Source organism: Acomys russatus, chromosome 11 (genome assembly GCF_903995435.1).
Source record: "Acomys russatus chromosome 11, mAcoRus1.1, whole genome shotgun sequence".
Lineage (NCBI taxonomy): Eukaryota > Metazoa > Chordata > Mammalia > Rodentia > Muridae > Acomys > Acomys russatus.
Window position 1 is genome coordinate 3,962,435 of NC_067147.1, and position 144,179 is coordinate 4,106,613.

Consider the following 144,179-nt stretch of genomic DNA (forward strand, 5'->3'; position numbering starts at 1 on the left):
TATGTGTAAAAAAAAATGCAACTGGACCCATATTTGTCACCTTGCACTAAACTTAAATCCAAGTGGATCAAAGACCTCAACATAAAACCAGAGACACTAAGTCACATAGAAGAAAAAGTGGGGAAGAGCCTGGAACACATTGGCACAGGAGACAACTTCCTGAACAGTACACCAACAGCCCAGGCCTTAATGTCAACAATTAATAAATGGGACCTCATGAGGCTGAGAAGTGTCTGTAAGGCAGGAGACACTGTCAAGAGAACAAAGCGACAGCCTACAGACTGGGAAAAGATCTTCACCAACCCTACATCTGACAAATGTCTAATATCCAAAATATATAAAGAACTCAAGAAGCTAAACACCACCAAACCAAATAACCCAGTTGAGAAATGGGGCTCAGAACTAAACAGAGAATTCTCAACAGAGGAATATCAAATGGCTGAGAAACACTTAAAGAAATGCTCAACCTCCTTAGTCATCAGGGAAATGCAAATCAAAACAGCTCTGAGATTCCATCTTACACCCATCAGAATGGCTAAGATCAAAAATTCAAGTGACACCACATGCTGGCGAGGATGTGGAGAGAGAGAAACACTCCTTCATTGCTGGTGGGAATGCAAACTAGTACAGCCACTTTGGAAATCTATCTGGTGCTATCTCAGAAAACTGGGAATAGGGCTTCCTCAAGACCCAGCTATTCCACTCCTTGGAATATACCCAGAAGATGCTCCAGCATACAACAAGAAAATTTGCTCAACCATGTAGCAGCCTTATTCATAATAAGCAGAACATGGAAACAGCCTAAGTGTCCATCAGTAGAAGAATGGATAATGAAACTGTGGTACATTTACACTATGGAATACTACTCAGCTATTAAAAACAAGGAATTCCCGAAATTTGTGGACAAATGGATTGAACTAGAAATGATCATAATGAGTGAGTTAACCCACAAGCAGAAAGAGTCAAATTTATATACTCACTTATATCTGCATACTAGCCCAAGGGGCATGTCCCATGAAAGTCTTCACTAACCAGGAAACTGGGACAGAGGGGAGGACATCCTATTGGGACTCTAGATGAGAGAAGCATGGGAGAATGGCAAAGTTGAAGGATCCAGAGGATCCTAGAAACCTACAAGAAGAACATTATGATAGGCAGATTTGGGCTCAGGGGTCCCGCTCAAACTATGGCACCAGCCAAGGACAATACAGGTGGTAAACTTCAAACCCCTACCCAGATTTAGCCAATGGACAAGACATTCTCCACAGTTGTGTGGAGAGTGGGGTCTGACTTTCACACGTACTCTGGTGCCTCATATTTGACCAAGTCCCATGAATGGGGAGGCCTGGTGGCACTCAGAGGAAGGATAGCAGGTTACCAAGAAGAGACTTGATACCCTATGAGCATATAAAGGGGGAGGAAGTCCCCCTCAGTCACAGTCATAGGGGAGGGGAAAATGGGAGGGAGGGAGGAATGGGAGGATACAAGGGAGGGGATAACCATTGAGATGTAATATGAATAAATTAATAAAATTAAAAAAAAAAAAGAATTGCCATAGCCACTGCTAATGGCTTTTCTCTCTCAGCATTTGTTGTCATGGGTGAGGGAAGAGAGCTTGTGCATGGCAGACAAGGACTGAATCTTCTCATTCCGAACAATAACACCATCTCACTTCTCTATGCCTATAATGTGCCCCCGAACCAATGACCTCTGACAACACCTTCTCCAAAGGTTACAGTTAAAACGCTTCAGTAGGGCCTACAAGACATCTTATCATGCTGAGATGGCTAAGGAGAACACACTGCTCACTGCGGCACTGCGCAGGCTTTAAGTATTGTTAAAGAGCCATGGAAATCTGTTACAAATAACCATTGGTGTTAATGCTGGATTCTTGGAGAGCTCGTTGTAAACTCGGTAAGCACTCCTGATGACTCTCCTGTGGATGAGTGAAGACGCACAGGAGAAGACAGCATGACTACCTAATTTGCAACAGCTAATCTTGCTGCTCTGGCTGCCATCAGGAGATGGACTGTCAGTCCCCCAGCCAGCCTGGGACAACACTGGCCATTCTGAACTCGCCATTGACACTAAGGAAACTCCTTGAGAGCTCCCCTGAGTGTCTGGCTCCTGAAGATGTAGCCTCAGCCTGGCAGTTTCAAATAATTTGTAGCAGATTTATTGCTTTTTTGGGCCTCAGTGAACTCCAAAGCATGCTGCATCCAGAGAGAGAGTGTGTAGTGGGTGGAAACATGTTTTTGGTTTGATCCCAAGAATGGGATATGAAACAGACTTGTGTGAGGGTGTGAGGTGTTTTTTTGTTTGTTTGTTTTGTTTTGTTTTTTCTGAAAACAGACTTGTGAAAGAACAGGTGATCTTTGTCCACTGGAAGAGGAACCAGCTCCTGCGGGGCATGGTCGTTGCCAGCTGATAAACACCCTAGTACAGACTCTGAGAGGATATTTGCCGGTTTTTTGTTTCTTTGTTTGGTCTTGGCTGTTCATCACTCCACTTCAAGACACTCCTAGAGAGAACTGTTCCAGAGAAGGCTTCAAGGCTCAGAGCTCCAGCTGCTGCTCTGGGTTCCAGCGGCTGTGGTTGCCGTCACCTTCGCTGAATTGCTGGTTTACTTTTAACTTGTCTATTAGAATCCTGCCGACTACCTCAGTGGAATCACTCCAAGGAACTGCGTATAAAAAAGTCTCTCTCTTCTATTCCTGTTAACCTCTTTTCTCTCCTATCTAAGGTAGGTGGGTTGGAGGGGGGTGCAAGCATTAAAGAACCTCAAATAAAGTAGGTTTGGAAAAGTTCAAAGCCTACAAGGGAGCACATGTCCTGGTGGCCTAGCATGTGGATTGGATGGCAGGTATGCAAGCGGTCCCATGTCTGTAGAATCCTTCATGAGCATGTGCTGTGCTGTGATTGATGCAAACATCCTCTTCCAGCTGTCTAAGCATGTTCAGACTCATGTGGTAAGTTGGCTGGGACACCCTCCCGCCTCACTAGCTCAATTCTGTCTCTCTGAAAGTGGCACACAGCAGGTGGATGCCTGACAGGAGCAGAGTTCCAAGCTAGAGACAGGCAAAGCTACAGAAGCGGAGAAGTGCCTGGCTGGCTAGCTGCTGAACAGGAGGAGAGACGTTACAATTCCTGTAATTCTCTTCTTGCCTAAAAGAAGAGCGTGCTAATGCATACACACACACACACACACACACACACACACACACACACACACACACCTTAATTCTGTTTAAAAACCAAGTATTCTTACACTGTAAGTTCAAGACAACATCCAGGGAAAGAGGAAGGATGACAGGAGAAGAATGGATCAACGCTGAGGTTGATGAAGGACAGACCTGGGTGGAGAGGCAAAGAAGATGAAGTGAAGGCCTTGGTGTCTGCAGAGTTCAGGAAAGCTCTCAGGCTTTCAAGGTCAAAAAGGGTGTCAGACACCTAGGCCCGGAAGCTGCAACCCTGGCTGCTGCCAAGGCCTGACTTCCTCAGTCTTCACGAGAGCTGTCGTGCTGGCAAAAGAAAAGCATAGATACTTGATACCTTCACAAGAAAAACAAATGGCAGGTGCTGCTCCTGCCTGCTTGTGCCACTGTGCTGTCAACCATGCAGGGCCGTAAAGCAGCCAAAGGACAGCGCTTGACACAACTTTTTCTTCAGTCTTCCCTCCCCGTGGACTCAGGCACTGGTTTAGAAGGTCAACTTGAGAGCAGACGTGTTTCCTCTGCTTTGGAATCTGGAGAAGGGCACAAGACTGGGTTTATTTGTTAATTGCTTTATTATGAAGAATTTGCAGATTAAACAAACCTCCCAGCTACAGGGCTATGAGGCCTACTCACACAAGCACTTGCCCACACCCAAAGTCTGCCCATCTCTATGACTTCCTCTGTACAGGTAGAACAGCCAGTCTAGAGCTGTGGGCTTCCCCGTGGATTTTACACCTTCCTACTAATTGTGTTTTTATGCACTTTGCCAGCACAGAAAATTAAACACCATGACACAGTTAAACTAGACTAACAATTAGCTTTATATTCTGTTTCATGGGTCCTGTGCTGCATTCACTTCTTCCTCATACTTGATATTTACCTGTGGCTCCTTATTATATATTAAGCTATAACTGCATGTATTTTTGCTTATCTATGTGTCTATATAATAATATATACCTGTGTATATTAAAAGCTTGGATCTGTATATGAAGGAGAATCTAGTTTCTTTCTTTCTTTCTTTCTTTCTTTCTTTCTTTCTTTCTTTCTTTCTTTCTGAGATTGGGTGGCCTTGCCTAATATTTCACATTTACGTCCATCCATTTTTCTGAAAATTTTGTGACTCCCTTTTTCTTTACAGCTGAATAGAATTTCTTTTTTTTTTTTTTTTTTTTTTTTTTTTTTTTTTTAAAGTATGAAGCACATTTGTATTGTTCATCCTTCTCTGGATGGACAACTAGGTTGATTCCATTTCCTTGCTAGAGTGAGTAGAGCAGCAATAAACACCGGGGTGCAAATATCTCTTCAGAAAGGTGTGAAGTTCTCGGGACCAATGCCCAGGAATGAAATAGCAGGGGCATATGACAGTTATGTTTCCTGCGTTTTAGGAACCTCAGTGCTGATTTCCTTAATGGCTGTGTTAAGGTGCGCTTCCACTGGTGGGGAACTAGCTTCCTCTTGGCATTCTTTCCAACATCTGTTGTCAGATTTGCTCAGGACAGCCATTCTGATCGAGCTGAGAGCCTGCATCTCAGAGTGGTTTTAAGTTGCTTTTTCCTAATGACTAAGGATGTTGAAGACTTTTAAAAAAATATTTATTGTCCATTGTGTTTCCTTCTTTGAAGTCTGCCTACTAAATTATTCAAATTTCAAACTGGCAATTTTGTTTCCCTGGTGTTTAGCTTTTGCAGTTCATTTTAGAGTCTGGATATTAGTCTGTAAATCTAATTGCCAGGGAACACAGGACTTGAGAAGCAATGAAGGAGAATGGAGAACTATTTAACAATTAAATATGTCCAAGAGAGATTGACCCAGTTTACCTCAAGGTAAACAGGGTGCTGTGTGTGACTCAGGCTAAGTAGGACAAGATGGCTCAGGAGGACAAAAAAAGATTAGGAGCCAGACGGAAATAAGCAGAGGTGGAGTCCCTCACTGGAAACAGGCAACGCCTGTCATCAGAGAGATCCTAGGAGTCGGTCTCAAGACCTGCTAATTGCCCCAAGAAAGCCAACAGCCCCAAGACTCTCCCTAGACCAGAAGGCAAACCCTAAACGACACGGCATTCCCTTCTAGGTAAAAGGCCCTTTAAAAGGTTGAGTAAACAAGGCTCCCAACCGGAGTCAGCAGGATCCCACCAGCCCACAGCCTAGGGATGCAGGCCTGACTGGTCTAACAGCTCCTGCTGGGAAAGGCAGTGGCAGTGTTTCACCTTCAGGCTTAAGACGAATGAACATACAGGAATTAGACTGTCGAACTACCAAGGCTTCCTAGGCAGACTCCTGAGCAGGCTGAGTTAAGAGCAGTGTGCCTTTCTTTGAAATACTGGTGCTCCTTTGAAAACAGTGTCACCCATTTCTTACAATGTTTTCCTTCTCCAAATCTTACCTGGGCACATGCTCACACATGCAAACACCCCCCACCCCCCACTCCCACAGAACAGCATTAAATCTGTTTATAAAATAAATATCACTACACCCCAAAATTCCCCCTCCCCTGTCTCAGCTTGCGTGCTGTTTCTTGCCTGTGATTTCCTCCTCTGTGCATTCTTGTTTCCTTTCCACACCTTATTTTAGTGGATGGGAAAGCTCTCTCCAGCGTACCATTCACTAGCTGCTAAAATTAAGAAGGTATATTTGGAGACTCTATCCCATGTACCCAATGCAGGTGCTCCATGTGTGACCTTGACACACATGAAGTCTCCCCACGGAGAGCAGAGCTGGGATTCAGAGCAGCCAGGTGCTCGGCTCTCACTCAGAACTACGGCTGCTCCTGACGCCTTAAGCAGCCTCAACTCTGATAGGGAAAGAATTCCAGAGACTCTGGTTCCAAATCAAGAAGGGACACCATTTGATAGAGACTCACCAACGGGTAGTGTCGGGCATAACACATCACTAAATGGAGCATTATTTGGCCAAAGAACAAAAGCACTCCACAACATTGGCTTCTTTTGGTGAGAAGCTTAGGGAAGGTATGTTTTCTAGACACCAGACTGCAAGCTTTTGTGTTCCTACATTTTAACTTTTTGTTGAGTGGTTTACCCAGTGATGCCAAGAACACCCTGAACACAGAAGTCAAGCTTTAGGACAACCATTGTAGGCTCATTTGTTCGAGAGATAACACACCAACATTTTCATGCAACATGAAGGGTAAAAGGAGTCAATAAAAACAATAAGATAACAGGATCAGAACATAAGATTTACATTTGTTTATTATCAATTTAGTGCTATGTTGGGGATCAAGCCCAGGGCCTCACACATGCTAGGCAACTGGTCTACCACTGAGCACCAGCACAGCCCGAAGGAACAGATGGGCCTAAGGAAGGGAAGTCAGGACTGACAGAGTTTCCTGTTTGACCATCAGATCTTGTCTTTGTTAGAGTTATTATAGTTGTGATAAACGCCACAACCAAAGCCATAGAGGGGTGCTGCTTACAGGCTCGCCCCCCATGGCTTGCTCGGCCTGCTTCCTTATATAACCCAGGACCACCAACCCAGGGGTTAGCACCACCCACTATGGGCTGAGCCTCCCCCATCAATGACCCTTTCTGTTAGGCCTTGGAACATGTATAAGCTGAAGAAAGGACAGGCGGAGGAACAGATTATCAATGATGTCCAAAGGAGGGTTCAAGGATTTATTAAAAATACAAATCTGGTCTATTAATCTGTAACAAATACATAAACATTGTGGTCTGTGATATATAATGTTTGGCATCTGTTGAAAATTATAAAATCAAGTTCTTTAATTAAAAAAACACCCTTCATTATTGACCAGTATAAATAAAAATTATTTTTTAAAAAAGTCATTGAAATGGCTCAATAGCTTGCCTATCTTTATAAGTAAAATTCAAAAGGCAGGAGAGAGAAAAATATAAATTCTGCTAAACCAGTTTTAAACACTGGTAATTAAAACATCGTTGCATGTGCAAACTTGTGCAACACTTGGCTGGCCATCAGAAAGCACAGTGAAATCTGAGTAATGGGGAAAGCATGAAAGAAAGCCACAGGAAGTTCCCGCTGCCCATGTGTGACACTCCGTTCTCTTTAACCTCCCCTGGGAACCAGGGATGGCACAGCTTTCTCACTCAGGGTCTTTTTTGGCACAGGCTAACCCCATGACTCTGCTCCCTTCTCAGTTCTTGGTGACACACTATTTACTTGTGGTTCTCTGCTCTCTCCTTTCAATTTCAGCCAAGTTTCCCATTAACTCTACCTCACACATGATATATATGCATGCCAATACAGTTTTTGAATGGCCGACCAAAAAAACTATCATCAAAATTGAGCTTTTAAAGCATCATGAGTCAAGATATGACCTCACTCCATCCGCTGCCATCTGGAACAGCCTTTCACTCTCTCCAGACCAGCAACCCAGGGATCTGTCAGGTCAGATCCAGGAGAAAAGATGTCAAAAGCAGAGAGTCAAAATCTTAAATTGTGTGGTTGTGTCTACCCCTATGTAGGTGAGATGATATCTTTTAAGTATTTGTGCTCAGCCATAGCAGAAGTCCAAAGTCTGAGAGACAGGAGGGTATGCACAGTCTCACAAGCCCTAATACTGGACTTCTTCTTGGCGTATGAATTTGGCTTGCAATCTTCCAGAACTGTTGGGATGGTCCCAAAAACAGTCCCCGAGTTAAAAACAAACAAACCAAAATCTTTTGTACCATGAAAACCAGTTTGCTTTCATTTTTAGTTGGAGAAGAAATGTTGACCTATAGGGAATCAGTATTGGAAAATAAAAACATCAGGCTGAAAATTCTAAAGGTATCTTTATAGATCCCAATGCTGAAAAGGTCTGTTTGTTCCTTCTGAAAAGACATTCTTGGACTCTATTGCTTTCTAAAGAGCACTCATGTCTTCCCCAACAAGGACTCAGGTAAGAGTGATGGGACAATGATGGACATGAAGTCGGGAAGTCAGCCCGTGGTGACAGAAGCCAGAAAAGCTCAAGGCTTGGCTCCGGTAGAGTTCAAAGAGTAATTTCATTAAATAGATCAGTGTCTCTCTATATATATAAAAGTAGGGTAATTGCAAATTTTAAGGATAATTATTCAAGAACACCTTAAAATAAAGGTCTTGGCAAATCTGTATCACGTGTTCTCATTGCAGAAAGCTGAGAAAGGACAGAGACACACCCAGCATCTCTCCCTCAGAGAGGATCAATCCCTGTGAGCAAAGGAACCACATGCCATAGTGGCCACCAGCAGGCGCAGGCATGGAATGACAGGAGAGCTGGCCAAGTCAGGAAAGATTAGGCCCTTGGGATCTCAGCATTGAAATAAGTTTTAGAACATTAGCAAACTCCTTGTCAGGTGGAGAAAATACAAGAGTGGAGTCTAGTCACAGGTCACAGGAGGCACAGTGAAGACGGAGGTGCAAAGGTCCCAGAGGCCACTCTGCAGTCACACAGCAGGGCGGTGGAGAGAGGACTGCAGCAGAGGACAAGACGAGGAGGCACACCTTGCAGACTTCGATTTCTGCACAGGAAGAGCTGCATAGTGCTGCAGCCCCGGGTGTGGGAGGGGTGGGCTTAGAGCGGAGTCTCATGCAGGAAGGTGAATCCTCAGGCTCTGCCTGTGCCAGACAGGGTGGAGGGAGGAAGCATTGCAGAGCTGCATTTCCAGAGAAGCAAGGAGCCCGGAGAGGCGCCCAAGAGGGAAGATGGAGCAACAACAGTGATGGGGTGGAAGCTCCTATAGAGAAAACTTGTGAGTGGTTTCCTTCTACAGGTAATTTACAATCCACTCTCTTCTACAGAAAGCTAAGGTGGCTGCAGTGAAGGGGACCCCAGAGAATCCTTCTTCGTGGCAGTGACAGTTTTCAAGGTCTATAAAATAAAATAGAGTCTTTGGGAACTAAGTTTGGTGGCCGAGGTATCTGGAAAATGCGAGGAAGTTACGCCTTCCCTTGCAGGGTGTCAGTAAGCCTCACCTGCCTTGAGGCTTAGGGGAGCCAAAGACCCCCAAAGTGTCCTCAGACAACCACACTCTTGCTGGAAGACTGCACAGGACTTAATTCAACCACCCACAAATGCAGTCATTTCATGAACTTTGTTCCCCCAGATCACTGCTTTAACCTTTATTCCAGCATCCTGATCAGCATCCCTGAGCAGCCATGGCCCCAGGGCTCCCCAAGCCCTCTGCTCTGAACGGTCCTGGCCCACAATTGTCATCAAGTCCTGTTATTCCAGGTGACCTGGGGATAAGGTACTACACTTGTGTATTTGATGACTGTGCACACTACTGGGAGTCACAGCCCAGCTGCAGAATCATATGACAGGAGACATCCCCAAATTCTAGGTCCACTCCACTAGCCAAGAGGCAAGTGAGTCTCTGCCTGAAGTCTCTCCTTGGTGTTCAGCACAGGATCCAGGGTTAGTAGGTGGTGTGTAGACAGCAGTGGTCGCTGTTGGGCTGGCATGTGGTATCTTAAGTTTTTCCAGAACCTAGTCTTTGCAGACTGTGGTTTCTCCTTGAAGTCTCCTGACCAGCAAATGGCTCCATGTTTCTGCTTAATGAATTGAATCGATTCTGGCATTTTCTCATAGTCTTGGATTTTCTCCAACTCAAGCAGGACAACTTTAATTCCTTCCCGGATGAGAGCACTATATATCGCTATCTGTTCTTCGGATGACTGACCCGACCAGCTGAAGCTTCCCATGTCTCTCGCTAAGATGATGATCAGCCTCCTGCTTTTCCTTAAACTTTCATTGGTAACATCAATGGCATCTGCAAGACACAGAGGCGCACAGTTCAGTCAGTCAAGCCGCCATCTACATGCCCTTTCCTTAGCTCAACACACACAAAGTTCTCGTGACCTCCTCTGCACCTCCGGTTGCTTTTCCCTTGTCTTACTTGGTATTCAGATACATTTATATTTCACAGACCAGCTCAGAAACTGGTCCATGAAAGATGAACTTTGCTCTTGGAACTCAGAAAACCCTCAGTCAAAAAATTTTAAAACCTCTTGTTAAAGAAAGCCTATAAAATGCCTGGTTTATCAAGACTTTTGCAGTGTGATTATTATATCTAATTAGTCATTACATTTTCCAAAAGAATAAAAATCAATCAAACATTTACCCAACAGACTAAGAGAAAACTAATGTTATACCCCATTGAAGAAATTCCTCAAAGTTGTCAAATATGTACAATGTTGCCAACCTTCTAGAATCCAGACTCAGCAACAAACTCCACAAGAGCATTCACATACCTTCCCCAGCATAGTCGTCCCTGCCACAAATGAACAGCTTGTATCCAAACTGTCCCTCCAAGACCTCGGGCAATAGTTTAAACACAAAAGTATCCAAGTCTGAGGAGGACCCAACTCCAAAGGTCTTGGGATAGAGAATATATGCATCATAGGTCTTTCCATCTGAGGCTTAAGGAGAGATGAAAAGCATTTAGAATCATGACGGGAAACAAGAGGTTTGAGAAAGTCAACACCACAAACATTCGTTTCAGCTTGGCACAACTGCCTGATTGAAAGTGCAATACCGAAAGTCTAATGCCACTTTTAATTCAACATGGTAGAAATTTATAGATTTTTGTCTCCATACTCCTTATCATTTTAAAGAACAATATGTTCTCATGCATTTTATGTGTGCACTTAATTTTTTCTCCTATATTTAAATAGTGTCCAAATTACTTTTCATTGTCACCTTGACACGGCTAGGCATTTGAGAAGGTTCAGCCTTGGCTGAGAAAGTTCCCACTAGACTAGCTGTAGGGCATTTTCTTGGTTGAGGATTCGTGTGGGAGAGCCAAGGCCAGTGTGGGCAGAGCCATCCCTAGGCAGGTGGTCCTGAACAGCATAAGAGAACACGCTGAGCAAACCACGGGGAGCAAGCCAGTAAGCAGCACCCCTCCATGGTCTCTGCTTAAGCTCCTGCCTCCAGGTTCCTGCCTTAATTTTCCCAGAGATGGACTACAAGCTATAAGGTAAAATACACCCTTTCCTCACCAAGCTGTTTTTAGTCGTGGGTTTTACCCACAGTAACAGAAACTCTAACTAAGACACATAGTCACAAAGCTTGTAATCCTATTGTAACATTGAGTATTAACAAAACCCATACTCTCATTCTTTTGAATGTATAAAATATAATCTAAATAAGAGAATTTTATAAACACTCCCATTAACTTTTAAAACATATGAACAATCTTTTTCTATTTCAGAAATATATTTTATTCATTCCTTATGAGTTTCATCCACATGTGTTTAGATCATATCAAACTCTCCCTGATCCTTTCTAGTCCTCCCAGACCCCTCCTCTGGGCACCTCCCCCTCTTAACTCCCACCCTTCACTTACACCCCTCAGAGGCCAGTCAGCACTCTTTGAACTCTATACATGGGCACAGAGCCATCTTCTAGAGCATAGGCAGCCTCCCAGAGGCAGAACACCAAACAAAGCTGACTGTTCACTCGCAGCAGCCAGCAGCCACAGCCACAAATCTCTCCTCAGCTAGATGGATGCACGGGTCACCCTGAGCTCCTCATGCTCCATGCTGGGATCCTAACTGGCTGGATCTTGTACAGGCAGCCCTAGCTTCTGTTCCAACATTAGCAACTTGCAAACTGTTCCTATTTCTCCCTGAACTTGTACATTGGACTTTACCTATAGAAAACTGTTTGCTACATTTGCACCTTTTTTTTTTTTTTTTTTTTTTTTACTTTTCTGCAAGAAAAAAAAAAAAGCATGTTGAGATTTTTTTTTTTAATGTCACTATCTGTTTTCATTAATATACATTTGTTTGGAGTTGATCTGGTGCTATGTATTTAATGCTAATTACTGCCCCCCAATATCTGATTACACCCCAGCTGAGCACATTCTCACATATACCAAGTGATGCCATGCAACTTTGCTCCCCAGTTATCCCTGATTGGCTAATAAAGTTGCTGACAGCCTAAGCTGGGCAGAAGAGAGGTGGGCAGAGCTCAGGTTCCTGGGTTTGGGGTCACAGAAGAACCAGGAGAAGGAGAGAGGAAGGAGAAAGAAAATAGTAGGTCACTTGGGTTAACGTAAGTTGGAGCACTTGGCCAAGAGCAGCCTGCTCTGAGGACTGCCCTGATGGAGCAGAAGCAGCCAAGTGGAACGTGTGCATGTGTTTACAGGGATTTTGGATGGGAAACAAACAAGATAGCTTAGGGGATTGAGATCTACCCAGGCCTAGTGTTTTGATGCTTATTGTAAATCTAGCAGGTGTCTATGTCTTTTATTTATGAAATAGCATGGTGAAGAATAAATGCTAGCTGACAGGTGATTCAGTTAGCCTGCCTCAGGGTCCTAGCAATTGCTTACATCATCCCCTGCCACTGCCAGGCATGCCAGATGTATGCAGGATATAAGAACCACCCGCCACCCCCAGCAGCCACCCCCCCCCCCCCCGTTCCTATTCTTTCTCTCCCTCTTTGCCCCTCCCTCCCTCTCCCCTCCCCCTCTGTTCTCACTGTTTCTCTCTCCCCTTCTGCCATCTCTCTCTCTCTCTCTCTCTCTCTCTCTCTCTCTCTCTCTCTCTCTCTCTCTCTCTCCCTCCCTCCCTCCCTCCCCCTCTGCCCTTTCCGCCTCCTCTGTCCCTCCCCCCCTGCCCCCATGGCTTACTCACGGTCTCTACTCCTGGCTTCTCCAGGCCCTCCTCCCCCTTCCCACAATGAACTTCCTCATCCTAGCTCTGTTGAATGGAATAACTCCACAGCAGCGCACATCTGGGCACGGTACTCCCCCCCCCCACACACACACACTGCCACATCATCATTATAAATCCTAACAATAACTGTCGCTATAACAATTTCCTGCATTTAATTAATATGTACAAAAGAATTAAATCATTTTACATACATTAACTCTAAAAAATTATATATTTCATTGTGACATTTTCATATGTGTATAAAATACCCAGATCACACGTTACTCTTTCTTTTTTCTCTTCCCCCACAATACCTTTTTAAATGCTCATGTCTTACACATTTTCTATTTACTGTGCTTAACTACAAAATTGCCCTCACATAGCATTTAATGCCACTCTACGTACATATTCAATACAACCCAACCATTATCACCTTTTCCTTACTCTAGTCTCTAAATATCTCAAGCCTACCCTCTACTTATTGTTTCTCCTGTATTAGTTTGATATGATGCTGTGATATTAAAAAGAAGAGGGTGTGGAACTCTCTTTCAGTTGAATTACCACTATGGTGGTAATTGAGAAATGAGTGGCATTAACACTTATCAGTTAGGAAACTAAACAGGAACAAACGTTTTTCTTGTGTAAGCCAATATCATCATTACACGTCTTCAGTAAAAGTGCTGTGAATCATCTCTACGCAGGGAAAACACTCGGGTAATATAAAATTATACCTTTTGGGGGGCGAAAATCAGGGCAAGAATCCCTGTACCAAAGCACAATGTCAACCTTGAAGATGTTATAGATGAAAGTACAGCACACAACTGTAGCTGTTAAGATGACAAAGGTCCCAATGAGGTAACTCTTGAAATCAGGGACTACAACAAACGAGAGGAGAAAACTGTTAGAACCAAAAGGACTGAAAACTCTGGCACAGCACCTTGATTGTGCTCACCGCAAGCACAGTGCATTAGGAGCTACTTTGCTCCCGGATCCATGTCTGTTTCTTCATTGTCATCGGTATCAATGGCCACTGAGAGCTGGCCTAACGAAGCCTAATCTTGTGGAATACGACGGTGAATTCTTCTCAGTTCTCACCTAAAGCATGACGCATGGTAAGAGAAAACCCACCAGGGACCAGAGAGACAGTGATCGTTACAGCACAACTGAAGTCAAAGGCCTCCCGATTTCCTGAAGGAGGAGAGTGTCTTAGGAAGAAACAAGAGATGGAGGAAAGAAAGGAGGAAACATGTCAGAATCTCTTTTTTTTTGTTGTTGTTGTTTATCCTTATAATCACCTGAAGAAGAGAACTGTGGAAGAGAGAGATGGGGGAGGCTAGAGAAAAATCTAGAGAGGAATAGCAAAGAAAATGCCTTTTGCTGTCATGACTTGGGTAGTAGCATCCAGGAACAATCTAAATACTAAATGACTTTACTTTTCTGGGGTTTTTTTGTTGTTGTTGTTGTTGTTGTTTTTGGTTTTTTTTTTTTGTTTTTTTTTTTTTTGCATTTATACGCATGCTCTGATTTTTTAAGTCAACTATTTAAACAATTTTCACAGTGCCTTTTAGGTTTTTTTTTTTTTTTTTTTACTATACCAATTCTTGACAACCAGTGGTTTCAGACAATGGTTTCAGACATCTTTATTATAAGCAGGATATTTAGGCTTTCTCTATATAACCATCTTCTTTACTGATATGCTTAAAAATATTCATGGCGTACTTGCAATGAAGCAAATATAGCTAACTACTGGCCCAGGGAAAAGAATGGTTTGTAAGAGAAATGATTGGCATCATGATAGAAGTTTTAGTCAAAGAAACTAAGAAGAGTTCCTGTGCCTGGGACACAAAATGCCTCCAAAGCTGCCCCCAGCCAGAGGCAGGGGGTGGGAGCAGGGGGGAGGAGGTGTAGACCAGGCAACAGGGTGGCAAAGTTCCCTAAAAGAGCAGAGAACTCAGGCCAACAAGCCGAATGGATGGGAAGTCTCAGCTGAAGAAGGAGTGAGGAACATTCCAGGCGTAGGGAGGCACACTGCAACCCACTAGCCTAGGCCAACTTTTAAATTTAGCAAACGTTCGTGACGTACCTGGGTATATTAGTTGGACGTACGCGGACTCTAACACATTTGTGTTCCTGACAAAACAGATGAACGGATACTGATAAAACTGGCTTTTGACCTCCGAAATATTAAGTATTGTGGTGAGCATAAACTTTGTTTTGAGTGAAGGATGTTCCTCACTGTTCAAAATAGAGAGGAGGCGAGTAAATAAATAGGATAGGGAAGATGCATCAACAAGAATTAAGACCCAGGCCCAGTTAATCGCTTTATTTGTAACATAAATTACAGCTCAAATAATCCCCTTCACTGGTCATCTGCATAAAACAGATTATTGGCAAGACGAATCTGAAATTGTATAACCTCAAGGTCAGGAGCACTCAGTAGCAAAGAAATCAACATAATTATCAGCTTACAAGGGAAATAAGCAGTACACACACACACACACACACACACACACACACACACACACACAGCACGTGCACACACACACAGCCTCAAGCATTCTGGTCTCCATGAGGTATGTGACTGAGGCAGATGGCAAAACATGTCGCATATGAAGGGACAGGAAGGAGGGGTTAACAGACACCCAAGGGGTTCTTAGCCAGCCCATGGAGACTGAGGCAGAGCAACTGCTTCCTGATTCCCCCATGTGTCTTTCCAGACTACTCAACACACATGACAAGCACCCCACTGCAGTGCGGTAAGCCACACAAAATGAAGTGAGAGAAGGAGGGGCTTTCAGCTGCGGTGGACTTGTACAGTTACACGTGTTCTTAACAACAACAACAACAAAAACAGAACTTCTCACAAATGCTGGCTACCACTTAGCAAAGTGGACAGCAAAGGACTAGAACAGCCAACCGTCAGCCCCCTCCGCATTAGAATCAAAACTGGAGCAAGGGTAGCACAGAATTCAATGTCAAAACTGACAATGTCAAACTCACAATTGCTGGTCTTCAACCAGGAGTCGATTGTCCATGTCAATTTCAGATCCATTCCACTTCCAGTAGACAATGTCTGAGATCCTCCCCGTGACATTGCAGATCAGTTGGGTCATGGACCCTGAAAAGCAATGTGTTCTTACTTCAAAGACTAATTGGTATGTATTACAATCTATTTGTACTTACAATGGCTATTGAATAAAAAATTTAAAGTATAGAAAAGCAAAATGAAAGAGGAAATTAAATTTTCCCTAATTCTCACCACCCAGAGAACACCACTGTTTGTTTCTTTGTATCTCAGTCTTGGCCTTTCCGCTTTACACAGCAACAATGAGACGGGGATCTCAGTGTCTGTTACTTAGTAGTTATTGTGGCTGGCCGACTTCAGCCTCAATTACTAGCCCTCAAAAATACCCTGTGGGACTATTTAGCATTTCAATGATACAATATTATATTATATATAGTTATATTAATAACTGTACACTAATAATATTGTTACTATTAAACCAAATTTCTAAAATTTCATTATTATGATTAATATTTTAAGGAACATCCTGCTTATATCAGTGTTCTCACAAATCTGCAAGTATTACACAGAATAAAAACCTGGAAGCAGAATGTCCTCAGAGTGGTGGGACTCGAACCCACGCCCTGCTGCATCTCCAGTCCTTACAAGAAGATATAGTTTCAAACACCAATCAAGTAGGCTCTGCCAGTCCACTCACCCTGTGGCAGTATACGTAGCCATCATTTCACACGAAACTCCAGAAAACAAGGCATAGTCACTAAGCATTGTCCACTGAGAGAAGAAAAATCAAGCTCAATTTTCACTTAATTTTTTTTCTTCCATGAGTGGCTCTGGAGCAGGAACTGGGGGCCTAGAGTACACTAGATATGGTCTTTATCATAGCCCAGCTGACATGCATTTTTTTCTTTAGCTTTATTTCTTTTACTTGCATGGGTGTTTTACTGCATACATGTGCCACATGTGTGCCTAGTGCTCACAGAGGCCGTAAGAGGGTGTTGGAGTCCCTGGACCTGGTAAGTGTTGTGAGCCGCCATGCAGATGCTAGGAACTGAACTTGGTTCCCCTGCAAGAGCAGCCAGTACTTTTAGCCACCGAGCATCTCTCCAGCTCTCTCACCGACACTTCTTGAACACAAGTGTAGCGCTCTCTCTCTCTCTCTCTCTCTCTCTCTCTCTCTCTCTCTCTCTCTCTCTCTCTCTCTCTCTCTCTCTGTGTGTGTGTGTGTCTGTGTGTCTGTGTGTCTGTGTGTGTGTGTCTGTGTGTGTGTATACATGTGTGTGGAGGCTGGACAACAATCTCAGACATCCTCAGGAATGCTACCCACATCCTTGAGATGTGTTTCTCACCGTCATAGTCAAGTTCACCTATTATTGCAGCCTGGCTGACCATCTAGCCACAGGTCTGTGCCTGTCTCTGCCTCCCCAGCACTGGGATGCTGCACATCTAGCTCAGTCCCCACAAGCACTTTGCTGACTCAGTCACCCCCAGCCTGTTTTACGGTTTGACTTCCTAAGTTACAGAGCACACCAGCACACCCAGCCTAACACAACTCACTCCCCAGGAGGAGTCAAAGACCATTTCCTATGTGACGGGAAGGGAGAAATATTCATGACTGTGGTGACCAAGATGGATCTTATTCTTGATATTTTTAAATAATGGAAAAGCATTTTTTAAGAACAACTATCATCATTTTGAAATACATTGCCTTACTCTTCCGCCTAAAGATTAGCTCTAACTATAAAAATTTCTGTGCCAATTAGATAAATTACGTGTCATATTCTTAGATGCCTTTACCTTAGCATATGGCTATTGTTTGCACAGAAAGTAAAACTCCATTGGAAAATCAGGGCGGGAGAATCAGATATAGCTAGATTTTTGCCATAAGAGACAAAAACTTAAAAAAAAATTTTAAGAAATAAACCCAACCACTTAAAATCATTTACATACATAGCTGACAGTGGGCAATGTGCCACTACGCCACTGTGGTTTGTGCTGTGTGTGTTGTGAGGGCACACGCTATCTTCCTCCTGATTTCAGAATATTGACTTCACCACACCCTGCCTGGAGCCTGCTTACCTGGGTCGGCTTCCATCGTCTCATTCCGTGGGCTCACAATCACAGGTTTGTCAATCTTGATTTCCTCTGAAAGAAGTCAAGCCACAGAGCTCCTTAGCCTTTTGCCAGACAGGTCCCAAGTGCTGCCAGCACTCAGGCAACACTGAATTGGATCTGGCCATCAGTCCCTCAAGTGCAGTGAGAGATAAGAGGTGTGAGAAGAAGAAGAGAGTCACCAGAAACCAGAAAACTGAACACCTGAAGCATCGCTGGACCATATACAGATACACCAACACTCTTACATATGTGTGCTCATGTACACACACACACACACACACACACACACACACACACACACACACACACACACACACACACACCTGCACCTGCTTTATAGCAAGGCCTGCTTTGCATCAGGCACATGAGTTGAACATACCTCCTCTCTAATCTTCTCAAAGCCTTAAAGGCCACACCATCTTCTTATAGAAGAGGGAACACAGGTAAAGATTAAGTGATTGAGCAAACTAAACAGTGTGTTCTGGATATGTAACATCTCCCAACTTATGAGAATCCAATAGATGTGTGTGTGTGTGTGTGTGTGTGTGTGTGTGTGTGACTGCTCTGTTGTACTTGTGGTGTTGCCTGTTACAAAACCAGGAGTTGAATCCAAAGCTCCACAAGTGTTAGGCAAATGCTCCACCCCTGAGCTACATCCCCAAGGCCAGTGACTCCCCCAGGACAGGCTCTCAAATGGTCACACACACCCACTAAAGGGACTCCTAGTGATCTTTGGGATAACTACCTTCTGTGATAGCTAAGAATTTTACAAGACCCATTGGGAAGCATAACTCATAATGTGTTGGTCTAATTAGCGCTGCATCTGAAGCAGGAATGAAAAGCATCCATACACTATTTACTAAAAAAAAAAAAAAAAAAAAAAAAAAAAAGAAGAAGAATTTAAAACCATAGGACTTGGCATTGTGGTTTGAAGTGGAAATGTCCCCTACAGTCTCATGACTTTGAGCACTTGATCCCCAGATGGTACCAGGGTTTGCTTCAGGAGGTGAAGCAAAGCTGGAGAAAAGATGAGACTCGAGGGGGTGGGTTTTAAGGCCTTATAGCCTGGCCTCACTTCTGGTTCTCTGTGTCTGTCTCTCTGTCTGAGTCTGTCTGTGTCTGTCTGTCTCTGTCTCTGTCTCTGTCTCTGTCTCTGTCTCTGTCTCTGTCTCTGTGTCTCTGTGTCTCTGTGTCTCTGTGTCTCTGTCTCTCCCCCTCCCCCACTAACTCTTTCCACGCCCATGAAATTTTATCATTCTGCTTCCTGAATGCTGGGCCAGCCTCACGCCCCAGCTGCCATGCCTTCTTCACTATGACCGACTATATAACAAACCCTTTCTTCCCTCTTTTGGTTTTTGTGACTAATAGACCTTGTGAGTCATTGGCCAATAATTCCTAGATTTAGTTCCTTTGTGGACAATGAAGTAATATCAGATTGGCAAGTCTCTAGGCTGTTCCACACGCAAACTCCTGGGGGTGGAGCCACAACTTACCTATCGTGATAAATTGTATTGCTCGGGTGACTGGATACTGTTTCCCCAGGTGTGTGTAGGACAAACGGCAGGTATAGTTCCCTCTGTGCTCTTCAGCCACATCCGCCACCACCAGTTTATTTTTGACTCTGAAGAAATGTGGGTTGTCAAGAGCCAGGGCTTCACAGTTCTAGACAGAAGCATTGGGAAAGCCAGTCACTCCCCTATGAAACCAGAACAGGAATGCCAGTTCATCGCCCCTGAAAACTCATAGTTGAAAAAGTGACTGAAAGTGCAGCTGATATACAGTACGCTTTTATTATCATATTTTTGGGGGGTTGGGGGAGGGGTGAGAACAGATAATTACAGTTTAAAATCTCCATGCTAGAGGCTTATGCCGCAAAGACAAGTAGAGACACATTTGTTTCCACAGAAGGCGTGCCTGAAGCAGTAATGTTGACATCTGTCAAGACCATGGTCCCTTCCAGCACTGTTACTATTTATTTTGTATTCTTTCATCTCTAAAAGATAATTGTCCTATATAAGGCCACCAGACTAGGTAAATTAAAGGTAATAAAATATGCTGTGTCCCACCCTAATACTTAAGAGGCTACAGACACTACCATGTTTTGTGTGAAGCATTTAGCTTTTAATCAGTCTCGTAGGGTTTATTTTTACTTTATCTTTAATTGTGTGGGCGCGCGTGTGTGCGTGCGTGTGTGTGCGCACACATATGAGAGATGATGGGTTTCTGCACATGAGTGCAGTACTCATGGAGGCTAGATGAGGGTGTCAGCTCACCCTGGAGCTGTGATTACAGGCAGCTGTGAGCCACCTTCTGTGCATGCTGGGGAAACAAACTCCAGTCCTGTGCAAGAGCTGTGTGCACTCTTAATCACGGAGCCATCCCCGCAGCCCCAGGACATATGCTTCTAATAAATGCCTGTTATAAAAAGGTATCTCTTAAGTGGCTTAACTGTCTAATCTCAAACATGTTTGTTTTCCATTACTTTTTTTTGGAAACTATATCTTCTGAAGGTCGCTAGAAACAACAGTTTTAAGATTTCAGATAAGTTGTAGGAATCAATGAACACAGTCCCATATTTTGTGGATACATTTTACTATTCACAACCCAAAACTGTGTAAAAAGTAAAATATCATACTTAAAACAAAATTACCTTATACCACTGAACTTCGGGTAACTCGTTATTTTCATCTTTAAAACGATGCAAATTAGGGCACACAAGCGCTCCATTCCCAGCGATGTGCAGTCGCTGTGGGAAGGTGGCCTCTCTGTTGTAACACAAGCCAGGGTCATTCTCCAAAACTTTCACGGTTCTTTTAAGTTTGAGGCAGTGAGCTGAGTTTCTAAAACAAAGTAAGATATGGAAATTAATCATTTTTAATTTTATAAAGATTGGGGGCATACATCTGTAAGGTATGGACTCCTTTCTTACCTTACTACACAATAGTAATCTCCTGAGTCCTCTGCCTTGGCAGGAACAAACCAAAGCCATTCACTGTGCTGATGTACTCTGGAGTCCCGCTCCTCTGATATGGGCGTCTTGGTGTCATTTTTATACCAAGTTACGGTGCCGTGCTCATCATTCAGGGTGACAGGACAATCGAAGATATCAATTTCGTTTACAGACAAAAGTAAAACTATCTTGTCTGTTAACTCCTTACAGTCATCTTTAAAAGAAAGAAAGGGGAGGCGATTCCCATGAGAAACACTTCCAGTGTTTCCTAACGTAATGTCGACATCTGGACTCGTTCGTTCGTATGCATGCTAGTTCCTGCCTTACATGCAGTTTAGTGGTGTCTAAGTGCGTAGTCTTCAGAATTTGCACCACTTACATTCAATTCCAGCTCTATCCCACGTTCCCTGCGGCCTGGACCGTGGGCAACTTACTTATCCCCACTTCCTTTTCTACTTATTCACCTAAAGGTGGGAATAATGGAGGAGAAACATCCACTTCTGGAAGTGGAAAACAGTGAGGCATGAATGTACCCGCCCCCACGAACAGCTAACCTGAGGCATAGGAAACAACGCTGCTCAAGGCATGACATAACACTGTCTTCCGCTTGCTCAGAAGAGGCACAAGATACAGTGAACAGAGACAAAGAACACTTTTTAAAAAGACCTCTGGTAATTAAAAAAAATTCATTGTCCGGTTGAAAATATACTGAGAAGAAAAATTAAGAAAACCGGGGGACGCCACATCAGAAAATATCCACGATTAAGTGAGCAGAGGGGACATCAGACAGCGTAGGGCAACTGGGCTAGGTCTGTATGAAGAGCTGCAGGAGGTGGGGAACGGAAAGCGTATTTGAAGTACGTGCTGGAAATTTTCAGGATATGATCAAATAAGCCTGAGCCCCAAAGACACGTGACCACCAAAAATTTTTAAATTAATAAGATGAGAAAAATCTCTCCAACTGCCTAAAATGGGATTGCTAACACCAGGGACGAAAACAAAACCTTAGGTAGCCACACCTACTTTCTGTTTTTATTTACTTAAGAAATAGCTGTTACACACAGAAACAAAAGGATTATGACCTTCCTTTTAGGGAAGAAAAGTATTGCCCGCATGCAGTTCCAATGAAAATCCCTTTCAAAATTACAGATGTTTAAATCTCTAAGAATCCATTCTCAGAAGCCTATACTTTCAAGAAATAGTCAACAATACTTCAGAAGAAGAAAATTATGTCGTATAAAATGCTACGATAAATATTTTATTTATCTATAAAAATCCACAAGGTCTTTAGAGCTCTGACAGAGCTCAGAACTCTAAGCCTGTGTCTCTGCTGAGACCCAATACCATCTCTTACTATGGGGACCTGTACGATCCCAAAGAAAGTTACACCACTCACAACAGGCTGGCCCCTCACACATCAGAGAGAATTAGGAAAATGCACCACAGACCAAAGCTCCCCATGCTCCCTCTCAGGGCTGCCTACAGGACTTCGAAACTTGTTAAGGTGCCTGGACTCTCAAACATCCTTTGAAATCTTACATTTTTATGTCATAAAAGGTAGGACTCTGTGGCTGACATGAAGGTCTGCTGCTGGCTTCAATATTCTCCTGTGTGGCCTCTGAGTGCCTGAGGGACCCAAGTAATGGAAATTGTCTCTTTTCCTTAGGCAGCTTTATATGATGGGATGGGGGCCCCCGCCCCCATGCGCTCTGTCCTCCCTGGAAGGCTGTTTAAGTGAGTTTGTGCTTTCTAGACCCTTGCTACTAGGTAAAACACTTAAAAGGCACCAATATCACACATGTCATTCTGGTTACAAACTTCCAGAGCTTTCTAACCAACACCTCTATATTCCCCCCAATTCCTCTCCCCAAAAGCCCCACTTCTAAAGTCAGTCACATTTTGTCACAGCAACAGTGTCATTTCTCTGGTACTTATTTTTTTTTTTTTTTTCAGCAGTCTTTTTTACTCATTGTTGTGATTGGATGAATTAGCAAACAATTTAAACAAGTGAAACACTTGTCATAGCTTATGGTTTGAGATCCACTGTGGCCTGCTCAGCTGTCTCAGGAGGACCCAGGTGGGCCAGGTGGCCCAGGTGGCCCAGGTGGCTGGTTAGAGCGTGTGCATAGCCCATCGCCACCTGGCTGTGCATTACCTCATAGCAGGAATGAAGCTGGCTTTGTATGTGAAAGGTTGGTAACAAGGGGCATGCAAGCATTGCTCTGGATCAGTCAGGTGAACAGCGTGCTCTGGGAGGTAAATTGTCCACAGCCCCTGGAAATTACTAGGCCTTGCAGGCACAGCCTTCCCAGATATGACCAGCCCCTCACAATGGCAAGCTACCATACTGTTTAGGAAATAGCCAACTTGATTGATCCAGCAGCAGAGTAAGCAGATAGCAAATAATATCTGGGAAGAAAGTAATGAAATAAAAGGAGGATAGAAAAAATTAAAGAAAAAAAATTAAAGATACCTGAAGCAACATCTTTCATCAAATCAATAAAATTAATGAAGCTCTAGTCAGCGTTTTTAAAAATCCCTAATTCGGAGGTGGAAAAGATCTCATTAAGGTGATCGTACAAGGACAAGAAGAGTACTACGAAAAGTGTTGGGATAATAAATTCAGCATCATAAATAAAATGGCTAAGACCCTTGAAAGACACAGCCTATCAAAACTACCTCGACAGGAAGCAGATGCTAGCCTACACTGCCCTGTGCCTTCTAAGGGGGCTGAGCTTTCAGTTAAAGCATCCCAGCAGAAGACATTCAAGTCTGACAGCTTCACCTTCAGGTCCTTCCAGGTATAAAGACAGGATGTCAGTTTTAAACAAATCCTCTCAAATATTAAAGAGACAGCAAAGCCTCCAAACTGATCTGTTATCCAAACCAATCACAGTATAGTGAAACCACAAGGCAAACTCTTTTATAAGTACAGATGTGTATCTTTTAAATAGTTTACCTAACAGAATCCCACAGAATATATATTAGAAAGATAATATATTATAAAATGATACTCCAGAAACATAGTCATGTTCATACTTAAAAAATCAAATATCTCCATATGCTAAGAGAGTTGTTTAAATCATACAAAAATCTTAACAGACTTGGAAAAACTATTTTACTACAGCTCAGTACCCACTCTTGTTTTACTCTTTATAAAAACTCTCAGTGAACCCGGAGAAACAGCGGAACAGCCTGCATGTGAGTCGGGTGGCTTTGGAAATCCTGTAGCTACGGTGTGCCTACGATGAAAAGCCTCCGACCTAACTGCTACTATTCACACTGTGTTCATGGCCCCAGTAAGGGCATGGAGGTAAGGAAAACCAGTAGCATTCAAATTTAAAAAGAAAGTAAAAATGCTTTTATTTGCAGGCAACATAACCATTAATGATAAAATAGGTACGAAATACAGAAAAGACATGAGAGCACTATCAGGGATGTGCAAAATTAAGGATGTTTAATTTTCACATATTGACAAAAATATTTCAAAACTGAACTTTTAAAAACCACATTCCAGTAGAGCCAAAAAGGCATTAAAAGCTAAAGATATAAAATAAAATTATAGAGTGAAAATTACAAATTTTTACTTGAGTAAATTAGTCTACAAACAAGTAGGTAGGCGCTGTGTTCACAGAACTAGAGAGCTGCTCTTGCTATGTTGCTCCTTTTAGAAACATATTTATATTCAATTAATCTCAATAAAAATAGGAGCAGAATATTTTACACAAATTGACAGACCAATTTTAAAATTCATAGAAGTAGTCAAACCAATTTGACTTTAAAAAGAAAAAAAAAAAACCAGTTACATAGCTCAAGTTAAAGACTTAGAGGAGAGATTGAACTAGAAATGATCATAATGAGTGAGTTCACCCAGAAGCAGAAAGAGTCAAATGGTATAAACTCACTTATATCTAGACACTAGCCCAAGGGGCATGTCCCATGAAAGTCTTCACTTACCAGGAAAGTGGGTCAGAGGAGAGGACATCTTATTGGGACTTTAGGTAAGAGAAGCATGGGAGGATGGGGAAATAGAAGGATCCAGAGGGTCCTAGAAACCTGCAAGAAGAACATTATGACAGGCAAATCTGGGCCCAGGGGTCCTGCTCAAACTATGGTACCAACCAAGGACAATACGGGCAGTAAACTTCAAACCCCTACCCACACCTAGCCGATGGACAGGACATTCTCCACCATTGAGTGGAGAGTGGGGACTGACTTTCTTTTTTTTATTGAAAAATGAAATCATTCATATTACATCTCATTTGCTATCCCATCCCATGCATCCTCCCATTCCTCCCTCCCTCCTGCTTTCACCCCATTCCCCTTCCCTATGACTGTGACTGAGGGGGACCTCCTCCCCCGAAATATGATGCTAGGGTATCAAGTCTCTTCTTGGTAGTCTGCTATCATTCCTCTGAGTGCCATCAGGCCTCCCCATCAAAGGGACATGGCCAAATATGGGGCACCAGAGTTCGTGTGAAAGCCAGTCCTGAGTCTCCACTTAACTGTGGAGAATGTTCTGTCCCTTGGCTAGATCTGGGTAAGGGTTTGATGATGACTGCACATATTGTCCTTGGTCGGTGCCGTAGATCGAGCAGAACCCCTGGGCCCAGATCCACACATCATAGTGTTCTTCTGTAGGTTTCTAGGACCCTCTGGATCCATCTATTTCCCCATCTCCTATATTTCTCTCACCTCGAGTCCCAATAGGATGTCCTCACCTCTATCCCACTTTCTTGGTAAGTGAAGACTTTCATGAGACATACCCCTTGGGCTAGTGTCCAGTTATAAGTGAGTATATACCATTTGAGTCTCTCTACTTCTGCATTAACTCACTCATTACGATCATTTCTAGTTCAATCCATTTGTCCACAAATTTAGGAAATTCCTTGTTTTTAATAGCTGAGTAGTATTCCATACTGTAAATGTACCACAGTTTCTTTATCCATTCTTCTACTGAGGGACACCAACAGCCCAGGCCTTAAGGTCAACAATTAATAAATGGGACCTCATGAGGCTGAGAAGCGTCTGTAAGACAGGAGACACTGTCAAAAGAACAAAGCAACAGCCTACAGACTGGGAAAAGATCTTCACCAACCCTACAGCTGACAAAGGTCTAATATTCAAAATATATAAATAACTCAAGAAATTAAACACCACCAAACCAAATAACCCAATTGAGAAATGGGGCTCAGAACTAAACAGAGAATTCTCAACAGAGGAATATCAAATGCCTGAGAAACACTTAAATAAATCCTTAGTCATCAGAGAAATGCAAATCAAAACAACCCATCAGAATGGCTAAGATCAAAAACTCAAGTGACACCACATGCTGGTAAGGATGTGGAGAAAGAGGAACACTCCTTCATTGCTGGTGGGAATGCAGACTAGCGCAGCCACTTTGGAAATCTGTCTGGCGCTATCTCAGAAAACTGGGAATAGGGCTTCCTCAAGACCCAGCTATTCCACTGCTTGGAATATACCCAGAAGATGCTCCTGCATACAACAGGAACATATGCTCAACCATGTTCATAGCGACCTTATTCATAATAGCCAGGACATGAAAATAGCCTAAGTGTCCCTCAGTAGAAGAATGGATAAAGAAACTGGGGACTGACTTTCACATGAACTCCAGTGCCCCATATTTGACCATGTCCCCTGGATGGGGAGGCCTGGTGGCACTCAGAGGAAGGATAGCAGACTACCAGGGAGAGACTTTACACCCTATGACCATATACAGGGGGAGGAGGGCCCCCTCAGTCAGAGACATAGGGGAGGGTTGTAGGGGGAAAGCAGGAGGGAGGGAGGAATGAGAGGATACAAGGGATAGGCTAGCAATTGAGATGCAATATGAATAAATTAATTTTAAAAAAATTTTTAAAAAGACTTAGAAGAGAGGCTGGGGTGCTGCTCGGTAGCCAGAGTGCTCCTCAGGGGTCGGGGTGCTGCTCCGGGGGTGGGGATGCTATTGGGGGACCAGAGTGCTGCTTGGGGGCTGGTATGCTAGCCAAGGTGTTGCTCAGAGGGCTGGGGTGCTCCTTGGGGGTTGAGGTACTGCCCAGAGGTAGTGGTTGGCCAACAAGCTCAGGCCACTTGGCTCCGTATCTCTGAGCGCTGCAGAGCAGGTTTTAGCAAAATTTTATAAACCTATGAAGCTTTATAACGTCGCCACAACGGAGCATGGGTAGCATCAGGATAAAGATAAATTTGTGATCGAAACAGCACAGAGTCTCGAACATAACACACACAAATATATCTAAGTGGCTTTTGGCAGAATATAAAGTAAATGAGAAGAAACTATCTCATCAAATTGCACATTCTAAAGGAAGGGGAAAAAAACCTTCAGGAGAGTTTCCAAAATATCAGCCTGACAGTCTCTGTAAATCAGTCACCCATAAAATCAGGAAGGGGACTGGAGAGTTTTCAATGTTCTTATTTTGTTTTTTCCAAATCAAAGGTTGCCGACACGCAGAGGAGCACTGATTAGAAGGCAGAGGAGGAAGACAAGGAGAAAGAAGAGGAGGAGGAGCAATCAGAAAGTTGCTGATAAAAGTGGAACAGCATGCTTCATTGCTTTGTGAACTAGCTATCACCCGCTCTCCACAGAACTCTGACATTATGAAAACTTGGACCTATGCATACACCGTAGCACTGAAAACTAGCAGCCTTGCGAGAGCAGAGCAGTCAGGAGTTTCTCAAATGTCCCGGGTTATGGACCTGCCCTACAGATGCCCAGGAAGAGCCCTGTCCCCAGGGTGTTTGGTGAACAAACTCAGTGTCAACTATTTAATAAGGCAGCAAGTATTCAATAAAGCTACAACTCAAGAGCCATTGCCTAGAGGAAGAGCTAAACACTCTGGAATATTCCTGGGGGAAGGAGAAACATACACACACATGCATCGCTGTCCAACGGGGTCCAGAAAAGGTTTCAGACTTACAACTGAATAACTCCAAGGTCATATATGGGCAGGGAGTCGGGGTGGGGATGCGATAAGGCAGAGCTGTAAACAGCCAGCATGTTGCCCCTCAGCAAAGGGTAGAGAAGATATGGGCCAGATCACCCAATCATTCACTGGCCATTAAATTGACCAATGACTTCAGGAAACACACACTACAGACTTTACAAGGCTGGGTCAGAAAATCCATCAGACAAATAAACAAAAACAGCAACAGTAACTATTTTTAAAAATATAAAAATCATCTAACAATGGGCTGGAAAGACATCTCAGTAGTGAAGGGTGCTTCCTGCCGTATCAAAGGACCAGAGTTCAGATCCCAGCACCAACATCACACCAACATCCCAGACACCTGTAGCTCCAGCTCCAAGGGATTCAATATCTCCTCTGGATTCCATGGGACTCTGCACAGACACACGCACATGCACACGTGCGCACACACACACAGATACACAGACAGACAGACAGACAGACAGACGGACAGACAGACAGATAGACAGACACAGTAGACAGAAACAGAGAGAGATGGAGAGAGAATGTTGTAAAAACACATTTACTAATAACAGTACACTATGGGTACATATAAGGAGGGTATCTGATTTCCAGGTTATAAATTATGCCCCCAAAATGCCCAATTTTTCAGAAACAGAATTGGAAAGCAGGGTCTATATACAGAGTAAACAAAGCTGCCAATGGAAATTGTTTCAGGGAAGAGGCGGTGTTACATTTGCTCTATAAGGACTCTATGGTGTCTTTTAACAACTGACAAACTAGTTCTAAAATATAAAAGAACTATATGACAACAGCGTCTCATCAAGGAGTATATCAACGGAGGAGGAGAAGAGAGCATTGAAAAAGAACTAACAAATTCTGGGGTGGAAAAATCTCATAACTAAGATGGTGTTTCACTAAAAGGAACTGAACAACATACACACATTGACAGGAAAAGGAACTTGTAAACGACAGTAAATCAACTGAGTGTCTTTGGTGCCTCTGAGAGCAAGCTGACGTGTGCATCATGGGACTCTCAAGAGGAAAAGAAGGGCCATTAAAAATCCCAAAGAAATAATGTTCCTAGTCCCCCAAACACGTTAATCTACACATCTAAGGAGTTTTAAAACTCCAAGAAAAAACTAGAAGACACATCCACCTAGTACTGCAGAGTCCAGTCGTAAAAAGAAAAGGAACCTTGAATGCAGTGAGCAACAAATATCTTGCTGGTCGCGAGAGCTCCACATTAAGATTCCTTAGACTCCGCTAGGCCAGAAGGAAGTGAGGTGACATTTCAAAATAAAGTAGAAATGAAGATATTGGCAGATAATCCAAGGCTAGGACCAACCATTCATCAAAAATGTGACTCTGCTATTTAAAAAAATAAAATTTTAGAGGGAGTCAGTCAGGCTGAGATAGTACAACCCACATCTACATGGAGAAACGAGGAATGGCAGCAAAGTAAGCAAATCAGAAAGCATAACACTATGATTTCATAACTGTGCAATTAAGTGATTTCAAACAGATTATTTTTTTTAGAATCATATAAGTAGTTTTTGACTTGTAACTTCTCTCTCCTTTCATCATTTTCATAAATTTGTATAAAATAATGAATAGCAAGCCACTTTGCTAGAGAACCATATTTAACATCATTACAATGTATACACTGACACTAACTGGTAAGTGTAATGACCCTCCCTCTTTACAGCAGATGGAGGCCTTCACAGGAAACCACAACTGGACACAATGCAGAGATCAGTGGACGGTGGCGAGGAGCACAGCTCCCAAGGATGCATCGACATCACAGCTCCTACCTCTGTGGCTCAGGGAACATCAAGGAAGAGGGGGCAGAAAGACTGCAAGAGCAGGACACCAGAGAGTATGCTGCGAAACAGCCTCTCCCAGAAGGCGCCGCATAGCAGGGCTAGAACAATGGCAATACCAATGAGCATTTACCTTGGAAGGGGAAAGTTTCATGGGGTCCCTAGACAAAGAACTGCAGGCAACCAATGACTGCTGGGAGCTGAGAGCGTACTGACATGTTCCTGTTACATATATCCTCTCACCCTGAGACACTTTCTCCACTTGACTCCCCAGAATTTCAGGTCAGACTTTCACTAGCTCTCTGACCAGTGAACACTTGACCATAATCACCTTAGAGGAAGCGATCACTCAGTTCTTGATACTATCTTTCCTTACCACAATCAGTGACCTCATTCAGTCTCTCAGCTCTCGTACCAGATGCTTGCTGGCCTCTTTAATTTTGTATTTCCATCCTAGACCTGTCTCTACACTGCCTTATCACCGTCACCATTTAGACACCCAAGGATACCCATCAGCGTGTACACAGAAAACATCTGAACTTTCCATATTGCACCAGTGGCAATTCTACTTTGTATTTACATAACCAAAGTCTCGATCTCACCCCAACACCTCACACAGGCACCATCTGTGAATCCTGCTACCTCAAAATATGTCTAAGCCTTGGCTGACTGCCTCCTCTTTCTCTCTCATCAAGTCAACATCCCTCCCTGTCCAGGACACATTGCTATCATGACTTAGCCTAGATTATCACAATGACCTCTGAACTTCCTCCTGAGACTCTACTCTCAAAATAGAAAACAAAGCATGTTAGATCATCTCTCCGGGATTTTTGCTGTTTTTGTAGTTGTGAAGGTGGTGGTGTTGGTGGAAGTGGTGATGGTAGAGGTGGTTGTGGTGGTGGAAAAGATAGTGGTGGAGGTTATAGAGGTGGAGGTGGAAGAGGTAGAGCTGGTTAAAGTGGTGGTGGTGGTGATGGTGGAGCTGATGAAGGTGTTGGGTGGGGGTGGGGGTAGAAGAAGAGGTGGTGGAGATGGTGATGGTGGAGGTAGAAGAAGTGAAGGTGGTGGTGGAGATGGTGATGGTAGAGCCGATGATGGCGGCTGTAGATATCATGTTTAGCAATCCTCCCATCTCTGACCCCCACAGCACTAGAGTTATAGGCTCGTGCATGATGATGCATGACTTTTCCATGGTGCGAAAAATTTGAATTCATATTCTCACACTTCACAGGATGCATGAAGTTGCCTACATAGCCTCCTTCCTTCGATCTCTCTTGTTTTTAACAAACAATTCAGGCCATCTCAGGTCAAGATTTCAAAAAGCCTTCTGGGTTTTCCTCAATCCCTCTATCATCTTTCCATTAATCAAACAGCGTTGTGTCTTCTGGCCCTTCCCATCCCTCCGTATATACTAAGTATTTATGTCGTAGAATATGCCTGACACTTTTAACCTCTGGGCACATGCTGCCAAGGTCATTTTCTTCCCCTAGCTTGGAATCCACGTGGCTTATTTTTATCCCCTCCTTCAGGTTCTACTCAAAATCAACCTTTCAGTGACATATTTTTATGGAAAACTGACCCTTCTGTCTATTCCCATCCCCCAAATATTACTTGTTTTCCTGGAGTTTCTGCCTACTTCATCTATACTTCTACATGACTTATGTAGTGTATCTTGTCTCTCCTATTAGGAATGTACCCTGCCAGCAGCTGCCTCCATAAGGATTATTCACTGGATAGTTTCATTTTCTATCAGCTGACACACTGTAAAGGCTCGATAAATTCATGGCAAGAAATGAAGAAAAGAAAGAGAAAATGAAGGAACTGGAAAGAGAATACAAATAGTAGGCTGTGGGTCCATGGAAGGGGCTTGATACCTATTCTAGGACAAGCAGGTGTCACCCTGTCCCATCAGCAGTGAGATGGCAGGAGGCCTGGACTAGACCCAGAGGTCTAGAAGGGAGTTCTCAGTCCAAATCTAGAGACATGATGCTGAGCTCTTAATGTCACTGGCCTCAATTTCCCAAAATACCAAGCATAGGAGAAAAGATGGAGATGCGGAAAAAGACCTTCAGATGGATAGTTCTGGGGCCAGGGACTCCATGTCCCAGGTGTAACTGAAAATGGGGAAAAAAATGACTCTGATAGAGGAACATTGCCATGTGTTCTCCATCACCTCTGCCTATAGATGACTTGACTGTAGAAAATATCTGACTTACCAGTCTCCAGTGACAACAGAGGGGCGATGAAATAAATAAGCCCAAGTAGCACTTTCATATTCTCCTGCAAAAATAGAAGGGAAGAACAGCAGAGTGTTATTTACCCAGCAAATATCTCAGTGCCCTGAGCCCTATCTAGCCTCACCCCTACCCCTGGGTCACGTTGAAGAGCCCTTCTCACCATTCCAAGTTATTTTGGGCTTCTGGTTAGAAAGTTGGGGTGTAACTGGGCACAGTGGCACACACCTATAATCCTAGCACTCGGGAGGCAGAAATAGGCAGATCTCTGAGTTCAAGAAAGCCTAGTCTACAAAAGGAGTCCAGGACAGCCAGGGCTAAACCTGGTCTACAAAGAACAACCAAGGCTACACAGAGAAACCCTGTCTCACACACACACACACACACACACACACACACACACACACACACACACACACACACACATAAACAAAAAGAAAAAAAGTTGGAGTGTATGTGTGTGTGTGTGTGGCAAAGGACACACTTGACCACTTGAGATTTAAAGCATTTTTAGCATCTTCCCCCAAACACATTTCTAGACTTATATTCCACTTGAATCCCCTAAGAATACATTTACAACCAAACCAGATGACAGTCAACTCTCCACACCCATGGGAGCTACATCTACAGATCCTACCAACTGCCATGCTAAGGACTTGGGGAAAAAATGTGCTTCCGTGTTTAAGGTGCATGGGCTTTTAGGATGTTATCAGTGTCTAGGACACAGAAGAGCAACGTCGACCCAACACTCACATTTCATTAGAAGCTGCAACTAACCAGAGATGATAAAACTGCATGGGTGGGTGAGGAAGGCTTTGAGCATCTATGTATTTCAATGGCTGTGTCAGTCCCTGTGGGGAAATGAGACACATGGACTCAGTAAGCCTTTACACATGTGTTTCCACCTGGGAGACATTTCCCACACTCAAGTCATGCATCCATTTTAGACCCAATGTTCAATTGCATGTACAACCTAATATGTACATGAAGTCGTGTCCCCAAAAATGACTAAAAGAAATCATGTTAAAGCTGTGCTTCTTCTTGTGGTTTCAGTGGATTTCCCCTTCGCCGGAGACTTTCATACTTTCCAGAAGGTTTCTGAAGAGCATGCATGAATACAAAGGGAAAAGCACCGCCGCTCTGTGGGCGCCTCCCTTGGCCTCACCAGCATGACCTCAGACAGGGCTCATCATCTGGGCTCCAAACTGTAGTCCTGATGGATGACCCTCCTTTTAAAATTCTTATTGCTCTGGATTCCCTTTACAGAGTGTTGCCTTTCATGACGTCATCAAGTCTGTAATTTATATTGACCCTATTTAGGCTTCATTACCTTCACCTGTCCCTCCTCCCCCTGCTCTGTCTTACCCCCCACCCCAGCCCCACACACAAAACTCCCTTCTCCTGTCATTTCATATATGGGTTTTTCTCTAGGTTCTACACATGTGCCTCTCTTTCTGATACTATGATCTTCTCCTGTTTCATCCATTTTTCTGCAAATGGTATCACTTTATTCCTTCTCATGACTGACTAATGTTCCATGGTGTATACATACCACACGCGTGTTGCCCATGTTGATGGACACCTAGGCTCTTTTAATGACATGGGCCGTGGTGTATCAATACGGCAGGGGGTGTGGCCACATGAAGTTCCCCCACCCCACCCCCCCAACTTTCTTCAGGGCATGCCCATCACTTCATCTACAAAACAAAGCCCCTAAAATATGGCCAATTTAAGACAAAGAACACAATGCTCTCAATTTTGCCTACCTACTCTCAAGTCCCAAATGAGGCAAATTTGCATTATAGAATCCTTTCTCTATAGATTCATAAATCATTCTCCTTAACAGGTCACCATGGTGATGCTCAGTAAGCTCCTTCTTCTTACCTCTACTGAGCGCTTATACAAATCCACTCAGGGGGGCCCTGAGAACCCCAATCCCGATAACAAAGCCAGCATTCTTGTCCCACCAATTTGCCCTCCCCTGGAAACCCCCACCTGGCTGACAACCACAAGGGACTCCAGACCTACTAAGATGCTCTCAAAAGAGACCTGAGCTCTGTGGTCCTGAGGCTGCTACCCCAGAAACACTCTCCCTAGCCCCTAACAGTGGGTATCCTTCACCACCAAGGCCCCCAGTTTACTTGTGACCCCTGTTGTGCTGTTCTCTCCAGCCCCCATCAGATTTATTACAACATAAGGCCCTTTATTTGTCTCTCTGAAGGTGGATGTATATCTCCTAATAAAGCCAACTGCTCAACAATCTGCCTAGGCTCCCAGCGCATGTAGATGAGGTCAGCTCCCTTGGCAAGCACAGAGGTTCTCTGTTCCTGGTTCTCTCTGCTTTCCTGAATGCCCCTTACCCTCAGCTCACTCCACATCAGTCTTCATTACGTCCTCAGCTGCTCTAACTCTTGTACTCAGCTGCTTCCTCTGCCCTTTAGCCTACTCTCAACTATTCCATCAGACCTCAGCACCCTAGGGCTAAAGGCCCCACAGAGCTCTTTGCCTTCTGTGCCTCAAGCATAATCTTCCACTTAACCTGAGCTGGGAAAACTCCTGCAGTCAGGAACACGGCCTGCTCAATCTTCCCCCCTCCCCCAAGCATCAAGCCTGTGCTTGACACCCAAAGGTCCTTAGTAAAGCCTCCAGGATGAATGAAAAAAGAGTGAGCAAGCTTAACAGCTGCATCTTCAACTCCACATTGGGCCATGTCCAGAGCAGACAGGAAACTCTTTAGTTTTATGAGACACTAAGTGTGCCTATATTTTTACCTGTAGCTGTAAGTCTGAAACACAGTCCTTTAACTGAGATGACATTCCAGGAGACTAAATATGGAAGGATTTGAAGATTCGCTGGAAAGTTTCTCCTTGAGGAATTGCATTAGAAGGTATACAAATGTTACGACAGGCTTTTTAAATGAGATAGCAGGGGACAGGTTTTATCTGAACCTACAGGACACACCCATTCAGTTCTTATGCCTGTGACCTCGGCGGCATCAGGATGTTGACTCTTAAGCCTGGCTGAAGCCTTGAAACTTACTCTAGAGTAGTAAGGCGACATTCTTTACATATCCTGTGGCTCTGATGCTTTACAATGAAAATCGGTCATGGGCCACAAAGTAGGTTAATGGCACTGTTGCTGTATTTACTCTAAACTAGATTCAGAGCGTGCAATAAACTAGGAGGCTTTGAAGCTTGTGGCCTGGCTTCTGTGAGCATTTGGAAGTGTGTGTCAGTCTTCGTGATAAAAAGGAGGAAAAGAAGAAGGGTTGGCATGCGCCGTTCACTCAGTCATCTTAGTATCAACAAAGGTGCTTATAAATAAGTCACATGGACCCCGCTGGCTGACAGTTCACTCCGGTACAAGATTGGGCTTGTTTGGTTAGTAGGCAGAAAAATATGCCAGGCTGCCTTTTACAGTGCATGCCTCTCAAGTTGGAATTCTAGGTTAATTGTGGACGAACCGTCCTTAACTATTTGAAGTCCATGGCCAATGGCCTAAGACCATTTCTTCTCTAGTGTTTCACCACGTGGTGGAGGGACAGGGGGACAAGTTTTCCATCTACCCTTACCCTGCTCTGGGGAAAATTAAAAACCGAAGCGGGATGTGGGAAAATCCTTTGTCCTCAGCAGCAGCTTTTCTGAGTCTGTCACCAAGGACCTGGGGGTTGAGATTCCATACCAAGCTGGCCTGGGTATTAAAGGAGTGAGGAGATTAGAAATGGGTCAGGGGAGGGGGTGGGGGTGGTTAAAACAAGCACTTGAGATGATACCAACTGTGCTCCCAAGAAAAACCAACAAATGCTGGGTGTGTCAGCACACCTGTAATCCCACCGCCTGGAAGCAGGCAGGAGGGTCACAAGTTTGAGATTAACCTAGATGACACAGAACAGCCATTCCTCTAAAACAAACAAGCAAAACAAAAACAACAAACAAGCAAACAGACACCCCCAAGTCAACCCTGACCTATGTCCACAAACAACAACCTAAGCCCCAAGGCAGTAATGACACAGACTAGACATTTCAGGGCTAGCAGTCAAGACTGTCTAAGTCAAGTCTCCCCACGGAGGTGGCACATTGGAGAGGTTCAGCCATGACTGCCTCAGTTCCCCCATTTGACAAACAGAGCTGATAATGGTATCTGTCACTGAGTGTTGAGAGGACAGTAAAATGAGTTGTCACATGGGAACCACACCCAGCAAAAGTCCCCGTCTGCTGTAATCACTAACACCGACACTAAGATGACTAGTTGTAATAGATTTTTGGTTTCCATTCACTTCTTTTTCTACCCACTGCCCTTCTGAACAATTATATTGAAGCTCATGTCTACACTTACCCCTGGGCAGAGAAACAGGAGCCTGGCTCACGGAGCTCGGTGGCTACAGGGGAAGTGAGTGTATCACACCAGGTCATGTGTGAGCAGGACGAGATGACAACACACACACATACACACACACACGCATACACACACGCATGCAACACGCATGCATGCACATGCACGCACATGCACGCATAAAGGAAGAGGCGGCCCTAACTTGCCTGTGAGAGGAAAGGGGGTTATTAAGCAATATCTTCATTCTAGAACATTGGCCAAGACAGGTGTCAAGAAGTGCATCTGGAAAGGCAGGGCTGGCCGTGGCTACAGCGGTGGGGCGCTCACTGAAGACTTTAATTTTCTGATGATAGCAGTTACTTAAAGATTTTGCACAGTGGAGTGGGGTACAGCTAGATTTTCAACTTCTGTAGAGATTTTAGACACTGTGAGGAAAATAAGCTGGAGACAGGAGGAAAGGTGGCGAGAACAGACTTCTTGGGAGGCTCAGATGAGTAGCGGGGGGGATGGGCAGGGAAGAGGAACTGAGGGGCAGCTGATGGGGCCAATGGCCAGATTCCCTCAGGTGAGGCCAGTTAGGAGGGCTGGGTCGATGCAGATCGCTCTGACGTAATCGGAGTGTGCTTCCTGCAGCAAAACCAGCCCTGGGCCACTCTCCTTCCCTTCCCAGCCTCTAGCGTCCACTTCTCTGCTATCAGCCATTTGAACTTACCCCCACTTACCTGTGAGATCACGTGGTACCTGTCCTATTCTATGGGCCCTGAGCCTGTTGGGAGGAGGTGCTTTTCCCCACAGAAACTAGGCATCTGAGGGTGCAGTGAAAGAGAGGAGACCCAGGGTGTTCTGAGAGGCTCTGACCGCCACACTGGAAACTCACTTCAATCAGATGGCCTAGGAAAGAGGGTCAGCAATGACCTGCCACCAGGCCACAGATTCCTTCAAACATGGGACAGCACTTCCCTCTAGCCCCTCTCCTCCCCTTCCCAGTCTCTAGCATCCACTGCCCTGTTGTTTTCTTCTCCTCCTCCACCGTCAGCTGTTTGAACTTACTCACAGGTACCTGTGAGATCACATGGTACTTGTCCTATTCTACCAAACACTGTGCCTTCCGGTCTCGTCCATGTTCCCTTCACTGCTTCCGAATTCTGTGCATCCATTAAAAGCAAAAAGAAAAATTAATCTGATAAAAACCACAACTATCACCCAGGGAAAAAAATGTACCAGCAAACGTCTTTGTATACTGGCGGCGCTACCCCAAGACTACCTGCAGCTGAGGGTAGAAGGCTTCCATTACTTTTGGGGAGAGACTAAGGAACTTCAGTAGCCCAGCCTGTTACCTTGAAGGTCCCATAAGGTCCTGCTTCCCCGCGGGGGGTTGGGGGTGGGGTGGGGAAGTGAGCATTTTAAGGGGCGAGTCTACGTGAGGAAAAAGAGCATAGGCGTGCTGAACGGACAAGTGGGAAAGGCCCCAGAGCCACCAGCACCCAAAGACAAGGCTAAATACATTATATACTCATGAAAAAGCCAAAAGGAGGCCTATGTTCCATGGTCCTTTGGGACAGAACACTTTTAGTCACTTTTAGTCAAAGAAGTCAGGAAGGTGGAATTTGACACTCAAAGGGTTAAATGCATGCACCATGCATTCTGTCAGGCAAAGGGAATCAGAAATCAGTAAAAATATCTCTGGGGATGACTGTCTCAGTACAGATGAAAACAAGGCTAAGGCTTGGAATGGTCTCTTTAAGAGCAGGCACATTAGCTTTTTAGAAAAAAAAAAAAATATTTTTCCTTAAACCAAGCACATCCATATGCCTGCTTCCCATGTTACAGAATTTAAAATAATTTCCAAAAAACTTTGTGATTGCCTTGCTGGCGTGTGCTGTAGGTATTGCACCACTCATTGTTTATTTTTGCAGTTTCCTCTAGTGTTTTGGAGTCTATTTTTTTCATGTCTGAGTCATTTCCTTATGCCTATTAAAAGCTAGTGAGACCTTTTAATGTCCACCACTAAAACAGACTGACCAAATCAATGCGGAGCAATTGCATAGACTAAATACACCAAATCCCAAACTATTAGTCACGCAGGGCTTGGGAGACAGAGGAGAGCATTGCACTGGGCTGTCAGAGGCACAGCAGCTCCTCAGCACCGGTCATATTACAGCATAAAATCAAAGAGAGTGTATGCTCCCCAACCCCCGGGAGCCTCAAAAAATAGCCATGACTGACTAGAACCACAGGGAAACTATTACAGGGAGCAGAAGAGTCTAGAAACCTTCTACAAAGAAACCTGCCCATTCTCACCTTCCTTTTCACACCTGAGACTCCCTTTAAGTAAGGGCCTTCACACTCACTCTTCCCACTTCTCACCCACGAGCAAGCAAAACACTAGCACATCAATTAAGGCATCACTATTGCTGGGAGATACTGTCCAAGCCAGGACAGGCCCTCCCCTGCTATCCCAGCGAGCAGGCAGGCCCCAGCCTCCACAGGTTACAAATGCCAGATCGTGATAAGTACTAGCGGAAGAGAGGTGGGAGGAAGGGAAAGAATCCTCCGCCCACCATCCTTCAAGTCCTCCTGAGCAGGCTGTTGCCAAGCCGGGCCACCTCTTACTCAGCCCGTTCCACAGGCACCCACTCATCTTTCCCTGTGTCTGCTGTTAGGAGGCAGATGCATCCAGCTGTTCTTGGCCTTCTGACCTAAATACACTATTGTTTACAGATTATCTAGGCTCCCATGTTCTGTTACAGCAGCAGATGCAGCCCCAGATGCTTAAATGTAAATTATGAAAGACAGAAAATAAGCACACGAATCCATCTTACCCTTACTGACGGCATCAAAAGCCCCTTCTTGGGAAGGGCAGCCAGGAAAAGAGGCCTGAAGAATGGTCCAGGCAGCAGCAAGTGGGAATGCACTGGTCCTCATCCCTGGGTCAGGAGGGAAAGGGCGGTGCCTTTCTCTCATTCCGCAAGATCTACCTTGTCTAACACAGGCGCAAGAACAGTGACAACTGACAACCCGTGGGTCCCAGCATTTCCCTCAAGGCAAGTACAGGCTTGAGAGAGTAATTTTCTTGTATGTGGCCACACTGAATCTCTTAGTTTCTTATGAATGAGAAATTTCCCACCAACTTGAAGCATTCTTTTCCTCTTCCTGAGGAATTCCCCCACACTGTGAATCCTGCGTTCCAGAACAGAAGCTGTCAGATGTACTGAGGACAAGCATTGTGTGGCTCCACAGAGGAAACTGCTAAGTGCTGCTTGCAGGGAGCTTGTCTGGGACTAGGTACTCAGTGTGCAAAGACAGACTGTGCTGGCCCTGGAGCAGGATCTGCCCAGAGTAGGTCCAAACCGTCCTTCCCCGTCCCCCTCCCCTTTCTACCCCTCTCCCTCCCCTCCCTCCCCCTCCCCATCCCTCTCCCTTCCCCTCCCCTCCCCTGCTCTCCCTCCTCCTCCCTTCTACTACTTCTCACTCCCCCCTCCCCTGCTCTCCCTCCTCCTCCTTCCCCTCCCTCTCCCTTCCCCTCCCTCTCCCTTACCCCCCTCTTCCCTTCCCTCCCTCTCCCCTCCGCTCTGTCTCTTGCTGTGACAAGGTGCCTGACCCCAAGCAACTTAGAAGGAACAGTAACTTATTCAGCTCATAGTTCCGGACCCTGTGATCACCATCCCAGCATTTGTGCTGTGTCATCCACGGTGAGATGCAGAAAGCAGAGCGTGGAAGGGCCAGAGTGAGCAAGCAAGGGGAGGCTGAGCTCACTTTTATCACAGCCCCACTCCTGCACTGATGGACTCACTCCCCCAGGACCCAGGAGTGACACTAATCCATTCATAAGAATAGGGCCTCCAAGACCTAACTGTCCCCGCTAAGGCTGAAGCTTGCCTAGCACTGCTGCGCTGCTGGTCACCTTTCCAGCTGTGGCCTTTTCTGACCACACTCAGACCACAGCACACACCTCCACAGTTCTGGCCTCATTCCTATGTGCCTATAAAGCAATGCCTCACAGAGCCACAGCATTTGTAACACATTTGCAACCTCTCACGCCACAAACATGTATAAGGGTGTAGATTTAATGTGTGGAGAAATATTTAGAAAATTCAGCTCCCACTAATTTGGTCATAATTGAGAAAAGCCAAGAGTTTAACCATGTTCCCAGATTATGGAGTGCCACGGCCCACGTGTCCACTAAAAATCAGCAGAAACGTCAAGAGTGGGATTTTGTATTAAACTAAATATACAATGATGATGTTCCCTGATGCCCCTTGTTGTAAGCTGTCAACCAGCTACCCAGTAGTTGCCGACCTTAAAACCAAAAAGGTCAGTATGACAGAGAAGGCTAAAAAGAAGGCACAAAGCTGCAAAACCACCCAACTATAGAAACTGCTTTACAATTCTGTACTTACAGTAGCCCTTGCTTCTGAATCCAGGATAGGCACATTTTCAAGGAAATCTACAGACATGCAAGGGACCTGAACCTAGCCCATGAGAGCATCAGTTTTACCCAAAGAGATGTAAGAAGAGAGTTGTTATTTGTATATTGAACCGAAGGTGAGTGTGTTGCTGAACGGAAAGGAAGGAAACCTCCAAGATCTCTTCAAGGCAAAATCAAGAGGCATAAGAGAAACATACCACAAGGTAAGCCACCTTGTAGTGCCAGGGTGGGCATGCACTTCTGGCTTCTCATATCAGTCTTTTGGGTTGAAAGTCATAAGTGGTGCTATCTACCCAAGTGCCCTCTATCTTCTTGTGATTCCAGTCATGAGAAATGGAAACATCAAGGCCTGCAAACTCAAACCTTTGGGACAAGACTGGGCACTCAACCCTAACTTCTAGAGAGTCCATCTACCTAGGAGTTACCAGACTTAGGCTGAGAAAGAAGAGAGTGGGGATGATCACAGAGACTCCCGGGGACCTCCATGGCATGCTCTAAATGGTCTCCAGGCTACAGGGATTAGTCACTCACAGTGTCACATACAGACATCCTACTCGAGGAAATCACTGCAGAAATGGCTTCACAGAGCTGCAGCCAAGCAAAGCCTCATACACTAGAAGAGACCAAAGCAACTCACTTCTACTGTTACAAGAGATTACAATCAGGACCAGGCCAGTGGGGTGGGGGCAGCCCTGACTCTTAGCTGAGGATGCACAGACGGCAAAGGATGCCGCACCCTCCCTTAGAATGTCCACTGCTTTCTCCTACATACTGTTTTACACATAAGGTAACATATATAGAGTGGAACACAGAAGCCTCTGGTGCTCAGTTCCACAAGGGAGACAACTGTAGGTACCAGAAATGCATCCTGTGTTTTCCATTCCATCAACCCCAAAGTCCTTTGTGCTTCTCACTTGTCACCCCCTGTACGTGATGCTCATCATTGTAACTCTACTGCCACCTCTACGTGTGACCCTTACAGTTTATGCTAAAGGCACCCTAGGTGGCTAGCTTCTATACTTTCTACCCTTACAGTTTATCTACTAGTACACGGGCTATGTCCGGCTCCACACCCACACACATGCTTTAATCACTACTACCTAGTCATGCAGAGAAGGCAGTGGTTCACAACATAGTTGGCAGGGCCCCTGGAGAGCATTCTAGAAACTATGCAGAAGGAAAACATTGGTAAGTCCTGAGTGGATGTATATGGCTGACACTGGCACAGCTGTGTCAAGAATCCCAAGGAATTAGAAGCAAGGCCTTCCCCAAGCTAGACTCCAGAAAACAGCAAACCCTGCCCTCCTGGGTCCAAGTGTGGGTGTTGACAGTGTGTGCAGAAAACTTCCATCAGAGCTTTCTCCCCTTCAGAGACGGCTCCTACCAAGATAAGTGGAACCTGCTTCGTGCCTCAGCCACACATAATAACTCTTCCTCCTTGTTATCTGTAGACAAGAAACTCTGCATCTCTTGTACAGTTGTGTACAATAAACCCTGCCTCCCTGTACAGTTGTGTACAGTAACCTCATCTCTCTATTTGGCTATATGTATAATAAACACGCTGAGCTTCCAAGGCGATGAGGCTTCCCCGTCATCGGAAAGCCTGGTCCACCCAATACCAGCTTTTCTATATGTGTGTATATGTATCTGTTATTTCTCCGTTGCTTCTCTCAGGCAGGTCAAGTCCCTGGAGACATGTGGGATGTGGCAGGGGACACTTTGGGTGATCCATCAAATTCTAGAATCTGGAACAATGCAAGGCCGTCCTGTTCATAAGGAGTTGATCCCTGTCCTTCTGTGTCTCCCCCAGACATAGCAACAGAAAAGGTATTTGCTGTTTTGAGCTTAATCCCTGGCTCCATTTCACACTTACAGAAAATGCAGAGTTGGCGCAATTTCCATACATACTGAAATGCTTAGAGATGTTTGTAATAAGGCTGATTATGTGTGTGTACATGTATACATATATGTAAGTATATGTGCCTGTATATATATACATATACATGCTGTGACAACTGAGGAGATTCACCTCTGACTACATTGAGACCTTGACTAAGAGTCAAGAATACATTAAAAAGTATTCAATGTGGCCACCAGTTCATGTGTTCCCCCGAAGACTTGTGTTTGCCCACTTGCTATTCTGTGATCAACTTACATAAAATTCGGTATAGCCTTATCCCAAGCATTGACGTGTTGAACTGTGTAAGTTTAATAAAACTGCCTTTATTTATTCTTTACATTTACACAGTATAATGATGTTTTAAAGATTATAACACCACTAAATTTTATTATATCATTTGGAGTTGCAAACAGGTTTTTTAAAAATATTTACACAGAAGTATTGGGTAATTGGCCCCTGGCAACACCTCAGAGGTAAAAGGCCCTGACTGAAAGTGACAGTACCACTTTTCATATTGCTCCTGCTGGGAGTCATTGCTGTACTTTCAGGCCATCTGAGTTCTAAGGTTGAGGTGGCCAGACATGCAGAGCCAGGCTCTCTAGACCCCTTCTGTCAGCAGAAAGCTGTGCTGCAATTAGCAACCTGCACTTGTGGAATAGGTAACTTCAAGAGGCCTAAGCCTTGCTCTTCCTACCCCTTTAATAAAAACCAGGTGAAAGTTTCAACCTGACTTTTTACACCAAGAATTCTATTTCCCCAAGTATTTCACATTTATCTTGAAGATAGCAACAGCTTGGGCCTTCTGGGTCATTTTAAACATTTCTAGTCATGTGGGCTCCGTTTTTGTTGTTGTTGTTGTTTTTCTTTCATTCTATTTTAGTTTATGACATCTTATAAATCCTTTCCAAAGCAGGTGAGATAGAAAAAATGTCTCAATTATTCTGTCACATGCGTGCCAATGGACACCCAGGAGGAGGAGACAGCACAGGATCCAAAGAGACCTGAGCCTTGGAAAATCTTGAGTAACTTTCAACTCTTGATGACAGCTCTTTGGCACAGCCCCTCTGCCCACTCTCCTGTACTAGGTGTGGCTAGTAATCCGGCACTTCCGGAGGCGGCCACAGCAGGCAAGCAGAGGGGAGTGAAGTTGCCATCACTGCAGTCTCTCTCCTGTGTCACTAACCGCTTCACAGCCACAGAGCGAGGAAGATGCAAACCGAGTGCCAGCTTTTAATAGCATATGGGGCAGGTCACGGTCAATGAGTCAGGGCCCCTGACAACGTCTCCTCTTTGAAGTGGCAAGTTCATAATAAATCCATCACTCAGAGTAAGACTCTTGAGGGTCTGTGCCCCTCCCCAAATCCTATGCCATGGCTGCCCCACTGCAGTGGCCCAGCTTTGCCCTGCTCATTAACAAGTTGCTCCCTGTGTAGCATCTCTGCAGGTGAACAGACACTCTCCTGTGGTCCCCTCCCATCTGCAGGTTTTCAATCTACCCTGGTCCTCTTGCACAGCTGCCCCATGAGCATATCTCGGTTAACCTTAGAGAGACACCGAGCTGCGTATTTGAGCGCACTGTTTTCACACCCTCTCTACTGGAGATGCTTACTGAGTCCTACAGGCCACCCCAGGTTCTTTGCAGAGAGGCCCATTTCAAAGTACTGTCTTGCAGGGAAGAAAGAGCCTTCTGGTATTTTATAACTCGCCAAGAGGACCTATGTATGCGAAAAGATAGATTTTCATTTATTTTCTTTTTCCTTCACTTTCCCTAGTACTCCCCCAGTGCCTAGCACATAGCAGCAGTCAGTGGATATTTGTTTGGTAAGTGAGCAAAGGCAATGTTCAGCGGTGTCTGCGAGGATGAAGGATCTGCCAGATGCTACGTGTCTTGGGAGCATAAAGAGTAATGTGATCATGCCACATTACAACACGGGCCTTCAGCAGAGCCAAGGTTGTGCGAGAAGTCAGAGCAAATGTCCTTCATTGGCCTACCCACTGGCCACCCAAGTACGGGCAAGTACTTACTGTGTACAGCATGGCAGCCAGTCCAGACTGAGAGTGAGTGAGATTCCAGGCACCTCCCCCATCAGATCCCACCTCAAGGGACACCGTGTTTCTGCTCAGGAGTTAGTTTAGGATGTGGATGTAAGTAAAATAACGTGCAGGCAAATGAGAGATTAGAAGGGATCGAAGACGAAAAGGATGCCAGGAGCTAGTTAGGAAGTCAAGTGAGGGAAGAGGTGGCCCTTGTCCCCAGCACCAAGCTGGCTCCCGTGGCTAGCAGCCATGGGGCTCCATGTGGTGTCTCCACCTCCCAGGAGACTGGCATTGAACCAGGGTGACCCAAGCACAGTCCCAGGGACAGATGGACTTCAGAACTTCTTCGTCATGGCTTCAGTCGCCCAGCTGATTAGATTCTGTTGTCTCGGTTCCTAGGGTGTTCCTCGGGGCCAAAATGATGGGATGTGCCTATCTGGTGAACATCCCAAACAATCCAGACAGCTAGCCCTGGTAGAAAAGCGAGTCTACTTGCCATTCTGGCAGCCTCTCTCACCTGCCCTTCCCCCACCCTTAGACTTTAGATACAAGGATTCAGAGCTCAGAGGGTGCCAATCCTCAACAAGGCAGCCTCCATCTCAGCTTCTGATATAAAACAAGGTGATCCCGGCTTCTCAGCCACAGGACTGCTGGGAAGAGAAAAGGCAGTCAGAATAAGGGGGCCCTATAAACAGTCACGAATTGAGTGTGTTTGTAAACACGCCTCCACAGTATCAACACTATCAGGAGAGGGGAGACAAGCCATCAGGTGAATTAAGGAATTTGCCTCTTGCCTCCTTAAGACCTCTCTTCTGAGCCAAATCTCTAAGAGGAACACTCCTGAACAAGTTAGATACACTTGGCCAGAACACACACACACACACACACACACACACACACACACACACACACACACACACACACACACACAGGAAAGAGGAAAGAGAGGGATCTGAACTGTCATCACCTTTATCCTTCATCCAGAGAACCCTGACACACGCTGGCCACTGAGAGTAACTTAAGAAGGACGTTTGCCAGGGTCAAGGCCTCTGTAAGGCCTGGCCACCCATTCCAGGAACACCCCAGAGTTTTCCTACCTGGGCGCGTCTGGGTGCCTCAGTGGGGGATGCACAGAGACCCAGCAGCTCCTAGCTAAACCCGGCCAGGCCAGGAGCAACCAGAGCCCTGGGAGCCGAGCTAGGGGCGCTCGGAGGGTCACATTCCTGCCGCTCACAGGGCAGGGGGCACCGTCTGGGCTCCCGCCCCTCTCGGTGAGAGCCGCGAGCTCCCAGGCGGCTCCGGGCGCGGCGCGGCGCCGACAGGAGCGGCTTCAGCCTTGAGCTGCACGCTGCTCCAACTCCAAGCCTGGCCGCGGGGGCGTGCAGCAGGCGGAGACTGTGGCCGACCATTCCGGGCTCGAGTGAGCTGGCCTGGTGCCCATTCCCCGCCCTGGAAGCCAGAGCTACAGGGCAGTTCTGTCTCTGCAGGGCACCATAGAGTTTCTACCCATCCCCTCCCCCGCGGGGCTTTGGGGGGGTCTCTGCGTCGCCGCGGGGTATCCCAGAGTCTCTACATGCCCGCGGGGGCATTCCAGGGTCTGTATTCCGGCCAGGTGTCCTCAGAGTCCAGGGAAGAATAGCTAGAATTCCCGAGGAAGGGCCTCCGCTCCCCAGAGCGCCTTTGGTGCTCCCACCAAAACCAAAAAAGTTCGGACAACTCACCTGGACATCGCAATCAGACTAGGCCCCCTAAATAAGATCTGAGCTGGTGACCCACGTCAGGGCATCAGAACAGAGGCAAACACAGTTTCTGCACCCTCCCTGTACAACTTCTGGGTGCCCCCAACTGGGTTTGAGAGCTTAGCCAGGCCACTATGTTTGCGGTACCTTAATTTCCTCTTTTGTTATAGAGGCTCGCGGCAGCATCTTGGGGAGGGGTAGGAAGAAGAGTAAATGAGTGCTGGCTGGCGTGGAGTTGATAATGCACGGGCTTTATACTTTGTTTCATTACTCCAGGCCGAAAAACACATTCCCTTTTCTTATTATAACCCAATTAATTGTAGGACTTACTATGCAAAGGAAAATATGTGCCCAGTAAATAAATAAATAAACAAACAAATTAATAAATAAGAAGAATAGCCAAGGTTATAAGACTGGGTACAATGAGAGCACTGCGGCCCCAGAAACAGCGCCACCCATGCCATGCCCTCTGCACCCTTCTTTTCAACTCATAACGGGCCACCCGGCAATGCAACTACGAATAAGCAATCAACGCTTGTTCCGTCTAGAGCACACGGCTATTTCCTGAATGTCTTCCGGGTCGGACAGGCCCAGGGTTCCCAACGCTTGTTCCGTCTACAGCACACGGCTATTTCCTGAATGTCTTCCGGGTCGGACAGGCCCTGGCTTCCCTACCATATGCACCCCAGAAACTCAAGGTTGAAGTAATCCGGGGACAACTCCGAAATGGAAGAAAACATAAAGGAACGTGTGTCAACAGCATGTCACACAGGTGCTGCCTGTGGCCTAGCCAGGCAGAAGTTACTCACTCGTGTTTCCAGAGGCTTAGACTGCTCCTTTTCCTCAGAGAGGCAAGCTTAAGTCTGGCAAGGATATGGCTCTACGCGAATTCACGAACTGCCCCATGGGTCAGTATTCCAGTGCGGTTCTCACAGCCTGAGTGCAACGCACAGCCCATCTCCCTTCATGGCCATAAATGTCATGTGGCAATTCCTGAGGACTACCTGGTGTCCGCATTTTTTAAAGCCTCCAGGTGACTCACAGACCAAGTCTTCTACCTCAAGGCTGTTTCCACAGCTGTATGCTGTGGTGCTCCTCATCCCGTTTCTGTTCTTGCTACATATTAACCACGCACAGTAATTATAGGTTAAATAAAACAGTTCGTCCGTACATAACATCCTGATCATCTGCACCCCACTAGCCCCCTTGTCTTCATCTCTCATGTGTAGCCTCCCTTCCATGCCACGTTCCTTAGTTCTCTTTAACATCTCACTTATGAGGGGAGGCATATTTGTCTTTAGTCTGTTTTAAACTGCTTAGCACGAATATTAACAATTCCATGCATTTTCCCAAAAAGGTATGGTTTCATCCTGGCTGTTTTTAATTCCTTGTCGCTCAAAAATACTCAATTTTATGTATGCCCTGCACTTTCCTTATCTGTTTATCTATTGAAAGGCTCCCAGGATGGTTCATTATTCGATCGTGGCATCCAAGATGAGTATGCTGGTGTCTGCGTGCTCACTTAGACACTTATGGAATCGGTGTAGGAGCTTGACCGGAATCATGTGGTACTCCTCTTACCAGCAGCAGCTTAATGAATGCTTAAAACGGGTCGCTCTAACCTGAAATTGTAGCCTGGCTATATCACTTGGTGGTGGAACAGTCACTCGGCATGTACCAGGCCCTGAGTTTTATCCTGACTGTCACCAACAATATATATATATATATATATATATATATAATACTTTATTAGCACTTGAGACACAGTCTCATTATGTTGCCTAGGGTGGCCTTGAAGTCTTGGGTTCCACCTACCTCAACCTCCCAAGAAGCAAGATGTAGACCACAGGGCTTTCTTCTTTTTAAATAGTGACCCGCCCCCTACTTGCACCCATCACATCCTGGAGACACAGGCCTCTACACACAGGCAGAGCTCTCAGAGGCACATCCAACTGATACAATTTCCATATCTCCCCTCCCCACCTTCTGGTCTCAGAGGTTTTACCCAGGACCTTGGTGCTGCCCTCTCCCTCCTTCCCTCAGACATGTTGGGTGTTTCCCCTCTGTACCCCTTTCCTTCAGCTCCCTTTCTTTGGCTAACCTATGTGTGGCTGCTTTACTCAGCTCCCCACCTGAGATCTGTGTAAGCTACAGAAGGCCAAAGTCATGCTGCCCTACTCAGTTCCCAGGGCCACACAAATGTTCCGAGCGTGCGCACATGTCTCAGCTGCTGCACGCTGTGGACCGCCTGCATTCTACCAGTGTCATAACGAAGTCCGGTGCTCAACATGGCCTGAGCCGGAGAGCATCCTATTACACCCAGTGCTCAGCCAAGCCTCCAGGAGTCTCCGGATTTTCCTAAGGAGTCAGGAACTGATTCGGCGGCTCGGGGACAGTCTGTGGAGCCACAGGATGGCCTGTGGATCAGAAACCCTCCCTGGAGAGCTGGCAACCCATAATCTTCACCTTCGCCTTCACCAACCCCCAGAGACTTCCAGTTAGAACAAGATGGGGGAAAAATTACGAAGAATGTGTTGTTACTGGCAAAGATCCTGGGTCTTGAATCAGTAAACGCGAAACAGCTCTGAATCAGTCTTTTTTTTTTTTTTTTTTTTTTTTTTTTCTGTCACCAGAAAGAAAGAATTCATAAGAAACATGTAGATGCATACATAGTTACAAACAACTATGCTTTTACAGGCAGGCCCTCTGTGACTCTTAACTTGCTACACGTATTTTTTGCTATTTGTGGAACTTCCAGTAACCTGTCACAGAACCACAACACAGACTTGAAACCGCTGTCCCAGATGGACTTCCTTGTACAGCCCAGGGCTTAGGCTCAGGTCACACATTTTCCATCTACAGGCGCTTTTGAACCCATGTCTCGTCACTGTGACATCTCAGTTTTAATCGGCTCAACATTCCCTTTTCCTCTAAGCAGTGCTTTTTATGGGCTTCTGAGATTGTCTTCCTAGTCAATGTACTGTGATTTTTTTTCCCCAGCCCTTTACCAAGCAGAAAGCCACACAAGTGAGCCGGAGCTGAAAGCTGATGCTAATGAAGACGACATCAGGGCAATGAGCCATTTCATTTTAATTTCCCTCATAAGTAGAGGAAAAAGCATGGATGTGACAGGCTAATTATTTGCTTCATTGCCGTCTGATCTTGCACAACGAAGGCAAATAGCTGGAAGAGGTGTTGTGCCTGGCTTGTGTCGCAGGTCGCAGATTAACGGAGAAGCTCAACACGTACTGATGAGCTGAGCAGAACCAGATTGGTGGAGGGCTTGCTTTTCTCTCTCTCTCTCTCTCTCTCTCTCTCTCTCTCTCTCTCTCTCTCTCTCTCTCTCTCTCTCTCTCTCTCTCTCTCTCTCTCTGTCTCCTCTCTCCTCTCTCTCCCTTCCCCTCCCTCTCCCCACCTCCCTCAATATTTTTCTGTTTCATAATTGCTCAAACATGACAAAGTCACAGTGCCAGTAACTGAACTTTTGTGGCTCAGTAAGCAATTTTCCCAGGACTCTCCCTGGTGCCCAAGAAACACCTATTGAAATTGTTGGGTCCAACCAGTCATATGCCAGACAACAAGAAATAGCCCTCCTTAAATCCCCCTTTATTTACTTTTCATGTTTTAATGTTGTATGTGTGTATATGTTTGTGTGTATATGCGGGGGGCTTATTTCTGCACACGTACGTGCACACATGTCAAGGTCAGAGGATAACCTCAAGTGTGATTTCTCAGGCTCTTCCTACCTGCCTCTGCCTCTGCCTCCCCAGCATAGAGATTTCAAGTGTGCCCACGATGCCTGGCATTTCTCAAGTGAGTTATGGAGACTGAATTCACTCCATGTGCTTGCAAGACCACCACTGTATCCCCAGCCCCTAAACTGAGATTCTAAATGGCCACATCTCTGTTTCTCTATAAGTTTCTATAAACAGTCTCTGTTGTCTATTTTCCCTTTCCCTGAAGCATCTTCCAGACCCATACTTCCTTGTTGGAGTCTTTCAATCTGTTAGTCTCTTCTGAGTACAGGTGACACTGTAATTTCTGTGAGTGGTTTTCCTTTAATGTGATCACTGTAGTCAATTAAATACAATAGTCTTTAACCTTGAGAAGCCATATTGAATTACTCCCCACTGAATATGTGCAAGATGTCTATTTCTTCCCTTGAGTCTGGGTTGGCTTTACCAATTTACTCAGCCAATAGAAGGGAGAAGGGGAAATGACTTCTGCAGCCAATAAAACAAACTTCTCATGCTCTTTCTGGGACCTTTGAATACTCACCCTTCAGGACATGAGCTGCCAGGTAAGAAGTATTGCTAGCCTCAGAGCATTGTGGCACTGGGAAGGACCAGCCACATGGAGGTCATGTGCAGGTGTTCTGGTCCTCACCTGTCAGTCCAAATCAGCTTCAGCCATGAGAACCTAGTGTCTTTGATGACAAGTCAATCAACTCTAGTCTGATGCTGTCCATAATGGGCCCAAAAAAGTACCACTGAGCTGGGACCCGGAAGCCTACAGGCTACAGTGTTGTCGTGGGGCACAGTTTCAGGGATTAATACACAACAATGGGCAAGGAAAGCAATGCTCATACTCAGGAGTGTGAATTAAACCTGGCATGCCAGATCTTCCAGAACCAAAACAACACTGTGCTCTCTTCTCTAGCATCTGTGAATGCTACATATGATAAAGGACTTCCTCAAGATCATCACCAGGACAATCTTAGTAGCAAACTAAAAGAGGAGCTATTAGATGGGCAGATGGAATTAATTTTGAACAGGTATTATTTTGAAGAAAGGAAACAGCCCTGACTCCATACCATTAGATAAATGTTAACTGTTTGAATGATTCAGCATTATTCAGCGGTTTTCTCAGCAAATTGCAGCCCATCAGAACTAAATCTCTACCATGCATTAAGAACTTGAACTTGGTTGGGTGAAGGGTAGGCTACCATTTCTACCAGCAGCAGAAGAAAGCTCTGGGCAGACTATGCTACGCCATGTCTGTTTGATCATTTCATACACGCTTAAATATGTTAACACCCAACTATGTCTATCACCCAATAGCATAAAACTACTATCCAAGAATAATTGCCATTACCTATGGCTGCCTTGAGGCAGGAGGGGAGCTAGGAGTGTCTTCTGTGTCTAAAAGTACTACAGTTGCAATGCCATAGAACCCTTCCCTGGCTCTTACAGTCCTAAATCACCAGTCTCAAGAGGCAGTGTGGTGCTGAGCTGATCTTTCTCTGGGGTAGACTTGCTGATGAACTCCAAGGCTTCTGTTATCCTTGGAGGATGCTGACATCACTGGATTTTGAGATCCCTTCAAAAATCACAGCACTGCTGGTCTTTAATGTCAGCTCCTTAGTAATGACATCAAGTAAGTCATGGTCCAGAATCATTCTCTCACTCACCTGGACCTGTGCTTGCCAATGCCTGTGGTCTCTAGATGCCCACAGCTTTCTACATTATTTAAAACTAAATGAAATTCAATGCAGTCTCTCGGGTGTATTAAAAATATTTCAAGAGCTCCACAGTTATATGTTGCTAGTGACTACCATACCAAATAGGGCAGATGAAGGCTACCATTGTTGCAAATGTCCTGTCAGATATTGATGCTTCAATTTAGACAGTTTGGGATTCTGAAACAAAAATCCATCTCTGAAAAAAAAAAAATGATCTCTCTTAAAAACAGACAATCTGTTTATTTTCGATCTATAACCAAGCTAGAAGCATCTTCACAATGTCTGTTTCTTCCCTCAGCCATGCCATGGCCAGTTTGCCGTTCGTTGTTCTGCTGATCCTACTTTTCACACGTTTCCTCCGCACTACATACCCTTAGTTTGTACGTCATTGCAGTTACGTTACATTCCCCTGCAATGATTTCCTGTAGGGTCAACACCATGGCTGTCTTTGTAACACCAGCAATAGAATACCTGCAATCTTTTATTACACTGAAAATACAAAAATTGAAATACTTTTACCAGCAAATAAAGTGGGGAAATGTTACTTTTCACACTGACCATCTTCACCAATTCCTCTGTTTATGGAATGCGCTTTGCCTTTTGGCGTATGAACTTGCCAAGTGATGAAAGCAATGACTCAAAGAAACAGTCTCTAAAGACGATGGTGCCCACAAGGAAGTGCTGTCCGTGTGCTTTCCCAGGGCCATGGCAAAACGTTCCTGTGGGGGAAAAGCTCAACTGCAGAAGGGGAAGCTACGTGTTTTCTAGGATGGTGTACTTCTCCTATGCTGCCTTGAGCACAGGAGAAACGTGGGCTGGGCAAGTCCTCTGCCTTTTGTCTAAGAGTGGAGAGAGGAGGCTAAGGTGCCAGTGAATCCATTGCTCCCTGCACACTCACTCCTTAGTCAGTTAGCCCTGAGATGGGGGCGGGGCTTGGGGAGAGAATGGTAATCAAGAAGATTTGGCAGTGACAAGGCAGTAGCTACCATGGGATTGCCCACTCAACACAGGCATACACACACACACACACACACACACACACACACACACACACACACGCACACACATGTACATACCCAAGCACACACACATGCACACACATGCACATGCATGCACTCAATCACACACACATACACACACAAAGAAGGGAGATAAGTTGAAAAGAAGGATGGTAGGAAAATGATAGATACATTATTGAACTTGTAAGTAAGAAACCATCAAAAAATTAAAATATATTACACATTTTTAAATCAAGAGTAGAAAACAAAGTAGTTAAAATTCAAAAAATATTTTTGTATCACAAAATACAAGATGATGCACTATTGTGTTATAAATACACATTATTTTACTCGTGTTTAAGAAAAGATATGGCCAGGCATGGGGGCACCCCTTGATTGATACCCTCAGCAACCGTGCGGTTGGGAGATGAGAAGACCAAGGCTGAATAGGAAGCTACACATCAGCCTTCTAGAGCTGCACAGCAAAGCCACATGGAAGACAGGAAAGGAGAGAAAGAGTGTTAGAGGGAAAGGAAGGGAGAGAGGAAGAGAGAGAAGGAGAGGGAGAAAGTGAGGGGAGGGAAACAGAGAGGAGGGAATGAAGGAGGGAACAGGGAGAAGATAGAATGAAGAGGAAGGCCGGGGAAGGGAAAGGAAAAGATGAGAAGGAGGAAGAAGAAGAAGAAGAAGGAGAAGAAGAAGAAGAAGAAGAAGAAGAAGAAGAAGAAGAAGAAGAAGAAGAAGAAGAAGGAGTACCTAGTGGGCTTTTTTCCTCTCCCTTGTGTCTGGAAGTTGTGAAACTGGTACCTGGAAGACCCCAGTAAGAGACAGCGAGTTGTGAATGACCTTGAAACAGGCTCCTAGAGAGGACGTAGACCCTATGTGATGGGGCAGAAGATGCCAACAAGGGCACTGCCAGGCACTCTGTGGGCTGAGGGGGCAGGGCTGTCTGCCATCACTACCTCCTTACATGTAGCACTTACACAGCTTGTCAGATTTGTATTTAATTTGTCATATTGCTGATGCTTGTGCAGACAATATTATTTAACATAGTATTCCCTGGATATTCACTGCTAATGCTTAGGCGTACAGCTGGTTTTCGTATATTTATCTGTAACCTACAAAACGCTGATTAGGGGCACTAAGATTTGTGTGTGCGGATGCCATAGAATTTTCTATCTAGAAAGCCCTGTTATCTCTAGACAGTTTCCTTCTCAAGAGATAGGCCCTATATTTTGTTTTATTCCCTCTTTAAGCCCCAGCTAAACCCTGTAGCACAATATCAAACAGCAGTGAGGAAGCAGGCATCCTTGCCTCGCTGGGCCTCATGGACAGTGATCATTAAGTCTAATGCTAGCAGGAGGCCTTTTTGTAGTTGCACTTCTACTAAGCTGGGAGGCGTCTGCTCTCATTTTAACCAGGAACACAAATTGGAAATTGCTAACCGCTTCTTCAGCAATTATTTTTCAGTTTTGTTAACACGGTTAAGTACATATATCAGTTTTCCAATACTGAGCCAGTCTTGCTTTGTGCAGGTAGTCGTTATGTATTTGTCTTTTTAGAGATTTCTGGATTTTATTTACGAGTGTTTTGTATGTCTGTATCCTTAAGAAATGCTGGTCAATAGAGTTCCTGTATTGTATCCTCTAGTTTTGGTGTATGGGAAACAGCCTTCGAGAGTTGGGGAGACCTCACAAATTGAGACTCGTGGCCTCTTCCTCAGTTTTCTAGAAGAGTTCAAGTAGAATTGATATTGAGTCTTCTATAATGGCCTGAGAGGACTGTTTGGGTCTGTACTTGTCTGTGCGGGGTGGGTCTGTATAAATACATTTTACACCTTAGACCTCTCTGTTCTTATTCTATATTCTAACAATGTACTAATCCCTGTTGGTCCCTCTTGACTTTTCCTTCTGACTTGTATATCTGGTGATTATTGCATCTGTTTACATCTCACAGACGCTTACTCTCTGGACTCTGGATATATTTGAGCTCTTAACTATTGTTTGCCTCTTTGTGGTTTTTGCTTTTAAATCATTCGGTAGAACATAGCAAGCAACACTTGGTCTAAGACATGGTTTCCTGATTGCTTGTTGCTTCCGAGCCCTTGATAAAAATGCCTTTGGACCCTGACAGTTTATAGCTACCCAGTGGCACAATAATGGTTATCCTTGGGCTGTGAGCTACTTTATCAAGTGTTTTGATGGCTCCTTTCTTGGGTTGGGTAGCTTTTTTAGGGTAAGTTCCTACACAGGAATCTGATGCCTGTTTCTGAATCTGTTCCTTTGCAGTTGCCACCATGGCTTTCCTAAGCTCCACCTCATTCATTCAGAGCTTGTTGAGCTATGACTGAGTTGTCTTTTCCTGTACTATGACCTGAAAACTCATGTCGATAAACAGAAAGAGTCCAGGGCTCACCTGTTTGTTTCTCAATTCCTTGGATGACACTATTGACATCTATTCCCTTAAACTCTGGCTTCATGCATTCTCTCTTGTTATTTGGTTGCTTCTGATGAGAAAGTCCATCCAGGCTCTCTTACTCAATCCTGACTGGAAACAGAAATACATGGACAACTTGTAAGGTTCATCAATGAAACTGCCTGGGATTCTTCATTCATGGCAATTTTTTTCTTTCTATTTAAGCAGGAAAAAGGACTTCAACTATTCATAAAATATAATCCATAGCAGAGTTGATCAGTGTTGGCTCACATTTCTGAGGAAGGAAGCTAACTGTGGATGCCACATAGGAACATCCTGGCTACTGTTGGATCCATGAAACAGAGACAAATTGTGAGGCTCCAGCCATGGAGGAAAATCCCCTGGGTTGTCAGTGCAGATGGAAAAGACAGAAAAGCTGTAAGGGAACAGAATAAGAAGAAAAGAGGGAAGGAGAAGAGGAGATATGTCTGAAGGGAAGCAAAGCTAGTCTACTCTCTTGACCTGGCAAATCCAAGATTTTTGGCAGAAGAATCATTAGCAATTGCCACTTGGAAGCAGATGACAGAAAGAAGAAGCTGAGAGGAGATTCTAAGATGATTATAAAAATCATTAAATGTTAGAACATGATACGAAATCAACATATGTGTCCAATGACAGATGAACAGATAGAATACGTGCATGTATAGGCACGTGAGGGCCTATTCAGTCTTAGAGAAGTCCTGTCATTTTCAGCATTGTGGGTGCAACTAGATGACCGTGCTAAGTGAAAAACAACAGGCACAGAAAGGCAACACTACAAGCTGTCTCTTGGGCATGAACTCCTGACTTTCTTCCTACTAGTAGAGAGCAGAACAGGTAGGGAAGGGTGGGGAGGGATGGTGAAGAAATGATGTTTAACGGACGTGGGAAGACTGGCAAGAAGGGTGAACTGTGATGATCTATAGCACATGAAGGCATCTCTGATTGATTATAACTAATCCTACAAGTCAAAAGAGCTAGCCAAGAGGGTTGTGAGTAGATCTGAAAGAAATTAGAAAGGTCTGAGGTAACAGACATAGTGCACTCTTGCCTGTATGTGTGTGCAATTATTATGTGTCAACTAAAAATAGACTTTACATTAGTAAAGAGACAAGAACATTCTATTTTAGTGATTCTCAAAAGGTTACCCAAGAGCTTCTCAAAGGTTTCTTAAGATCAAAGTATCTCATGGCATTCAAAGAGGCGTTTGCATACACTTTCTCTCAGATGTTCAGTAGAATTTTCCAGAAGCTACATGTCATTTAAGTCAGAGATCAATTCCAGTTGTAATTTTTAAAACACTTTTATAGTGTCCTCAGACAGAAATCTGATAACTTCTTTGCAGAAGGCAGCCTATGGGGTCACAGGATAGGTCATGAGAGGGAAAAAGCAAAGGGCAAAGAGGTCAGGAGAAAAAGCTTTTTGGAATCAGCTGCCTCGCTTGTTCCTCTGGCTTTGAAATGATATCTTAAGGACATTGCCCTTGATAAGCCTCGCCCATGAGGATGCAGTGTCACCATCACTAAGGTATTATGTCATCAGGTGGAGACTCTTCTGTGCTGAATTCCCTAAGAGGTATGAGAGGTCACTCCATCATCTGCAGGATACGTGAGCACAGCTTGGCATGATGCTGTGACCAAACCCCTCGCAGAAGCAGTGGAGGGGCAGGGTTATCTGCGATCACAGTTTTGGAGGAAATAGTCCGCCATGATGGGGAAAACATGGTGGCAGAAGCTGGCAATGGGGGCTTCCAATATTGTGCTGACCAAGAGGCAGAACACTGAAGCGGATGTCACCTCAAGGCCTACCCCTAGTGACCCACTTCCAGAAAGTAGGCTGCAGTCCCGAAGGTCCCCAATCTCGTAAGACAGCACCCACCATGTCCATCATGAGCCTGTGGGGGAAACGTTCAGGTACAAGCCATTATAGATTTCATAATTGTCCATCTGGCTCATGCTCAGTAATCAATCATATATGTAGGAAGAAAATGTTTAAGAACCAAGCACACGTGTGTGACTGCAAGTGAGACACTGCATTAGGACAGCACTGTGACTACCCATGTTTATCATCAGCAACAGATATCCCAAACAGGAACAGGAGCCTGTCCCAGGATTCTCTGGTGAATAGACTCATGGGACAAGCTTTGGATCTAGGTGCACAAAGCTGATGCTCTCTCCCATCCACTGCTGTATTTACTGTCCCACTGTTTATCACTGTGTAGGGGGAAAAACGTTCAAATTCAAGGGAGCTGGAGGATTTGCTTCTAGAACCAGATGGAGCATAGCATGGTGGTAACTAGCAGAGGCAGTGGAGCCCAACAGGCGGAGATCATATCCAGTTCTACCAGGACTAGCTGCAGGTCACTTAGACCAGGTCACTTAACGCCTTTTGTGTTTTGGTGGTAGGTGGTAATGTCGTGCAGCATCATGGAGTGCATAATGGCATTGTGGTTCTGGCGGACCATGTGTACAAAGATGGTCCCATAAGATCATAGGACCCAGTGACGCTATAGCCATCTCAGTGGTTCAGCTGTGTTGTTCACACAATGACAAAAATTACCTAAGGACATCCTTCTCAGAACATATCTCCATCATTAAGAAAAGAGCATGGGTGATGATAAGTCTCACATCACTGGGTTGCTGTGGGGATGGAGAAAGTTAACTCGTAAAAGTGTTTACATTGTCTGGTCACAGCGGGGGATGGGGATGATCTTTATCCACCTTACAGAAGCTGTATTTACGCAGGCCTTTTGACTCTAGAAAAGTAGACACCATCATATCTGCCCACTTGTGCCAGAGGCTTCCTGAGACTGCAGATGCTCCGCGTGCCAGGCAGAGTTTTACTGAATGATGCTATGCAAATCCATATCTATTGCCAGGACTTTCTTGGGTATGAACTCACAGTGTCTTCTGGAAACAGGGAGTTTTCTGGTAGAAAGAAAATGTGACCAGTATTGCTGGCTGGAAGGCTAGAAGCTAGTCATCACAGCTGATGAATTCCTCACTCCCCAAACCACATTTGAAATGCAGGGCATTTGTGCATAAACTCCAGAGTCTGAAGTGGCCACATCTTCTAAGTATGAATAGTTCTACCCTGTGAGATAAGGGCCATGAACTTGATTGACACCATGAAGAAGCAACAGGAATTGAAAGCTGGATGTCCTTCAGGGTTAGTAAATGCTTAAAAGCAAAGAGCAGCCTACAGTGAAAAATTTCACAACCTTCTTTACGTAAATTTAGACATTTAGCTATTGCTGGGCCAAAGCGGTTCTCTTGTGCTTCTGGTTTTTCATTGTTAAAAAGCTCTAGCCAAACTTGAATCACTTCCTGTCTTTAACAATTGCAATGTGTCTTTCTTGTTCTCCTGCGTGGCTGAAGTCAAAGTCACTCCTGCTGAAGAAATCCCCCTCACTTGCTGCCAACCATGTATCCCAAAATGTTAGCTATTTGTTCTTAAGTTGCACATGTGTGTGAACATGTGTCTGCACAGACACAGCCCTGCATTACTGAATTCCTTAATGATGCTTTGTGAGCACACGTAACCACTTAATTTGACCTAGCTAGCTAACTCCTTTCCTCACTAGAATGTAAGTCCCAGGAGGGTAGAATTTGGGTCTTTTTATCTATTGTCGTGACAACATTCTATTAGATAAAACCTGAAAGCAGTTTGCACACTGGCTGACTGAATAGGTGGATGGCTGAGCTCTCCCCATTAAAAGCCCCTGTGCCTGGTTTCAGTGGTTTTTTTTAATTATTATTAATATTTTAATGTTTTCCTTTTCTCTGTCCTGACTCTCTTCTACAACCACTTACAGTCCTTCTGCCATTCTTATTTCCTCTCTGTGTCTTCGCAAGCACACACGTGTTAATGATAGCCTTCTCACCTGGATCCCTCCGAGGCAGGCAGGAAAAATGGAGCAAGGAGCTTCTTGTGCTTGAGTGAGAGGGCCCCTGAGCATGGTGGTGTATAGAAGGGAGAAATACGCTGGAGTCTAGCTTGTTAATCGGTGTCTAAGCCTGACAATAGAACAGATCTCCCGAGGTGTGTGCAGCTCCTTAGAACAATTGCATCAACGCACGGCTACATCCAGCCTAGCAAGGACGCCACTGTGTTGACAGGGCTGGGAAGAGACACCCTGAAAACTGTGCACTGAAGATGGCTCCCTCAAACTCTAGAGAAGGGTCTTCTATAACAGGTGGGTCCCTGAGAGGCGGCGTACTGCCGATTCTCCTAAGTTTTGTTCTTTGCTTTTGAAGAACAGCTAACTTACAGTTCCCCCTTGAGGCTTTACTTTGTTCAAATGGCTGTTAACCTTACTTAACAAAGCCACCTCAGCTGACATCTCAACAGCAAGAGCCCCAGTGGGACTGAGAAGGCCCGACAGTGTGTGTGCCTTTCCCTCTTCTTATCCGTTCCTGTACACACATGCCACCGTGAACAGTCCCACTGATGACTGTGACACCACTCTGAACAAATCTTCAATACTGCATATGACCCGTGCCAGAAAATTTTCCCTTCATTCCCCTGGAAACTCAGGAAACAATCATAGAGTTTCCACAGTTATTAGGGGATGTTCCAAGGAGAAAGAGGACAATTTTGTGCCCGAACCGATCCTAGATAAGAATAATTCCTGGTGCAGAAATGAGGAAGGAAGACGTGATTTTCCCACTCACACGCTCTGCCTGGAGATGAAACACTGTGGTGAGTAATCTGTGGGTTCTAGATGAGTGCGTGGGAGCTAAGAGGGGCCTCCATGAGCGTCTCCCACTCACTAGCTCCTAGAGCCCCTAGGGAGACTTTTCTCAGCTTGGAGAACAGCATAGTGACATATGAGCAGATATTCGAATGATCTCACCCCAGTGGGGCCATTTTTTTCTGTCTTCCCCTTTTTAACTCCTTCCTCTTCCTGCACTCTCTCTCATATCCCCACCTCCCACTACAGAGTCCCCCAAAGTCTCATGATTTGCCTTCTGTCAACCAAGAAAGACCCACATGGGACAGACATTTTAAACTACTGTGTTGTATTTTCATTTATAGAATATAATATTGATGTTGTCCAGAACTCTTTCTCTTAGCCCTTTCATCTACCAATTTACTTTTAAAATGTGCTATTAATGTTAATTTTATTAATAGTCTATATAAGTTTTGTTTTGATTTACGCAAACATGCTTTAAGTATGAGAGTCTAGAAATATTTTATTTTGACAAACTGAGCATTTAGAAGTCAATTCAGTTTGCTTCTAGATGTACATGAAATACCGCTTTTATAACCAGCTTCGTGTGCACCTGAAACTGAACAGAACAGGAGTTGTTCATCTCAGGAGCACGGCACAGAGTTTAAGTCCACAATAGAACAATAGTCTAAGCAGCAGTATCATGAGCTACAGTGTATACAGTAAGAAAGAGGATACCACGTGTACCTAAAATGTATCTATGATAAGAAACATCTTAAATTTAAAATTGAATGCATTAAGGTGAAGTACTAATATAAAGTGCTAAAACATGTGAGTCTTTGCTGGAAGACAAAGTGCAGGCTTTGTGCAGTGGGTCTGCTTGTTGCATGAGCATTCAGAGCCTGCAGTTGTTATTGGGTGTTTTTCCTTCATCACTCTCCATCTTTATATGTTGAAACAGGCTCTCTCACTGAATCTGAAGCTTATTGATTCAATTAATATGATTGATCAATCAGGTTTGAGGATCTTTCTGTTTACAGCTCCCCTTCCCTGTGACCAAGGCTGGGTTACTGTCATGTTCTGCCATGCCAGGAGGTTATTGGTGGATTCTGGGCATCCAAACTCGGGCCCTCGTGCTTGTAAGGCAGACACTTGATGGACTTCCTCATCTCCCTAGCCCAACAGTACACTTTCAGGCATCCCGGTTGCAGTTTACACTTTAGCTGTCATAGAAGGAGACCATAAAGTGGGTCAGGAGACCTGTCTCCCACACAGCCTGCCAGAGAGGTCCCTCCCAAGCCTGGCAGGAAGGACTCACAGACAGAGAGACAGAAAATGAAGGCAAAGCTCGAATCTCAGGGCAGAGCTGAGGGAGCTGCATTCAGCAGGAACAGAGAGGCTGCCAAACCTTCTAGACCACAGATGGGGATTAAAGCTGCTGAGAGAACCAGAAGAGACCTGGAGAGACCTGAGGAAACTGGAGGCCTGGGCCTAGGAAGGCCCATGGTCAGGAGTACTCAGAAGCTTGAGGCTTCTAATGACACCAGACGTGCCAGGTCATGCACGCAGTGGAAGAAAAATATGGCTTTTGATCACTGTGGACCAAGTAGGATGTAACGTCTTACCAAAGCCAATGCCACAGTCCTTGCAAGACTGAATGGGTGCTGAGCAAGAAAACATCAAGAGGGGGGAGGGGGAACCCGGCAGGTTGTTGGGCAAGATGGTCCACGGTTCTACGAACACCAACATTGGGCTAAAACCATTGACTTGAGCTAGACGTTCTGGAACTCATTTATTCTCATATTTAAACAAAATATATTTATTCGTCATCAAACATTTTTGTTGTGCACAAATCAAACAGCATTCTTGCATTTGAAAGACATTTGGATGCAAACCAGATAAGATCCCTACTTTCTTCAAGGTGTGGACCAACAATAGACAGCCAACAGGAGAAAGGAGGACTAACACAGTGGGTAAAGAAGTTAACACAGAAAAAAGTGAGAGGAAGTCCGAGCTTGAACTCAGGGATGTATGCAGTTGCACGCAATATGTTCCCCACATCTGTTTCACACCAGTGCTACCTCCCTCTGTGTGATGCTGAAGGCCAGACAAATAAACACAAAGTAGATCTTCAAGAAACTGACCAGCCGTTTGGAGCTGTACACCATGAGCCTCATATGGGCAGGATGATATTCTTTTCTCCATCTAACTAGTATCTAACAAGCATATAGTCAAAATGTCCATTACCAGGCACTCATACAACACACACTACATACAAAACACATGCAACACAGACTATACACACTCAAGAAATATACGCCACACCCAACATGCAAAAATACAAATGCACAAAATGTATGCAACACATACCACATACACTCACAAAACATACCACACACAACATAAAGAACACACACTATACATGTAACATGCACTATTCACAGTCACCAAACATACATTATACACTCAACGTATAGAACACATATGACCAATACTTCAAACATTGAATACAAATCATAAGACATGGGATATACACTACACATACAATTCCAATGCATTAAACATACTCATTTATACAAAAAAACTTACATAACACATATAACACTATAAGTCGTACACTCAAAAGACATATAATAGACATACCTAAAGCACACATAATACTCTCATTGGAGCACATGCAATATACACAAAATAAATGGTTTAAAAACAACATACAATAGATATTTTTAAAATACAAGAAATACATATACATTAACACAACACACAAAAAGTATACACCACAAGCATGACACACACACTTACACACACAACACATACGCATATGAAGGTACTATCACTTTAAACACCACTGAGGGGGTGGGCTGACGTAGCAGATGAAAATTTTTCGTTCAGTGCATGGGGCAGTAAATGAAAGATCTGATACCCAGGGGAGGCTTTGGGTTGTCCATGTGAGTCTGTACAGAAGCTGCTGCAGAACTCCCACAGAGAGCACAAGAATGGCTTACGGAAAGCAGAATGGTGACTGCACAGAGCTGGGCAGGGCTAGACAATGGGAGATGTGGGTCAAAGGGCACACACATGCACCTACGATGGTCTGATACACGCCTTGGCAACTGTATTGCTTACTTTCCTTATTCAGTGCCCAATAAAGGCAAATTAAGGAACTGTGTGTGGGTGATGGAAGCACAGAGAGTTCCTCTCATTAGGGTAGGAAATGCATGGCCATGATGGTGGAGGAGAGAGAACAGGCCCAGAAGCAGGAGTACACCTGAGTGCTCCCTTGTGAAGTTGGGCTACTTGCTATGGAAACTAAACTGCAGTTTCCTTGATCTACACAAATTGAGAGAATACGTTTGTGCAGTTGTAAAGTTCAAAGCCAAGGCTTTAGTGACCTGCTTCAAGCAGCCAGTTACTCCAAAGGCTGCTCTATCTTCAAACTACTACTGTAATGGCTGAGGAGATTGCTCAGTGGGTGAAGTATTTGTGAGCAAGTATACATGAGTATGTGGGTCCAGAGCCTCAGGACTCATGTGAACGCCAGATTCAGAGAAGTGACTGTCACCCCAGTGCTAGGGGAATGAAGACTGACAAAGACAAAGCATTAGTCAACTGGTCTACCCAAAAAGGCGAGTTCTAAGTTCAGTGAGAGATCATGTCTGAAAAACTAAAGCAGTGGGCGATAGAGGAAGATACCCAACATCCGCCCCTGGCATCTAAACATGCATTCCTGGGTGAATACACTCACTCTCACACATGTACACACATACGTAACACATATGCACGCATGCACACAGCTAAATATTTAAAAAATGATAATTAGAATAACAGTCTCCCAAACTGCAGCCTCAAAACATGAGCCTATGGGTGATGGTCCGTATTTAAATCACAAGTGACATTGCTTTGCCCACTTGCTGCTTATAAATGTTCTCCTCACAGACAAAAAAAAAAAAAAAAATGATAGCTCATATAAGGTGATGTGCCCCGTGGCTTGATTTCGAGGCTCATTCTACAATAAATAAATGCATCATGCCATCACAATATCTACCTTTAAAAGGTGCAGCTGTTATTTGCCAATAATACCTCAATGTGGCCAGGGAATTAAAAAAAAAAAAAAAAAAAAAGGTCTGTGGGACTCTGCTGGATAAGGCTGAAGTCTGGCATCTCTGGATAGCCATTTATAATCGTTCTATGATGGTGGACTTCTTTTCTCAAAGGGGTTCTCACTCCACATAATCTGGTAACCCCAGATCTTGTAAGGAGTGTCATATAGCCCTGAGCGAAGATTACAGACCCAACCCTTTCCTGATAAGAAAACCAGCTTAGCTAACACCTGGGCATTATTCTCTCCCCTCCCCCATGCTAAGGAGATCTTAGCCTGTGGAAAATGAACTTTAATTATACCTGAAAGTTCTTCCCCCACCCATAGGATAATTAAGTACTGTGTTTCCCTCCTTGTGTCAGGACCCTGTGTTACTGCAGGTGAATGAAGTTCTTTTTGTAGATTAAGTATCTTGACACCTCTAGCCCCAGTGAATCAGACACAGTCACCCTCAAGCCCCTCCCCACTGGCCAAAGTTTATAAATAAAAGTTGGCTGACTAGGTGGCTCTCTCTGGTGCTTGCCATTCCTCCACCATGACCATCTGAGACTCCATTTATTCTTAAGAAGAACCACTGCTATACACCCGGTGGCCAGGCAGCAATGGTGGAACTGTCGTGGCATCCAGAAAACCCACTCCATCACCTCCAGCTTGGTGCTGACCATCAGTGAAGCACCTGACCAGGCCTGAGTCTCACACAACCTGCTTCCTGCTGGCTTCAAACATCCACCTACTTCCTCTGCTGTGCAGCTAGACAAAGGGTTATAACACTTTGGTATCACCACAGGCTTGTCTCCACTTCCATCTGATACTGGCAGTCTCATTCTAAAAGAGCTAAACTGTAACACTTCCCCTGGGAAGGCTGGGAGTCCAGCCTGGCTCTGGTCCCAGGCCTCACCCTGAGCATTTCCAGATGCCCCTGAGGGAGAAATGGGACCTTGGGGCCTTTGTCCAGAAGCAAGCAGCACCTGGATTGACCCGCCTGAAGTGGAACCCAGGCTACCTGCCAGACGCTGACCGACAAAGATCTACCTATTCAACCAAATGCTAACAGCTTGGGGGTGTAATGTAATTTCCATGAAGTCTCTTCAAACTAAGTCCCCGTTGGGTGGAAGCCACCTGGCGTCAGGCTAACCACATATTCTCCAGCATCTTAAATGGATGTGAAATCTCTGACACAATGTCACTGACTCCCAACTCAGATATTAATCTCATGTACTTATGGTAGGTTAAACAATGACCTAAGGGGGATGCATATCTTCTTCTGCGTTTGGCTATGATTTCACTGTTTTCACGGTGAATAGCTGAACTTCATTGAGCAGTACAAATATGGAGAGATTTACCTTGTTCGTGGATCGGGAGAATCAACATAGTAAAAATGGCCATCTTACCAAAAGCAATTTACAGATTCAACGCAATCCCTATCAAAATACCTACAAAATATTTTGAAGATACTGAAAGATCAATTCTCAAATTCATATGGAGAAATAAAAAACCCAGAATAGCAAAAACAATCCTATACAATAAAAGATCCTCCAGAGGAACTTCCATACCTGATCTCAAGCTGTACTACAGAGCAACAGTAATTAAAACAGCCTGGTACTGGCAAACCAATAGGCTGGTGGATCAATGGAATCGAATTGAAGACCCAGAGATGAATCCACCCACATTTGCTCACTTGATTTTTGACAAAGAAGCCAAATCTATTCAATGGAAAAATGATAGCATCTTCAACAAATGCTGCTGGTCTAACTGGATGTCTACATGTAGAAAAATGCAATTAGACCCTTATTTGTCACCATGCACAAAACTCAAGTCCAAGTGGATTAAAGACCTCAACTTAAAACCAGAGACATTAATTCAGTTAGAGGAAAAAGTGGGGAAGAGCCTGGAACACATAGGCACAGGAAACAACTTCCTGAACAGTACACCAACAGCCCAGGCCTTAATGTCAACAATTAATAAATGGGACCTCATGAGGCTGAGAAGCTTCTGTAAGGCAGGAGACACTGTCAGTAGAACAAAGCGACAGCCTACAGACTGGGAAAAGATCTTCACCAACCCTTCATCTGACAAAGGTTTAATATCCAAAATATATAAAGAACTCAAGAAATTAAACACCACAAAACCAAACAACCCAATTGAGAAATGGGGCTTGGAACTTAACAGAGAAGTCTCAACAAAGGAATATCAAATGGCCGAGAAACACTTAAAGAAATGCTCGTCCTCGTTAGTCATCAGAGAAACGCAAATCAAACGACACTGAGATTCCATCTTACACCCATCAGAATGGCTAAGATCAAAAACTCAAACGACAACACATGCTGGAAAGGATGTGGGGAGAGAGGAACACTCCTTCATTGCTGGTGGGAATGCAAACTAGTACAACCACTTTGGAAAGCTATCTGACGCTTTCTCAGAAAAATGGGAATAGGGCTTCCTCAAGACCCAGCCATCCCACTCCTTGGAATATACCCATAAAATGCCCTACCACACAACAGGGACATATGCTCAACTATGTTCATAGCTGCTTTATACATAATAGCCAGAACATGGAAACAGCCTAAGTGTCCCTCAGTAGAAGAATGGACTAAGAAACTGTGGTGCATTTACACTATGGAATACTACTCAGCTATTAAAAACAAGGAATTTCTGAAATTTGTGGACAAATGGATTGATCTAGAAATTATCATAATGAATGAGTTCACCCAGAAGCAAAAAGAGACAAACAGTATATACTCACTTATATCAAAACACTAGTCCAAGGGATACATACCATGAAAAACTTTACTTACCAAGAAAGTGGGTCAGAAGAGAGGACATCCTATTGAGACTTTAGGCAAGAGTAGCATGGAAGAATGGGGAAATAGTAGGACCCGCAGGGTCCTGGAAACCTACAAGAAGAACTTTATGACAGGCAGATCTGGGTCCTGGGGTCCTCCTCAAACTAAGGCACCAGCCAAAGAGAATATAGGTAGTAAGCTTCGAACCCCTACCAAGACCTAGCCGATGAACATGATATTCTCCACCATTGAGTGGAGAGTGAGATATGACTCTCACATGAACTCTGGTGCCCCTTTTCTGACCATGTCCCCTGGATGGGGAGGCCTGGTGGCACTCAAAGGAAGGATAGCAAGTTACCAAGAAGAGACTCGATATTCTAAGAGCATATATAGGGGGAGGAGGTCTCCCTCAATCACAGATATAGGGGAGGGGAGAAGGGGGGAAGTGGGAGGGAGGGAAGAATGGGAGGAAACAGGGGAAAGGCTAACAATCAAAATGTAATATGAATAAATTAATAAAATTTTAAAAAAAAAGAAAAGGACAATGCTCCACAGACAAAGGAGTGTTTGTGAAGAGCAGAAGGAGCTTATACTTTTAACTGTGTTTAAATTCTCCAAAGAAATGTATCACCTATAATAATGCTAGCGTGGACATTTTATCCTTACCATGTCTTAAATACTTAAATTGCTACTTGCAGGGTTGGCTCTACGTTATCTTTATAAAGCTAAATGAATCTGTAAAATAGAGTTGTTTGTCTTTTTAAGCCCTTGCACATCTGCATATCCATGTTCAGCACGGGTCCGTGACCAGGTGCATGGAGATGTCTGTTCCCCTGCAAGCACTTGCCTGGCGCCAGCTGGGCACTCTACAATTCAGTTCAATTCTGATACTGGCAAGTGCTAATAAAGACTCCATAAGCGGAGGGCTTATGCTGCAAATCCCCATTTCCCGGGCTGGGATGTCACCTGCCTCTGCCCTGACTCAAGGTCCCTTCTCCTGTTCAGTAGTTTGCTAGGATAGCTTCAGAACACAGGAAAGCTGCGCAGTGATTTCTCCTCCGATGATGGCCATGGCAAGGACACAGATGCCACCTGGTGATGAGACGCAGAGGGCGAGCAACCTGTGTGTGAAGGGGCATCCTGAAGCAATGCCAGGCAGGCTGCCCCTGGTACAGTCAGCAGCCACAGAATCTCCCAACTCCTAGTTCATGAGTATTCATAGAATCCTCATCACTTGAAGAAAATCAATCAATCAGTCTCTCCTTGCCAAAGACGTAGAGCAGGCTGAACGTTTCGAGTTTCCCAGCATGGCTTAATCTTCCCGGAGACCAATCCCCACTTTTAAGTAGAATGAGAGTGTCTGCTTATGTCTCCTAAAATGAAGATATTTCTATCAGGCAGGAAAGTCTAATGTGTTGACATTTTGACCCAATGCTATGAACAGAGAAGAACTGTGTTAATATGTATTTTTTACATGGATATGTACAGATATAGAGATATTTCTTATGTGGAAATGCTGTGCAAGTTCTGTCACACTGGAGATCTTATCTTGATGAGAAACTCCAGGAGGAAATCACTCTGGTACTTTTCCAAGATCTTCAGAAACGAGGCTGACTCCTGGCACAAGTGCTTGCTTGGAACACAGAAATGGACAAATGTTTTCTGCCCAGCACTTTCCACACTCAAAAGCCGTTTCAGAGAAATCCAATTGACACTTTCCTAAGGGGACTTTCCAGGCTTGGAATAAATCTAAATTCATCTAAACCGTTGTGTTGGCATCTGGTTTGTTTTGTGATGTCCACAAAGCAGGCAAGCACTAAATGCCTGGGTGAGGAGTCCTTCAGCTAACTGCTTGAAGTTTTGTTGGAGAGGCCTGAAGAGGGGGGCCTGCACTACTCAATACGCCTCCTCAGTCTTAACCAGCCCCTCATCCGATTCCAGGGGCAACAATGCCTACCCTAGAGTAGACAACAATATAGACGGGTGCCGCTGTGAAAAATGTCACATAGTAAGTAAGCACTTTGCTGTGGTTAATATTTGGACTTGCCGGGAAGGTGCTATGATTTCAGGCGCACCCTAAAATAGGAGAAGGGTGACCGTTTACCTGAAGCTGGACATAGAATTTGATGAGAAAAAAAAAGGAGCTAATTGGGGACTAAAGAGGCTCATTTGGTAAAGCGCTTGTCACACGAGCAAAAGGACTTAAGTTCCATCCCTAACACCCACGAAAAAACTGGACACTGTGATGAGAATCCTCAGACCTGGGGGAAAGCAATCAGCTCGCGTACTGGCCCACTAGCCCAGCTCAAGGAGTAGTTATGGGACAGTGTTGCCCAATATTTGAAACCAACACATTAAAACTCCACTCTTCCCAGAGGAGAAAAGACCTAAGCCCTTTCAATACATTGTTCCTTCACGTAGTTGCGTTTCTACGATGCACTGTGTGGTCAAACGCCACTTTCCTAGCAGGGTTTTTTTTTCTTCCTCATGTACATGAGATTCTTTCAAATCCAACCAAAAGCGTGTCACAGGGGAGTTAGGAATGGACAGCACAACACAAGGAAGTGGAAGTGAGAACCTGTCAACGTGCAAATTTTACACAGGAAATGTCGCAATCCCTAGGGCCAATCAGAACAAGTCACATGACTCACCCTTTCACCAATGAGACATGGCAAACCTGGCCAGGAGAGAGGGTTCCATCTTTTTATTTTATTGTATCTCTTAACACTTGAGACCAATGTAGGGCAATCAATAGCCCGACATAGGTAGAGAGAGACCCCAGCTACAGAGAAGCCAGCCTCCCTTTCTTACAGTTAAAATCCTCACAATATATTGATAAGCGTTTAAAAGCAAAAAAAAATTATTTCCTATTCATGCCCAAATCTGGCTGATCCTTACACTTTTTTGTTTCTCCCCCCGCCCCAAACCAGGGTTTCTATGTGTAGCCTTGGCTGTCCTAAACTCGCTTTGAAGACCAGATTGCCTCAAACTCACAGCGATCTGCCTGCTTCTGCCTCCCAAGTGCTGGGATTAAAGGTGTAAGCCACCACACCCAGCTTCACTTTTTTCCTTATATTTAGAAAATAAAATAAATAGTCATTGCCACATTTCCCAAAGAGTCAATGGCCCAGGACTGTGAAGTTATTTTGGAACTTTCCACGCAACCATCCAACCTCCAAAGTCAGTTTTGCTTTCTGTCTTCGGGGTTTCTCTGCCATTGCTAGCAACACCAAGATGATGCAGGGGCAGAAGAAAGGCCCTTTTGCGTCTTAGGAGTGCATTTAAGAGCAGACGAAGTGCTGGAAGTTAGAGAAAGCGAGTGATGAAAAGATGAAAGCTTGTCTGGCACCAGGAGAAGCCAGACCATCCACCTACCTTGCTAGCGCAAAGCTGAGAGAGGCTGCTGCAACTATGGGCCTACATTGGCCTCTTTCCCTCCTGTTAAAGTGAAACAAAGCCTTCCATTTCGTCTCAGCCTCCAGAGCTGAAGCTTGCCACCCTGAACTCCGCAGCCTTCCAAGAGCTCAGACCACGCGAGCCAGCACTCTAGACCTGCTGACTCTGCGTTTTATCCTTCCTTTTAAAAAATGTATTTATCTCTTTCTCCTCTCTCCCCCATCCCATTCCTCTTCTCTCCCCCTCTCCCCTCAAGCTCTCCTCTCTTCCCCCTGTCTTCATCTCTCTCCCCCCACCTCTGCATACAAACTTGGATGTCAGCCTCTTTCTTCACCTGGCTTGTGAAAGGCTCTCTTCTTGCTCATAGGTAGCTGCGCCCTCCGTGCTAGCTGGCACCTGAGCTTCCCCGGGTCTCTCAGCTCTGTCTCTCGTCTTGCTGTAGGGCGCTGGGATTGCAGAACTGCACTACTGCATCGCTGAGGTTTTATGAGTTCTTTTTGGGGCTTCTGGGGAATGTCCACTCAGATGCTGGCACTGGCATGGCAAGTGTTTACCCACTGACCCTTCCCCTAGCTCTGGCACTTCCTTTTTGAGCAAGTCCCTCTCTTTGTCCTTGAGGGGACCCCTTACCTATTAAGTGTCCTTCTGAGCTTCCTCGGCATCCAGCTTTTGTTTTACCCTTGCACTTTCCTCTTAGAATATACTCCACCTCCCCTCCTCCTCCCCTCCCCTCCTCCTGTACCTCCTCCCACTCCTCCCCTTCCTCCCCCTCCCACTCCTCCCCTTCCTCCCCCTCCCACTCCTCCCCTTCCTCCTCCTCCCCTTTCCTCCCAATTCTCCTCTATCTCCTCTCACCCGAGTCCACCCAAATACTCTCAAAGTGGGTCTAGGACACTGGCAGGTTCTGTCCTCTGAAACACCGCAGGGCTCAGCGCCAGACCCCCTATCCTGTCTGGCACATGGCAACCCTACTTGGTGCTGCCTGGTCTCCTCCCTTCCCCACTCCTCACTTAGGACACTCACGTGTATTTTCTATCTCTAGCAGATGACAGCTAAGCAAAGCAGATGTTTAAATATTTGTCAAATGAATGAAAGTAACCCTGTTTACACTCCTAATGCCCACAGTTCCTGAGAAAAGTGGGACGCCCACTCAGCAAAAGCACAGGCCTTCCAGAAGTGCCAGGCACAAGGTTTTCTGAGAAATGGGCTTAAATACTCCCCCCAGGAGGCAGCGTTTGGTAATCCCTCTAGACATGCTTGATCTAGCCTGTTCCTTGTTTAGTTGGGTAATTGACTGGCTTAATAGCTGTGACTCCAGGGGTCAGCGATTCCCAAACGACATGATGCAGTAGTGGCTGAATGGTATGGCCATCTGGGGAGCCTGAAAGCCTCACGCAGGCCCATTATACCCAAACTCCCAGGGGGTGAGATCCAGGCATCAGTAGTTTCAAGGCTCCCCAACTGATTTCCATGGGTGGCCAGGCTTATAACAGAGAGTGAGTGATGTTAACAAAATCGCATCCCAGCTGCTTTCTATCTATTTCTACAGCCTGTGGCCAAGCAAGGAAAAGAGTTCAGGTTTTCCTCGAACAACAAGGTGTGAATCCCACACTAAAGGAAGTCTTCTCCACTGCACCCCTGTCATGGTTACGCACTCTGCTGCGAGCCTAGTTTCTATATGCTGGGGCATACGACCTTACCAAATTGTTAAAAAGCATCACCTTGGGGAAATAGGCATAGAATTTCACTTGCAGGCTGAAACAATCTCAGTTTGAGGATCGTGCTTCACAAAGTGAGAGGTGCTGTGTGATTCCCCTCACGCCCACAAGAGCAAACACTGTCACCTTCCCTTGTCCCTGTGAGTCATCTCAGAAACTAACACAGAAAGGTGCTTAAGACTGAGGGAAACTGCAGTTATAGCAGGTTCACATGAGATTTTGTTTTCAATCAAAGAAGTTTCATTATGTATCCTGTCACTGCTGAGTGCAATTACAGGGCAGAATCATAGATTTTCCCCCCGTCCCTGGGAGGAAATCCTGAGACCTTCTAGATGTTCTTTTATAGACTAGTGAGGAGGGACATGCTGCTGTTGGTGAGACCCGATTTCCCCCACCCACTTTGAGCAGACTTGCCAGTGGGTTCCCATAAAGCTTGCATGTGTACTTTGCTGTTAAATGCATTTCATTCATATTGGTTTTAGCACAAATTGTTATCAGATTTCTCAGAGGCTTTCTGACTGCCCTTTCAGGGACTAAAAAGTAAGACTTTTACATGATACCTTTGAAAAATGCTGGCTTGGGCTGGAGAGATGGCTCAGTGGTTAAGAGCACCACCTGTTCTTCCAAAGGTCCTGAGTTCAATTCCCCGCAACCACACAGTGGTTCACAACCATCTATAATGTGATCTAATGCCGTCTTCTGGTGTACAAGTGTACATACAGACATACTGTATACGTAATAATAAATAAATCTTTTTTAAAAATAAAAAAATAAAAAGCTGGCTTATTTTCAGGCACCAATGTGGGTAATATCCCCTGGGGGTTGGTTGAAGGAAGCCTGAATCAGCATTATGGCCTGGGCACTGACGGATTCACGGCGGCTCAGCCTGCAGTTTCGGGTTGTGAATTTGGATCTTTTCCTGGGCTGTTGACTTGCAGTATTGTACTAACCAGTGTTGGGCGGCTGCAGCAAGGTTCCCCGGTCACACATAAGATACCCAATATACTGTTCTCCAAGCAGTGGTGTCCGGTAGGGTCAGTGGACTATGTGCACTATCCAGTAACAGCTCCAATTTTCATTCAGTTTTTCGGGAGGTAACCCCATTATAAATCAATCAAAAAGCTTCAACACCTCTTCTTTTAAAATGTTCACAGGGACCCGGCATTTAAGAGTACTTGCTGCTCTTATGGAAGTCCTGCTTGCACAGCCCAGCACCCATGTGGTGGTCTGTGCTTATGAAAGGATTCAACACCCCCTCGCCACCGCCAGGGAGAACCAGGCACGTGTATTCACTCAGACACTGCTGCATAGCCATAAAATAAAATACTTTAAGGATACATTCATAAACTACTGTTTTCATTCCTTGGGTCACTTTATCAGTTTGGCATTGACGTAGGAAAAAGTCTGAGGATCCAAGAGAGCAGTGTTCAAATCCAAAGTCTTCCATTGATTTGCTACCGCCCAAGAAACGTGACTCAGTATTAGGGTTAAACCCGGGGTCCTTAGGAAGAATTTGAAAATTGCAAAACCCCTGGGAGAAATGTAAGCAATGCCATAAAAGCCCCCAAATGTAGCATCAAGGAGATGGATGCCTGCTTTGTTTCCAGAACTTCCTGCTAAGGTGGTCCCTAGTCCAACAGGCTGTGCTCGAAGGTACGACTTCTAAGACTGCGCGGCCACTCACCCATGCCAAGAACAGAGAGAGGTCAAGAGGCCAGCAGATAGAGACGGAGGCAAAAAAAAAAAAAAAAAAAGCATTTAGGAGTGGCTGACTCAGGATTTCCAGTCAAGTTCTAGAATTATAGAAGCCACATCAACCCCTGGGGTGCAATTACGGTTCTGGAATGTGCCGGCTTTGTGGCTATGTTCTTGGTAGCGATGCCTGAGCAGCCCTGCTGCTGACCTCAGCCAAGAGGAGCCAATCTGAGTGTCAAGAGGTTCAGTGTCTCTACAGAAAACACGTGTTCAAGGCCAGTGACTCCCCCTCTCTGGTGGTGAAGTGAGCCAGGCATCCACGGAGGACGCAGATGTAGGCTGAGGACAAGGCCGTTGCTTGTTCTTCCCGGCTTCTGGCAGCATTCAGACAAACACTGGCTCAAATCTTTGCTGAGATTTTTTTTTTTTTATTCAGCTCTGTTCACACCATCATTGTGGACTGATCTGGCACAGTGTCTTAGTTTGTTGTGACTGCTGTAACAAGTTACCATGGACAGAGTGTCTTAAACAGTAGATCCATGCTTCCCACAGTTCTGGAGGCTAGAAGTCACAGTCCAGGTCCCTCCAGAGCCACTGTCTGATGGCAGCTTGCCTCCTGGCTTGCCAGTGCCTGGCTTCTTGCTGTGTATGTACTCGGCCAAAAGAAAGTTAGGCAGCTTCTTTTTTAATTTTTCTTTTACCTGCATTGGTATTTTGCCTGCATGTATGTGTGAGAGCATCCAAACTTGGAGTTTCAGACAGTTGTGAGCTGCCATGTGGGTGCTGGGAATTGAACCCATGTCCTTTGGTAGAGTAGTCAGTGCTGTTAACCACTGAGCCATCCCTCCAGACCCAGTTAGGCAGCTTCCAATAACTGTACCAATGATAGACACAAGGGTCTTACACCTCAGAACCTAAGTATCTCCAGGAGAGCCTACCTTCTAACATGGAGATTAAGGGCTGAAAAAGCATTCTGCACTGGTATAAGAAAAGCAAACACCTAAACCTCTGAATCCTGAAGTACGTGCCTCAGTTTCTATAGATATATGCCAAGGTTTATGATTCTTGCTTTATGAGCAATTTTTGGTTTTTTGAGACAGGGCTTCTCTGTGTTGCCCTGGCTGTCCTAGACTCACTTTGTAGACCAGGCTGGCCTCGAACTCACAGTGATCTGCCTGCCTCTGCCTCCTGAGTGCTGGGATTAAAGGTGTGCCACCATGCCCAGCACAATTGACCTTTCATAACCATACATTCCCGCTTTATGTGTTCTGACAACTACAGGTGGGAAATATCCAAAAAAAAAAATTATGTCTCTGCTGATTCTGCACAGATGTTTTGGCTTGTCACTATTCTGTAGACGGTATGGTATCACAGCATATATATAGCATTTATATTGTATAGATATTATACCTTATGTGGAAATCATGTAAAGGATACAGAGGGCTGTACATATGATACCATACTACTTTGTACCATAGGTCGATCATCTTTCAAACTTGGTGCCAGCTAAAGACTTGGGAACCAGCCCGCTGCAGACAACCAGAGGGAACTTCTCTTGCCTCTTCTCTCTGTGTTGTAGCCAACACCCACAGCCCTGCTGAGTCGGCTTCGAGCAGTTCTGTCTGCATTTGGAATTCACTTACGGAGTCATTTCTCAGAAAGAACCCTTGTCCTCCTCCCTGGACCAGAAGGCAAAGCTGCTGGGACGTTAGCTCATCTGACAGCTACTCACTTCCTGTCCAGGTGTGCATAGATCCGTGGAAACCTGATCCATCACCGCTTCCCCTAGGGGCACATTTACTGAAAGCTGTATCCCAGACACGTCCCCTCCCGTGCACGTACGCCTTAGCGCCACTCTTCTCTGGCCACAAATGATCACCTAGGACAGTTTAGCCTTGGGGATGGGTCTGATCAAAACTATATTGTCTCTTTCTTCTCTTTCTTTTGTAACAAGGAAGCACCTCTGCACTTAGAGCTACTCGGAATGGGAGCCGTGGTCCAGCCTGGGAACAATATCCCACTATCGCTATGAACTGCGGGACTTACCGGAAACTTCCATCAGCTCTGTAGTACAGCGAGCTGGTAGTGTTCGCTGCACTTTTGGCCTCCTCCTTGTCCATACAGGGGTGGAGGTCTCAGCCTGCCCTTCATCCATACAGGGGCGGAGGTCTCGGCCTGCCCCATGTCTATGGAGCGGCACTGAGGAAACCTCTGAATCCTATCTCTAAAGGTGACTGTGATCTAAGACTCCATCTACAGCGATCTCCAGACCTCAAAATGCTAGTCCACCAGGGCACCAGGCAGAGCCCCGAGTGAGATTTGGCAGCCACACTTGCTAGGTTTGTTTTTATCCTGTGCCCCAGGTGGCTGGGCCTTCCTCACCACTGCTCTCGCATTCATTTGATAGTCTTCAGCTGATAAGACTCAGGGTGGGACAGACAACTGCTCCCAACTGACTTTATTTTTATGTCTCCCGATCTGGCCCATCTTTCTCTCATCACCTGTAAAGCCTGGGATGGAGTTTAGCACAGAATTAAATTTGAAACTTGGAATTCACCCCAGGAGTCCCTTCCCAGAAATCCCTTAACAATCTGTCAAAAATGAAAACTGATGAGAACGCTTTTGTTAAGTGGGATTTTGCTGCTAGGACAAACACAATGTGCTTTAGTTAAAACAAACACCCCTGTGGCCGTTTCAGACAAAGCTCTTATCATTTCTCTCATGCTGAAGTCGGGCTTGGTAAAGCACAGGGCCTTCCCCCTGTATCACCCCGTCACCGTCTCTTGAGGCAAAAATCAAAAGATGCTGATTCATTGGACGCCCCTCCCCATTGTCACCCAGGGGAACAGGTACACAGCAAGGGTCAAGTACAACAGCCTAAGTCTACCTGACGTTCCGACAACACCCAAATTCCTACCTGTGCCCCAGTATCCACCATGATCTGCTCCAGTGTCTGTGCCCAGCTCATCTGACAGCTCCCCCCCCCCCTCCACTTCCCTTCACTACCAGGCAAAGATCCTCAAACAGACATTACTTGACTGCTGCGTTTCAGACAGCATCTCCTCTCATGCTGGGCCACGTTGGGTTGGTCTCAGGCTTGTGATCCTGCTGCCTCAGCCTTCTGAGGGAGAATATGGGTGTGCGTCATTCTGCCTGCTTCTTCCAACAGAACTTTATGATATCATACCCGCTCTCTCGGTAGCTCCATCTCATGCCTGAGACCCCCTCTCATTTATTAGGCTAAGGTGGTCGTCAGCCGTTTAGCATCTCTATGGCTCTTTAGTCTTCCGTGGTATTTAGCACATGGTTCTCCAACTCACACATCTGCCCTCTAGTAGCCAGACACCCTTCACCTACCTTGGTATCTTCTGGCCACACACACAGCGTGCCCTCAAAAACTAATTGGTAAGAGAATAGAAGTAAAATCAATAATTACCTTAAGCCAAGAGAATGGATGCCCAACTCTGCTCATATTTTGAGACAGTTTAAAACACACAAAATAATAATGATAATAAATAATAATAATAGTAATAATAATAATAATAATAAATTTACCCTCTCTTCAATAAAAACCAGCTTAATGGACTTAAGAGATGCCCAGTGCCCCAGCACTGAGGAGGCAGAGATGTATCCTGTGGGCTTGCTGGAGAGCCAGTCTAGCCAAAATAGCAAACTCCAGGCTAAAGGAAAGGCCTGCTCTCAAAAGATGAGATGGAAAACAATGGAGAAAGTCGCCCGATATCACCAAATGACATGCACACATGCATAAAATGTGAGCACGCATGCCACTACACACACACACACACATGCACATGCAAACACACAGACACACACACACACACACACATGCAAACACACACGCACGCACTTGGGGCGAGGAGTATGTAATGAAGCAATCAGGCCTTTCTGATGGGGCCGCCCACTGGTATCAGCTGGTGAGGGGTGGATGGGAAGTGACATGGTTATCTGAGTCACATGTGGCCAGCAGGCACGTGCCCTTGAACTTCTGCAAAATGGCAGGGGCAAGCCGTTACTCACTGCAACACTGATGAGTACAGCAGAACTGCAAAGGCCTCCAAGAAGTGAAAATGCAGCTCGACAGACACAGACCTGAGTTCCAGTCTGTATCTGGATTAGACACAGAATGATGTGCACTGTGACTGAGGAAGAGGGGGCACCCATAAAACAGCCCTTCAGAGGAGCATCTGCCTGAAAGACCAGAGAAGAGGAGGCCGTGGGAAGAGAGGAGGCACTCACTGAACAGGCTTCTAAGCTGTGCAGAAGCAAATAAAGTACATATCAGCTACTTAAAAATATCAGTGACCCGCAAAATATTCTTTCTGTCTAGATGACTCCTGAAGTTACATTTATGAAGGAAATATATAAAGACCGGCAAGGCACGTGCTGTTAGCATTTAAGTAGCCTACCTTTAAGTTGCAGGCTTTGGGGCTGGGGGTGTAGCTCAGGGGCACAGCTACTTGCCTGGAATGTGGGAGGCCCTAGGTCCAATCCACAGCACTGCCAGTAAGTTAATTATATTTAAAATTCCAACAGTTCGCGGAAAAGTTTAACCAAAAGTAAATAGAAATGCCTCTGTAATTGTCCTCATGCCCATTTCATAACTAGGACAGCTAAGCAGAGGGAAGACAGCAAAGCCGCTCATGAGAAGCTACCACTGGCCTCCACTCCTAAGCCTGCCCTTATTCTAACCTTCTCAGGGACAGTCCCCCAACTTCCTCAGTGACGGCTTGCCCACTCAGCAGATGGAAAGTAGTAAAGTAACTGTCTCTACCTACCATTTTTAGGTTGACAGGATAGACAGAATATCCAATATGGTCAGAAAATTCAAACCAGGTGGCACTTCACAGCGGCCCCTGTAGATTCAGATTAAGGAAGAGCTTTGCCTGGCCTCCATGGGAGGGCTGGCTTACTAGAGCCTGCAGCCTCAGCACCTCCAAAGGTAGAGGAATTCTGGCCTCGGGACATTGGATGGAAGTGCATTTGAGGCAGGCTGGCGGGCCTCACGCAGGGCTATTCGCTGACACTCTAAGTCTTTGAGTAATCATTCATCTGAGTTGGGACAAAAGTGTCTTAGATTGTGAGCCTTTTTCCTTCACATCTTGGGATGTTTGCGTGAACCTAAAGAGACAACTTGAGGGCAAGATGTAAGCATACACATGAGGTCCGTTTGTTTCACCCAAATTGCCTAAAAACTATCTGATAAAATGTTTTGAGTAATCCTGTGCATGAAGCAAAGTTTTGTGGCTGGAATTTTCCACTTGTGGCATCGTGTGAACGCGGCTCAAAGAGTTGCAGCTTTGGGATCCTTAGTGATTGTTGGGTTCCTGGGAAAGATATGAAATAAAAACAAAACAAAGAAAAGCAGAACATTTGCTCTTCCTTAGCGAAGATCTAACAAGATGAAAGCACACTCCTCCGTGAACAGTACAGACCACGGCATCCCAGAACCACAGCCACAATATTTTCTCTAAGTCCCTAGACTCCAGAGCCAGCTGCACAGGGAATCCTACCTCCATCCCAAGTTCTGACGTGACTTCCCCAGACTCACTTCTGTGTGCCTCAGTTTCCTAATCTCCAAAACAAGCTTGCAATGATGACTCCTTCTGAATTGGGTGTAAGAAGGACCCGGGCTGGGTCTCAGGTCTCTGAGTGCTTTGACCAGAACAAACACAAGTTAGTGGTCCAGACTGGCACTGGCCAGCACTGCGTGGGGCTGGAGTAACCCATTCTGTCACTCGCCCACTCACGCTCTTGTCCAGTCCGTGTTTTGGTGCGTTCACCTGCTTAAAAACATCCATTTTACAGGCACACGCAGTAGAAACAACATCAACTAATACTTTATCCCAGAAAAGCTCTGTTTTGGTTGATCCTCTTTTCAGTCTCTGGGTTTCTTCTCTGGAATAGAAGAAACCCTTCTTCCTTAAAGACTGGCTAGCCATGGCTCCCAGCTCACCTACACTGGCTTCATCCAGATTTGCTTACTGAGAGCCCACTAAGAGTCAAACCCCAGTCCAGGAAAGCCTTGGAGAGAGAAACTGACTCTCAGGCCCGAGGGGACCAAAACAAAATGCACAGGTGGTGGCAAAGCCTGTGAGGGGGGATGGCATGGTGTCCTAAGTGCAGAAGGGTTGAAAAAGGACAAGTGGGAGACTATTTTTATTCAGAATATTCAACATGCTGTTGCAATACAGCAAAGCAAACACTGCCGCTGAATCAAAGCATCAGCTCTAAAGGAGAGATAAAATCATAAATATGAGGTCCTTGCCCCCCCCCCCCAGGTAAAAGCCAGAGCAAAGGAAGTTAACCCCACCCCTCAGCACACTTTCTGAGAGACATCAAAGGAGGTCACAGACCTCTGAAACTGGGTTGGCAGAAGTTACGGTAAAAAAAAAAAAAAAAAAAAAAAAAAAAAAAAATCTGAACCCAAGGGACAGAGAAGAAGCCAGAAGTTTCCCGAAAGGTTTTACCAAAGCCACTCAAGACTACAAGAAATGCTCTTTGCCAGTTGTTCATCCTTGTGACCCTGGGCATTCAGTCTAGCACAACTCATCCTTAAACAAAATCCAGTGCTAGTGAAAAGGTTGCCAAATTGTGATGGGCACTAACATAGCACACTCCTGGGATTAATTAAGCAGGGATTCCACCTCTGGGAACATATCCCAAGGCAATATCCATAGGAAATGCAGCTGTGCGATTTTAATTTTCATACTGCCAACAACAGAAAAGAAAAGAATGTACCGATAAGACTTAACAAGATATGCAAGATTTAAAAACTGGTAAGATTTAACAAGGTGTTTTAAAAGCTTGTGGGGTGCAAGTGTGCAGTGACACGTGAGAATGTTTGAAGGGCCAGGGGTGAAGTTCCGGTGTCTTCCTCAATCACTACCTTTATCTTTTTTTAATCTTGACACTAGGTCTCTAAGCGAAGCTGGAGCTCCCCAGCTGCCTAGCCTGCCTGGCCTGCCGGCCTCCGCTCCCTAGTGCTGGGGTACTGACACATAGTTCCATGTCTGGCTTTCCCATGGTGCTGGATGACTGGACTCAGTTCGTCCTTCTTACCCAGTGAGCCCTCTGCCCACTGGGCCATCTCCTCAACCCCTAATGCTTTGACAAAAATAATTTGTTGCTACGAAAAACTGCTTACACTATATTGCTGGAAGGTAAATTCAAGAAATAAAACATACATGAGTATAAAACATATGTGTAAATATAAGTATACTTCTTCAAAAATGTGTTCAGAAAGCAAGATATTCATTAGTATTAGAGGTTAAATCTCCCATACTTGAAATGCTTGGGAGTAGAACTGTTCGGATTTTTTTTTTTTTTTTTTTTTTTTTTTTTTTTTTTTTTTTGGAATAGTTCCGGACTCTTCAGTCATTGAGTCGTCATAATTTAAAAAGCTAAAGTGTCTGAGTCCAGGCCGAAACATTCAAACCTCAGATTCTTAGACAAAGGCTGCACACTGCACAGTGGCCCAGCCACAGTGCTCACCTTGCCTGGATTGGGTGTTGCTTCTCTTCTATTACCTTAGTGTCTTAACCTTTGTAACAGTGAATAAATATTGTCTCAAGTTCTGAAACGCGTGTCCTAGACATAGGCCTGCACCATTTACTGATAATGGCTGTCAAGTTTTTACTGATAATGGCTGTCAAGTTTTTCTTCTAATTAGACTGTCAGGCATACGCCAATAAAGTTTGTGGTCCCTGAGTCTGTAACCAGCCCATGTATGTGCTGTTGAAAATGACTTTTCAAGTGAATTTCCCTCTTAAGAGGATCACGTCAGTCTCAGAACCAATTCCCCACTCTTGCCCAGCAGCTCTCGGTCACGCCTTCCCAGTAGGTCAGCGTGTTCATAGCGAACAGAGGACCCGCATGCACACACAGCCCACATGGGCCAGCTGCTCCGCAGGTGAGTGCTGGCACTCAGCACACGCTTCGGGCTTTGCCTTTGGGCACCTTTGGGAGAATTCCTCCTCATATTCCAGCAACCCAGAAGCTCACCCACACAGTACAAAGCTAGTGTTTTGCATAAAAGAATCTGGGATTTGTGAATTGAATTAAAGGGAAAACAGTAAACTTCATTTTGCTCCCCCTTTTTTCTTATTTCCTGTCTTTATTCTTTCTGATTTTATCCGGTTTGTTGTTGTTGTTGTTACGAGAACCACAGCTGGTGGGAATTGTAAAGGTTAAGGTGCCCAATAAAAAAAATCAGAGCAGAGTTTAAAGCCCTTGCTGAGAGTGTGCACACAGTCTTCTCTTGCTGTGTGCAAAGCTTCCAAACAGAAAACAACACATGAGACTCTGTCTCCAAAACAAAACTTAAAAGAAGCCATGCACTTGGTTTTAAGGCTTTTTTTTTTTTTATGGTTTTTGTTTTTTGTTTTTTAACATTATTGAAGGAAGTGAGTGCAAGGGTTGCCTATGGCATGCAGGAGTGGCTCCCGGTGGTAACTGTGCAAGGCCCTCAACAGACTCTCCGGTGACAGTGTGCCCCTCTAAACTGTAGTCGCTAAGGCAAAGTGATGCCTCGGTTCTAATGTTCACAACGGCATTTGAAATAGAGCTCACAGACTGCCCTTTCATCGTAATAACCCTTGCCACTGACAACATCGTGACCTGCTAGCTGATGAGTAGCAGACCCTAAGCTATGTTAATTAGCAGGTGCTTTCTTAAAAGGAATGTACACAGAAGCCCTAAGAGTCCTATAAAACATAGTTTCCATGCATTTCATAGTGGATCTCCCACATAATGAAACTTAATTACAGGCCATCTTAATATGCTCACATGCACATCTCGATGTTAAGTATCCCCATAGGGATGCCCAGTACCAAGAGATTCTGTGTCTTGTTTCAGTGAACAGCGTCACGTTGTCTTTATCGGTTTCCATTTGTCCCTCCCAAATAGCGCCTCAGTGTGTAAGTAAACACCCCTCACACAGTCCCCAAAAGAAGGAAAAACACCAAGACAGAAAACCCTAAAGGTCAGTGAGCCGGCTTACCACTCAGTTTGTTCACGGCCGGGGCACTGATCCGACAATCCCGCAGCAGCAGCAGCGTTTCTCCCCGGGATGAAGTTGGCTGAGCCGCTGATGGCCATCAAAAATAAAACTGCCTCCTGCATCAGCCCTGGACAGTGTTACTCACTCTTTTGGGGCAGGGGCTGGAGTGCATAAGAGTGACAGACAGCTCACATCTTGTCAGACGACCCAGCGAAAGTGGGCTCCTGATGACGCCTGTATCAGGGCCTCTTGGGCCTTAATCCTGCAGTGACACATCTGAGGAGCTACGAACAGGAAACTCAGAGCTGGGCAGTGTGCCAGAATCATTCAGCAAACGTGCCAAGCCCTTACGAAATATTAGTGTCCTGGCTGCGCATGAGTCTCCCACGTTTCACAAGGCAGGCCCTCTCTCCTTGTCTAACCTCACGTTAAATCTAGAGAGGAGGCCACTGACATCTGCCCGGCCTCAAATTGCAGTTCTGCTCTGATTCTTCACAGAGACTGGCCCGGGATCTCATCCCATCTCCCCACCCCAGCCCCACCCCCGTCCCCGACCCCCACACTGTACCATCTCCAAGTCTATCTCAGAGTCCCCTGGCAAGGTCACAAGACTTCATTCGGTTCTATGGAGAGATTGGAGCCAGAGCCCCACACCTGCCAGCCTGGTGCACCCTGAGAGATGGGGTGCTGCAGGCCTTTCTCACATACTGCCTTTCCTGCCCCCACCCCTGCATTCATGAGAATGTCCTCAGTGTCACAGGAGTCTGGCCTGTCACCATGCTGGCCTCAACTCAGCCAGCACAGGAATCAAGTCAGCTAACTACCTAGTCCAGATGAAGGATCTCTGTCAACTGGCCGTGATGGTCATTCCTGGTTTCTCTCTCTACCAAGATGTCTGCATGCCACGCAGATGACTGTCACACCCATTGAAGAAGACAGTGGCTGAACCTTTGTTCTTACTGTGAGTGCTTAAACCCCGTTTCTGTCACTTTCTTCCCATGGGATCCCATACAAAATATCTCCTCTCCTTTTTTTTTTTTTTTTTTTTTTTTTTTTTTTTTTTTTTTCCCCTTTCTTTCTTTCTTTCTCCTTGTCTTCCAGTGTTTCCCATTGCTCCCCGGAGAACAGCCCCTTTGGCACCCTGGGGTGACTTTGCCTTCTCTCTGCAAGGGCTGCCAGGCGTCTGGGTCAGGCTTTTTTCTGAGAAATGTAACATTTTAGACCTACTTTGAAGGTGAATAAAGCATGCTAGATTAACTACCTTTCCCAAGATGCCACAGGCAGGCAGAGATGGAGTCCCTGCTGCTGTCGCTCCTTACGTATTAACACAGATCCAGGCGACTGATTTGAGACCAGGATTTGTCCAGTCAGGAACTGTGTGGTTTCCTAAGTCTGTCTCACCCTTCTGTGTGCCCTTTCCTGGAAGGCGCTCTCCTCCTAGGCTGTAGCCAGGCGCCTGGGATGAACTGATAATTAATGAAAGCAAATGCTCCAATTTAGGCACACACAGGAACGGCAGCAATACTGAGTGGCTGCAGTGGGGCCAGGGGTTTGGGTAATCTTCCTGTGATGATTTTGTGGCAGTGTGAAGGCTCCGTACAATGAGAACACAGTGAATCACAGACACTGAGGCCTAGCCTTGCCAGACAGCTGTAAGGTGGAACTTTCTACCCTCGCTCCAATGTGGAGCAGGCTTAGGAAGGGCTTGTCCATAGCAACACCAGGTTCACTCAGAGGTCTGAAGAACAGAAGCCAAAGACAGACTCACGGCAGCAAGTGCATCATCCTTCTGCCTGGCGAACATCTTCAGGGCTAGTAGCTCTGAGCGCTTGAACCTAGTGCTGAACAGTAAAGGAAAGCTGGCCCTGAAGAGGACCACTCTTGGTGGCCTTTTTCTTTAAATCTCGTTAGAGAATATCACGCATGCTTAAAATGCATCGGGTAAGGCTCTAGCCCCCATTCCCTTCCCCATCCCTCCCTTGCACCGCGGCTTTTCCTTCCCTTGTAAAGCCTTCCTAAGACAAGGACACAGATAACCTCGAGGACGAGGACGGAGTCCACCCTCATGGGAAGCCTTCCAGGGAAGGACGGGGAAGCGCCCCTCACTGACCCAACCCAGCCTATCTCTGGATAGAGCTGGTGTATCCTTCTGTTATTTTAAGCTAGCCTAGGTGAATGGGGGGTGCAGTTCCAGTGATCTGAACCCCGAGTGTCCTGACACCCACAGCAGACATCAGGGACAGAAGAAGAACAGGAGGGAACATGCTGTGCGGGAGAAGTCCTCCCTGTACCTCCCCCACACAGCCTGCCTGTTCCAGTCTCTGGCTCCTCCCCAACCTCTGCTTCTCCCCCTTCCTCCTGCAGCTCCTCCAGACCCCTTCTGCTTCTCCAGTCCTTTCCTTCACATTCTTCTTTGCCTCTCCACATCCTTTCACTTCTGCTCCCCCCATCTCATTTCCTCCCCAGACTTCCTCCCCTCCTCTCTCGCCTCCTGTTTCTCTTCCTATTTTTCTCTCTCATTTGATTTTCCTCACATAAAGATAGGGAGAGGTAAGGAGGCTCTGGGTGGACCAGAAACCAACAGTACCAAGGAGGGGCTGCCTTGGGGGTGCTCGCAGCTTTCAGACAGATGTCTGCTGGTGTGCTCACAGCCCAGCTCACTGTTTCCCTCTGACTTACAGGGTGAGTAGAGCTCCATTCCAGCTGTGCTTCTGGCTTCCTAGGGTGATCAAAGCCAAGATGTGGGAGAGGGGGAAGAGGGAGAGGGGGAAGGAGAGGGAGGCAAAGGAGAAGGAGGGGGAGGAGGAGGATAGGAGGAGAGGGAGGAGGAGGAGAAGGGGGAGGAAGAGGGGAGGGGGCAGGGGGAGGAGATGGAGGGGGAGGATGATGGGAGGAGGGGGAGGAGAGGGAGGGGAAAGAGGAGGAAGGGAAGAGGAGGAGGGAGGAGGAGGAGGGAGGAGGAGGGGGAGGAGGAGGAGAGGAGGACGAAGGCGGAAGAGGAGCAAGGGAGTGGAAGAGGAGAGGGAGGGGAAGGAGGATGATGGGAGGAGGAGGAGGGGGAGGAGGACAGGCCACTAACCCACTGAAGTCACTAAGCATTCTCCCAAGTAAGAATTTGTTATCCATACTTCTCCCTCTAATCAGTTTAGCATGTTCTTATTGAACAGCGGGGGGGGGTCTATTTGGAGGATGTTTCTGGGCCTTTTTTTTTTTTTTAACCGCAAACAGTTTCTTTCTCCACACTCAACAAGGAGTGTCATATTAGGGATGTATACAGTTAGTGAGTAAATAGGAAAGCCACACATACAGCCTGGGCTTTGCCAGCTGTATTGTCACCTACAGAGCCTAGGGAAAGCAAATAGGTAGAGCTGACAATAAAAATTCAACACAAGAAGCTAATAGAAAATTTCCTGGACTCCAGGTTTCTTTTTGAGTGCAAAAGCATGCAACGCATCCGAGCCAGTTCTAAAGAATTTAGTTTTAAAGGCAGCAGACGGTGTGGTTAGAACACAGAGTCACTGGCAAACATGGCCTTGGAAGAACTCTGACTATATTTATGTACTGGTACATGAAGGGTCATAAATAATTCCCATATTGTTTTGGAAAAAGACAAATAACTCAGAATTGATGTGCATTTATAAATATGTTTATTGAAACTAAAATCCATGTATTTCCTACATGAGAAAGGAGGATGGAGGAGCATGGAGAATATAAAGTGTACGATGGGGCATGAACATGTGTGCACACGTGTGTGCACATCTGCTGCCAGGAATCTAAGCCTGGATCTATATGCCATTAAGAAAGAATAGCTTGCCTCTGTTTCTCTGGGTCTGGAAGTTTTATACTTAAATGAGCTGATCTCTCAAATGCCTTCCAGAGACATATTCCGCTAGTCTAAGCTCTGCCCTCGTACACAGGGACAGCTATCATGCCATGCCCAATGGCCCTTTGCAACCTTTGCAGTCAGCCTAGGGGAGTCACACCTGATTGCTTGCCCACAGACTTGTTCCAAGCAATGGCACAGACAATTCTGACCACCCTGTGCCTCCCCCTAGCCTACTAGGCTTCAGGGAAAACGTATCCCATGATCCTCCATCCTGTGGGCAGACAGCTCTCACATCCACTGCTGAGCTTCAGAGATCATTCAAGCCTAGATGAAAGAGCAGGGACGTTTGCAAGTAAATTATTACAAGGATTATCTTCTGGCACATGATGGAGCCAGGCTGCTGAAAGAAATCATGACTTGACTAAGAACAAGTGAGGTTGAGCGAAGCTCATTCAGCCTTTTGTTTCATGAGGTATTTTTAGGTGGCAGTTAAATAGGTCAGAATTTAGTGAATCAGGACTTCTTGAAAATAAATTTGCAAAGATCTGCCTTGTGAGTAAAACGTGTAATGTGGTTAGTTGGGCTGGATACATTCAGAGATGCCCATAAACGGGTCACCTAGAAGAGTGGGTTCCAGCAACAGATGCCAAGCTCTGCAGCCCGTCCCTTCCAGCCTCCTCTGTGTGCATCAGACAATCCCCTCCTGGGAAGGAAGTAGCCAAGCAGCTCATAGACATGCCCATGACAGCTTTCAGTGGTCCAGAGCCAAGGGACACATGAAAGGGAGAGTACGTGAGAAGAGGCATTTTCCCAAAGAGCAAATTCAAAGTGCTATGATTTTAATGTAATGGTTCTCTGAAGGTTCGTGCATCAGAAGGCTGGCTCCCCATGGTAGTAACGTTAAGGAATAGTAGGACCTTTAAGAAGTGGGGTTTAGTGCAAGGTGGCTAGGTCATCGTCTTAAAAATGGAGTGATACTTTTAGCGCCTCCCTGTCACCATCAACAGCTACTTGAACTGTAAGCCTCCAAAGCAGGTCTTCTTTTCTCTCAAAGTACCCAACCTCAGGCATTCTGTTACAGTAACAGAAAACAGATTGAACTTCAATTTGAAGCAAAAATATTAGAAAATAACGTTAGGTAAAGAAACCAGATGGTACGCAGGTGGATCCTGGTGGGTCCTGAGGCTATGAACGAAGAAGGGAAACTTTCTCAGGCTAAGGAAGAAGCAGAGGAGGGAGCTGGGAAGGACAATGCTGATTCTCACAGCACACGGGCAGAGCTGCCAAGCGCACTGCATTCTGTGGGACCTGGTGCATAACGGCAAAGGGATCGAGGTCACTGCGTAATGACAGCAGATCCGAAAGCATGGAGTCATGGGCTAAGTGTGACACTATGAAGTCAACATAGACAAATCTAAAATCCAATGTACTTCCTGGACACAGTCCTTTAGTCACCAGACAAGGCACAAAAGCAAAAAAAAAAAAAAAAAAAAAAAGTGGATAGACAAGAAAGCCAACTGTCTGGGCTGCAGTTGACTGGCTTGCCTCCTATGACTTCTGTACAAAAGGAGACTGTGAGCTCAGCTGCCTTGGTAGACTTGCATACCTAACGGGAGAGGCCATAGGCATTGTCAAGGCTGTCTTCAAGAGCAGCTTTCTAAGCACCCTCCCACCTCCCATCAGAACAAACACTGTCAGGGGCTGTTCATAGCCAGAGAAGAGCAGTGGGGCCATCCCACCTGCCAGGGGGCTACCGGGATTGCTCTGTGTACCCGAAGTCATCAGCCTGAAGCAGAAGCTAGCTCTCTGCAGGTAGTAAGCAAAGGGGGCCCATAGCAAAACTGCAAACTGTAGCAAAATTGATTCTTGAGTTAAAAGACAGATTAAGGTCAGGAAAAGCCTGAAACACTGACAATGATAAGAAAGAGGCCATAGGGCTGGGTATGAGATAAGCGAGCTGAGCAGATAAGAGGAAAGGCAGGGCTTTGGGCCAGCACCAGATGCCTGTTGTCTCCCACCCCCAAGCCTCTGCAGACACCCTTAAGACACTGCTATTTTTCTACATGGTCTGGTGTAATGCATGCAGCAGGCTAAGTGAAGAGAGTTGCTAAGAAAGCCTCTCCCCATTTCAGGAAGGAGACCCTACGCCATCCTGTAGGCAAGAAGTTAATGAAGAAGAGCCAGGGCTACTTCTTGGAAACTATGAAAAAGAAAGGGTTTTGTATAGCTAGCAACACTTGAGACACTTTCAAGACCAGACCAGTGACTAATGGCTTCCAGTAAAGGTAGATAACCAAGGATTCTGAAGTGAGAGATGGATACAGGGGCTTCAACCACCCTAACTGGTGCCATGAGCATCTTCCTGGTCCAGCCATGCGTAGAGCATGAGGGCCCTCCATGCCCTTGACCCACGGCAGCCCAAAGAGCTAAGCAATCTCAAAGTAGTCACTCCGACATTGGTCCAGTTTTTGACAAAGAAGCTCAGTGGCTTTTTCCTCTCTTTGGAACCCCTTCTACTCTCAGGAGCTTTTTCTCATTTTCCCAAATTTCCTTACTTCTTGTTGACACATCTTAATAAAGCATTAGTTACTTTCCCAAGTGTCTGCATCTTTAATCTTCACTAGCATGAGATACTGACTCAAGGGCCACTGTCTCGGGGTGACTTCTGATGAGTGTTATATTTCTAGTATGTTGGATGCCTAAGCCAAGCACAACTGAGGCAAGAAGAGCCCCCAGCAAACCCAAAATAGTTCAAGTGACCAACCTCATCAATGGACCCAAACAGCTTGCTAGAGCATTCCGGAGGTCAATGAAGCAGGCGTTAGTGACTATGCAGACCTCAGTGAGGTGGTGGGCCAAACCCAAAGACAGCCAACCTCCTGCCCTTGAACTAAAGACAAGGCCTTCCTGTTGGGTGTATACACAATTACCCTGTGATCTTCAGGCCTCTGATTTGGGCTCTTTGGCAGGTTCTTTCATTTTGCTAGTATGACAAATTGAGGTGCTACAGAGGGCATGTTCACATCACGCAATTTGAAGTAAGAACTGAGGTCAGCAGGAGCAAATGTAAAGTCAGAATTTGGGTGTATAGACTTCACCTTTTTTTTTTTTTTTTTTCTCCTTCTATCCCCATGCCTAGACCTACATTTCTGTGAACTTCAAATGGCATCTTTAGTTCTAACAATGGATAAGGAACTTACTGTTTTTAATACTACAAAGTAATCTATTATAGTATTCATCATGCTTAACCACTTAATATGAGTTACAGACCAATAAATGCATCTGAATTCCTGTGCTTCTGAGTGTTCTGTGAAGCTGCACTCTTCCCAGCTGTCCCCTGGCAGGACTTAAATGGTGTCACTAGGCTTTTAGAGCGATTCCTAAGTAGAGTATTCCTAAGTAGACTATTCTTAGTATATAAGATATAATCATAGTACTTAAGAGATAGAAAAGTAACTAAGCTAAAAGGAGAGTTAAAAGGCATTCATGCCATTCAACTTAATTAGCATTTTGGAATGTATGACCACTTTCTTCTAGTCACTCAAGTCTTCCTGCTGTGTGCTTTTCGTATTTACGCCAAATAGGTCAACAGTAGCAGACCAAAGAATGATTCTATTAAATCTCACTTAATGGTCCAGTATGTGTGAGCAGCTACTTACAGGAGCATGGCTAACTCAAAGGCAACGGATGAGATCCCAGACTATGAGTGACAACTTACACAAGCAGAATCCCTGGAGCTCCGTGTCCAACTTTCTAGTAGCTGTGCTAGGCATAGGGGAATCTGATCTTCCACCAACTGTTACTGCTTGTATAACCCCTTGGTGAGTGGTTTCTGGCCTGCAGAAGCTTCCTGAGATTTGAGAGAATTTATTTACTTTCTGAGCCAGGTAGGATGAGTGTTTGTTTGTCCATGTGTTTTTTATGTTCTGAGACTTATTGACCCTCTGTCCAAGAGGGGATGGTTTAATTAAAAGGAAATTGCTATGTGATACTTTCAAATCTCTTCGGATATGAGATGTCATATGTGATAATCTATGATGTGACAATGCCTTCATATTTAACTTGAGCACATGGCATGGACTGTGCCATTAAGTAGAAATTCAACACAATACAACTTAGTCCAGAATTCCAGACTATTGGCTATCCCCTAGTTCTAAGCAAAAAATAGCAGACAGACATTAATCTTGGCTGCCCATCAGAACTTGATGGTGCAACTGATGCTGAAGACACCACATGGGAACATGGGAAAATCAAACTGGAATTGACTTGGAGACTTCCTTCTTGCTGGCCAGCTTCCGTAATGCTGGAAAGTACTGCACAGGTTCCTTGGGACAGAGAATTATAAAAATAGTCATCCACTGTGAAGCCCATGAGCTAAGTAGTGACCAGACTGTCAAGCAAGGTGTGCCCATTAGGCAAAAGTGGCATGAATGCTATAAGAGCAGCCAATAGTTTTTTTTTTTATTAAATTTAAGGCCTACCCTAAAGGATATAGATATAGAGACAATACAGATATAGATATTGAATTAGATAGAGATAGATAGATACAGATATATTCAAGAATCTGTGAAAGTTGGACAGAGGGGAGGACATCCTATTGAGACTTTAGGTGAGAGAAGCATGGGAGAATGGGGAAATAGAAGGATCCAGAGGGTCCTAGAAACCTACAACAAGAACATTATGATGCGTGGATCTGGGTCCAGAGGTCCTGCTCAAACTATGGCACCAGCCAAGGACAATATAGGCAGTAAACTTCGAACCCCAACCCAGATCTAGCTGATGGACAGGACATCGTCCACCGTTGAGTGGAGAGTGGGGTATGACTCTCATGCGAACTCTGGTACCCCATTTTTGACAATGTCTCCTTGATGGAGAGGGCCTGGTGGTACTCAGAGGAAGGACAGCAAGTTACCAAGAAGAGACTTGATACCCTATGAACATATACAGGGGGAGGAGGTACCCCTCAGTCACATACATATGGGAGAGGAGTAGGGGGAAAGCAGGAGGGAGGGAGGAATGGGAGGATACAAGGGATGGGCTAATAGTTGAGATATAATATGAATAAATTAATAAAATATTTTTTGAAAAAAAGAACCTGTGACTAGGGCCCTAAGAGAGAACCAACTATTGTTTAGCAAAATGGACTGATTGTTTTGCTAAATGGACCTAGTGTGTCCTAAACGTTTATGTTTCTATCAATAGATGAGCCAGAGGTTATGGAGAAGTGCTACCAAATAAGGTCTTCTAGGCGTAGTAGCACCACTGTGTGCATAAGCTCCCTGCAGCGGTGCTCACTGTCAACATTTAATCACAGGAGGAGGGAGAACTTTTAAGGCCTCAACTGACAGTTAGTGTTGACTGGAGACAGCGTGTCTTTCTTCAGTGCTGTACCCACTGGTAAGCTATCCATGCTCCAGTAAATTGCCTTCCAGCCATTCTCACACAGGAAGCCCCAACTAAACTCAGTGGGTCACACACTCAAAAGGTTGTGAATGTAGGAGGGGATCTTGTTGGGAAGAAGAAAGATTTTTACCAGAAAAACAAAATGGAATGAGGCAGGGTTATAGGGGGGGTGAGATGGATTAAACTTCCTTCTATACACGTGTGTGTGTGTGTGTGTGTGTGTGTGTGTGTGTGTGTGTGTGTCACTGTCAATGATAAACAGCAAATTTTAAGAAATAATCAGATGGCTTCTTCACTGTTACTTACCAGTTACCTGGAGGTGACAGCCACTACCTGCAGCATCTGATCCGGACTCATCTTCCTTTTCCTGCACACTTAGCTCTCTTTATTTCTATTTTAAAATACTTTCTGTTTTCTATTTTAAAATAGCACTTTCTCCATAAAGAAAGTATCTGGAGGAGACACCTCCAGCCTTCTCAGTGAATATTTAGGAAGAAAGGAATTATTGCTAACAAAGAGGTATTTTTTTGTCCTCCATCTTTATTGAATGCCGTGGCTATTTTACCCAAAGTATGCATTGTCCTTAATAAAAAAAATTAAAAAAAAAAAAAGATTCCATGAAGTGTGAAATTAAAGGTACCATCACTTCAAGTGTAATCTGATGTGCAAGGACAGAAGTCCCCTTTCTGTAGCCAGCACTTGGGAGTGGGGCTGCCACCAACTTTACACCCAACCCCAGGAAACCAAGAGCTATTCAGTTCTTGAAAAGAACTAATTATTATCCTAGAACTCTTGGAAGTAGGGAGTACAGAAAATGGCATTTCCACATCCAGTGTGCCTCCATCCATATGAATGATGATTTCCTAAGAAAAAAATAATTTCCTTTTCAACCTCCTGCAAATATGATTTCAGTTGTAAAAGTCAAAAAATAAAAAAGTTCTACAAATTTTCCTAGTGCTTAGCAGAAGGTTTAGAAGCTATGTGACTATTTAGTTACTCAATTTTCTTTCTTTCTTTTTCTTTTCTTTTTTCTTTTTTGGTTTTGGAGACAGGGTTTCTCTGTGTGGCCCTGGCTGTCCTGGACTCACTTTGTAGACCAGGCTGGCCTTGAACTCACAGCAATCTGCCTACCTCTGCCTCCCTAGTGCTGGGATTACAGGCATGTGCCACCACTCCAGGCTAATTACTCAATTTTCAGACATCATTGTTTTCTTGTAACAAACAATTCTTCTTAAATAGCCATTCCTTTGGAGACAGAAGATCAAAACCAAAGCCAAATTCCTACCCTTTAATTATTAGGCTCAGTCCATTTGAGACCTGAACCCGTGGTGGCCCACTGTGTCTCGTGAAGATGCCGGAAATCTAAGTTCAAAGGCTTATAGGCAGTCTCAAGAGCACCAACTGTCAAAAGTTATCACGTATGACGATAAAGGCTAGGAGTAAGCCAGCTTCTCTTCAGACACCTAGAGAGGAAAGAGAAGCCGCTGCCACAGCTGGGTCCTCAGTGAGATCTACACTGGCGGGAGCCGTAAGTGTCCTACTTTGCTTTCTGCTGCTGTGATAAACAGTGTCACAAAAAAAAAAAAAAAAAAAAAAAAAAAAAAAAAAAAACCAGCCTCAGAAGAAAGGGCAGGGACCCCAACAGAGCAGGAACCTGCGGGCCAAAGCTGAAGCAGAGCCCAAGAGGCAACACTGCTCCCATGGCTTGCACAGCCTACTTGCTCATATAAGCCAGGACCACCTGCCCCGGGTTGGCCCCACCTGAGGTGGCCTGAACCCTCCCACATCAATTATCAAACAAGAAAACGTTTGACAGACTTGCCCACAGGCCCCCCTATGGAAGAGATCCATCAATTAAGGTGCCTTCTTCCTGGATGACGTCAGTCGCCTAACCGGTGGTGAGCTTATCAGGAGGGACCGTCAGCGAACTGGAAGGACCACGCCCCAGGAGCTCTACACGGAGTGCGGAACCTGAGCTCAAACCTGGAAATGTAGGTCAAAAGCTCTGAGTTTAACTCAGAAGCTGCAAAGCTCATTTAGTTTTCATTTTAATTTTTTAAAAAGCGGTTTGTGTTGTATGTGTGTGGTGCCCATTGGAGACCAGAAGAGGGCATCAGATTCCCCTAGAGCCGAATTTATCCATAGTTGTGCCACCCACCCTGGGCACTGAGACCTGAACTTAGGTCCCCTGTGAAAGCAGCAAGCACTCGGAAGCACTGACGCATCCCTCCGGCCCAGAAGCTGTAAATTTTAAAAAGCTCCCATTCGCCGACATAGTGGCTGACAACCAAGCTTTACTAACAGCTGGGCACAGCCCTTGCTCGCCTCACCTTGAGGTTCTTTTGTCCCCCCCCCCCCCCCCGCAGGCAGGTTCCTCTGGGGCACTGTTACTTCCTCTCTCATCAGCCAACGTCCCTATTCAGTTCAGCCAAGCTGAAGCCTTCACCTCAGTCTCTACTGTACACTCTTGTCGTGAGCCACTCAGATTCATATACCAGGCAAAAAAAAGCGCCCAGTTACGGAGGCCAGGCTGGCGGTCACCTTCAAGTCCCCTTCTCGCCACAGGGAGCTGCTTCTCTACCTACTAAGATCTTCCCTCTTTGCTGTCATAGCTCATCAATCCTCAAAACTGTGAGACAAGGAACCGGAGGACCACTGACCCTCTCACCTCCCCTGGGTGCCTCAGCTCCCCCTGGCTTCCGCTCTCCACTACTTCTATACAACCAATAGGACAGAGAACCACCAAAGTGGCTGGGATGAGCTCCTTTCTGTCCTGCTACGGCCATGGTGGCCCTAGGCACTATATTAGGCCATGTGAGCAGGGCTGCTCCCGCTGCCATTTTGAAAAATAGGCAGTACAAAAGGAGGCAACACGAACACTGGCCAAGACGTTCAAAGCTGGTTACCTGTTGTGGGCAATTTGGTCTCTAAGGACTTTGGCTCAGCAACACAAAGAAGAAAGATATCATCTCTTGTTTGGTCTCAGTCCATACAACTGTAGTATAAGATAGTGGAGACAGTGTCTCTCTCCCAGGGCCTCCGTGTGGTGGCCGTGTAGCACTTCCCCATGCCCCCCAGTTCTTCCATGGGTTCAAGACCTGGCTGGAATGATGACGAGGAATTTTTTTTCCCTACACGTTCCTCTGAGAGTTGAACATCGAATGGACACCACGCAGCTTGAAAATATATGGCTGTTGGGGCAAACGATGCATATTTTATATATATCCTTTCAGTCATATCTTTGATCATCTCCCTTCTATGGTGACTCTGTCACCCCACAGAACAGCTCTCCACCAGCGACCCACATCCTCACATGCTTGTGAGACTGAACACAAGGCCGGGTTGTATGCTAAGCCAAACATTCTACCAAGAGAACCGGACCTCCATTTCTTTATTTTAATTTTTAGAAAATAAGTTGCTTAGTTTCCTAGGAAGACCTCTAGCTTTCATCCCTCTGTCTCAGTCTCTTGGGTAGCTACAGTTCCACTCAAGTTGGGGAGCACGCCAGTACCCCTCAGTGGTATGAGGCATGCATAGACATACTCACAGGAATTTTACCCTTTGAAACCCGTTGAGTTGTTCATTTCTCTATAGACTGCACTTCACTTTGAGGGACAGTTTTATTCATGTGGTACATAGGACTGGTTAGTGTGTGTAGGTCAGCACAATTGTACCTGCTTTGAGAGCTCACTCTTCCGTCACTAGAATCTATATTAGCACTTCTTTCCTGATGACTCTTAAATATCAGACTGCATTGGAAGCTGCATTTCACTCAATTTATGTGTCATAAGCAGGCTGACTTCTGTGGAAATGCCCCAGCATGGTACCCACGGAGTCATGTAGTCGCTTACTGTGCTTCTGTGTCTAGAGCACGTGTCTACTTCTCTAGAACTTCTGGGAACCAAAAGGGAACACACAACGCTATCAGTGGCCCAGGCTCTACCAGAGCGAGCTTAGCGAGCTCCCTCGACCTGAGCTCACGTGCCCGTCCTCTCTCACGCCTCCTGTTCCAGATGTAGTGTCTCTATTTTGATGGCAGGGAACTGAGATTCAGAACATCAGTGAGGTCCAGCCACAGCCACAGAGCTAAGCAGAAGAACAAAAAATAACATCTAGTATTTCACCCCAGTATACAGTAATACTTCCACTTTTATGAAGGATTTATAGCCACGGCTCTCTCTTTAAAACAACTACCAACTATAGTCTGAGGTGCTTAAGGAAAAGACCTTAATGTGTCACCAGCCATGTTCAGGGGAGTTGAGCTACTCTGATGGTGTAGCAGACAGTATGCCCGGATCAGCCTGTGCCAAGACCCTTGAGAGCGTATTCTCTCCCCATTCAGAACTTCCAGCTCTTTTGTTAAAAGTAACTACGGAGTTTTATGCTTGAGATTACTTCACCTGAAATGTGCCAGTCCTTTGGAAAAAATCAACCAACCAAGCATCAAGGAGGGGTCAGCCATGCCGAGGGGGGGACTATTCTAGACATTGTTCATGCAAGTCATTAAAACATGGCGTCTGGCCTACTCAAAGACCACGTCTCCTAACATGAGGGAGTGAGTCAGTGCATGAAACTTACTTTCCTGACAAGCAGCAGAGCTTGTCAGAGTCCAGAACAGGGCCTGATGCCCTCAGGAAACCTGTGAGTGTATGACACTAAGGACGGAGTGTCCCTCTCAGAGGAGCCTGGTGCAATGTCACGCTCCTGCCCTCCTACAAGGTCCCCTTCTCACTCCCATGACCAGGAATCCTGATGTTTCTGACAGAGTTCAGCTCACTCAGACAGTTGCCTGGAGCTCAAAGTCAGCCCCGAAGGCAGTTCCTGGGAGGAAGTCATGCTTTAAACACTGAGCTCAAGTTCCATGACTTTGCTTGATTATTAGAAAACACTGGGAAACTCAAAGGCCGTCTCCAGGCAGCCACTCTTAGTGCCTATGCTATTGTCTCTCCTTTGCGCTAATCAAACAGCTGTCTGACAACCTGCCAGGGTTCGATAACTTCTGTGTAGACAGCCCTGCCGATGCCAGGCTCATTTGAAGCATTAAAGTAAGAGAAATGAATGGCACGGTGCAAGTTCACAGGGACGATAGAACTTGTCACCAGGTTCTTTTTAGTAGAGCAAATTGGATGAAAAAAAGCAGGTAAAATGAACACTTTTACACTATGAATTGAATATTAACTGTGTCCACCAAGAGTCCGTTATTTAGAAGGCTCATCTTCTCTTTAAGTGTCAAGACACCTACAAAGCAAAGCCTGTTGCGAGGTGACTGAGTCATCAGAGGAAGCCTTGCCCCCGGAAGCCGCAGGGAGTCCTCGGGAGTGCTGGTGAGTTCTCGTAAGGAATGTTACACACGGGAGATCCTGCCCACTTCCTGATTCACCGTTTGCTTCTTCTCCCACGGGCTTTCACCACAATCCCATCACGTGATGTGGCCTGAGCGACTGTTTGTTAAGATTTTTAAAAATTTGTTATTATGTATACAGTGCTCTGCCTGCACATACACCTGAAGGCCAGAAGAGAGAATCACATTATAAGTTGACCACCATGTGGTTGCTGGAAATTGAACTCAGGACCTCTGGAGGAGCATTCAGTGCCCTTACCTTCTACTAAAACCAGCAGCACACTGTTTCAATCCCCAAAGCGCTGAGCAAACAACCTTTTCTTTTCACGTTTCCATGATACAATTACCCTACCCTCCTCCTAGGGAATTTGACTAGGCGCAAAACAGTGTTGATGTTATAGGCAGGCCTCCCTTTTGATGTTTGGTTTATTCAAGTAAAATAAGGGTTGAGAGCTAGAGCAATTTAATTTAACTCCCTAATTTATAGCCGGCAGACCTTTCCTGGCGCCTTGGCTAGCACAAGCAGAAAAGCATGCACCAAAAACTCAGGCAGGCTGCCTTGCGGGATGCTAGGCTGCTTTGGAGACATCGCACTGCAACCCCAGCTGCTCTCTTCTGAAGTGCAGCGCTGCCTCCAAAAGGCATTCCTCGCACCTTAGCAATTTTTCACAGGCAGTGCCGGACACTTTGCCATCACAAGCAGCAGTTTTTACCCAAAGCAGATGTGGAGAGCTTCCCCAGCTGGCCTGGCCTTGAATCCAATTCAAGGCAGCCAGGGTTCGCAGGCCACTGCTGCACCGTTAGGGTTCCTGTGCCATGACAGCCAAGGGTGTGGCCCTTAGGCAGTGAAGCTGGGTAAGGGCTGTTGGCTTTCCCCCACCTTTGGGGCACTGCATGGTATCCTGCAGTACCATGGGACTGAGTTCTCAGGAAGGAGGCATTCGGGTAAGTTACAGCCCAGGAGCCTCTGCATCCTGTGTCCCTGTGTCTGAAGTGTGCATTCCATATCTGGAGGAAAAAAAAGGACAACGATAATTGGATGCATGTTTGGGGATTCCGACAATCCTGCCAACAAAGAGGAGGCTTCTTGTGTCTGGCATTGGAGTCAGTTTCAGAGGTCTTTGACTCTGAGAGGAGGTGTTGTCAGCCCAAATGAGAAAAGCTCATTTAAGCTATATATGTACATTTATACACATATCTACATATACCAGAGTGCTTTAGACAGGTAATAATAATATATGATTTCTTATGACTTTTAGACATCCATATTTTATTTCACCTTCCTCCTCCTTTTTTTTTTTTTTTTTTTTTAATCTATCTCTTTCCACTGCCCCTAAAGAGCTTCTCTGTCCCATTTCCAATTGAACTCTGCTCTACTGTAGAAGAGAAATGCAGAAACCATGGTACAAAGACACAAGTGAGAAATGAAGGCTATCCCTGGTGAAGCGCTGCTGTGCCGTGTACACCCCAGATTATTGCCACGGAATTCTACAGCAATAGGTTTCACGGGATAAATTACTTGGTGGGACAGAAGAGTTGGTAACTGCTATCACGTGTGGCCAATCCATTGCTGTTTTTAAAGCCAATGGCTGTGTGTTTTATAATAGCTATGATTTTGAGCCTCTCCCCGCCCCTACCCCCTCACCCATATCCACACCCAGGGAACAAGTTCCTAAGAATACTGGTTGTATCCCAAATACCTTGGCTTACTCCTACCCGGTCAGATGACATGCACAGTGCCTATACATAAAAATGCTTTGTGACTGCCAGGATGGCCTCTCAAGATACTGCAGAGGCCATATCCTGAACCTGTGTTCTTATTCAATACAGACAAATACATCTTTACTAAATCTCTGTTAATCAATTTGCTCAAGGAAATATGTGTAGCCTGCATGTTGTGATTTTTGGTCTGTAGTAGACTTAACCTTGATACAGTCCTCCACTATCGCCCCTCCATCTTTTCATAAAAGACAAACTTTATTACACCCAGAACAGGAACAGCTGGCCCTAAACTAATGATGTTTCTCAGTGGGGAGACAGTGTTGGTTTTCATCACTTCTCTTTGAACTTGACAGAGCTATTGTCCAAGACCTTTGGTGTTTTAAGAGTGTGGTAACTCCCCTCCCTTCTGATGGCTGAAACATGCAAGTTAGTTTATGTAACAGGCAGTCTTTATATTTCTGGCACAAAAAAAAAAAAAAAAGAAACAGGACCCTGCAGAGTACTCTCAAACAATCTCAGTGACAGTAAAAACTAGGATTCAAGTGTGATAATGGCAGTGTAAGTACATCTCAAGTTTGTGTCAAAGTCATTTCTCCTTTTAATTGTCAGAGGTGATCTCTACTCTATCAGCTTAGTAGGAAAGAGGAGGAAGGAGAGAAGGAACGTAAATTTTTGTCAGAGTCACACCTTGTCTCATGGAGGGTCTGGTACTCAAGCACATTTGTTTATTTATTTGCTTCTTTAAATGTTTTTGTTACATTTACTTATGGGTGTGGCATCCAATGCACCGTGGACAACATGCCGGATGTGGCATTCTTCTCCCGTCTTATGGGTCCTGGGACTTGAACACGGGTCATTAAACTTGGATGCAAGCACCTTCCCAAGTGGAATCATCTCACACAGCAGCGTTCTGCTTCGTGTCAGCCTGCCTTTCACTAGAGCATGAGGTACGTGTCTCGCCATACTACGTCCATGACCCCTATGCTCGTGCCCTGAGTCTGTAAAATGAGTAAGTACTGAGTCTAGCACACTCTGTGGCTGGAATAGGGCTGCGGGGGTGGGGTGGGGGCGGAGCTTGTCCTTACTGACTATGGTAAGCAGCTTATCCAAGGGCATTTAAATTGAGAACCACTTAATCTGGCACCTGAAGCAAACACAAACATTGAGGGAAATTACCATGCTATTTCAGATACAATAAGGAAGAAAATTCTTTATATACCAAGGAACTGTTTATAGCATGATCCTCTCATTTTATTCACTCAAGCTCCAAAATGACCAAGAAAGGCCTTTGGTCAGTGAGCAGGAAAGACCTCCTTCACTGCTCTTGAAAACAGAAACCAACCCTTGCTGACCTTACCCCAACAGGCAAAACAATAATGCCCACCTCTCTCCCCAGTAAGTGTGTGTGTATGTGTGTGTGTGTGTGTGTGTGTGTTTCTGTCTCTGTGTGTGTGTCTCTCTCTGGCTGTCTCTCTCTGTCACTGTGTGTATATCTCTCTATATGTCTATCTCTCTCTGTCTCTCTTTCTTTCTGTGTACGTGTGTGTGTGCACATGTGTGTGTGTGTGTGTGTGTGTGTTGCACATGTTCAGTTGTGGGATTCTACTGTAGGAATGAAGGACGGTCTCAGAGATGGGCGCCTTCAAAGCTGATCGTCTGCAGTGAAGAGGACAATGAGGAAGGAGAAGCCAAGGGTCAGATGAGTCAGACCTAGCATCCAACCTGACTTACTTCTTACGGCAGACACGCCTTCGGCAAATCAGAGTCTGAGATGGAAAAATTAAGCTCAAGAGAACGTTCAGGAAGATGTCTTTATAACTTCAGTAAAACAGCTTAGCATGACGAGAGGCAGTGAAGGAAAAATTGTGATTTCCACCACCTGAAATTGAAAACTTGATATAGGAAAAACAAGCTTGGTCTAATAAATGTTTGAGAAGTTAAGGAATACTGAGCAGAGATGTTTGCAACAGGCATCACCACATAGGTCAATGCTTACGATGAGTTAACGATCTCCACAAAGCAAATTCAGCAAAAGAGACAGATGTGCTATTCCATAGACGGTAATATGAAATCTATGTTCAATGTTACCAATACCCAATGAAATATAAGTTAAAATATAGGAAATAACGCAATTTTTCAGGGACCAGAAGTGTTCTATTATCTGGATAAGTTAATTATAAAGGATTCAAGTGCAGGCATTCTGTGTAAATTTCTATAGGTCTCAGTCCATGCACTAGTGACCCACTTCTTCCAACTATATCCCACCTCTGAATTTTTCAATCATCTCCCAATAATACCTCCAAATATAAATCTGTCTCTGGAATAATCCACTCACTATGACCAGAGCCGTTATGATCCAGTCACCTGTCAATGATTATGTCTACCAAAGGGGGACCAAGACCTCAATCTCCAAGACTTTCGGATGATATTTAGTATACAGGCATTTCAGGTCTGGAATGGTGAAGCCGTCTTGATAGTAACCAAGAATTATCACAACAGCAGCTGTCAGTAACACGGCTAAACTACTACAACATGACTACAACATGACTACAACATGACTATGACTGTTACGACAAGTGGTTCTTTGTCGTATAAGGTCAGTTCACATGACGTCACTGAACCTCTGGTCCTGACAGAATATGTGTTTCCATTTATAAAATTAATAAGACAAGTAAGAGCTACATCTCAGCTATGCACTCTTTATGAGCCACAACTTGTGGTCTCAGGCAGTTAGAGGCCCCAGCATGGAGCCAGGCACAGAAAGGCTCAGACGTGCTTTTGCTGCCATCTACTCTCTTAGAGCAAAGGACCCCGTGATGTTTCATTAAGCCCGAGGCTCCTATTACTCTGGGTTTACTTTTCTCCAGGTGCTACAAGCAGCAGTGGCTCCCAGCTCTGGGTCATCAGAACTAGTCATCTAACTGCCCTGACTGTAGACCAGCCATCCATATGGCTTTATCCGTATACATCTGCCTTTGCTCATTTCTGAACTGTGTAGGAAAAATAGTGATCATTACAATTTTGGGCCAGAACACTATTTTTACCTAGGTTTCTTTCTTATTTTTTATTTCTTGGTTTTTCGAGACAGTGCTTTCTCTGTGTAGCCTTGGCTGTCCTAGACTCATTTTGTAGACCAGGCTGGCCTTGAACTCAGAGATCCGCATGACTCTGCCTTCTGAGTGCTGGGATATAAAGTGTGCACCACCACGCCCGGCTCCAAGTTTCTTCAATTAAGCCTTCACCTCTTTCCTGAGGGCTCTGTCTCTTGTTCAAACTTTGCCTTGGCACAAACAGGAATGACAGACTGTCCTCCACTGCCCCGCCCCTGACGAGGACACAGCTGCCAGCCATCATGTGCCTAGAACAAGCAGCACCGGGTCAGCAGAAGAGGGCATTTCATTTTCTATCACATCAGAAGATATTTGACAAATCTTGTTAGTTGGCAAATCTGTATGACTAACTTATTCTTGAATAATGCAAATTTGCTACGATGTGCAAATTGTTATGTGTGAATTTAAAAGGTTTCTAGGGGAAAAAAACAGACTCAGAAAGTTAACACACACATGTTACATGTTTGTAGATACACATATGTACACACACACACATACACACATCTATTGACTTGCAAAAGGCAAGCATGGCAGTGCTTCAGAAGAAGGTAGCTTGGAGGGCCTGAGGGAGTAAAGGGAGTCGGGAAAGTGATGTAATTCTATTGTAATTTAAAACATATTTTTAGAAAAAACACAAGTGAAGAAGGGCCAATGGGTGACATCTCATGCTGAGGTCACAGGATGCTGTGCACTGCACGGCAGAGAAGAGACGAACGAGCCACACCTGAAATTCTACAAGGACAGCTATCCTAAACTGGCAGGAAATAGTGAGCGAAATCTGTGCATGTCCAACGTGGATGGTTTCCCATCTGTATTGGGTTAAATCCATGGTTGAAGAGCACACTGACACACAGGGACAACAGAGGCCTGCTACCAGGTTTGCAAGTGCACCGCAGAGGCTTTTCAGTCAAGCAGGCAATGCCATTGTGTTATTTTAAAACAGTATTAGGCACAAAAGAAACAAATGTCTGTAGCACACATCCTCAGGAGTTAGACACAAACAGAAAAATGCTTTGCTGTTGTCTGTTTGAAGAATGTTGTTTTTCTTGTTTTTGTTTTTTTGGTTTTTTTTTTGTTTTTGTTTTTGTTTTTTTTTTTTTTTTTTTTTTTTAGTTTTTTGAGAATTTTGTACAGCATAATCATATTTACCCATCTTCTCCAACTCCACCCCGAATACACTCCAAATCCCACCTCCTTTCCCAACCTACCCAATGCTACGTCCTCCTTTTTAAAAATGCATCAAGTACAACTTCTGCTGCTCATACTCCCTTAGGCGTGTGGCTGACCACTGGGGCATGACTGACCTACCAGGAGTCACCCCCTTAAACAAAACCAAGCGTCCCTCTCCAGAAGCTGTTGGTCACCAATCATTCCTCATCAGCGCATGGGACTTTGAAGACAGATGTATCATGGAACGAGAAATGTGAATGACCCTTTGCTTGGGCCTCAGTTTCTTCTTTGTGACTAAAGGCAATCCTGCCTGCTCAGCAGGGGGCTGCTGAGACTGGATACATACTTTGTCAAGGGATGAGAAGAGAAGGGAGTGAGGGGCTGGCCAGCCTTGGCATGCAGCTGATTTACTGCAAACCCTTCCGGGTTCTGAGGTAAACACATAATCTCCTCAGCAACTTCCCTCCAGTCTTATCTAGCCCGGAACACACGCCCTGCCTGTGGTTTGACTGCCTGCCCAGTCAGTGGCCTGTGCATGAGCCTGGGGTGGCTTCAGCCTTGGATTCATTCCAGGCTCCTGGTCGGAGGAGTTTTCTAGCTCCAGAATCCTCTCACAAAAGATTACTTTCCCTTTAAAGTCATTCTCCTGTCTCACCTCGCTAAAGAGCTTCAAACCACTGGCTAGAGTCCCTCTTCTTTCCTTCCTTCCCCTACTCCCGGTGCTCCTGCCATTGCCCCCCCACCCACCCACCCCCGCCCCACACACAGATACACTCCCACCCCCACCCCACCCCCGCCAGGAGGACAGGCAGCATTCCCGGCACACTACCCTCAGGAGGGAAGGGACACAAAGCACTGTGTCAAAGATCAATTTAACCACCATTGATTTTCAAAACTCAAATCTCAGAAGCCTTGACTTTTAACTGGCTGTCTGAAACACAAAGGTTTGGTTTTATTTCTGCTTTCATTTGTTGGAACACATCCCTATACACCGAGAGTCGACCATCTGGATGCCAAGGGCATAGAGCATATACAAAGGAGAGTGTTCTTATTTCAAAGGTACACACGCCAGAGCTAGCATGTAGTGCAAGTACCTTGGGAGTGTGTCTGGGTTTGAGGCTGCAGTGAAAGAATGGAGAAACTGAGCCTCCAGCTCCCTTGGGATGAACCCAAGAGACTATAAGCCTTGTATTGAGACCCTCTTTCACAATACAGACAGCCAGATGAGGGCGCGTGCCTGAGGGCATGGACCTAAGGGAAACCTGGGATGCAAAGAACCTGGAAAGTTAAAGGGTCCTTTGAAAAGCTTCTAGGGTCCTCCCATAGAACAAGTCCCTCCCTCCTGTAAGACCAGCATCAGCACAGGAACTAGTGTGCTGGATCATTAACTGCCAGTTTGAGAAAAGGGCTTTGAGTGACCTGGGCAGAGAATTTCAACTGAGGGACTATCTAGGTAAAGGTGGTCTGCAGATTGTTCATATAGGGAGACCCACCCCAGTGTGAGCAGCACCATTGCCTTGTTTGGGGTCCTGGGCTGTGTGAGAGTAGAGAGGGCTAGCTGGGTGCAGAGTGAACAACCAGGCACACAAAAAAATTTATTCTTCCTCTGCCCTCAGCGGTGGGTGCAGGTTTAGCTCTGAGTTCTCCACAGGAATGGACGTATCTGAAACTGGAAATCAAACACGCCCTTGCTTTCCACCGTTGCTTTTTGTCAGGATGCTTTACAGCAACACAATAAATCCAGAGCAATTGGAAAAGGAACGTGTAATGTTGTTCTCCTACCGCCACAGAAGAAGGGATCTGCAGTATCAGTTATGGAGAAATCAAGTGCTCTCTTAGCTAGGGATTCCATTGCTGCAAAGATACACCATGACCAAGGCAGTTCTCATAACAGACAACATTTAACTGGGGCTGGCTTACAGTTTCAGAGGTTTAGTCCATTATCGACATGATGGAAAGCACGGCAGCGTGCAGGAAGACATGGTGATAGAGGAGGCAAGAATTCTACATCATTATCCACAGACAGCCAGGAAGAGGCTGGCCTCCATGGGAAGCCAGAAAGAGGCTGGCCTCCACGGGAAGCCAGGAAGAGGCTGGCCTCCACGGGAAGCCAGGAATAGGCTGGCCTACATGGGCAGCCAGGAAGAGGCTCAACTCCATGGACAGCCAGAAAGAGGCTGGCCTCCACGGGCAGCCAGGAAGAGGCTCACCTCCGTAGATAGCCAGGAAGAGGCTGGCCTCCAAGGGCAGCCATGAAGAGGCTAGCCTCCATGGACTGCCATGAAGAGGCTGGCCTCCATGGACCGCCATGAAGAGGCGGGCCTCCATAGGCAGCCAGGAAAGAGGCTGGCCTCCAAGGGCAGCCAGGAAGAAGCTGGCCTCCACAGCAGCCAGAAGGAGGCTGGAGGAGACTCTCATTGCACACTGGGCAGAGCATGGGCATAGGAAACCTCAGATCCCACTTCCTCAGTGACATACTTCCTGCAACAAGGCCACACCTCCAAATAATGCCACTTTCTATGGGCCAAGCATTCCGACACATGAATCTCTGGGGGGCATTTCCTGGACAAACCAGGACAGTGTATCGTTTGGTAATTAGATGTGTCTCCCTGCTTCTTCAGACTGCCCTTTAAGTCTTCCAACTGGCCATTACTATGTGAGTTTTTTCACTAACGGTCCTACAGCCGGAGAGTTCCTCAGTCCCACCTGAGCCAGGATGGCTGGCCATTCTACCTGCAACTTGTGAGGCATTTTCCTCCATGTTTCAGTTTTATTTTAAGTGACTTGTGACATTCAGATTGGGTCCATTCGATGGGGAAAGGTGAGCACTCTGCCATTACCCTGAATGATAATGACTGAGAGTGACATCTAACAAAGACCTGGAATACAGTAGAATAAGACAGTGCAAACCAGTGCCACAAGAGAGCTCTGTGCACCTACCAGAAGGACTAAATTTAGATCAACAGTAACAAGTGTTGGCAGCAGCGTGACACAGCTGGAACTCTGATACATGCAAGAACACTGCTGGAGGAGCATACATGTGTGTGCCCATCTGGGGGAGCATACATGTGTGTGCCCATCTGGGGGAGCATACATGTGTGTGCCCATCTGGGGGAGCATACATGTGTGTGCCCATCTGGGGGAGCATACATGTGTGTGCCCATCTGGGGGAGCATACATGTGTGTGTCCATCTGGGGGAGCATACATGTGTGCGCCCATCTGGGGGAACATACATGTGTGTGTCCATCTGGGGGAGCATACATGTGTGTGCCCATCTGGGGGAGCATGCATGTGTGTGCCCATCTGAGGGAGCATGCATGTGTGTGCCCATCTGGGGGAGCATGCATGTGTGTGCCCATCTGGGGGAGCATGCATGTGTGTGCCCATCTGGGGGAGCATGCATGTGTGTACCCATCTGGGGGAGCATACATGTGTGTGCCCATCTGGGGGAGCATGCATATGTGTACCCATCTGGAGGAGCATGCATGTATGTGCCCATCTGGGGGAGCATGCATGTGTGTACCTATCTGGGGGAGCATGCATGTGTGTGCCCATCTGGGGGAGCATGTTGGCACATTCATAAACTATAAATACATACCTACTCTTTGACCTAGCAACTCTGTTATTAGGAGTTTAAACTCAAGAAATAAAATGTATGAACACCCAAAACTGTACTGCATAGCAGCTTTAGGCAAAGTAGCTAATCACTAGAAAGGATCTTGCTCCAGGTGACCCAATAATGGTATGTTCGCACAGTGGCATTGTCAAAAAATAAGATAACATCCTGTGTACGTCACATACACAGAAGGAAGGAAATCAGAGCAGTGGTCACAGGCCTGGAAAAGGAGGACAGCCCGTACTGGTGTTGGAAATAGCCTGTGTTGCCCAGCTAATTGTTACAGGAATAAGTACACACATCAGAATTCATCAAGATGCACACTTTAAGTGGATATATTTTCTTGTTTGTAACCTAAATTATCAGTGAACACCAAGACAGTATAACTTAAGGACGTAATAAACACTGTAACACATAAGCACAAATGAGCCCAAACAAGTCAGCGAAGGCCTCCCTCAGGGACTGGGACTGCCTAACCAGCCACAGCTGAATAAATGGAGAAGAGCAAGGACTGTGGGCCAGCCAGGTGGCCAGAAGGTGGGACAGATGCTGAAGGAAGAAATAGACTGTGAGGCCCAGGGACGGCATGAAAAGACAAGTTGGAAGCACATAAAAACTGAGAACCCACTTGTAAGTGGGGAGAGACTGAGGGAAAGGCTCTTATGTCCTTCCCGTGGACTCTGGCTCTGACCTCTTGTTGCTCAACTGTGCCATCCAGATGCCCTACAAGCACAGCTAGGCAGTGTGACACAGGTAATATATTACTAATTAGAGCCTGATGGGGTGATCCCTGCAGTGACAGAGGATGGGCGCTGCGGGGTAAGAAAGGGTCAGGGAACCATGCCAACCATCTCTTTTCTCTTTTAAAAGTCTGTCTGGCAGAGACACATGCTTCAGAAAAAAAAATGTTCCCGAGCAGGTTTGGAGCACATTGCAGTAGGGATACACTAGAAGCAAGGCCAGTCAGTAAGTAGTGTCAAAGGAATGAATGTGTCATAGAAAAGGTTCCTCCATGATCGAAAGGTTCCATCCTGCCTGGAAGCTCTTTCAGCACGGAGGGGAACAGGTTCAGGAAGTCCCTGAAACTGATCAGATTCGCTAGGCCTCTATACAAGACTGAGCGCTAATGATGGCTTAGAGTCACTCTCAGACGAGACCAGCTGCCCGGAAGAAGCAGAAACCAGCCAAGCTTGCTGGAAAAGGCTTAAACAAACTGAGTCACTTGAAAAGAACCCTCTCCAACCTGGTGATCTGACAGAAGGCTGTGCAGTGTGTTCCAGGTTCCCAGCTCTCTGAGCTGCCACCCTTGCTGGAGTGATGCAGCTGTCTTTAAGTCATTTCTGTTCCTTTAAGGAAGTCCTCAGCAACATTCCTGTAAGTAACTCAAATAAAATGCATTGGTTCACCAAATTGGACCTGGGTGGAATCCGTACTTTTGCCTGTCGTGGGCTCCTTACTTGGATAAGTAGACATGTGCGTACTCGCTCCCCAGAAAAAGTCTTGTCACACACCAGAATGACAAAGTTGGAAGTTAAGGCTGTGGGAACATTAAGGTCTCATGCACCAGAATGCTGGAAGAAAGCAGGAAATGTTGAGTTACTGAGAGGGCAAACTCATGACAAAAGCAAGCGGACAGGAGGTGCAGAGGAACAGGCCCGTGCTCAGAAGCTCTACCACAGCACCTCCTCCAAGTCTCTGCGTGGTTCCTGTGTGTTATCTCACCTCCTCCAAGTCTCTGTGTGGCTCCTGTGTGTTAACTCACCTCCTCCAAGTCTCTGTGTGGCTCCTGTGTGTTAACTCACCTCCTCCAAGTCTCTGCGTGGCTCCTTTGTGTCAACTCACCTCCTCCAAGTCTCTGTGTGGCTCCTGTGTGTTATCTCACCTCCTCCAAGTCTCTGTGTGGCTCCTGTGTGCTAACTCGCCTCCTCCAAGTCTCTGCGTGGCTCCTGTGTGTTATCTCACCTCCTCCAAGTCTCTGTGTGTTAACTCACCTCCTCCCAGTCTCTGCGTGGGTCCTGTGCGTTATTTCAAGATTCCTTGAAACTATTCAGCTTTTGAACTTTCTCAGTTTTTGTGTGGTTTCCATCCTTCCTCATCTTTTCATTATTTCAAGATTCCTGAAACTCTTTCAGATGTCCCCTCCTAACTTCCTCCTCTCTACACCTTGAAATATGAGTCAGAGGCTAGGTGAGGAAACTGTTTAGGGCAAGGAGGCCTCTCTCTGACCTGAGAACAGCACCTCCTCTTGGGGCACAGATGTGCTTGGCCTAAAATGACCCTCCAGTTTATGCTGCTCAGGTCCAGCCCAACGTGTCACAAACAATCCAACTTAAAAGGGCCTTTATGCTGGTGAGGATGTGGAGGAAGGGGAACACTCCTCCTCCATTGCTGGTGGGAGTGAAAATCTGTACAACCACTTTGGAAATCAAACTGGCGGTTTCTCAAAAATTGGGACTAAGTCTACCTCAAGACCTACCTATACCACTTCTGTGCATATACCCAAAAGACAATACCCCATACACACAAGGACACTTGCTCAACTATGTTTATAGCAGCAGCTTTATTCATAATGCCAGAAACTAGAAACCTAGATGTCCCTCAACCGAAGAATGGACACAATGGAATACTACTCAGCTATTAAAAACAAAGACGCCATGCAACTTCCCTGCCAATGGATGGAACTAGAAAATATCATCCTGAGTGAGGTAACCCAAACTGGAAAAGACATGCATGGTATGTACTCACTTATAAGTGGTTGTTAGCCATAAAGTACAGGATAACCATACTATAATTCACAGACCCCCACAAAGCTAAGTAACAAGGAGGGCCCAAGGGTAGATGCTTGAATCTCACTCAGAAGGGGAAATAAAATAGAGATCAGAAGTGTGTATAGGGAGGGGTCTGGGTGGAAGAAGGGGTGGGCAGAGGAAGAGGAGGGATCTAGTGTGAGGAGGACCAAGAGAGAAAGGACTGGGAAAGAGAAGTGAAGTTGGTGGGGGCCAGGCAACTCCAGGAAGAACCAGAAATCTAGGACAAGGAAAATTCCCAGGAATCTATAAGACTGACCATAACTAAGACTCTGGCAACAGGGGATATAGAACCTGAAATGGCCACCTCCTGTAATCAGGCAAGACTTCAATGGAGGAATGGGGACTACAACCCACCCACAAAATCTTCAACCAAAAAATTTTCCTGCCTACATGGTGTGCAGGGATAAAGATAGAACAGAAATTGAGGGAATGGCCAACCAATAACTGGCCCAGCTTCAGAGAAAGCCAATCCCGGACACTATTAATGATATTCAGTTATATCTGCAGGCAGGATCCTACATAGCTATCCTCTGAGAGGCTTCACCCAGGAGCTGATAGAAACTGATGCTGAGATCCACAGCCAAATATTAGAAGAGTGGGAAGAAGAATTAAAAGAGCCAAAGAGGTCAAGGACACCACAAGAAAACCTGCTGAATCAATTAACCTGGACCTACAGGGACTCACAGAGACTAAGCCAACAACCAAAGAGATGCATAGGTCAGGTCCCCTACATGTATGTAACAGATGTACAGCTTGGTTCTCATGTGGGTCCCCTAACAACTGGAGCAGGGGCTGCCTCTGATTCTGTTGCCAGCTTTTGGATCTCTTTCCCCTAGCTGGGCTGCCTTGTCTAGCCTCAATAGAAGATGTGCCTAGCCCTATTGTAACTTGGTATGCCAAGGTTGGTTGGTATCCATGGGAGGTCTTCCCTTTTCTGAGGAGAAACTGAGAGCGGGCGAGGAGGAAGGGGAAAAGCTGTGATTGGGATGTAAAGTAAATAAATGAGTGAGCGTATGAATGCAGGACTTTAAGGAGCATGCTTGATGATGGGCAATGGGTTCCAACAATTAGAAATAAGCAATTCTGAGGGACGCCAAAGCATGTGGCTCTTGCTTCAGGGTGTGTTTGAACAAAGCCTAGCACTCTAGGATGACACAATCACACCCTCCCGGCTCAAGTTTACCGGAACTCAGATCAACGTCCAAACACCCACACTGTTGTTTCTCCATCAGTGGGAGACGGCCCCCTCTCTTGGGACAGAGAACTAATGGAACACTACAATATGGATCATATACAACTTGGTCAACATATCTGAAACAAAACTAAGTTCTCTCTGGGTACAATAATGCAGGTATCAAGAGAAACTTCAACCAGTGGCCTAGAGAAACCTAGAACCTTGCTACATACAGGCTGTGCATGTTAGAAAGGCATACACAAACTGCATCCTAGGGAGAGAATTCCAAAAGGAGATGGCTTGCAGGGGGCGGGCAGCTACAAAGTCAGGCTAGCTGTGCTTAGTTCTCAAGCCTATTCCTGGACGTACCTCTGGCAAGTGGCCCCAAACTGGACGTGAGTCACAATGTGTTCTGGATTCTGAGAAGGCTGTAGCTCTCAGTTCCCTTGACTCATCCTTATTCTCTATGGAGCAAGATTCTCCTCGCAGCCACCCAGGGATGCTGAACCCAGAGAAGGCTGTCACAATCAGAGCCTCTTGCCAGGCCACACACCACACACACACACACACACACACACACACACACACACACATACACACACTGTGGGCTGGAGACTTTCGCTCCTGCCAAGACTGAAATGGGACCGGGTACTCTCGGCAGTGCAGGTCTATGGTTGGACAGTGTCACAACTCCAGTCAGACATCTTCGATCCAGGAGAGGCCGTCACCCCTTTCCTGAAGGGATAGACTCTGCTGTAGTAGTAACAGAAACTGGGGTGTTAATTAAGAGAAAGGAAAACTTTAAACTTCCTGAGTTAACAGACCAGGTTTATCTGTTGGAAAATAATAGCTGGCCTCTCACTGTCAGGAAGAGAAAGGGAAATAAGATTCCCTAGTCACTCAGGGCCTGCCTACTCATCATGTAATTAATTTTTAAAGAGCCATCAGCTGTTTTCCTGGAAGAGCTGTCTTCTCGGTAGCCATAGTGTCTCTGGACAACGGAATCTGGAAGCACCACTGCAACACTTCAGACCTGAATCTGAGCAGCCACTTCACTGGGACCTTGGGCAACTATTCAGGCGTCTGTACCTGTTTCCTCTGTGTAAAAGGAATGATAAATGTGGTCAGACCATGAGGGCTGGCTTCCCGGCAGGAACACTGATCTACTGGTGCTTTCACGGTGCTACTATATGTAGGCATAATTGTAAGGGTTTCGGCGAGTCTTTCTACTGCTGTGATAGAACACCATGAGCAAAGCAATCTGGAGAGGAAAGGGTTTATTTCAGCTTATAACTGTCAGGTCACAGGGCGTCATTGAAGGAGTCAGGGCAGAAACCTGAGGGCAGACACTAAAGCAGAGCCTATGGGTAAGTGCCGCTTGCTGGCTTGCTCCATAGGGCTTTCTCAGCCTGCTTCCTTATAGCATCCAGAGCCCTGGGCCCAGGGATGGCGCCACCCTTAATGGCTGGGCCCTCCCACATCAAACATCAGTCAAAAATATATATATATATATATATACTTCACAGGCTTGCGCATAGGCCAATCTGATAAGGGTATTTTCTCCGTGACTATTCCCTCTTCCCAGATATGTCTAGGTTTGTGTCAAGTTGACAACGTAAACACAGGGAAAAAATTAGGCTAATTTGGTGTTCAGATGAATGCAGATTCCGAGCCTATTGGTAGAAAAAGAAAAAACAGAGCAGGATCTTGCAAGAAGTTGAATGGGCCAAATTTTTAAGGTGGCATGTGCAGTGTGGGCACTTGCACCACCCTGAGAATAACCCAGAGATGTCTAGGACTCAGTGGTTGGGGGCAGGGACAACTTCTAAAAGAATTAGCCAAGGTAAGTGAGAGGTGCAAGCACCATTTCTAGGATACAGCCCTGGAATATTGGGATGCACACCTGGGCATGACTGAAAGCAAGTGATCATCCTCCTGAAACTCAGCTTGGACAAATGGCAGGCACAGGAGAAGCACTGAGCCCCAGAGATAAAACAGTCAGTCCATGGTGGAGGAGTCTCAGAGCGTGTTCCAGATGGTCCTGCAGAATACATGATCACATGGACCAAAACTGAGCCTCAGTGCTGCAAAGCCCAGTGGTACATGGCTCTCCCAACAACCATTAGCCAGCAGCCCCACTATGTGCCAGGTCCCTGATGGTCTAAATATTTGTCCTCCTGCCAGGGCTTTAAATTACCTTGTTACATTTCTCTCCCCCAGTAGTAGCTGCATCTGCAGACTCAACTGACCATAGATCAAAATTATAAGGGAAAAGTTGAGGCATGGTAGCACATCCCTGTAACTCTAGCACTTGGGTGGCAGAGACAGGAAGATTATGAATATAAGGTTAAACCAAACTACATAGACTGTGTTCCAAAAAAATTATAAGGGAAAATATCAATCTGTACTAAATATGTATAGCCTTTTGTTCTTGTCATTACTTCTTAAAATTACAGTGTTGTATCTATTTGTATTATGTTAGGAATTATAAGTGATCCAAAGGTAATTTTTAAAAGACAAGTCTAGCCGGGCATGATGGAGTACATCTTTGATCCCAGCACTCGGGAGGCAGAGACAGGCAGATCACTGTGAGTTCAAGGCCAGCCTGGTCTACAAAGTGAGTGCAGGACAGCCATGGCCACACAGAGAAACCCTGTCTCCAAAAACAAAAACCAAAATGCTTTTCCCTTTTAAGGAACTTAATCATTCATGGATTAAGGGCAGCTGAGTGGGCCCAACCACTGATTCTTACAGAGAGGTGAGTGACTGACTATACTACTGTTATGCCCATCTACAGAAAAGGAACTGGGCTGTCAAGACCTTACATCAATCTTCTAGGTTGGACAACACAGTGAATATATGCCCGTCACATTCTTGCCATTCACCACAAATTAACTGCTACTAATAGACATGCCAACGTTTAGGAAAAGACTGATGTCATCATGAGCCCTATCTAAGAATGCATCTGCCCACTGTGCAGCAATGGCCTAAGTGCTGTGGGAGTAACCAATCGCCTACTAACTGGCTCTGACCCCCACTCCATGAGATGCAGCCCATCCCTAACAGTGTTAATGGTACCAAGAACCTGCAGCTAAATAGGCCCCAGGCCCTAGGGGAGAAACCAATGCTATTTTTCTGCAAAGTGATCATAGTATGAAAAGGGCTACAAATGACCTGCTAACAGATCAGTGCCCCACTCATGCCTCAGCAGGGGAACTCCTGTCAGTGGATGGCCACTAGCACAGAGACCTCTACCTGGTCAGTCTTCAGACAACAGGAGACTGGGAAGTGGCCAGGCTTCCACAGAATGTACAAATCATAGCCCTTGCCCTCCTAGGACTTGGGGCTCTTCATGCATTGAGGGGTCAGAAACATTTAAAGGGTCAGAGGTGGCTGAAAACTTCAGCCACAACCAGGCAGGTACAAGGATGAATTCACAGGGATTGTGACAGTCCGCACAAGGCTTGCGAGCTGGCTTCAAAACTCCCAGCATGCAGCTGAAGAGGTGATGAGGAAATCCCACCCTTCTTGAGGAGCTGCTGGTATTTGACAGCATCTTCGGAAATTAAAAAGCTGTTTTCTTTGATGATGTCACCCTGGCAGGTCAATCACTCTGCGAGACAGGCTCTGCTCCTTAGTTTTTGGGAAGCAAACCAAACTTGATGGCAGGGGCCGGGGGGAGGGGGTGGCAAATAGTCAAAGTTGGGTGGGTAGGGAGGTGAGTGAGATAGGAGAGGAATTGAGGGAGGGCGAATATGATCAAAATACAGTGTGTGGAAATTCTCAAAGAATTTACAAAAATACTGTTTTTCTTAAAGCAACATGCAAAGCTGTCACCAGTTTCCGAAGCCTGGTGTTAAGCCTCTGATTCCTGGAAACTGCACGGAGCAGCACATTCCTAAGCAGTGTGTCTCAGTGAGCTGAGACACAAGGGTGAGTCAAGGGGAGGCAGGAGATGGCCACTGGGAGCTGGCGCGCTGATAACAACTGTGGTGTGCTCTACAAGGTGAAATCCAGGAGGAAGTCTCCATTTCCACAGAGAGGGGCGTCTGCCAGTGACAACGGGATGGCTGAAGCTGGGAGAGCGCACAGGAAAGGCTCCGAAAGACATGAGCTTCTGGCCGCCGTGTTCTCACGAAAAGCCTTAACAATTAAGAGATCTTGGCAGAAATCCCAGTGAGCTCATGAGGCCAGAGGGATCCCAGCCCTGCCTGGTGGCTCTGGAGTACGAGCGTCCCCTGTGGAGGCTGAAGGCCACAAGCCACGTCTGTTTCCAGGGCTAAAATGAACTCTGTCGTTAACTGTCTTTTCCAAGTTGAAAAGTCCCACTCTGTTACTTACTAACTGGGTAGCCTCAGGTAAATTACATAACCTTTCTGAGCCACAACAAATTAATAATAATAATAATAATAATAACAATAACAATAATAACAACAACAACAACAACAACAATAATAATAATAATAATAGCATTGTCATTGAAAAGTAACTGCTTCCTTACAGTATGATTCATGCCCATCCACTATAGTATAGCACCAGGGTAGACAGACTCTGTTTATAGAGCCCAAGGCAAATATGCAGACATTGTAAATCAAGAAGTATATTATGTATGCAATATATTTATATGTGTAGTATATATATATATATATGGTGATCAGTTGGCCTTCTTCATCCAAATTCTGCATCTGCAGATTCATCAATATTATATTTAAAAACATTAGAAAAGGGGTCTTAGAGTGTGACTCGGTGTCAAGCACTTGCTGAGCATCTACAAGGCCCTGTGTTCAGTTCTCACGACAAGCAAATTTGATGGAAACACTGCATTGTACATCATATGCACAGAGAAACTTTTCTTCTCATCTCCTAAACACAATTACTTATGCAGCGTGATATCATCTTACATACTATGAAGATTCAAGAGATGTTTGAGGTAGTATCAGAGGAAAGGTGATATTCACGGCTTCTCTGCAGATAGCACACCATTTCACCTACAGGCTTGGAACATGTGCAGATTTGGCGCTGAGAGAGAGGTTCAGATGGAAACACCATGTATTTGGAGAGTGGACCATATGTGTATATTCTCTTTATAACAAGAGAAAGCATTCCAGCCCACCCGCCCTATCTGCTTAAGTAGGCCTCCTGTCCATCGTCCTTTGGACAGCTGGAAGTAAAGCTGCAGAGTCATCTCTACCCAGACAGGTGTTCCAAAGCTGGCAGTTGCACCAGAGAATGGGGGATGTGGGGGTGGGGGGTAGGGTCCACTATGCAAGAAGTGTCCCTTGGGAGCCTCAGAGAGAAGCCAGGTAAGCCCTCTGTCAGGAGAATAAATTGCTGCGTGTTGACTGGGCATTTCTAAAATGTCTTCCCTCAGAGACATAAACACCATACATGCCCTCCTCCTAAAGTCCCAGCAATCCAAGGTAAAAGTCCACCACAGGTTGCTTTCGGGGAAATCATGAGTATATTGGGCTTTTTTGGAAACAGGGCAGTGGGTGAAGGGTTAATGGACAGGAGCATGGGTGGCCTTAAAACAGCCATGCTGGAAGGCCTATAAGCAGCATGAAAGAGGGTTCCACCACAGCTATGTAGATGGGGTCCCCTCTTGCCGTTCTTCCACCCCCACCCCCGTATCCTCTAGGGCAGTGGTTCTCAACCTTCCTAACACTGAGAGCCTTTAACACAGTTCCTTGTGTGGTGGTGACCCCTACCATACAGTTATTTTCACTGCTGCTTCATAACTGTACTCTTGCTACTGTGATAATCATAATGTAAATAGTTTTGGAGGTAGGGGGTTGCCAACGGGTCGTGACTGACAGGTGGAGAGCCACTGTTCTATTCTTTCCCAGAGGCTCCACAACCTTATGCACTTAGGGAAGAATTGCATACAAGTGAAGGTCTGGATATTTAGGTGAGGCTCTGTGGACCTCCTAACCCTCTCCTCCCAAGACGGAACATCAACAGTAACACAGCAACGATGACCATTCAAGAGTATGTCTGTGCCCAGGCCTTAAGGCCAACAATTAATAAATGGGACCTCATGAGGCTGAGAAGCTCCTATAAGGCAGGAGACACTGTTAACAGAACAAAGCGACAGCCTACAGACAGGGAAAAGATCTTCCCCAACCCTACATCTGACAAAGGTCTAATATCCAAAGTATATAAAGAACTCAAGAAATTAAACACCACCAAACCAAATAACTTAGTTGAGAAATGGGGCTCAGAACTAAACAGAGAATTTGCAACAGAGGAATACCGAATGGCTGAGAAACACTTAAAGAAATGCTCAGTGTCTTTAGTCATCAGAGAAATGCAAATCAAAACAAGTCTGAGATTCCATCTTACACCCATCAGAATGGCTAAGATCAAAAATTCAAGTGACACCACATGCTGGTGAGGATGTGGAGAAAGAGGAACATGCCTTCATTGCTAGTGGGAATGCAAACTTGTGCAATCACTTTGGAAATCTATCTGGCACTATCTCAGAAAACTAGGAATAGGGCTTCCTCAAGACCCAGCTATTCCACTCCTTGGAATATACCCAGAAAATGCTCCAGCACACAACAAGGTCATATGCTCAACTATGTTCATAGTAGCCTTATTCATAATAGCCAGAACATGGACACAGCCTAAGTGTCCCTCAGTAGAAGAATGGATAAAGAAACTGTGGTACATTTACACTATGGAATACTACTCAGCTATTAAAAACAAGGAATTCCTGAAATTTGTAGACAAATGGATTGAACTAGAAATGATCATAATGAATGAGTTAGCCCAGAAGCAGAGAGACTCAAATGGTATATACTCACTTATATCTGCATACTAGCTCAAGGGGCATGTCCCATGAAAGTCTTCACCTACTAGGATAGTAGATGATACTAAGGATAGATGTGAGGACATCCTATTGGGACTCTAGGTGAGAGAAGTATAGGAGAATGGGGAAATAGAAGGATCCAGAGGGTCCTAGAAACCTATAAGAAAAACATTATGATGGGCAGATCTGGGCCCAGGGGTTCTGCTCAAACTATGGCACCAACCAAGGATAATACGTGCAGTAAACTTCGAACCCCTACACAGATCTAGCCAATGGACAGAACATTATCCACAGTTGAGTGAATAGTGGGGGCTGACTTTCACACGAACTCTGGTGCCCCATATTTGACTACGTCCCCTGGATGGGGAGGCCTGGTGACACTCAGAGGAAGAATAGCAGGCTACCAAGAAGAGACTTTATACCCTATGATCATATACAGGAGGAGGAAGTCCCCCTCAGTCACAGTCATAGGGGAGGAGAATAGGGGGAAAATGGGAGGGAGGGAGGAATGGGAGGATAGAAGGGATTGTATAAAATTGAGATGTAATATGAATGAATTAATAAATAATAAAAAAGAAAAATTATTTTAAAAAAGAGTATATCTAGTAGAACTGAAGATGGTGACGGTAGGGGACGGAGGGTTTTGGGTTTGTGGCTCACAATGCTGAGCCTGAGCCCTTGAGTCATGCAAACATAGAGAGATGGTGGTCACCTGGGAGGGTCCCTGCAGGCGTCACAGCAGGCAGGGAAACAACCTCAAAGAGTTGTTCTCCCTTCTCTCAGTCTTGCTCTGCTTATGTCTAGGTATGAAGGCAGAGGGCCAACTGAGCCTCGACTGGCTTCTGGATTCACTTTGTCCCTAAGTCAACTCCTGGGGAAAATCCTCTGTTTATCATCTTATGCAACGGGTGTGCATCAAACTGTAATCAGATGCATTATGGAAAGGGACACACCAAGAAAAATGATTATTCCACACAGTCAATCAAAACAGAGACTCGCTCCACCTACGCCCCATTAACCAAGCTTTCCCTTCTTTTGGACCTCACACACGAAAACCCTGGGAAAATATTCAGGCCTTTAAATGCCTCGCTCATATGTTACCACTGTCGGCCTTGACAGTACAGTGCTGACCAGTGCTATGATTGTGCTTTGAGTAAACTTTCCCAGCTACTTTTGCAAGTCTATGTGTAGACTCATTTCAGTTCTTTAATTATGAGGCCAAGAACCTGGAAACAGTTCTGAATCTGACCATTAATAGCAACTCTAAAGATCATACAAAACACTTTATAATTTCCTATTCACACTTTCTTTGTCTCACAAAGAGGTAAGACTGAAAACTCAGTTCAGATTGACTTTGCCAACCTGGATCCAACTCCGGGGAGCCTCACGTCAGGTGGTTTATTGACAGCATATTTAAACACAATCGAATTTGGGAAAACATTTCCAGGAAACGATCACCCCAATTCCAAGGGCAAATAAAGATTAAAGTGTGACTACAAAGAACATGTGACCATGACATTGATTCCATGGTTAAAAGACCTAGAATTTAATGTTGTCTCTGACCAATAGCATAGAGGGCAGCAGGCTATAAAGTACATGTGGCGTCTCCCCTAAAGATGGGTTCTATTAAGTTGGAGCTAAAGTTAAGTGTCTAAGGAGGGAGATTGTGGGATAATCATTATGGGGGAGGGAGGAGGTCTGCCTCTACAGATAGCAAAAGGTCACCAGGTGGGTAGAAAACAGGCACTTCCTTCTTTGAGAAAACATCCCTGCATGATTAACATTCAATAGTGATCTGTGGTCACAGGGACCTTTGTGCCCCCAACAGTTACCTCCCCTGCCCCACCCCACAAGCTCTGCTTGCTAACCCTCAATGTAACATGAGGGGCATGGATGTGGCCTTGATTTAGGGTGATAGAGCGCAGTCCCTCCATGCACTCTGGAGCATAAGTCATGAATACCTTGCAAAAAGAGCACCAGGTCGGGACATTGGCAGCATCGTTTAAAGTTAAACACGTGAACACCTGGGTCCTGTCTGTGCTGCTTCCAGCTACCAAACTCAATAGCCAGACTTCCCGCTTTTTCCTCCAGGGTCTAGTCTGCTGAGTCTCCCTGACCTCTTCACTCAAGCCTTTTATTGAAGCCACCATGTCTAGCCTAGGTCTCGTACCCAGTGCCCTGACATAGTCTGGCCACCCAAGTCTGCCCTGCAGCCAGTCTCTAGGCTTCTACCTGGACTTGTGCAATCTGAAGTCATGTCCGCAGCCTCCAGACATCCTCTTGGTCCCCAGACTTCCTACATCTCTCAGCGGGTCTCGCGTGTTGAGCCACTCTATCTTAGGTAGGGTTTCTATTGCTGTGATGAAACACCACCACGGAAGCAAATTGGAGAGAAAGGGGTTTCTTTGGCTTATGCTTCCACATTGCTGTCCATCACTGAAGGAAGTCAGGACAGGAACTCAAACATGGCTGGAACCTGGAGTCAGAAGCTGATGCAGAGGCCACACAGGGGCGCTGCTAACTGGCTTTCTCCTCATGGCTTTCTTAGCCTTCCTGTTTATAGAACCCAGGAGCACCAGCCCAGGGATGGCACCACCACAATATGCTGGGCATTTGCCCGTCGACCTCTAATTAAGAAAATGTTCTGCAGGCCTGCCTACAGCCTGGATCTTCTAAAGTCATTTTCATAATTGAGGTTCCCTCCTCTCAGATGGCTTTAGCTTATGTCAACTTGGCATAAAATTACCCAGCATACTCCTGACACGTCCACCCTTTCTCCTGAATCTGCTACATCTAGCCTGAGTTCCACACACAGCCCTGTCGTAGTCTAAATTCTTCCTCACTGTGGAGAAGGCCCAAGCTTTGGCCAGGACCATCCCTACCTCCTTCCCACCTCACAGGATCCTCCATGCCATATCCAGCCTTTCAAGCCACCCAGATCTAACCCCGCCCCCAACACTCCAGGCTTGGACCAGGGCCATATCTTACACATCAATCCAATTCCCTCTGCCTCGGCTGTCCAGGCTGGCCTCGACCTCACAGTGATCAGCCTGCCTCCTGCCTCTGCTTCCCTGAGTGCTGGGATTCAAGCATGTGGCACCACGCCCAGCTCCCAAGCCATTTCTAACCTATCAGCCCAACCCACCAGCACATCCTCTCTCCTTCCACAAACTGCTCTGTCCAAAACAAAAGAAGGCAACACGCCCAGATCTCATTGCAAAAATAGCAACAATATAAAAGATAATCCTACTATCTTCTCTGCAGAAGCCACCCTTCCCATAGAAATGTTTGCCAGTGAGAATTACCTGGATAAAACCTACAACACAGAATCTAAAAGAACAACCGTACAATTTATCAGAGACTCCAGGGAGTTCAAAGAAAACACAAGGAAACAGCTCAGTGAACTTAAGGAGACTAAACACCCCACTGAGGCCCAATAAAACACAGACATAATCAAAAAAGACTTGATACCCTATGAGCATATACAGGGGGAGGAGGTCCCCCTCAGTCACAGTCATAGAGGAGAGGAGTAAGGGGAAAATGGGAGGGAGGGAGGAATGGGAGGATAGAAGGGATGGGATAACAATTGAAATGTAATATGAATAAATTAATAACATATATTTTAAAAAGAAAAAAAACAAAAAAAGAGGGAAAGTGGTGTAATTGTGCTATAACCTCAAAACATTAAGCAGTAAAAACAAGTTGTAAATAAAACTAAATAAATAAATAAATAAAATCAAAACTCAAAGATAATGTGGAATCTACGCTAAAAAAAAAAAAAACAAACAAAAAAAAAAAACAAAAACAAAAACAAAAACCAGTAATTCAACTAGAAAACTCAAAGGGAGGCCTAACAAATAGTTTGAATGAAGCAGAAGATGGACCATCAGGAGCCTGAAGAAAAAAGAGGCTCTCTACCAAACAAGCAAGGAACATGAAAAAAAATAATAAAACATAGAAAAGGAACATACAGGAACTGTGCAACACTGTGAAAAACCAGACCTTCGAAGTAGAGGTGAAAATGAGAGAAAAGAGCCCCACACAGATACCAGAAGGACCCAAAACGCCAAGTAGGCAAAACCCGAAAAGAAAAGAAACACCGCAGCATATCACAGGTAAAACATCAAGTACACATTTTTTTAAAGTACACTGAAAGCCGCCAGAGAAGCACTGTAAGATGCATGTAGAGGTAATGAGGTAATCAGTGTGTCTACTGCAGGTTGTCCCTTTGTGTCACTGTCACCCAGCAGGGTGGGTCCAGCTCTCCTCCTCACCACACCGGTTTTTGTGATCTTCTGTTATGCATGCTTTTTATATGCGGTACTTTATCTCATTTTTTTCCGTCAGAGATCAAAAGTATAGTGATTTAGCCAACTCCTGTCTTATTCTCAGCTCTTTGTCCCTCTGAGGCAAATAAATCTCCCTTGTGCTGAGAACTTGGTCTTAGGGTGTCTTGAGATAGCTTCAAGGTTCCCTACAATGCCCCTCTCAGACAACGAGAGGATCTGAGTGTCCCCAGCCTCACACTCAGGTGCTCTTCAACATCAAGGAGAGAGAACCTTCTCACAGGGAATGGGCCCAGAAAGTTTTGTGTAAACACGACAGACTCAGAGTTCTGAACGCAGCCTGGAATACTGCTAGAAGATTTTCATATGAGAAGCTATGGGGGAGCCGCCTGCAGCTGCAAGCCGGAACCCCACGTCCACATCGCTGTTCTTATTCCACCTGTTTACAGGCTGGCATTGCCACAAAGGCAAGGGCCAGTTCCCGCCAAACTTCCAGTAAACGCTGCGGGGACGCAGGGACGGGACGAGGCTGCCTTGCAGTCACAAGCAACAGAACTTCAAAGGCCTTTTGGGAAGGGAAAACTGATAATGACATTTGAGTGGAGGTCAATGTCACTTGAAAGGAGGTCAAAGGACATTTGGAGGCACAGGCAAGACTGTTTGTTCCCGAGCAGACCAGTGACCTGGAAAGCCTGCAGAAAGACACTGGCCAGCATGGAAGAGAGATAGGGCCTCAGATCTTTTCTTTTAAACATGAGGTCTGTGACCTCAGGGCACATGAGGGAGAGTCCTGTTGATAACAGAACCCTGGGTCCCCAAAGGCCTGATGAGAAATCCTCAAGTGAATCTGGGTACAAAGGCATCTGAGGTTACAACAACCAAAGTCACAGTCTTACTTAAACTTCAGCTCATGGGAGACACTTAGCAATCTCAGAGGACACCCACACTCACGGACTGTCCTCCCCTCAGTGAGATAAAGTATGGAATCATTTTAAGGCCATCAATAATCAAGGCATCAAATTATTCGTTTTTCTCCCAATCGTCTTTCTTTTCCTCTTATCTTCAAAAGAAAAAAAAATTCACAGAAAGGGGAATTTCACCTAACACCATTCATAGACTCTCCATAGAATCTTAAAAATAAAAAAAATAAATAAATAAACAAATAGGGTGATTTGCTTCTGTTTTGAGGGTCTTTTTAAGAGATATGATCATAAGAGATTGTATCATATTACATGATACAATCCCCTCCTTCTTAAAGAAGAAAATCAGGCTCCTACCTCAGAGTAGGTGTGGACAAACCTTCATCAGAAGCTATGGTGGCACTAATGTCCAGGGATGCCGGCGGTGACTGGTTCATTCAGACACCAGCCTTCAGCGCACAGAGACACCTGCCAGCGCCTCGGGATCTTCCAGGGGTGCGTTTGAGGTTCCTCGTTCTTTGAATTTGGATTCTTTCCTATAATGACAGATGCCTAAACATTCCTCCTCAGAACGCACCACCGCCCCCCAGAAAGTCATGCATGGAGAGACGAAAATAATCCAAATGGCTTCTTCCCCACATAGCGGCCCACCAGGACTAAACCAACACGCCTCTCCCTGTTATCCAAAGTGAGAAACCGGTGGCACCCGAGACAAACTAACGCTGTCGGAACTGCGGAATGAATGAAGACGTGCTACTCCACCTTCATCTCTGTGATCCAACCATCTCCTTGGCTTTCGGGACTAGCCCAGAGAGGATCACAGTGTATGGGTGGGGTTAGCCAGCTGAATTGGGGAGACTTTTCTACTCTCGTGTGGGTTACTGTGAAAACATAAGATACAACTTGAGCCACCGTGACCAATGTGCCTACCATTTGAAGAGAACCTGCCGGAAAGACATCAAGATGTGACCCCTAATGACCCCAAACCTAGACATGCCTGATTTTTTTTTCTGTTCTATTTATGAATCTCCCACTCTCGTTGAGGTAAGTTATCATTAAAATAAAAACATCACTAATGTAGATATTTAGTTAGGAGGGCTGGAGTTGTGTATAAAATTTACATTTTTTTCTGCATAGACTGGCTATGAAAAAAAATCACAAAAAATGACCTAAGTGAAAACTACATGAAATAGAAAATTTGAAACATTATTTTTCTAAATGTGTTAATAAGAAAAGTTGCCTGCTCGTTGGATCTAAATGTAAAGTTTATCCTTGGCAAAAGAATAAAGCCAGAGCCTTTCCAAAAAGCTCTTTTTCCTGCATAAACAGTACTTAAAAGAAACATCTCCACAGGAAAGAATGCTCAGCAGGTCCACAGTGCTATTGGTGCAAGTGGGGAGGACAGTTGTGCTGAGGAACTGAGAAGCCACAAAAGCACTTCCAAGAAGCAGAAGGCAAACCTTCTCTGGAAAGCCTCGCAGCTGCTGCGCACTCTCTGGTACACTCTGCTGATAAGCAGCTCTGGGCCACAGCTCCTGAGCACTCGAATAGCTTCCCAAGCTGTTTCCAGGTTGTTCTGAAGCAGCTGGAAGGAGATGTGGCCCTGGGATGTAGAACAACACTGTGAGCCAGATGTGGGCTACTAATAGCCTCACGGTGCAAAGACATGCCCAGAGATACAGTTAACTTCCTGCCCACTCAGAGATTCTCAGTGAGGGTGAAGGAATAACAGCTCTTCATGTAGTGCCCTGTCCAATTTCCTGGGACTGTCACCTGGAGAGGGTACAGGGCTATGTAATAATTATTGGCCCTGTGTGCTCTGGTCTCTGTACTTAACCCAAAGAATCTGCAGTGAGAGTCTACTGTCGTGGACTTCGAGCTTTGTAAGGATCACTTAGAACTTAGTACTCTCGTGTCACAAAACAAAAATGGAGAGCAGGAGAGTGAGGGTGATATGCCAACATCATTACCCAGTGACAAAGCACAGACTGGAACCTAACATTGTAGAGCATTTTAGCCTCTAAACTTTCCAATCTTTCCAAACTCTCCCTCTTGGCCTAGTGCCCATGTATGTCAGGATGCCTGCGTGTGGGGCGTCCTGCAGGGGCAGCTGTATGGGCTCAATGGCAGTGGGCAAAATAGGGCTTTTCCTCACTCTGGCTTCCCCAATTTTTAAGACGCCCATTATAACTATAAAATGCAACTCTGTTATTCTTCTGGCAGAGAGCAGAGGGCTTTGTGCATGCTAGGCAAGTAGCTTGCTCACTGGGCTATATGCCCTCACATTCCTGTTGTGTCACAAGTTGGTTTAAAGTTTTTGGTAAACAGTGCTAAATAGATCATTTTTACAGCTGAACTTAAAGCCTCATTTTATTTATGTTACACATAAGTAAAAATATATATGCTACATATATATACATATATAAAAATATATATGCTACATGTGTGTCTATGTGTGTGTATGTATGTGTGCATGTATATGCACAGACTTGAAGGAAAAAATAAAATTAAAGATTACATCATAGGAAATAATAGTTTAATCTTCTTTGCGTCCAGCTCTGACCTTCATGTTAAATACTGCTCACATTTGTTTTGGTGACACATACTGAACACATGGCAGTCTTTCCTCAGTGTCACTGTGATGGTGCTACAGTGGTAGTGTGAGGGATACAGTGTATCCCTCAAAATGTGAAGCTTGGATCCCAGGGTGGCGGTAGATATTGGTTGATATGGAAACTCCAGAAGGCAGAGCTTGGTGGGAAGTCTATTAAGGACTAAATGGCTCTGGTTGGGTGGTCTCAGAGCACTGCCATAGAATTCCAAGCCTTTCTGTATCCAGCTCTCTGGCTTAGCAGTTGCGGCACCATCACTCACCGCCTGTATCCACCTCTCTGGCTTAGCAGTTGTGGCACCATTACTCACCACCTGTATCTAGCTCTCTGGCTTCCCAGTTGGGGCACCATCACTCACCGCCTGTATCCAGCTCTCTGGCTTCCCAGTTGGGGCGCCATCACTCACCGCCTGTATCCAGCTCCCTGGCTTCCCGGTTGGGGCGCCATCACTCACTGCCTGTATCCAGCTCTCAGACTTCCCGGTTGGGGCGCCATCACTCACCGCCTGTATCCAGCTCTCTGGCTTCCCAGTTGGGGCGCCATCACTTACCGCCACGTCTTCCCACCAGTGCCACCCAACGTGGAGTAACAAGGCTGTGGTGGAAGCTCTTGCCAGGGCCTGTGCCTTGTTGTTTGGACTTTCAGCCTCTCAAACTGTGAGATAAATAGCCTTTTTTTCCTTATAAGGCTAGCCTGCCTATGGCATTTTGTTGTGATGATGGAAAGCTGACTGAGACTGCCCTGGATGTCTCCGGAGGAGTGGTAACATTGCTGGCTCTCAGAGAGTGAGTGCAGACCAGTCACATTTGCAGACCTCCTTTCAGGATTTCTGCTCACTAGCAGAAACTTTTAAGTAGCTATAAGCTTATAACTGGGTAGGAATGATGAATAAGAAAAGAAACCAAGCAATGCATCAAACTTTCACATGAAAAATTACGCACCTCAAGACTGGAGCACTCAACTGGCCAACAGCATTTAGTGCCTGTTGTGTCTGAGTGCATTTGAACACATGGGCCCCAGGTGGTGGTCCTGTCTTGGAAGGTTGTAGAACTTTTGAGAGGTCTACCTTCTCACGAGGAAGTGAGTTGTTGAGGTGAGCCGCAAGTTTTATAAGCCAGCCCCACTTCCTCTCTATCCTTTATTTCCTGGCTGTGTGACTTCATGCTGCGTGTCCCTGCTGTCATACCATCTCACCATGGAGGACTGTCTGCATCCCCTCAAACTGAGAGCCAAAAAGAAGCCCCTCCTTCCTGAAGGTAATTCTGTGATGTACTGCCACAAACAAAGAAAAGTAACTAATATGGTACCCACAGGGAGAGAAGCAAAGTGCGAGAAGTGGCCCTCCTTGCTCAGCATCAAGGAGGGAGGAGAAATTAAAAGCCAGGCTCCATGGAATGCAGTTTCTTGTTTATAATCTGCTGAAGCAGACAGAGAAGACAGGACCCTGACAGTCTGAGCTATATATGGAACCTGCCTATACAAGGGTCCAAGAATCCTTCCTCACCCAGTTCCTCAAATTCTCAGGAAGAATCTCACTAAATCCTTCATCAAACTAGCTGTTTTTCCATTAAAGAGGGCAAAGGGCAAAAGGGCAGCTCAGAATAGTGTTTGCATATGTGTCTGGTCAGAGTAGGTCACCAGAAGACAGGTTTGCTTGTGCCCATTTCAATCTACAGATGAGTATTTGAGTATGTAACGGTCTCTGAGGCCACACCAGGTGCTCTGAGTTGCAGAACGGAAAAGCTTAAATAAGAAAGGTCACAGGGGAGGATGGTTGTTTGAGACCTCAAAGATGGAGCTGGAAAGATGGCTCAGCAGTGAAGAGCACTGGTTGCTTTTAAAGAGGACCTAGGTTCAACTCCCAGTAGTCACAGAGTGGCTCACAGCCATCTGTAACTCCAATTACAGGGAATCTAAGGTGGTTTTATTTTTGGCCTCTGCATGTGGTATACACACATGAATGCAAGCAAGACACCCATAAACTTACAGAAAAAATAAATAAAAGCCCTCACACTGGAGATGCAGTTAACAGTGAAACCTTGTGACCGCCCATACTCACAGGAGCATTAGCCCCCTCTCTCTCTTGTCACCTCTATTAAGAATTAAGTATTACTCCATAATTAATTTACTCTCCTTTCAGATGCCTAGAACGTTTCTTTTAATTTTTCTGATAATAATTGCTCTAGAAAAAGAACAGTGCAATGAGAGACACAAGGAACAAGCCTTTAAAACTGCTTCCATTAGTAGATGGAAGAGCAGTTATGAGCACTGAGATGCCCATCCATTTCAAAGCGGGAAAAAACCTGCAACTTTGCACGTCCATACCACTGCCACATGCACAGACAGAGGCAGACACACAAAGCATCACTTTGCCAAATCACCTCTTCTCTGTCAGAGACCACACCACTGGCCTGTCAATCACAGCACCTCCATAAAGCCCTTGTCAGAGCAGATGCATTGGGGAAACTGGTAGCTACCCAAGAGATGGCAGCACCGATGCAAGGACGTTACAGGCAGAGGGCCCTGGGGTCTCATTTCCTCCCACAGTTGCTTCCCCAGAAGCTGGCTGCACTGTTCCAACGTGACTCAATCGAATATCCGGCCACCACGCCGACCTCTGTCACTCTTGCCCTCCTTGTTCAGTGTTACTTCCAAGCAAAAAGCAGCCACTTTTGCGCCGCCACGTGGTTCCCTGTCGCCAATTCTGTGTGGAGTTTGACAAAGGTGGGGCCTCTCTCTGTGGACCATGTGCTGTGGTGGGTACTGATGCTTTGTTCTCTGCTTTGAATGCTGCATGGGGACTGCACAGCCTCCACTGTTTCTCCTACTCAAGCCACTGAATGTCGCCAGAGGGCCATCCTTTCTGAGTACTTACTTCTGCTTTTTAGACTTTTCTTCATTTATTCAGTGGACTATTTATATGCCTGTCATTCTGTCTGCTTCTAGGGGACACTCCGTTTTAAAGGAGCTGGTTTTAATCATCTCTGTATCAGGAAGCTGGTAAACAAGTGTTAGCTGATGAATAAGCTGCTTGCAGAGGACCAGAAACCCAAGAATCAGGAAAGAGACAAACATCTGTCAGCAGCCATCTGGAGCAACTGCCACCGAGAAGGTTTGGGAAGAGCTTTCTCAGAGGACTGGGGGGCTCTTACTGATGTCTTTGCACACTGATGTGTGTCTGTCTGAGATGTGGACCTTGCAGTAGTGTCCTCTTGCCTTTCTAAAGACTGTTTTTGCCCTGATGGCTACACTTGCTACCTCTGAAGGATGCTTTCGTGGGTATCTGCTGTTAGTGATCACATGTCCCCTTGTTGGAAAGTTAGACACATCCAACACGGACCGCTAAGGATATGCATTGCATCCTTTATGGTTCTTGTATGGATTTCACTGCAGAGCTTGCTTAGGGATGTATGTGCCCAGTTCACACACAGGCTGTGCTGTGCAAACTCAGGTGCAGGTGCTTGTGTGACAGGCCCTCTGCCCACCAAGCCCCCTCTGCACCCCAGCCCCATGTCTGCTTTTAGAAATAAAGTTTAATGGGGAAACAGTTGTAAACATTTATTTACATAATCCGTGGCTGGTTTTATGCTGTTACAGCCAGACTGAGCACTTCCAGAGGAGACCACATGATCAGAGAAGACAGGCATTCACTAGTCTGCCCTTTCAGTGTAAGAGTTTGACAAGCCAGGCACTGTGGCCTGTAATCCCAGCATTCAGAGAGGCAGAGGCAGGTGGAGCTCAGTGAGTTCGAGACCAGCCTGCTCTAGAAAGTCCAGGACAGCCAAGGCTACACAGAGAAACCCTGTCTCGGCTGGGGGGGGCGGTGGGGTAGGGGTAGTTTGCCAAGTTTAATAATTATAGTAAGTACCCCGTGTCCAAGGTCTTTGCTTATAATCACTCATTCAATCCTCTCTCAAAACATTCTAATTATACAATAAAATCATGTCAATTTTATAGATAAGGAAAGGTTGTGGTTAAAGAAAACTTTGCCGAAATCAACAATACAATTGTCTGGCACTTTATCCAAGAACACACTTGTTTAGTTCGTTAATTGTATGCCCCCTGAGATGCCTCTAATGCTTCAGTAACCCCAAAGTTACTGCCACAAGCCAGTGAGACTGGTATCCTGGAATTTGGTAGCCTTTTGAGTTTGAATTCAATGAGCTGCCCATGGCAACCTAAGCCCCTTTCTGCCATCTGTGATCTTCGACCAAGCTGAGGTTCTGGATTCAGTTCCAGGTTCTCTGAAGTATCCTTCTTGGATTCTTGAAACCATAATCCTGCTGTGCTGGTTGGCTGGCTTGTTTGTTTGGGTTTGTTTGTTTGTTTGTTTTGTTTTGTTTTCTTTTCCATCTCAACACGAGTCATAGTCATCAGGGAAGATGAAACTTCCACTGAGAAACTATCTCCATCACATTGGCCTGGAGGCAAGTCTGGGGGGAAATTATTTTTGATTAATGATTAATGTGGGAGGTCCCAGCCCTCTTTGGGGGTGCCACCCCTGGGAAGGCGATGCTAATGCTGTACTGGGGGTACCACTCCTGGGAAGGCGATGCTAGTCCTAATGCTGTAAGAAAGCAAGCTAAGCAAGCCATAGAGAGCAGCATCTGCCTGAGTTCCTGCCTCCAGGTTCCTGTCGTGATTTCCTGCCCTGAACTCCCTTTGGATGACTACAAGCGGTGATATGCTCTTTGTTTCCCAAGCTGCTTTTAGTCATAGTGTCCACTGAAGCAGTAGACAAGCAAGCTATGACACCTTGAAGACTGGACTTTGGCTGAGATGCAGCCACAGCAAGGACTCCCTGTACTGACCCAGTGTGATCTGCTTTCTCTAACTGGGTACATCCGATTCCTCCTGAGAAGAGAAATGACAGACTAGTTGCACTTCTTGACTTTGGTACCGTGTGAATCTTTCTGTCCTGAAGTGCTTTCGAAGGCTGCAATTCAGCTAGTTGTCAGCATTGGATCTCGAAGTGCTGGCTGGTGCCAACCCCCAGCAGCAGGAGCGCTATCTGACAGAAGATTGAAGAGGGCTTCCTGTGTCCCAAATAAGCAAGGTGCTTACTTCTGTCAGATGTTTTCCTGGATCTCAGGTTTTGGCTACTGAAATGGCCCTATGGCTTCACTTGTGCCCCCGGGAGATCTGCCACATCTGCTGTATCTGGAAGTGATGCACTGGCTTTCCACTTTCCCTTATATCAACAGGAAGTGATGTGACTGACCTTCCAAAAGCTTGTTGTCCTAGCAACGGGGAAACAGGCTTTCCCAGGGTGAAAGGCACATAATTTATAAGTGCCTTTGCTAACCTAAGCATCACAAATGGAAAACAGCCATAAACGCAAACAAGTAACTTCCTGGACAATGTTAATCTTAAGACGTCATCCTGAGAAGCTACAAACGAAGTTTAAAAGGTCTTAACTCAAATCACCATTCTGCGAGTTAGAAACATAACATTCTGTCACGTTAAGTTAATATGTGACCATGGTTACATAGAATTTCTAATAGAGCAAGAAAAATTTTGTCCATTCATCTAAATGAAAAATAAATGCATGCAGTTGATTAAAACAGTGAAATCCAGGAAACTGGGACAGAGGGGAGGACATCATATTGGAACTCTAGATGAGAGAAGCATGGGAGAATAGCAAAGTAGAAGGATCCAGAGGGTCCTAGAAACCTACAAGGAGAACATTATGATAGGCAGATTTGGGCCCAGGGGTCCCGCTCAAACTAAGGCACCAGCCAAGGACAATACAGGTGGTAAACTTTAAACTCCTACCCAGATCTAGCCAATGGTCAGAACATTCTCCACAGTTGACTGGAGAGTGGGATATGAATTTCTCACATACTCTGGTGCCTCACATTTGACCATGTCCCCTGGAGGGGGGGACCTGGTGGCACTCAGAGGAAGGACAGCAGGTTACCAAGAAGAGACTTGATACCCTACGAGCATATACAGGGGGAGGTAATCCCCCTCAGGAACAGTCATAGGGGAGGGGAATAAGGGGAAAATGGGAGGGAGGGAAGAATGGGAGGATACAAGGGATGGGATAACCATTGAGATGTAACAAGAATAAATTAATAAAAAAAAAACTCAGTAAAATGTTCTATTGTACCCAACCTGGAAGCCTGGCTGTCCTAGTTTCATTTGTTCTGGTAAATATTCTGACAAACAGCAACTTAGAGGAGAAGGGAGTCACAGTTTTAGGTTACAATCCATTATAGGAAGCTCAGTCATGGCAGAAACAGCTGGGCAAACTACATTCATAGTGCAAAGCAGAAAAATTGAATGTTCACTTCCTTATGCTGGGCTTGAATCCTTCACTCCTGCATAGGCCAAGCCTCCCTGCCTGGAGAATGGCGCCACTACAGTGGGCTTCCAAGATTCCCTGCCTGGGGAATGGCGCCACCTGCAGTGGGCTCCCAAGACTCCCTGCCTGGGGAATGGTGCCACTACAGTGGGCTTCCAAGACTCCCTGCCTGGGGAATGGCACCAGCTACATGGGTTTTCAAGACTCCCTGCCTGGGGAATGGCGCCACCTGCAGTGGGCTCCCAAGACTCCCTGCCTGGGGAATGGCACCACCTGCAGTGGGCTCCCAAGACTCCCTGCCTGGGGAATGGCGCCACCTACAGTGGGCTCCCAAGACTCCCTGCCTGGGGAATGGCGCCACCTGCAGTGGGCTCCCAAGACTCCCTGCCTGGGGAATGGCGCCACCTACAGTGGGCTCCCAAGACTCCCTGCCTGGGGAATGGCGCCACCTGCAGTGGGCTCTCAAGACTTCCTGCCTGGGGAATGGCGCCACCTACAGTAGGCTTCCAAGACTCCCTGCCTGGAGAATGACGCCACCTACAGTAGGCTTCCAAGACTCCCTGCCTGGGGAATGGCGCCACCTACAGTAGGCTTCCAAGACTCCCTGCCTGGGGAATGGCACCACCTGCAGTGGGCTCTCAAGACTTCCTGCCTGGGGAATGGCGCCACCTGCAGTGGGTTTCCAAGACTCCCTGCCTGGGGAATGGCACCACCTGCAGTGGGCTCCCAAGACTTCCTGCCTGGGGAATGGCGCCACCTGCAGTGGGCTCTCAAGACTTCCTGCCTGGGGAATGGCACCACCTGCAGTGGGCTCCCAAGACTTCCTGCCTGGGGAATGGCGCCACCTGCAGTGGGCTCCCAAGACTCCCTGCCTGGGGAATGGCGCCACCTGCAGTGGGCTCCCAAGACTCCCTGCCTGGGGAATGGCGCCACCTGCAGTGGGCATCCAAGACTCCCTGCCTAGGGAATGGCGCCACCTGCAGTAGACTTCCAAGACTCCCTGCCTAGGGAATTGTGCCACCTACAGTAGGCTCCCAAGACTCCCTGCCTGGGGAATGGCACCACCTGCAGTGGGCTTCCAAGACTCCCTGCCTGGGGAATGGCACCACCTGCAGTGGGCTCCCAAGACTCCCTGCCTGGGGAATGGCGCCACCTGCAGTGGGCTCCCAAGACTCCCTGCCTGGGGAATGGCGCCACCTGCAGTGGGCATCCAAGACTCCCTGCCTAGGGAATGGCGCCACCTGCAGTAGACTTCCAAGACTCCCTGCCTAGGGAATTGTGCCACCTACAGTAGGCTCCCAAGACTCCCTGCCTGGGGAATGGCACCAGCTGCAGTGAGCTTCTAGATTCATGAGAATTATTAAAGTGATGCTGTTTCTGTACTTTAGTACTACAACTTGACCCGAAGCTACTTAGGTGCTAAATAACTACAGCCTAACTTTATGTGTGTGTGTGTGTGTGTGTGTGTGTGTAAAAAACAATTTAAAAGTATAATATGACAAGACTCATAGCACTACCATCAGTAATAGCCTGACAACCCATCAGACTGCTCCCATATAAGGCAAATGGTGACTACAACCAAGCAGTTGTTTAATCTGTCTGTTCTTTTTCTCTGGTTCTATATATAGCTTATGCATATAGTAAAAAGAGGCATTCCAGAATGCTGAAAAATTCTAGAACTTTTTGCTTTCTCCAATAAGCTTTTTTTTTAATTTATTTATTTAACTGGTGTCTGACTTTCCAAGACCCAGAGCACTGTCACAGATGCATCTGATATAATAAGCCTTTTCTTCTGTAACAGACACCCATTCTCTACGTCACTCGACCTCCAGAGTAACTTTCTGAGACAGGCAGCCTCCTGTGCGGTTTGGAGGGATGTGTTCATGTCAGGTCATAAGCATCTGAGCTGGCGTTTGAATCAAGCCATCCTGGTGTTAATCGACCGATTAACACATACACATCACTTCTGTGTATGTCATCCCGGAAAGTAGTTGGGTACCTGGCAATGAAGAATGGACTAAAATTGTTGCCACTTTTTTTTTTCAAAAAGATAAAATAAATTGAAAATAGAGGAAACAGGTCATTGGGAAACATGGAACCCTTGAGTTCTCTAGCATGCCTTTTTATAAGCTCACCAATAAACCACCTCCATTATATGCCTGCTATGGAAGTGCTACCTAGGACGATTTTAATTGCTACTTTAATAAAGTCAGTGTTCCATACTTACTCCTCCTGTCTAAAATTTTGCATTGTTTAATTTTTTTAAAAACTCCAAATCATATGACTGTTTTTAGGGAGTCTAGCTGCTATCATTTTTTTTGTCTTTGCTAATGAACGGATTCTTTATATAAGTGAGATCATGTAATATTAATCTTTTTGTCTCTGGCTTATTTCTCATAATTTAATATCATCCATCCTGTCACAAATGGCAAAAGCTCCTTCTTTTCAAATACAGAGCAATATTCCATTATAGAGAGACACTATACTTTCATTCTCCACTCATCCATGGATGGACATTTAAATTCGTTCCAGATCTTGGCTACTGCAAGGAACGTGAGAGGACAGATACCACCTCCTTCATATGCTGATTTTATCTCCTTTGAATAAATACCCTCTCTTATGATGACGACTACATGATGTGTTGCTGTAATTTAAGGTTATCCAATTTTTTTAAGTGTCCTTAATTTGAATAAGTGAATCCATATTTACGAGTTGCCTGTGATTAACTCAGACCCCATGTGACACTTAAGTAACTGACACTGCACCACTTCATTATGAACGACCCTCACATACGCGCTCAATATTGAAAAGCCACTTTTAAAATCACTGTTAGAGTTTGTGGTGTTTTGTAATAATAAATCTAAATACCTCATAATTTTATATATATATATATATATATATATATATATTCAAATATCTGATTTGCTGGAGACGAAAGTCTCAGATCTTGATAAACTACCCTTATATGGAAATCGTCACCTCTCCCCCACACCCAAATTCTGATCTTACTTCAGAGGCATTCTCGTGTCTTGTTCTAGCCTGATTACCTCCCAGTGGATGCAGTGAGTCTAGACAAGCAGCTTGGAAGGCAGCTCAGTCTCCAATGTAAATGAATATTTCTCCGTGGTCTACTAAGGGAGTGCAAGGGGAACTCTGACCTGAGGATGACTCTCTTATCTCACAGATAATATGATGCCAAGCCCATAAGCTTTGTGGAAAATCTGAAAATGGAATAAACAGTTAGGAGGAAATGACAGCTATAGCGTATTTTTCAGACCATAAGGTGCACTTTTGCCCCCAAAAGTGGGGGTGGGGGAATAGGGTGTGCTTTCTGGTCCAATTTCTGTTTTTATTGTTTTTTTGTTTTACTGATATAAAACCTGGGTGCACCTTATAGCCAGTGTGTCTTATAGTCCCAAATTATGGTCCTTCTCAGAAAGTATTTTATGATTAGAGTTTTCCTTTAAATTTTCTTCTAGAAATTTCATCTGCATCTATTTTTATAAGATAAAGAGCTCCACCCTACTCATTGCAGCCCTGAAAATGAACCTGGAGGTCACATGGTGATTTCATGGAGACACCCCCAACCCCCACACTCTTCCTGTGTCACCATCAGCCTGTGTTTCCACAGACCCAACTGTGGCCGTATTTGGAAAATTGCATGAACTTTGGGTGACCACATCTAAAAAAAGACATCCCAAGGCTGAAAGAAAGTCTCAGAAGCACAGCGAAAGATGGTGGGGTGTGCACACAGAGAATAAATCCCAGAAGACAGGGGACAAGGAGAGACTCCAGGAACAGGAGGATTGCAGGGAGTAACAGTCAGGTATGGAAAGGCTTTCCATGGTGGCTGTGTGTGTGTGTGTGTGTGTGTGTGTGTGTATGTGTGTGTGTGTGTGTGTGTGTGTAACAGTTACAGCTAAAGAAAAAGAGCTCATGGATTTGAGAGGGAGTTGGGGCATGGGAAAAGTTGCACGGAGAAGCAGAGAGGGGAATAATGCAGTTACATCTTAACAAGCAAAATAAAAAATAAGTTCAACAAGCTTTTGCTTTTGCGAGTCTCTTGAATCTGTGTCGCAGAGTGAGAGTCTTGTTTCTCAAGCACAGGGCGGTAAGTGGAAAGGAAGGGAGGAGTCATGGACTAAGGTGTTAAAGTAAGCAAGGCAGTCTCAAAGTCAGAACTAGACTGTTCTGATAGCCCAGCATTACTAAAAAGCGAAAAGTCACACACACACACACACACACACACACCAAACAGGCTTGTGGGAGATCCCCACCCAGATAAAGAGCTCATCAAAAGAGGGTAACTGAAAGTGAGCCATGCCTGTGCCCCCAAAGCAGGGAGCAGCTTCACTAAGTCAATAATGACCAATGAAAGCGAAGTTCAACCAACAACAACACACATACATATGACTACCCAACATTATGGCTGAAGTCACGGAAGCACTAATGAGGGCACCTGAAAGTGAGGGCCGTGATCTCATCTTCACTCTTGGATCCATTTACACAGGACACTGATGCCATAATCACCCTTCCTTCAAACCTGGTCACCTGCCTTCCTTTCTCCTGCTTCACAGAATTTCTGCTTCCATGACTACCAGCATCCGAGTCTTTGTCTCAGGATCTGCTTTCAGGAAAGCTAGAGCTAAGGGAACCTCACAAGATTGCTCTGGGCATAACATGTCTAAATACGAAAAAAAAAAAAAAAAACTAGCACAGAACCTGGGGTGCCACAGTTGTTTCAATCTCTGTTTTCTCTCCCTCCCTTTCCCCTCCTCTCCCCTCCCTCCCTCCATCTCTCTCTTCCCCTCCCTCCCCCTCCCCCACCCCCTCCCCTCTCACACATTATATCCTGACTACAGTTTCGCCTCCCTCCACTTCTTCCTGCTCCCCCTACATCCTCTCTCCCACAGATTCACTCCTCCTCCACTTCCATTTAAAAAAAAAAATAGAGCTCCCAGGGATATCATTTCAGTTTTCAGACATCCAGGGCATTTGCCTTTCCCATATCCTGTCAGCCACTCCCAGCTGCCCTTGCACTGCTCAGCCTGTGCCTTGTAATTGGACCCCTCCCCTCCTCCCCTGTGCAAACAGCTTGCTCATCTTTCAACGTCCTCTGGCCCCCTCCTCCAGAGGAGGAATCCCCTGACTCCACCCAGCAAGCACCACAATTCTCCTTGCTCACACTTTCTACTTCAGCGTCATTCTGCTAACTTTGTCCTCAGGGAGACAGAGGCAGAACAGAGGACGGGTCCCTCCTACAGGACAGGGAGCCAAGGAAGGGAACTTCCATATTAGATGACTGAGTGAGTGAACGAATGAGTGACTAGACAAGTGCGTGAGATGTTCTTTCTTCTGTGGTGCATTGGCTTTATCTTTCCACTTGCCTCCCTCACCTCTGAGTCACTTCTCCCCGCTCTGCCTCACTTCACATTGTGGTGACCTCCTTTGTCTCGTGTGTGCCTCTGTAGCACAGTTAGCATGTTTGGGCTTGTTTGTGTCCTCTATCTCCATCTATCTCTATTTATCTCATATATATATATATATATATATATATATATATATATATATTTCTTCTATCTGTCTGTCTATCTATTTATATCATCTATCATCTATTTATCTAACCTATCATCTATCTATCTATCTATCATCTATCTGTCTGTCTATCTATCTATTTATATCATCTACCATCTATTTATCTAACCTATCATCTATCTGTCTATGTATCTATCATCTATCTGTCTGTCTATCTATCTATCATCTATCTATCTAATCTATCATCTGTCTCTCTAGCATCTATTCCTCTTTCTTTGTCTCATGTGATTGTGTCTATGCTTCTTCTTTGCTTTCCTTGTTTCTTTCATTGTTCTCTCTTCCCCTCCCCTTTCCTTCTCCTGCCCTGCTCCTTCCTTCGTAGCGGAACAGGAATTGTAGCATGTCTGTGGCACTCTGTCACCATCTCATTCTTGAGTCCCTTGAGGTGGTTGAGCTGCGCATAGGCCTGACATCTGGCCTTGACCCAGATTCACCACTCCCCAAGTCAGGAAGCACTGGACACCCCGTAGCCTTCATAATAATGGGCTTTTGAGAAAAGAAGTTGCTCCAAGAGAAAGCATGCTAGCCTGGGAGACAGACCTGGGGAGCCCCAGTTGAACAGTGAGAGCAGAGGGACATATTGGAAGCCACACATTACACGACATCTTCATATACAGCCCCGGGGAGCTTTTCCACATTATAATCATCTCTAGATTGCCATAACAACCAACACATGTACATGTTCTGTAAATAGTTGTCACAATACATTGCTTTTGGGAATAATGACAGGCCAACAAAACATAATGCCTATCTAGTGTAGATGGCCTCAAATAGATTATGAATCTGTGCTTGGAAACTAAAAACCTTGAGCCTATAAATAGTTGAAAAACAATGGTCTTCAGAAAAGATGGTGGGAGGAAAAGTGAGCAGGACAGACTGAGATCCTGCTTTCCTGCCCTCCCTTGGGGGCAGTGAGTCCTGAGAGATAGGCCTAGTCAGAGGGACAGAAGTCCACTGGGAGCTGAGGGAACACTCTTTCGAAACAGCAAAGGGACTGGATTCATTTCCCTGTTACTTGCCTGCAGTGTAGATACCATGGCACCCAGAAGTCCCCCTGGGGCCATGCAGAAAAGACTAAATTTGAGTGCCTGTAGCACTGACATGGTCAAGTTGCTAAGTGCCCTGTAGTGGAGGAGAAATTGGCAAGGCTGACTTTTGGTTTTCTGTTGCCTGCTGTCAAGCCAATCTCTGACTGCCACAGACCTGCAGAGTGTGAGCAGAGGGGAAGAGGAAGAGCTGAAGAAGACTTTCAGCCACCATGCTTGCGGCCTGGGAAGAGGAATCTGCCTCCTGTGAAGCTGTCCCACCCATCCCTGGTTGCAAAAATCTGCAACGCCCTCAGAAGTGCCTCCTTCCAAGTCCCTGACAACAGGGTCTCCCGCTCACAGTAGTGCCCACTCCTCTTCAAGGCAGGAAGAGACAAAGAATTAGCTTCAGCTATTGGAGGAGACATGTGATTTAAGCAATGTCAGAGGAGTCACCTGCTATGGAGAGACTGCCCCGTGTTACATACTCACATACACACACACCACACACACACACACACACACACACACACACACACACACACACACATATGCACATACTATACACTCACATACCCCACAGAGAGAGAGAGAGAGAGAAAGAGAGAGAGAGAGAGACCACACGCCCATCACCACATGGTCTGGATTTAGGATCCAGTAGGACACAGAGAGGTGATGGAAGATTCCTCTGTGGACTTTCTCTTGAGAAGTTGACATTTCAAGCATGTTGCTGGAAGTGTTTATTTAAAGAGTTACATAAAGAAGCCAATACACACAGAGAGGGGAGGCAGTGCCATGAGCTGTCCTCTGGGGTCCCTTATCTCCAGGTGTCTGACACTGACTCCCACTGTGGGCTTTGAAGATCAGTGTCCTGGGTTTCCTCAGGATGGGCATGCTGTGTACAAGCTGACTCAGAAAGACGGGCAAGTCCAAGTATTGACCAAGAAAAGTGCTCTCACACTTGGCCCAGCTCCCAGAGAGTTCTCCTAAAAAATATTTTCATTAGCGTCTGAAGGATTTAATCAGAGGCTGTATTTAGTTAGGGTTCAGCAAGTGCTCTGTGCTGAACTGTGATAATCTCCTGGACCTTTTCAACAGGAAACCCTGAGTCCAGAGAACAAAAAAAAACCCACTTAGAACCATGCCAGGGGTGGCTGGGAAAGGCCTCCCGCCCTGATCAGGCAGACTCCCCGGCGTCCTCAATTCCACTGAGAGATACATTCAGCATAAAACTGAAAGGAGGATTTGAGTTTCCTTTTACACATTTCATATTTCTCATCACTGACCCCATGGCAATGATTCTCTTCCGGAAGACAGAAGAACAGCAGGAAGCTCTCCTGGAAGGTGGCATTCTAAGGGAAATACAGTGGATCAAATTCATGGGCTAAAGAAGTCAAAGGTCACCAGGTCTTAGCTAGGACATGTAGAGTATGGGCTATGTGCAGCAGCCATTCACAGCTCTGATACAGAGGGGTGATGGACTTGAGAAAGAACATTCTAGTGCCCTGTGAGAGAAGCTGTGGAAGAGGGATAAAGGGGCTAAAGAGGGCTTAGTGCCATCTGCCAGACCAAGGAAAGTGTGAACCTGCACAAACCCAGAATGGAAGAGCGACACAGGGGTACCCCCAGTTGTGTTTCTGTGCTCCCTTCAAGGTGTCTCTAACCTCACTCTCTTCAGAGCAGTGGTTCTGAACTTTCCTAACACTGAGACCCTTTAATACAGTCCCTCGTGGTGTGGTGACCGCCCCCCCAGGCATAAACTTATTTTTGTTGCTATCATTTATTTTGTTTCATAACAGTAATTAATCTTGCCACTGTTAGGAGTGGTGATGTAATGATCTGATATGTGTCTCCTGTGAGAGCATGCAGACTCCTGGGGGTGTATCTGGTGATCACTCCCACGCCCACCGGCTGCACCCCTCATCAGAGACCTGTGGTCCTGCTGGCTTCATGTGGAGATGCAGAGGGAATTTGTCTTCCGGCCTTTTAGCCATGTCGCTGCCCAGTTACGTGTCTCTCGGGCCATCTGCAGTGAGCCCCACCTTCCTCAGGCCTTTTCTGTGAACCCATCCCTTGCCGTTACCCTGCGAAATCTTACAGGACAGCTCCGGGAGGCGAAGAGCAAGCCGACCTTGAACCTGTTCTCAACTTGTCTGTACTCCAACTGGAGCTGAAGGAGGAAACCGAAATCAACACCACAGGAAGCCGGAAGCACAGGTGCTGTAATGAGATGCGGCTGAGGAGCTCGGTGGACCAACCTTTGGAGGCGTGCCAGTGGCCAATGAACAGCCACTTCTCAAGGCTCTTCCCCTCCCCAACGTCGTCGTCCATGCATGTACGCATCCAGTAAGCACTCATTGATTGCTAACCGTCTACTGAACACCTTTTCAAGCACAAATGCCCCGGGGTGCGAAGAAAACGAGGCCACATAACAAGGAGAACAAGATCTTGACCCGTGGCCCATTTCCCAGGGCTCAGAAGTATGCAAACTTCCAAACCACATCCCAACCACCCCTGCTTCTTTAGTCCAGGGAAGAGACACTATCGTAATGAAGAACAGAACTGCAACAGGAAAGCTATGGCACAGTTGCTGGAAATAAGTCAGAGATGCTTAGTTCTTGAGGGAGCACGATTGCTCCCACTGCCTGATGTTTGCTTCTGTGTGGACACCCTGGGTTTTGGTATTCATTTAGTTCACATACTTTTTAAAAAATATTTCCGTTTTCTGTGGGGTGAAATCCAGATTTCCTTCTCAAGAGCATCAGAAAGGCCCCAAAAGGCACACGGCTTTTCGCTGAGAACGCAGGCTACAAAGGCTGCAAAAGCTCATCACCACACCTGCAGCTGCAAGGGAGTCCAGCTCAGTAGATCATGGGTTTGTTGGGCAGTCTGTCCAGCTTAGATGACCCAAAAGGCAAAAACGCTGCAGGGCAGGATAGTTAATTCTCTTTCTGATGCTTCCTTCTCTGGGGAGGAGGGCAGGGGAGGGGTGGTTAGCAGCTCTGGTCCCTCATAGATTCCACACATGTCTGCTGGTGAGTTTGAGGGGACCTAGATTGCTCTGACTTAGCTTCCTCTTTGTGGGAGCCAGCTCCCTGAGGAGTGAAGACATTTACTCTGTCCCTTCTAGCTGTAGCTGTGACCTGGGCCAACTGCCGTGCCGATATTAGAAAACCCATTGTCGCTGCTGCTCTAAGCCACACTCTATGATGTAACTTTCAAATTGAATGCGCCAGAGTTGAGGAGATGGCTCAGTGGGTAAAGTCCTCGCTGTGCAAGCATAAGGAACTGAGTTCAGATGCCTGGCACCTATATAAAAGCCAGTGTGGTAGCATACGCAGATGGCCTTGGTGCTGAAGGGCAGAGGTAGACACAATCTCCAGGGCTGATTGAGGAGCCAGTCTAGGTAAAATAGCAAGCCCTGACTCCAGAGCACTGTCTCAGAAATATAAAGTGGAAAAGAGCTTAAGGAAGACATCCCAACGTTATATATGTGTGTGTGTGTGTGTGTGTGTGTGTGTGTGTGTGTGTGTGTACATGCGCACAGAGAGAGAGAGAGAGAGAGAGAGAGAGAGAGAGAGAGAGAAGAGAGAGAGAAGAGAGAGAGAGAGAGTAAAAAATAATAGACGTGTATTTTTCATCTCTAAAGTGTGGATAACTCTAACTAGTAGACTTTTTTTTTCCTTTGAGCATTGAATTGGGCAAAACACAAGATTTCATACACTGTAAATTCATGATGTTTTCTTTTTCTTCTTTTATTCATTTCATTTATGCAAAGCATTATCTCCCACTGTCCCTGGATCTGCTTGTCTCACGCCTTGCCCTGATAACTCCACCCAGCAGTTGTAGCCTGGGCAGTTTCTCAAGGCAGTGAGCAGTGGGTTCTGCAAGTTTCTCCACAGCAGACCTGTTTTGCTTTGCTTTTTCTGAAGATTGGGGGGGGGGGGTTTGGTGGCGGCAAGTGGGGGTTTCAGCCATGCCACCATCACCCTGGTTTGGAATCTGGTTGACCACGTGAACTTTAAAAAAAGGATTTCTCTGGGGCTATAGAGGGTACCCATAGCTGGCTATGTTTGCAGCCAAGGGTGGCAGCTGAACATCTTGTCTCTGAACACGCAGACTCCACACCCCCCCCCCGTGGGTGGCAGTGATCCCCTGGAGTCCAGAAGCAGCAACAAGACCTGAAGAGGTGACAAAGATGGCAGATGCCCAGGGGGCAGAGAACACATATTCAGGAAAACATGGGAACACAGGGAGTGTTTGTGCCCAACTGTTGGCAGAAGGCCAGGGCAAAGGCCAGTGCAGGTTTGGAATGGGAAATATTTGCACTTGATGCACACACCCTGTGTTGGAGAGGTACCCATGAGTACGAACCCTCCTGCCTGGAGACCCTCACAGTAAATCTCTATATTTTCTATTTAAGAGCCCTTCTGAATTCTCTTGGACACTTGAAATCTACCCTTTAGTGCATCAGTCACTTTTGGTGACCATTGCTGACCCCCCTCCCCCCGCGTCCCTCACCGTCAGCCTCAGCTGCTTCTTGGAGAGTTGGCATCTTATCACGTAGGGCTTGTCCTTTTCCTATCAGCAACACACGGAAGTGTGAGGCCCCAACATGATCTGCCTCCCCACATGCATCATTCGAACAGGGGGTATGAAAAAAACCCCACCCTCCAGTAGCTAAGAGGATCGACCTGAGGTAGATGGGGTCAGCCACATTATAAAATCAACTTGCTGGTGTATTTATATTTTATTCTCCAGAATGGAAAATTCCAGACATACACAGGATGGCATACAGAAGCCCAGGAAAACTATTACCAACAAAAATTGCTCTTTTCTTGTTTTATTTCTTTTATTCTTTCACCTGAGAGACTTCCTAAATAACCCAGTGTGTCTTTCAGAATGATTAACATCTGTTCTTCTCTTTCAGTGCGTTGATTTTATCAAGCTTCTTCTTTGACATGAATATAAGTTGCGTTGAGCACCTGTCCCAAACCCTCCATTTAAGGCAGTACATCCACGGTGCAGTCAAGGTGAGTCTAAAGGGTAGCTGGCAATTCCTTCTAGTCACAGTCAGGACCTTTCCTGGGATCATTCCTGAAGCTGCCAAATCTACAGGTGTGGAGTGTGGACTCCAGGAGGCGGAGGAGACTAATGAAAGGTCTTAGAGCCCAAGCCTTGCTGCCCAGCAGTGTGTGATGCTCTCTCTGGTCCTGCCATCTCAAGCCCTGTGCTCTGCCTCCATGGGTAAAGTCCCTGCTTCCTCTTCAAAGGATCAGACAACAGGACAATAGAAGGCAACAATGGGGAAATGTCAAGATAAAAGTCAAAATCAGCCTTGGTCCTGCATTCTGATGGCCAATAATGTAGAGACCAGCGCAACTGGCAAGCCATGGTTTGCTTGTGTGTAGCCTACACAAAGCAGCCGTTTTTATTTCTGTTGATGCTTCCTGGTTTTGACTTCTAATTTTTTTTTTAAAAAAGAAAGGTGTAAATACACAAAATACAGCTAAATAGTTAGTAGAATTTAAAAATTAAAAAAAAAATAAAATAGTTAGTAGAATTTTTGCTATCATCCCAACTTTTTGAATGAGAAAATTGGTAGCCTGTAAGATGAAAGGATTTGCCCAAGATCACAAAGCTGACACAAGCCACCATTTAAACTTGAGCCCAGATAGCTCTTTCAATTCCTTATTTACAATGTTCATCTTGGTCTAGATGCAGTTCAGTAACACTGTAACTAAGGCAGCCAAGCCTGCAGTACAGCTTTCTCACCTGGGATTTCACTCTGCTAG

At 45.6% G+C, this 144,179-nt stretch overlaps 1 protein-coding gene across 1 annotated transcript; it reads right to left on the minus strand.

The window, feature by feature from the left end:
• Positions 1–8,668: 8,668 nt before the first annotated feature.
• Positions 8,669–83,086, minus strand: Il1r1 (interleukin 1 receptor type 1). The gene is made up of 11 exons (XM_051152746.1): positions 82,801–83,086; positions 31,906–31,969; positions 20,899–21,133; positions 20,620–20,809; positions 19,463–19,631; positions 17,934–17,999; positions 15,833–15,950; positions 14,916–15,067; positions 13,564–13,707; positions 10,421–10,588; positions 8,669–9,939 (listed from the first exon to the last, which is right to left on the minus strand). The coding sequence occupies exons 1-11, from the start codon at positions 82,825–82,827 to the stop codon at positions 9,521–9,523; spliced, it is 1,752 nt and encodes a 583-aa protein (XP_051008703.1). The 5' UTR covers positions 82,828–83,086; the 3' UTR covers positions 8,669–9,520.
• Between the last annotated feature and the right edge of the window lie 61,093 nt (positions 83,087–144,179).

Coding starts and splice junctions, on each gene's coding strand:
- Il1r1 (XM_051152746.1), bottom strand. CDS start 82,827: ATGCACTCCAGCCCCTGCCCCAAAAGA. Junction 18,000..19,462: donor AATACAATTTATCACGATAG/GTAAGTTGTGGC, acceptor GACTTCTTTCAG/AGGAAATCAAGATTGACAAA. Junction 15,951..17,933: donor GACGATGGAAGCCGACCCAG/GTAAGCAGGCTC, acceptor ATTGCTTTTCAG/GGTCCATGACCCAACTGATC.